General features: G+C 44.3%; 1 protein-coding gene across 9 annotated transcripts; it reads left to right on the top strand.

Moving 5' to 3' along the window:
* Positions 1–27,835: 27,835 nt before the first annotated feature.
* GAPVD1 (GTPase activating protein and VPS9 domains 1) lies at positions 27,836–100,206 on the top strand. 9 transcript variants are annotated; one of them, XM_038745756.1, is made up of 26 exons: positions 27,836–27,924; positions 51,115–51,332; positions 52,397–53,240; positions 56,781–56,867; positions 57,310–57,444; positions 61,934–62,123; positions 65,481–65,641; positions 69,479–69,545; positions 71,808–71,888; positions 73,386–73,559; positions 74,767–74,907; positions 76,804–76,938; positions 77,546–77,665; positions 80,191–80,268; positions 81,173–81,546; positions 83,903–83,990; positions 85,308–85,388; positions 87,464–87,586; positions 88,069–88,198; positions 88,459–88,568; positions 88,969–89,128; positions 89,576–89,763; positions 90,168–90,381; positions 90,737–90,809; positions 91,357–91,554; positions 96,242–100,206. In XM_038745756.1, the coding sequence occupies exons 2-26, from the start codon at positions 51,148–51,150 to the stop codon at positions 96,380–96,382; spliced, it is 4,278 nt and encodes a 1,425-aa protein (XP_038601684.1). In that variant the 5' UTR covers positions 27,836–27,924; positions 51,115–51,147; the 3' UTR covers positions 96,383–100,206. The 9 variants fall into 9 exon arrangements, with proteins under 9 accessions (XP_038601684.1, XP_038601682.1, XP_038601681.1 ...); XM_038745754.1 differs by having other exon boundaries at positions 71,763–71,888; XM_038745753.1 differs by having other exon boundaries at positions 69,479–69,608.
* Positions 100,207–135,416: the final 35,210 nt, after the last annotated feature.

The following is a 135,416-nucleotide window of genomic DNA, read 5'->3' as shown; positions in this document are numbered from 1 at the left end:
CCAACAGTGGGCTCACAGTCTAAAAGGGGGAGACAGAGAACAAAACCAAACATACTAACAAAATAAAATAAGTAAATAAGTAAATAAAATATATAAAAATAATATAAAAATGATAAAAAAATAATAAAAATATATAAAAAATAAATAAAATAAATAAATAAGGTCATCCGAAAGTCAGTGGTATCCCTCAAATCTTGGTGTCCTGGTAGGAAGTATTTAGGTTGAGATACTTAATCAATCAATCAATCATTCGTATTTACTGAGCGCTTACTGTGTGCAGAGCACTGGACTAAGCACTTGGGAAGTGCAAGTTGGCAACATCTAGAGACAGTCCCTACCCAACAGTGGGCTCACAGTCTAAAAGGGGGAGACAGAGAACAAAACCAAACATACTAACAAAATAAAATAAATACATAAGTAAATAAAATATATAAAAATAATATATAAAAAATAATAAAAATAATAATAATAAATATTATAAAATAAAAAAATAAATAAATAAGGTCATCCGAAAGTCAGTGGTATCCCTCAAATCTTGGTGTCCTGGTAGGAAGTATTTAGGTTGAGATACTTAATCAATCAATCAATCAATCAATCGTATTTATTGAGCGCTTACTGTGTGCACAGCACTGTACTAAGCGCTTGGGAAGTCCAAGTTGGCAACATATAGAGACGGTCCCTACCCAACAGTGGGCTCACAGTCAAAAAGGGGGAGACAGAGAACAAAACCAAACATACTAACAAAATGAAATAAATAGAATAGATATGTACAAGTAAAATAAATAGAGTAATAAATATGTACAAACATATATACATATATACTTACAGGTAACGCCAGTGGTTTGGGACAATCAATCAATCAATCAATCGTATTTATTGAGCGCTTACTGTGTGCAGAGCACTGGACTAAGAGCTTGGGAAGTACAAGTTGGCAACATATAGAGACGGTCCCTACCCACCAGTGGGCTCACAGTCTAGAAGGGGGAGACAGACAACAAAACCAAACATACTGACAAAATGAAATAAATGGAATAGATATGTACAAATAAAATAAATAAATAAATAAATAGAGTAATAAATATGTACAAACATATATACATATATGCTTACAGGTAACACCAGTGGTTTGGGACAATCAATCAATCAATCGTATTTATTGAGCGCTTACTGTGTGCAGAGCACTGTACTAAGCACTTGGGAAGTACAAGTTGGCAACATCTAGAGACGGTCCCTACCCAACAGTGGGCTCACAGTCTAAAAGGGGGAGACAGAGAACAAAACCAAACATACTAACAAAATGAAATAGAATAGATATGTACAAGTAAAATAAATAAATAAATAGAGTAATAAATATGTACAAACATATATACATATATACTTACAGGTAACGCCAGTGGTTTGGGACAATCAATCAATCGTATTTATTGAGCGCTTACTGTGTGCAGAGCACTGGACTAAGCGCTTGGGAAGTACAAGTTGGCAACATACAGAGACGGTCCCTACCCAACAGTGGGCTCACAGTCTAAAAGGGGGAGACAGAGAAAAAAACCAAACATACTAACAGAATAAAATAAATAGAATAGATATGTACAAGTAAAATAAATAAATAGAGTAATAAATATGTACAAACATATATACTTACAGGTAACGCCAGTGGTTTGGGACAATCAATCAATCAATCAATCGTATTTATTGAGCGCTTACTGTGTGCAGAGCACTGTACTAAGCACTTGGGAAGTACAAGTTGGCAACATATAGAGACGGTCCCTACCCAACATCATCATCATCATCAATTGTATTTATTGAGCGCTTACTATGTGCAGAGCACTGTACTAAGCGCTTGGGAAGTACAAATTGGCAACATATAGAGACAGTCCCTACCCACCAGTGGGCTCACAGTCTAAAAGGGGGAGACAGAGAACAAAACCAAACATACTAACAGAATAAAATAAATAGAATAGATATGTACAAGCAAAATAAATACATAAATAGAGTAATAAATATGTACAAACACACACATATATATACATATATATATATATATATATAGTTACAGGTAACGCCAGTGGTTTGGGACATGGAAGAACGCATGAGCTGTTGCCTCTGATTTCACCGTTCTGCCCACCACGTCAGGGTATTAAATGTTTAACCATTTAGATAAGTAACTGTGCTTTATTTCTCTTAAGCATTTCTTCTGATATTCACACTGGGCTAGGTTTAGGGGCCTGCCTGAACGCTTCCTTTACGAACCTTCAGACATCACATTTGGACTTGACGATGGCATCGTGGCTCACTGCTAACCATCCGTAGTATTGCATCACTGGAATGTGCACTGTTGGTCTCAACACGGCTTGATCATGTTCCAGAGACACTATTTCGGTCAAGACTCGGACTCCTACAAGATTAAAGAAAAGACAATGTTTTCCTTATCCAAAGTCAGGCTAGAGAGCCAGATCTCGGCCAGCTCCAGACCCGGTTCGTTCATTCAATCGTATTTATTGAGTACTTACAGTGTGCAGAGCACTGTGCAGTACTAAGCGCTTAGTGAATGTCACCTTCCTCTCCCTGAAATGAGTGCTGTTACCAACCCTGGCCTAGTCAGAATTCATTCATTCATTCAATCGTATTTATTGAGCGCTTACTGTGTGCAGAGCACTGGACTAAACGCTTGGGAAGTCCAAGTTGGCAACATCTAGAGACGGTCCCTACCCACCAGTGGGCTCACAGTCTAAAAGGGGGAGACAGAGAACAAAACCAAACATACTAACAAAATAAAATAAATAGAATAGATATGTACAAGTTCGTTCATTCAATCGTATTTATTGAGTACTCACTGTGTGCAGAGCACTGTGCAGTACAGCGCTTTGAACAGTGCTTTGCACATAGTAAGTGCTTAACAAATGCCATCATTATTATTATCATTATTACTAAGCGCTTAGTGAATGTGACCTTAGTGACTCAGAGAAGTTAGGCCTGTTTCCTCTCCCTGAAATGAGTGATGTATTCATTCAATCGTATTGATTGAGCGCTTACTGTGTGCACAGCACTGGACTAAGCGCTTGGGAAGGACAAGTTGGCAACATATAGAGATGGTACCTACCCAACGGCGGGCTCACAGTCTAGAAGGGGGAGACAGACAACAAAATAAAATATATTAACAAAATAAAATAAATAGAATACGTACTAGTAAAATAAATAGAGTAATAAACACGTCCAAACATCTATACATATATACAGGTGTTGTGGGGAGGGGAAGGAGGTAAGGTGGGGGGGTTGGGGAGGGGGAGGAGGGGGAGAGGAAGGACGGGGGTTCAGTCTGGGAAGGCCTCCTGGAGGAGGTGAGCTCTCAGTAGGGCTTTGAAGAGAAGCAGCGTGGCTCAGTGGAAAGAGCCCGGGCTTTGGAGTCAGTGGTCGTGGGTTCAAATCCCGGCTCCGCCCATTGTCAGCTGTGTGACCTTGGGCAAGTCACTTAACTTCTCTGGGCCTCAGTTACCTCATCTGTAAAGTGGGGGTCGACCGTGAGCCCCCCGTGGGACAACCTGATCACCTTGTATCCCCCCAGCACTTAGAACAGTGCTTTGCACATAGTAAGCGCTTAATAAATGCCATTATTATTACTATTATTATTATTTGAAGGGAGGAAGAGAGCTAGCTTGGCGGATGTGCGGAGGGAGGGCATTCCAGGCCAGGGGGAGGACGTGGGCCGGGGGTCGAAGGGGGGACAGGCGAGAACGAGGCACAGTGAGGAGATTAGCGGCAGAGGAGCGGAGGGTGCGGGCTGGGCTGGAGAAGGAGAGAAGGGAGGTGAGGGAGGAGGGGGCGAGGGGATGGACAACCTTGAAGCTGAGGGTGAGGAGTTTCTGCCTGATGCGCAGATTGATTGGTAGCCACTGGAGATTTTTGGGGAGGGGAGTAACATGCCCAGAGCGTTTCTGGACAAAGACAATCCGGGCAGCAGCGTGAAGTATGGATTGAAGTGGAGAGAGACACGAGGATGGGAGATCAGAGAGAAGGCTGATGCAATAATCCAGTCAGGATAGGATGAGAGATTGAACGAGCAGGGTAGCGGTTTGGATGGAGAGGAAAGGGCGGATCTTGGCAATGTTGCGGAGCTGAGACCAGCAGGTTTTGGTGACGGCTTGGATGCGAGGGGTGACCGAGAGAGTGGAGTCGAGGATGACGCCAAGGTTGCGGGCCTGTGAGACGGGAAGGATGGTAGTGCCGTCCACAGTGATGGGAAAGTCAAGGAGAGCACTGAGTACATTATTACCTAATGAATGGTTAGGGCTTGAAAATTTGATGTACTATGCAATGCAAAGTATTAGTTTGGAGCTAATATCATTCTCAGTCAAGGATTCCAATCAGATTGAAAGTGGGGAAAGATATATAAGTATTATATACTTATATCCTTACCTTGTATACCCAAAATAAATCTTTTGGGTAAAGACATCCCTCAGTGTGAGTATTCCTCAGAGGCTGGGAGACCTGGACATTTCATCTTGTGGGCGAGTGCTAAAAATCAATCAATGAATCAATCAATCATATTTATTGAGCACTTACTGTACGCAGAACACTGTACTAAGCACTTGGGAGAGTACAATATAACAGAGTTGGCCGACAGTTCCCTGCCCACAACGAGCTTCCCGTCTAAAAAACTTGTATTTTGCTGGGATGGAGAAGGAGAGAAGGGAGGTGAGGTAAGAAGGGCGTGGCTCAGTGGAAAAAGCACGGGCTTTGGAGTCAGGGGTTATGGGTTCATTTATTTATTTTACTTGTACATATCTATTCTATTTATTTTATTTTGTTAATATGTTTTGTTTTGTTGTCCGTCTCCCCCTTCTAGACTGTGAGCCCACTGTTCGGTAAGGACTGTCTCTATATGTTGCCAACCTGTACTTCCCAAGCGCTTAGTCCAGTGCTCTGCACACAGTAAGCGCTCAATCAATAGGATTGATTGATTGATTACTCTATTTATTTATTTATTTTACTTGTACATATCTATTCTATTTATTTTATTTTGTTAATATGTTTTGTTTTGTTCTCTGTCTCCCTTTTCTAGACTGTGAGCCCACTGTTGGGTAGGGACCGTCTCTATATGTTGCCAACCTGTACTTCCCAAGCGCTTAGTCCAGTGCTCTGCACACAGTAAGCGCTCAATCAATAGGATTGATTGATTGATTACTCTATTTACTTATTTATTTTACTTGTACATATCTATTCTATTTATTTTATTTTGTTAATATGTTTTGTTTTGTTCTCCGTCTCCCCCTTCTAGACTGTGAGCCCACTGTTGGGTAGGGACCGTCTCTATGTGTTACCAACTTGTACTTCCCAAGCACTTAGTACGGTGCTCTGCACACAGTAAGCGCTCAATAAATATGATTGATTGATTGATTGATTAGCTGTGTGACTTTGGGCAATTACTCTATTTATTACTCTACTCTATTACTCTATTTATTTATTTATTTTATTTGTACATATCTATTCTATTTTATTTTGTAGTATGTTTGGTTTTGTCTCCCCCTTTCAGACTGTGAGCCCACTGTTGGGTAGGGACCGTCTCTCTATGTTGCCAATTTGTACTTCCCAAGCGCTTAGTACAGTGCCCTGCACACAGTAAGCGCTCAATAAATACGATTGACGATTGATGATGATGATGAAGTCACTTCACTTCTCCGTGCTCCAGTTCCCTCATCTGTAAAATGGGGAATAAGACTGTGAGCCCCACGTGGGACAACCTGATCACCTTGTAACCTCCCCAGTGCTTAGAACAGTGCTTTGCACAGAGTAAGTGCTTAATAAATGCCATCATCATCATCATCATTATTATTATTATTATTAAGGGGCAAGGTGATGGAGAGCTTTGAAGCCTCCTCCCACCTTCAGGCCTACACTTCACTCAATCAATCAATCGATCGTATGTACTGAGCACTTACCGTGTGCAGAGCACTGTACTAAGCACTTGGGAGCACCCTGCTTACCTGCTACAGGGCAGAGCAGCAAAGACCATGCTCACAACTGTCCGCTTCTTCCCTCCTTGCTCCCTCTGCTCTCCCATGCGGTGACTGGTGTCTGGAGGGGAGAATCAATCAATCAATCAATCAATCAATCGTATTTATTGAGCGCTTACTGTGTGCAGAGCACTGTACTAAGCGCTTGGGAAGTACAAGTCGGCAACACATAGAAACAGTCCCTACCCAACAGCGGGCTCACAGTCTAAAAGGGGGGGACAGAGAACAAAACCAAACATACTAACAAAATAAAATAATAGAAAAAACATGTACAAGTAAAATAAATAGAGTAATAAATATGTACAAACATATATATACATATATTGATTGATTTTAAACCTGCCAGTGTATTTTCAACTCTTTTTTTTTAAATTCTCAAAGCAGAGAGGGGATTATAATCATGCCACTTGTTAAGCGCTTATCATGGGTTCAAATGCCGCCTCCGCCAACTGGCAGCTGTGTGATTTTGGGCAAGTCACTTGACTTCTCTGGGCCTCAGTGACCTCATCTGTAAAAGGGGAATGAAGACTGTGAGCCCGCCTTGGGACAACCTGATCACCTGGTAACCTCCCCAGCGCTTAGAACAGTGCTTTGCGCATAGTAAGCTCAAAATAAATGCCATTATTATTATTATGGGCCCAGCACTCTTCTGAACGCTGGGGTGGTTACAACGTAGGCAGGTTAGATTCAGTCCCTGTCTCCCATAGGGCTCAGTCTCTATGTATATATGTTTGTATGTATTTATTACTCTATTTATTTTACTTGTACATATCTATTCTATTTATTTTATTTTGTTAATATGTTTTGTTTTGTTCTCTGTCTCCCCCCTTCTAGACTGTGAGCCCGCTGTTGGGTAGGGACTGTCTCTAGATGTTGCCAACTTGTACTTCCCAAGTGCTTAGTCCAGTGCTCTGCACACAGTAAGCGCTCAATAAATATGATTGATTGATTACTCTATTTATTTATTTTTTTTACTTGTACATATCTATTCTATTTATTTTATTTTGTTAATATGTTTTGTTTTGTTCTCTGTCTCCCCCTTTCTAGACTGTGAGCCCACTGTTGGGTAGGGACTGTCTCTAGATGTTGCCAACTTGTACTTCCCAAGCGCTTAGTCCAGTGCTCTGCACACAGTAAGCGCTCAATAAATGTGATTGATTGATTACTCTATTTATTTATTTTACTTGTACATATCTATTCTATGTTATTTTGTTAATATGTTTTGTTTTGTTCTCTGTCTCCCCTTTCTAGACTGTGAGCCCACTGTTGGGTAGGGACTGTCTCTAGATGTTGCCAACTTGTACTTCCCAAGCGCTTAGTCCAGTGCTCTGCACACAGTAAGCACTCAATAAATGTGATTGATTGATTACTCTATTTATTTATTTTACTTGTACATATCTATTCTATCTATGTTATTTTGTTAATATGTTTTGTTTTGTTCTCTGTCTCCCCTTTCTAGACTGTGAGCCCACTGTTGGGTAGGTACCGTCTCTACATGTTGCCAACTTGTACTTCCCAAGCGCTTAGTCCAGTGCTCTGCATACAGTAAGCGCTCAATCAATATGATTGATTGATTGATTACTCTATTTATTTTACTTGTACATATCTATTCTATTTATTTTATTTTGTTAATATGTTTTGTTTTGTTCTCTGTCTCCCCCCTCTAGACTGTGAGCCCACTGTTGGGTAGGGACCGTCTCTAGATGTTGCCGACTTGTCCTTCCCAAGCGCTTAATCCAGTGCTCTGCACACAGTAAGCGCTCAATAAATACGATTGATTGATTGATTGATTAGAACCCAGGCCTCCAGCCTTCCAAGGCGGTTACCTTTACCTCTAGACCACCGAGAAGAAGGATGGAAAGGCCCACGGGGTCCCAAGCATGATTCCCGAGAGCTCTGGACCCTAAGGGGAACTCACCCTTCCCAGAGGAGCTGATACCTCCCAGAAAGGGAAACGGGGAGCAATAGGACCATGAGGATTTGGTGAAGCATGAGAAGCAGCGTGGCTCAGTGGAAAGAGCCCGGGCTTTGGAGTCAGAGGTCATGGGTTCGAATCCCGGCTCCGCCACATGTCTGCTGTGTGACCTTGGACAAGTCACTTAACTTCTCTGAGCCTCAGTTACCTCATCTGGAAAATGGGGATTAAGATTGTGGGACAACCTGATCACCTGGTATTCCCCCCCAGCGCTTAGAACAGTGCTTTGCACATAGTAAACGCTTAATAAATGCCATTATTATTATTATTATTTGGGCTCAGGGCTCTCCAAAGTGCACCCAGAGGGGTAAGAAGGCCGCAGAGTTAGTAGTATCTCCTGTGAATCCCATCACTGCACAGGTCAATGAGGGAGAAAGGGTTTTAAGGGAGGAATAATTTCTAAATTCTAGGTTTTAATTTCTGTCTTTTAAACATACCTCCTCCAGGAGGCCTTCCCAGACTGAGCCCCCTCCTTCCTCTCCCCCTCGTCCACCTCGTCTTACCTCCTTCCCTTCCCCACAGCACCTGTATATATGTATCGTTTGTATGGATTTATTACTCTATTTTACTTGTACATACCTCTTCTATTTATTTTATTTTGTTAATATGTTTGGTTTTGTTCTCTGTCTCCAGAGTCACACAGCTGACATGTGGTGGAGCTGGGATTTGAACCCATGACCTCTTATATGTATATTTGTTTGTACATATTTATTACTCTATTTATTTATTTATTCTACTTGTACATATCTATTCTATTTATTTTATTTTGTTAATATGTTTGGTTTTGTTCTCTGTCTCCCCCTTCTAGACTGTGAGCCCACTGTTGGGGAGGGACCGTCTCTATATGTTGCCAACTTGGACTTCCCAAGCACTTAGTACAGTGCTCTGCACACAGTAAGTGCTCAATAAATACGATTGATTGATTGATTGATTGTTGGGTAGGGACCGTCTCTATATGTTGCCGACTTGTACTTCCCAAGCGCTTAGTACAGTGCTCTGCACACAGTAAGTGCTCAATAAATATGATTGATGGATTGATTGATTGTTGGGTAGGGACCGTCTCTATATGTTGCCAACTTGTACTTCCCAAGCGCTTAGTACAGTGCTCGGCACACAGTAAGTGCTCAATAAATACGATTGATGATGATGATGATGATGATCAGGTTGTCCCACGGGGGGCTCACAGTCTTAATCCCCATTTTACAGATGAGGTAACTGAGGCACAGAGAAGTGAAGTGACTTGCCCAAAGTCACACAGCTGACATGTGGCAGAGCCGGGACTTGAACCCATGACCTCTTATATTGTATATATGCTTGTACATATTTATTACTCTATTTATTTATTTATTTATTTATTTTACTTGTACATATCTGTTCTATTTATTTTATTTTGTTAGTATGTTTGGTATTGTTGTCTGTCACCCCCTTTTAGACTGTGAGCCCACTGTTGGGTAGGGACTGTCTCTATATGTTGCCAACTTGTACTTCCCAAGCGCTTAGTACGGTGCTCTGCACACAGTCAGCGCTCAGTAAATACGATTGATTGATTGATTGACTGTCTCTATACGTTGCCAACTTGTACTTCCCAAGCGCTTAGTACAGTGCTCTGCACACAGTAAGCGCTCAATAAATACGATTGATTGATTGATTGACTCCAAAGCCCGTGCTCTTTCCACTGAGCCACGCTGTTTATGATGGAAGACCGCAAGAGAATCATATTATTATTGTTAATGATAACAATTACAACACTTCTTAAGCAGAATGTGTAAATCTCTCTACTAAACTCCGGGATAATTACACACAAATCAATTAAAACCCGAGCCCTGACCCACCAGGGACTCTCAGTTTAAGTGGGGTATTACAGACAAGAAGCACAGTAAAAACACAATATAAACTACGATTAAAGAAAGCTAAATACAACAGTAAAACAACTCGTTATAAAAAAACCAGATTAAACAGCACTTGGAGGGGATGGTCTTAGGATATTTTATTGCTCCAGGCAAACGGACCATGTTATAAACTTTCACAGCTTCCCACATTCAAGCTTCAGTCCTTTTCTGGTTCAGACATCTCGAGGACCCCGGGGCCCCAGTGACATGGGACTGTGGGGATCATCATCATCATCATCATCAATCGTATTTATTGAGCACTTACTACGTGCAGAGCACTGTACTAAGCGCTTGGGAAGTACAAATTGGCAACATATAGAGACAGTCCCTACCCAACAGTGGGCTCACAGTCTAAAAGGGGGAGACAGAGAACAAAACCAAACATACTAACAAAATAAAATGAATAGAATAGATATGTACAAATAAAATAAATAAATAAATAGAGTAATAAATATGTACAAACATATATACATATATAATAATAATAATATTAATGGCATCATTAATTATTATTAATATTAATGGATAATAATAATAATGGCATTTGTTAAGCACTTACTATGTGCAAAGCACTGTTCTAAGCGCTGTATACAAGAGAAGCAGCATGGCGAAGTGGATAGAGCATGGGCTGGCTGTCTCCCCCTTCCAGACTGTGAGCCCACTGTTGGGTAGGGACCGTCTCTGTATGTTGCCGACTTGTCCTTCCCAAGCGCTTAGTACAGTGCTCTGCACACAGTAAGCACTCAATAAATACGACTGAATGAATGGGCCTGGGAATCAGAAGGCTACGGGTTCTAATCCACAATCCACCACATATCTGCTGTGTGACCTTGGGCAAGTCACTTCACTTCTCTGGGCCTCAGTTCCCTCATCTGTAAAATAGGGATTATTCATTCATTCATTCATTCAATCGTATTTATTGAGCGCTTACTGTGTGCAGAGCACTGTACTACGTGCTTGGGAAGTACAAGTTGGCAACATATAGAGACGGTCCCCACCCAACAGCGGGTTCACAGTCTGTTAGGGGGAGACAGACAACAAAACAAAACATATTAACAAAATAAAATAAATAGAATAAATGTGTACAAGTAAAATAAATAAAGTAATAAATATGTACAAGCATATATACATAGATACAGGTGCTGTGAGGAGGGGAAGGAGGTAAGGCGGGGGGGATGGGGAGGGGGAGGAGGGGGAGAGGAAGGAGGGGGCTCAGTCTGGGGGAAAATAATAATAATAATAATAATGGCATTTATTAAGCACTTACTATGCGCAAAGCACTGTTCTAATAATAATAATAATAATAATGGCATTTATCAATCAATCAATCAATTGTGTTTATTGAGCACTTACTGTGTGCAGAGCACTGTACTAAGCACTTGGGAAGTACAAGTTGGCAACATATAGAGACAGTCCCTACCCAACAGTGGGCGCTTACTATGTGCAAAGCACTGTTCCAAGCGCTGGGGAGGTTACAAGGTGATCAGGTTGTCCCATGGGGGGCTCACAGCCTTAATCCCCATTTTACAGACGAGGGAACTGAGACACAGAGAAGTGAGGTGACTTGCCCAAAGTCACCCAGCTGACAGTTGGCGGAGACGGGATTAGAACCCATGACCTCTGACTCCAAAGCCCGGGCTCTTTAAACTGAGCCAGGCCGCTATTAAGAATGTGAGCCCCATGTGGGACGGACTGTGTCCGGCCTGATTAACTTGTATCTACCCCAGTGCTCCAACAGTAATTGGCACCATAATTCCGATTGTTTGGAATGCCCTCCCTCTGCCCATCCGCCAAGCTAGCTCTCTTCCTCCCTTCAAGGCCCTACTGAGAACTCACCTCCTCCAGGATGCCTTCCCACACTGAGCCCCTTCCTTCCTCTCCCCCTCGTCCCCCTCTCCATCCCCCCCCATTTTACCTCCTTCCCTTCCCCACAGCACCTGTATATATGTACATATGTTTGTACATATTTATTACTCTATTTATTTTACTTGTATGTATCTATTCTATTTATTTTATTTTGTTAGTGTGTTTGGTTTTGTTCTCTGTCTCCCCCTTTTAGACTGTGAGCCCACTGTTGGGTAGGGACTGTCTCTATATGTTGCCAACTTGTACTTCCCAAGCGCTTAGCACGGTGCTCTGCACACAGTAAGCGCTCAATAAATACGATTGATGATGATGATGATGATGATGATGATTGTTTAAATTCCATCTCTGTCATAGTATCCTTTTTTTATGTGCCTGCTCCTAGGGAATCTTGGGTCCACTACTAGAATATTTATATTTTCCATTCACCTTCACATCAAACAGAAACTCCTCACCATTGGCTTTAAAGCACTTAATCACCTTGCCCTCTCCTACCTCTCCTCACTACTCTCCTACTATAACCCAGCCCACCCACTTTCTTCCTCTAATGCTCACCATCTCACTATACTTCGATCTCGCCCATCTCACCACCGATCTGTTGCCCACATCCTACCTTTGGCCTGGAACGCCCTCCCTCCTCATATCAATCAATCAATCAATCATATTTATTGAGCGCTTACTGTGTGCAGAGCACTGGACTAAGCGCCTGGGAAGTACAAGTCGGCAACATCTAGAGACGGTCCCTACCCAACAGTGGGCTCACAGTCTAGAAGGGGGAGACAGAGAACAAAACCAAACATATTAACAAAATAAAATAAATAGAATAGATATGTAAAAGTAAAATAAATAAATAGAGTAATAAATATGTAATAAATAAATAAATAATAAATAAATAAATATCAGACAGATGATTGCTCTCCCCCACTTCAAAACCTTATTGAAGGCCCATCTCCTCCAAGAAGCCTTCCCTGACTAAGCCCTCCTCTCCTCCTCCTCATCCATCGTATTTTTTGAGCGCTTACTGTGTGCAGAGCACTGTACTAAGCGCTTGGGAAGTACAAGTTGGCAACATATAGAGACAGTCCCTACCCAACAGGGCCGCTCTTACTCGCTTCTCCATTCATCCTCCCTCCCATCCCCACAGCACCTATGTATACACCTGGAATTTATTTATCTGTAATTTATTTATTTATATTTATGTCAGTCTCCCCCTTTAGACTGTGAGCTTGTTTTGGGCAGGAATCAATCAATCAATCAATCGTATTGAGCGCTTACTGTGTGCAGAGCACTGTACTAAGCGCTTGGGAAGTACAAGCTGGCAACATATAGAGACGGTCCCTACCCAACAGTGGGCTCACAGTCTAGAAGGGGGGAGACAGAGGACAAAGCAAAACATATTAACAAAATAAACTGAATAGAATAAAGATGTACAAGTAAAATAACAAATAAATAAATAAAAATAAATGAAATAAATAATAAATAAGATCTTGGGGTTGGAGAATCAAAGAAGGGAGGCAGATAGCCGCTAATAGAGTTGATTTAAGAACAAGGCTGGCTTGAGACATTCTGGAAAAAAAGAGGGGACACGGAAGGCAGGGAGAAGCAGTGTGGCTCAATGGAAAGAGCCCGGGCTTTGGAGTCAGAGGTCATGGGTTCAAATCCCGGCTCCACCACTTGTCAGCTGTGTGACTTTGGGCAAGTCATTTCACTTCTCTGAGCCTCAGTTCCCTCATCTGTAAAATGGGGATGAAGACTGTGAGCCCCCTTGGGACAACCTGATCACCTGGTAACCTCCCCAGGGCTTAGAACAGTGCTTTGCACATAGTAAGCACTTAATAAATGCCATTCTTATTAAGGCAGTTAAGCCATGCTGTGGGAATCTGCACACAGTGAGCGCTCAATTGACTGAATGAATGACTTCATTGGGGATTTCTGGCTTTGGAGAATGATGATGGATGGAATTTCATTTGTGGGCGCTATTATATCCCCCTATTATCCGGTTTCAAACATAATTTAAATTTTAAGGTGAACAAAGAAGCTCGAGTCTTGACGGCAAACCAAATGAAGGGTGGGAGAGGTTAGGATTCCTTAAAAACTATCCCCAGAGTCCAAAGCTGGGAGACTCTGAACATCTGGTGATGACAGGGGCATGGTGATTCTTTAACAAACCATGTCCTACCACTGATATTTTCCCAGCAGGGATTTCAATTTCACTCCTGCTGACAGACAAATGTTTACTGAGCATCTACTACACGTTTTTTATCACATTAACAAAGTGCCCAGAACTCTGTTCCATTGAATTCCCTAAGGAGAAAAAAAAAAAGGCCTGCTTCTTGACTTCTTTCTTTGCCAAATCCTGTTCTGGATTAGGACAGAAAATCTGAGCTAGGCAACATTTTCTTCCCCAGACAGCATTAAGTCACAGGACGGAAATTAGTCGCTCTTTAATGACATATAGTCAGTTCCCTTTCGTTATTTCCACTTCATGATATTTTGATTCCTTAGGAGATACGCTGTTTCCACGCCTTTAATTACAATAAGCGTCTGGCAAGCTTACCGCAACAAATTAAAAGGAAATGCTGCGATAATTGATGGATGAGAAACCAGGTTACTGCTACAACTGAATGAGTAGGTTCCACCCAAGCCAGTCGATGAATACTTTGTTCGCGTATTCACGAACAATGTGCCTTGGGCAAGAGAGAATTTAGAACAAGAAAATCTTTAAGTGCTTAAACCTGTTGCACTTCACATACTGGCTCAGAACTTTTCCATTCATCGCGCGTACTTCAGAGAGGTTTCTGGGTTTTGAAAGAATATATTTTCGCAGAAATCAGAAATTTTCAGGTAACCGAAACATTGGAGTGGCTTCCCCTAGAGTAGCTGAACTCCTCATTTATCATTTAAGATTTTCTTGAAGAGCAGAGGCTTCCGTGAGAAGAAAAAAGATGCTTCCTTTAGAAACATCCCAGGGCCGGCACCAGAGAGACGCAATGCCTCGGGGACGCTCAGTAAGGAGGGGATGGGAAGAGGATTTAATCAACAGGGTACCCAAACCCAGAGATAGTTTTCTTCTGATAAATCTGGCCTTGCCCATTGTCAAGTCCGACTTTGCCTTGCCTCATATTGACACTTCGGTCATTCTACTTGATTTTTCCCCTGGGACTTTAGACGAGGTGTAACAAGCCCCACGGCTGTACATATCTGCAATTTATTTATTTATATTAATGTCTGTCTCCCCCGATCTAGACTGTAAGCTCACTGTGGATGGGGAATGTGCTTGCTTATTGATATAGTGTACTCCCCAAGCATTTAATACAGTGGTCTGCACACAGTAAGCGCTCGATAATTATGATCAAATGAATGTACGAATGGAGGTGGCCGTTGATGGGTATTAGTCGAGCGAACCTAACACTCCTCGGCCGACCCAGAAGCGACGTTACATTACATAGTTTATGAAGTTTATGTAACGTAATGGAGAAGCAGCTTGGCCAAATGGAAAGTGGGAGTCAGAGGACCCGGGTTCTAATTCCGGCTCTACAACTTGCTGCTGAATGACCTTGGCCGAGTCACTTAACATCTCTGTGCCTCAGTTCCCTCACCTGCAAAATGGGGTTTCAAAACCCATTCTCCCTCCTACTTAGACTGCAAGCCCCAGGTGGGACCTGATTATCTTGTATCTACCACAGCGCTTAGTACAGGGCTCGACCCGTAGTAAGTACTTAGCAAATACCACAATGATTATTGATAATAATAACAATAATGGCATTTATTAAGCGCTTACTATGTGCAAAGCACTGTTCTAAGTGCTGGGGAAGTTACAGGTAATCAGGTTGTCCCACGGGGGGCTCACAGTCTTAATCCCCATTTTACAGATGAGGGAACTGAGGCCCAGAGAAGTGAAGTGACTTGCCCAAAGTCACACAGCTGACAGTTGGCGGAGCCGGGATTGGAACCCATGGCCTCTGACTCCAAAGCCCGTGCTCTTTCCACTGAGCCACGCTGCTTCAACCACTTGTCTGCTGAATGACCTTGGCTGAGTCACTTAACATCTCTGTGCCTCAATTCCCTCACCTGCAAAATGGGGTTTCAAAACCCATTCTCCCTCCTACTTCGACTGCAAGCCCCAGGTGGGACCTGATTATCTTGTATCTACCACAGCACTTAGTACAGGGCTCGACCCGTGGTAAGTGCTTAACAAATACCACGATTATTATTGATAATAATAACAATAATGGCATTTATTAAGTGCTCACTATGTGCAAAGCACTGTTCTAAGCGCTGGGGAGGTTACAGGTAATCAGGTTGTCCCACGGGGGGCTCCCAGTCTTAATCCCAATTTTACAGATGAGGTCACTGAGGCCCAGAGAGGTGGAGTGACTTGCCCAAAGTCACACAGCTGACAGTTGGCGGAGCCGGAATTTGAACCCATGATCTCCGACTCCAAATGCCGGGCTCTTTCCACTTGGGAATGGAAGCAGGGTGGCCTACTGGAAATAACATCGTACTGGGAAGTCAGAGGCCCTGGGTTTCAATCCCAGCTCTGTCACTTGCCTGCTGCGGCCACGGGACAAGTCACTTACCTGCTTGGTGCTTCAATGCCCTAACGTGGGGAATTCAATACCTATTCCGAGTTTCCGAGTAAGCCTAATCTTTTTTTTCCAGTTTTTCCAACATTCATTTTCAGATCCAGCATTTATATGTTGCCAACTTGGACTTCCCAAGCGCTTAGTAAAGTGCTCTGCACACAGTAAGCGCTCAATAAACACGATTGAATGAATGGATACTTCAGTAAATTTGTCATTGCTGGACTTGGGGAACTGTTGGAGACTTCCTTGGCTGGAATACTTGTGCCAATTGTGAATACGATTTAACGGTAATCAGCATTGTGCTTTGGAACAGGATATGAATTTATTTATCTATTCATTTATTTTATTTGTGCATATTTATCAAATTTATTACTCTATTTATTCATTTATTTTATTTGGGCATATTTATTCTATTTATTTTATTTTGTTAATATGTTTTGTTGTCTGTTTCCCCCTTCTAGACTGTGAGCCCGCTGTTGGGTAGGGACCGTCTCTGTATGTTGCCAACTTGTACTCCCCAAGTGCTTAGTACAGTGCTCTGCACACAGTAAGCGCTCAATAAATACGATCAAATGAATGAATACTTCAGTAAATTTGTCATTGCTGGACTTGAGGAACTGTTGGAGACTTCCTTGGCTGGAATACTTGTGGCAATTGTGAATACGATTTAACGGTAATCAGCATTGTGCTTTGGAACAGGATACAAATTTATTACTCTATCTATTCATTTATTTTATTTGGGCATATTTATTCTATTTATTTTATTTTGTTAATATGCTTTGTTTTGTTGTCTGTTTCCCCCTTCTAGACTGTGAGCCTGCTGTTGGGTAGGGACCATCTCTGTATGTTGCCAACTTGGACTTCCCAAGCACTTAGTACAGTGCTCTGCACACAGTAAGTGCTCAATAAATACGATTGAATGAATGAATACTTCAGTAAATTTGTCATTGCTGGACTTTAGGAACTGTTGGAGACTTCCTTGGCTGGAATACTTGTGCCAATTGTGAATACAATTTAATGGTAATCAGCATTGTGCTCTGGAACAAGATACGAATTTATTACTCTATCTATTCATTTATTTTATTTGTGCATATTTATTCTATTTATTTTATTTTGTTAATATGTTTTGCTGTCTGTTTCCCCCTTCTAGACTGTGAGCCCGCTGTTGGGTAGGGACCGTCTCTGTATGTTGCCAACTTGTACTTCCCAAGCACTTAGTACAGTGCTCTGCACACAGTAAGCACTCAATAAATACAATTGAATGAATGAATACTTCAGTAAATTTGTCATTGCTGGACTTGAGGAACTGTTGGAGACTTCCTTGGCTGGAATACTTGCGCCAATTGTGAATACAATTTAACGGTAATCAGCATTGTGCTTTGGAACAGGATACGAATTTATTACTCTATTTATTCATTTATTTTATTTGTGCATATTTATTATATTTATTTTATTTGTGCATATTTATTCTATTTATTTTATTTTGTTAATAAGTTTTGTTTTGTTGTCTGTTTCCCCCTTCTAGACTGTGAGCCCGCTGTTGGGTAGGGACCGTCTCTGTATATTGCCAACTTGTACTTCCCAAGCGCTTAGCACAGTGCTCTGCACACAGTAAATGCTCAATAAGAGGGGAGCTCAACTAGAGAGGAGCAGCGTGGCTCAGTGGGGAAGAGCACAGGCTTTGGAGTCCGAGGTCATGGGTTCGAATCCCGGCTCTGCCACATGTCTGCTGTGTGACCTTGGGCAAGTCACTTAACTTCTCTGAGCCTCAGTTACCTCACCTGTAAAATGGGGATTAAGACTGTGAGCCCCATGTGGGACAACTCGATCACCTTGTATCCACCCCCAGCGCTTAGAACAGTGCTCTGCACATAGTAGGCGCTTTACAAATGCCATCATTATTTTTTATTTATTAATAAATACGATTGAATGAATGAATGAATGACTATTCTCTCTCCTACATAGACTGCGAGCCCCACGTGGGACTGTGTCTGGCCTGATTAACTTCTATCTACCCCAGTCCTTGACACGCAGCAAGTGCCTAGCAGATATAATAACAATAACAACAACGATGCCAATGATAATAACAATCAAAAACCTCATATCATGATGATGGTGGAGTCCCCAGAGGTAAACGTCGGACAAACCTTGGTCATCATCAATCGCATTTATTGAGCGCTTACTACATGCAGAGCACTGTACTGAGCGCTTGGGAAGTACAAATTGGCAACATATAGAGACAGTCCCTACCCAACAGTGGGCTCACAGTCTAAAAGTCCAAATACAAAGGCATTTGATTCCAGCGCTAATGATTTATGCAGTGCCCCCTGCACACGTTCACTTCTGGCAGTCTTATTCCTGCTAGTGCCTGAAATGCAAACTAGTAGGGTGAAGTTGCAAAGGATACGCAGGAATTTTAGGTGCCAAACCTATTTAAGACCAATGCAATCTCAGTATAGTAACAATCAATCAATCAATCAATCAATCGTATTTATTGAGCGCTTACTATGTGCAGAGCACTGTACTGTGCTGTGCTATAGTACGATAGACCAGCAGGTAGTTGCTGTGGTCTTTGCTGCCCACTTTGGCTCTTTTCAGGATTTTTCCTGAGCCTGTTTACTACATGAGATGCCCTAGATACTTTTTTAGTTGTAGGCCGGCACCACCGAGGCATAGTCTGAGGCATTTCCCTACCTCGGGCTTGCCCACCCCTACAACGTGACGAGGCGGGGGTCAGACTCGGGAATGGGAAACGGCATCCAAAGACGCACAAAAAGGGTCTTTATGGAAAACTGAAGAGTACGTGGCTGGGGGAACCCCGACCCTCTTCCTCCTGCAGAGCCATTATATTTCCTGCCCAAGTCTCGGTGAACGGGGGTACGGCTTTCGACGCGCAGGACTTGGCAGCGGGATCCCAGGAAGGGGAGGCTGGATGTTTCAAATAAAAATATTGGAAGGAGCGTAAGCTACTAAGCTACAGTTTTTTAGACTGTGAGCCCACTGTTGGGTAGGGACTGTCTCTATATGTTGCCAATTTGTACTTCCCAAGCGCTTAGTACAGTGCTCTGCACATAGTAAGCGCTCAATAAATACGATTGATGATGATGATGAAGCCCCTTGAAGAACCGGGCCCAGGTCTAATTCCGACTTTGTGTATTCTCTCCCAGAATCTGGTACAGTGCTGTGCAGTCAGTAAATGCTTAATACTCAAGAAGGGGAGGCTGGGTGTTTCAAATAAAAATATTGGAAGTAGCGTAAGCCCCTTGAAGAACCGGGCCCAGGTCTAATTCCGACTTTGTGTATTCTCTCCCAGAATCTGGTACAGTGCTGTGCAGTCAGTAAATGCTTAATAAGCTCAATTACTTCTACTACTATTTATGTCACATCATTTCTAGGCAGGGGACAGCCAGCTGAACACTACACTGTTTGTAGTAAAACCTGCTATGCAATTTGACCCAGGGAGAAACACTAGGCCTGAGAAGCAGTGTAGCTTCCCCACAGCACCTGTATATATGTATATATGTTTGTACATATTTATTCCTCTATTTATTTATTTTACTTGTACACATCTATTCTATTTATTTTATTTTGTTAATATGTTTGGTTTTGTTCTCTGTCTCCCCCTTCTAGACTGTGAGCCCACTGTTGGGTAGGGACTGTCTCTAGATGCTGCCAACTTGTACTTCCCAAGCGCTTAGTACAGTGCTCTGCACACAGTAAGCGCTCAATAAATACGATTGATGATGATGATGATTTATTTATTTATTTTACTTGGACATATCTATTCTATTTATTTTATTTTGTTAATATGTTTGGTTTCGTTCTCTGCCTCCCCCTTCTAGACTGTGAGCCCACTGTTGGGTAGGGACCGTCTCTATATGTTGCCAACTTGTACTTCCCAAGCGCTTACTCCAGTGCTCTGCACACAGTAAGCGCTCAATAAATACGATTGATGATGATGATGATTTATTTATTTATTTTACTTGGACATATCTATTCTATTTATTTTATTTTGTTAATATGTTTGGTTTCGTTCTCTGCCTCCCCCTTCTAGACTGTGAGCCCACTGTTGGGTAGGGACCGTCTCTATATGTTGCCAACTTGTACTTCCCAAGCGCTTAGTCCAGTGCTCTGCACACAGTAAGCGCTCAATAAATACGATTGATGATGATGATGATTTATTTATTTATTTTACTTGAACATATCTATTCTATTTATTTTATTTTGTTAACATGTTTGGTTTTGTTCTCTGCCTCCCCCTTCTAGACTGTGAGCCCACTGTTGGGTAGGGACCGTCTCTATATGTTGCCAACTTGTACTTCCCAAGCGCTTAGTCCAGTGCTCTGCACACAGTAAGCGCTCAATAAATACGATTGATGATGATGATGATTTATTTATTTATTTTACTTGGACATATCTATTCTATTTATTTTATTTTGTTAATATGTTTGGTTTCGTTCTCTGCCTCCCCCTTCTAGACTGTGAGCCCACTGTTGGGTAGGGACCGTCTCTATATGTTGCCAACTTGTACTTCCCAAGCGCTTAGTCCAGTGCTCTGCACACAGTAAGCGCTCAATAAATACGATTGATGATGATGATGATTTATTTATTTATTTTACTTGAACATATCTATTCTATTTATTTTATTTTGTTAACATGTTTGGTTTTGTTCTCTGCCTCCCCCTTCTAGACTGTGAGCCCACTGCTGGGTAGGGACCGTCTCTATATGTTGCCAACTTGTACTTCCCAAGCGCTTAGTCCAGTGCTCTGCACACAGTAAGCGCTCAATAAATACGACTGATCGATTGATTGATTGGAAATAGACCAGATGTGGGAGCCTGAGGACTTGTATTCCCGATTAAACCCTCCTTTCCCCAGCTCGCTCTCCCTTCTGCGGCGTCTGTACACTTGCACCTGCGACCTTTGGATATTTGATATTTGACCCACCCCCAGTCCCACAGCACTTATGTACATAGCGTTACATTAAATATTATAAATTACCTTTTTATCCACATTGATGGCCGTCTCGGTGTTTCAGTTACCCCATCTGCAAAATGGGGATGAAGACTATGGGCCCACGTGGGACAACCCGATAACCTCAGATCTCCCCCAGAGCTTAGAACAGTGCCTGGCACATAGTAAGTGCTTAACAAATACCATCATCATCATCCCCATCTAGTCTGTAAACTCGTTATTAGCGTATGCTGTATCGAACTCCTCCTAATCACTCGGTACAGTGTTCTGCACATAGTAAGCATTCAATACGTACTGTTGATTGATTAATTAAGGATCTACACCCGATCAACACCAGCAGTTTAGTAGTTCCCTGCTCTGGGGATCCTGACAGAGGCAGCTGAGGAGGAGAGGGGACAGGAACCACCAAAATAAACCTTGGCTTAATGGATAAAACATCCAAAATAAACTGCGGCTTTAGTGGACAGAGCACAGGCGTGGGAGTCAAAAAGATCTGGATTCTAATCCCGGCTCCGCCACATGTCTGCTGCGTGACTTTGGGCGAGCCGCTTGACTTTTCTGGGCTTCAGTTACCTCGGCTGTAAAATGGGGATTAAGACTGTGAGCTCCACGTGGGACAACCTGATCACCTTGCATTCCCCCAGCGCTTAGAACGGTGCTCGGCACATAGTAAGCGCTTAACAAATGCCACCGTTATTATTATTATCATCCACTCCAGCGTTTAGAAAAGTGCTGGGCACATAGTAAGAGCTTAACAAATACCACCATCATCATCTCTGCTGCGTGACCTTGGGCAAGTCACTTGATTTTTCTGGGCTTCAGTTGCCTCAGCTGTAAAAAGGGGATAATCAATCAATCAATCGTATTTATTGAGCGCTTACTGTGTGCAGAGCACTGGACTAAGCGCTTGGGAAGTACAAGTTGGCAACATATAGAGACAGTCCCTACCCAACAGTGGGCTCACAGTCTAGAAGGGGGAGACAGAGAACAAAACAAAACATATTCACAAAATAAAATAAATAGAATAGATATGTACAAGTAAAATAAATAAATAGAGTAATCAATCAATCATATTTATTGAGTGCTTACTGTGTGCAGAGCACTGTACAAAGCGCTTGGGAAGTACAAGTTGGCAACATATAGAGACGGTCCCTACTCAACAGTGGGCTCACAGTCTAGAAGGGGGAGACTGAGAACAAAACAAAACATATTAACAAAATAAAATAAATAGAACAGATATGTACAAGTAAAACAAATAAACAGAGTAATAAATACATACAAACATATATACATAGAGACTGAGCCCTATGGGAGACAGGGACTGAATCTAACCTGCCCACGTTGTAACCACCCCAGCACTCAGAAGAGTGCTGGGCCCATAATAATAATAATGGCATTTATATTGAGCTTACTATGCGCAAAGCACTGTTCTAAGCGCTGGGGAGGTTACCAGGTGATCAGGTTGTCCCAAGGGGGGCTCACAGTCTTCATTCCCCTTTCACAGATGAGGTCACTGAGGCCCAGAGAAGTCAAGTGACTTGCCCAAAATTACACAGCTGCCAGTTGGCGGAGGCAGCATTTGAACACATGATAAGCGCTTAACAAGTAGCATGATTATTATTCTAATACCCATGATAAGCGCTTACCAAATAGCGTGCTTATTATTCTAATAATGTAATGGTCTTACGAGGGAACGGTGAGACAGGAGCCTTCTAGACTGTGAGCCCGTTGTTGGGGAGGGACCGTCTCTCTCTGTTGCCGATTTGTATCATCATCATCAATAGTACTTATTGAGCGCTTACTATGTGCAGAGCACTGTACTAAGCGCTTGGGAAGTCCAACTTGGCAACATATAGAGATAGTCCCTACCCAACAGTGGGCTCACAGTCTAAAAGGGGGAGACAGAGAACAAAACCAAACATACTAACAAAATAAAATAAATAGAATAGATATGTACAAATAAATAAACAAATAAATAAATACTTTCCCAAGTACTCTGCACACAGTCTGCGCTCAATAAATACGATTGAATAACTGAATGAATGAATGAGCCGGGGTTGGGTTGAAGGGCCAACACCACTGAAACTACAACTCCCAGAGGCCTCTGCGGCCGGTAGAATGAATGAATGAATGAGCCGGGGTGGGGTGCACCGAAACTACAACTCCCAGCGGCCCCTGCGGCCGATTGAATGAATGAATGAGCCGGGGTTGGGTGGAAGGGCCACCACCACCGAAACTACAACTCCCAGCGGCCTCTGCGGCCGGTTGAATGAATGAATGAGCCGGGGTTGGGTGGAAGGGCCAACACTGAAACTACAACTCCCAGAGGCCTCTGCGGCCGGCTGAATGAATGAATGAGCCGGGGTTGGGTGGAAGGGCCACCACCACCGAAACTACAACTCCCAGAGGCCTCTGCGGCCGTTTGAATGAAAGAATGAGCCGGGGGTGGGTGGAAGGGCCACCACCACCGAAACTACAACTCCCAGAGGCCTCTGCGGCCGTTTGAATGAATGAATGAGCCGGGGGTGGGTGGAAGGGCCACCATCACCGAAACTACAACTCCCAGCGGCCCCTGCCGCTCGTTGAATGAATGAATGAGCCGGGGTGGGGTGGAAGGGCCACCACCGAAACTACAACTCCCAGCGGCCCCTGCGGCCGGTTTTATGAATGAATGAATGGGTTCAAATCCTCACTCCGCCAATTGTCAGCTGTGTGACTTTGGACAAGTATATATGTATATATGTTTGTACACATTTATTACTCTATTTATTTATTTATCTTACTTGTACATATCTATTCTATTTATTTTATTTTATTTTATTTTCTTAGTATGTTTGGTTAGTACAGTGCTCTGCATACAGTAAGCACAAAAAATACGATTGATTGATTGATTGATTGATTGGTTTTGTTCTCTGTCTCCCCCTTCTAGACTGTGAGCCCACTGTTGGGTAGGGACTGTCTCTATGTTGCCAACTTGTACTTCCCAAGCGCTTAGTCCAGTGCTCTGCACACAGTAAGCGCTCAATAAATACAATTGATTGCTTGATTCACTTCTCTGTATATATGTATATATGTTTGTACATAGTTATTACTCTATTTATCTTACTTGTACATATCTATTCTATTTATTTTATTTTGTTAATATGTTTGGTTTTGTTCTCTGCCTCCCGCTTCTAGACTGTGAGCCCACTGTTGGGTAGGGACCGTCTCTAGATGTTGCCGACTTGTACTTCCCAAGCGCTTAGTCCAGTGCTCTGCACACAGTAAGCGCTCAATAAATACGATTGATTGATTGATTCACTTCTCTGTATATATGTATATATGTTTGTACATATTTATTACTCTATCTTACTTGTACATATCTATTCTATTTATTTTATTTTGTTAATATGTTTTGTTTTGTTCTCTATCTTCCCCTTCTAGACTGTGAGCCCACTGTTGGGTAGGGACTGTCTCTATGTTGCCGACTTGTACTTCCCAAGCGCTTAGTACAGTGCTCTGCACACAGTAAGCACTCAATAAGTACGATTGATTGATTGATTCACTTCTCTGTGCCTCAGTTCCCTCGTCTGTAAAATGGGGATGAAGACTGTGAGCCCCCCCCGTGGGACAACCTGATCACCTTGTAACCTCCCCAGCGCTTAGAACGGTGCTTTGCACATAGTAGGCACTTAATAAAATGCCATTATTATTATTATTATTCTCCTCCTCCCCATCGCCCCCGCCCTACCTCCTTCCCCTCCCCACAGCACCTGCATATATATTTGTACAGATTTATTACTCTATGTATTATTTGTTCATAGTTACTATTTATTTTGTTAATGATGTGCATATAACTATAATTCTATTTGTTCTGACGATTTTGACACCTGTCTCCATGTTTTATTTTGTTGTCTGTCTCCCCGTTCTAGACTGTAAGCCCGTTGTTGGGGAGGGACCGTCTCTATATGTTGCCAACTTGTATTCCCAAGCGCTTAGTATAGTGCTCTGCACACAGCAAGCGCTCAATAAATACGATTGAATGAATGAATGGATGAATGAAGCGGAGCTGGGTGGAAGGGCCACCTCTGGAACTACGACTCCCAGCGGCCCCCGCGACCGGTTGGTTTGTGCGCATGCGCTGGGGAGCGATGGGGCTGAATAAATACGATTGAATGAATGACTGACTGACTGAATGAATGAGGCGGAGCTGGGTGGAAGGGCCACCTCCGGAACCACAACTCCCAGCGGCCCCCGCGGTAGGTTGGTTTCATTCATTCATTCATTCATTCATTCAACCATATTTATTTAGCGCTTACTGTGTGCAGAGCACTGTACTAAGCGCTTGGGAAGTACAAGTTGGCAACATCTAGACACGGTCCCTACCCAACAGTGGGCTCACAGTCTAGAAGGGGGAGACAGACAACAAAACCAAACATATTAAGAAAATAAAATAAATAGAATAAATATGTACAGGTAAAATAAATAAATAAATAGAGTAATAAATACGTACAAACATATATACATATATACAGGTGTTGTGAGGAAGGGAAGGAGGTAAGGGGAGAGGAAGGAGGGGGCTCAATCGGAGAAGGCCCAGACTGGTTTGTACGCATGCGCCGGGGGCGCGGCGGCGGCTGAATAAATACGATTGAATGACTGACTGACTGACTGCGGCTGAATAAATACGATTGAATGAATGACTGACTGACTGAGGCGGAGCTGGGTGGAAGGGCCGCCTCTGGAACTACAACTCCCGGCGGGCCCCGCGGCAAGTTGGTTTGCGCGCATGCGCTGGGGGTGCAAAGGCGGCTGAATAAATACGATCCCAGACTGACTCCCCTCCTTCCTCTCCCCCTCCTTCCCCTCCCCACAGCACTTGTATATATGTATCCATGTTTGTAGGTATTTTTACTCTATTTATGTATTTATTTTATTTGTACATATTTATTCTATTTTACTAATATGTTTTGTTTCGTTCTCTGTCTCCCCCTTCTAGTCTGTGAGCCCACTGTTGGGTAGGGACCGTCTCTATATGTTGCCAACTTGTACATCCCAAACGCTTAGTCCAGTGCTCTGCACACAGTAAGCGCTCAATACGGTTGAATGAATGAATACGATTGAATGAATGAATGAATGACTGAGACTGTGAGCCCGCTGTTGGGTAGGGACCGTCTCTATATATGTTGCCAACTCGTCCTTCCCAAGCGCCTAGTCCAGTGCTCTGCACACAGTAAGCGCTCAATAAATACGACTGATGATGATGACTGACTGAGGCGGAGCTGGGTGGAAGGGCCGCCTCCGGAACTACAACTCCCATCGGGCCCCGCGGCCGGTTGGTTTGCGCGCATGCGCCGAGGGCGCGGAGGCTGCTAAATTAATATGATTGACTGACTGACTGAGGCGAAGCTGGGTGGAAGGGCCGCCCCCGGAACTACAACTCCCAGCGGGCCCCGCGACCGGTTGGTTTGTGCGCATGCGCCGGGGCGCGGAGGCGGCTAAATTAATATGATTGACTGTGAGCCCACCCCCTTTTAGGCTGTGAGCCCACTGCTGGGTAGGGACTGTCTCTATATATTGCCAACTTGTACTTCCCAAGCCCTTAGTACAGTGCTCTGCACACAGTAAGCGCTTAATAAATACGACTTATGATGATGACTGAGGGAGGCGGAGCTGGGTGGAAGGGCCGCCTCTGGAACTACAACTCCCAGCGGGCCCCGCGGGCCCCTGATTTGTGCGCATGCGCCGGGGGCGCGGAGGTGGCTGAATAAATACGATTGACTGACCGAATAAATGAGGTGGAGCTGGGTGGAAGGGCCGCCCCCGGAACTACAACTCCCAGCGGGCCCCGCGGCCAGTTGGTTTGCGCGCAAGCGCCGGGGGCGCGGAGGCGGCTGAATAAATACGATTGAATGAGGCGGAGCTGGGTGGAAGGTCCGCCTCCGGCACTACAACTCCCAGCGGCCCCCGCGGCCGGTTGGTTTGTGCTCATGCGCCGAGGGCGCGAAGGCTGCTAAATTAATATGATTGACTGACTGAGGCGGAGCTGGGTGGAAGGTCCGCCTCCGGAACTACAACTCCCAGCTGGCCCCGCGGCCGGTTGGTTTGCGCGCATGCGCCGGGGGCGCGGAGGCGGTTGAATAAATACGATTGAATGAGGTGGAGCTGGGTGGAAGGTCCGCCTCCGGCACTACAACTCCCAGCGGGCCCCGCGGCCGGTTGGTTTGCGCGCATGCGCCGAGGGCGAAGAGGTGGCTGAATTAATATGATTGACTGACTGAGGCGGAGCTGGGTGGAAGGGCCGCTTCCGGAACTACAACTCCCATCGGGCACCGCGTTCCCTTATTTTGCGCGCATGCGCCGGGGGCTCGGAGGCGGCTGAATAAATACGATTGAATGAGGCGGAGCTGGGTGGAAGGTCCGCCTCCGGCACTCCAACTCCCAGCGGCCCCCGCGGCCGGTTGGTTTGGGCGCATGCGCCGGGGGCGCGGAGGCGGCTGACCGGGCTGAGGAGAGGAGCAGTCGGGGGCCGCGGGGCAGCGGGCGAGGGGGCGGGCGACCGAAGGAGAGGCAGCGGAGGAAACCGGGAGGGCTCCCCGACCGCGGAGGGTCCCGCCGCCGGCCCGGGCCCGAGCCTCATCCCGTCGGTGAGTGACGGCCGGTTCTCCGGCACGGCCCCACACGCTGGGGCCTAGCGCCGCGCCGCCGCCCGCCCGACCGACCCGTCCCATCGCCTCAGCCGGGCTCGGCCGTGCGGCGCCCCAGCACCTCGGGCCCTCATTCATTCATTCATTCATTCATTCAGTCAGTCGTATTGTTTGAGCGCTTCCTGTGTGCAGAGCACTGCACTAAGCGACTCTGTGGAAAGAGCCCGGGCTTTGGAGTCAGAGGTCGTGGGTTCGAATCCCGGCTCCGCCCCTTGTCAGCTGGGTGACTTTGGGCAAGTCACTTCATTCATGGGTTCGAATCTTGGGCAAGTCATTCGTTCATTCATTCATGGGTTCGAATCTTGGGCAAGTCGCTTCATTCATTCATTCGTTCGAATTTTGGGCAAGTCCCTTCATTCATTCATTCATGGGTTCGAATCTTGGGCAAGTCACTTCATTCATTCATTCATGGGTTCGAATCTTGGGCTAGTCCATTCATTCATTCATGGGTTCGAATCTTGGGCTAGTCCCTTCATTCATTCATGGGTTCGAATCTTGGGCTAGTCCATTCATTCATTCATTCATTCATGGGTTTGAATCTCGGGCAAGTCACTTCATTCATTCATTCATTCATGGGTTCGAATCTTGGGCAAGTCACTTCATTCATTCATTCGTTCGAATTTTGGGCAAGTCACTTCATTCATTCATGGGTTCGAATCCCGGATCCGCCACTTGTCAGCTGGGTGACTTTAGGCAAGTCACCTCGTTCATTCATTCATGGGTTCGAATCTTGGGCAAGTCACGTCATTCATTCATTCATGGGTTCGAATCTTGGGCAAGTCACTTCATTCATTCATTCGTTCGAATTTTGGGCAAGTCCCTTCATTCGTTCATTCATGGGTTCGAATCTTGGGCCAGTCACTTCATTCATTCATTCATGGGTTCGAATCTTGGGCAAGTCACTTCATTCATTCATGGGTTCGAATCTTGGCAAGTCACTTCATTCATTCATGGGTTCGAATCTTGGGCATCACTTCATTCATTTATTCAGTCGTATTGATTAAGCGCTTACTGTGTGCAGAGCACTGCACTAAGCGACTCTGTGGAAAGAGCCCGGGCTTTGGAGTCAGAGGTCATGGGTTCAAATCCCGCCTCCGCCGATTGTCAGCTGTGGGACTTTGGGCAAGTCACCTCATTCATTCATTCATGGGTTCGAATCTTGGGCAAGTCAATTCATTCATTCATTCATGGGTTCGAATCTTGGGCTAGTCACTTCATTCATTCATTCATGGGTTCGAATCTCGGGCAAGTCACTTCATTCAGTCGTATTGATTGAGGGCTTCCTGTGTGCAGAGCACTGCGCTAAGCGCTTGGGAAGCAGCGTGGCTCGGTGGGAAGAGCCCGGGCTTTGGAGTCAGAGGTCATGGGTTCGAATCCCCCCTGCGCCAATTGTCAGCTGTGGGACTTTGGGCAAGTCTCCTCATTCATTCATTCATGAGTTCGAATCTCGGGCAAGTCACTTCATTCATTCATTCAGTCGTGCTGATTGAGTGCTTCCTGTGTGCAGAGCACTGCGCTAAGCGCTAGGGAAGCAGCGTGGCTCGGTGGGAAGAGCCCGGGCTTTGGAGTCAGAGGTCTTGGGTTCGAATTCCGGCTCCGCCCCTTGTCAGCTGGGTGACTTTGGGCAAGGCACCTCATTCATTCATTCATGGGTTCGAATCTTGGGCAAGTCACTTCATTCATTCATGGGTTCGAATCTTGGGCATGTCACTTCATTCATGGGTTCGAATCTTGGGCAAGTCACTTCATTCATTCATTCATTCATTCATGGGTTCGAATCTTGGGCAAGTCCATTCATTCATTCATGGGTTCGAATCTCGGGCAAGTCACTTCAGTCGTATTGATTGAGGGCTTACTGTGTGCTGAGCACTGCGCTAAGCGCTTGGGAAACAGTGTGGCTCGGTGGGAAGAGCCCGGGCTTTGAAGTCAGAGGTCATGGGTTTGAATCCCGGCTCCGCCCCTTGTCAGCTGGGTGACTTTGGGCAAGTCACCTCATTCATTCATTCATGGGTTCGAATCTTGGGCAAGTCACTTCATTCATTCATTCATGGGTTCGAATCTTGGGCAAGTCACTTCATTCATAGGTTCGAATCTTGGGCAAGTCACTTCATTCATTCAGTCAGTCATATTGATTGGGCGCTTCCTGTGTGCAGAGCACTGCGCTAAGCGCTTGGGAAGCAGCGTGGCTCAGTGGGAAGAGCCCGGGCTTTGGAGTCAGAGGTCACGGGTTCGAATCCCACCTCCGCCAATTGTCAGCTGTGGGACTTTGGGCAAGTTGCCTCATTCATTCATTCATTCATGGGTTCGAATCTTGGGCAAGTCCATTCATTCATTCATTCAGTCGTATTGATTGAGCGCTTCTTGTGTGCAGAGCACTGCGCTAAGCGCTTGGGAAGCAACGTGGCTCGGTGGAAAGAGCCCGGGCTTTGGAGTCAGAGGTCATGGGTTCGAATCCCACCTCCGCCAATTGTCAGCTGTGGGACTTTGGGCAAGTCGCCTCATTCATTCATTCATTCACTCATGGGTTCGAATCTTGGGCAAGTCACTTCATTCATTCACTCATGGGTTCGAATCTTGGGCAAGTCACTTCATTCATTCATTCATGGGTTCGAATCTTGGGCAAGTCACTTCATTCATTCATTCATGAGTTCGAATCTTGGGCAAGTCACTTCATTCATTCATTCATAGGTTCGAATTTTGGGCAAGTCACTTCATTCATTCATTCAGTCGTATTGATTGAGCGCTTCCTGTGTGCAGAGCACTGCGCTAAGCGCTTGGGAAGCAGCGTGGCTCGGTGGGAAGAGCCCGGGCTTCGGAGTCAGAGGTCATGTGTTCGAATCCCCCCTCCGCCAATTGTCAGATGGGTGACTTTGGGCAAGTCACTTCATTCGTTCATTCATTCATTCAATCGTATTGATTGAGCGCTTACTGTGTGCAGAGCACTGGACTAAGCGCTTGGGAAGTACAAGTTGGGAACATATAGAGATGGTCCCTACCCAGCGGCGGGCTCACAGTCTAGAAGGGGGAGACAGAGAACAAAACCAAACATATTAACAAAATAAAATAAATAGAATAAATATGTACAAGTCAAATAGAGTAATTAATATGTACATAACATATATACAGGTGCTGTGGGGAGGGGAAGGAGGTAAGGTGGGGGGGATGGAGAGGAGGAAGGAGGGGGCTTAGTGTGGGAAGGCCTCCTGGAGGAGGTGAGCTCTCAGTAGGGCTTTCAAGGGAGGAAGAGAGCTAGCTTGGCGGATGTGCGTCTCCCTGTATATATGTTTGTACACGTTTATTTCTCTATTTACTTTACTTGTACATATTTCTTCTATTTATTTTATTTTGTTAATATGTTCTGTTTTGTAGTCTGTCTCCCCCTTCTAGACTGTGAGCCCGCTGTTGGGTAGGGACCGTCTCTATATGTTGCCAACTTGTAATAATAATAATAATGGTGGTATTTGTTAAGTGCTTACTATGTGCAAAGCACTGTTCTAAGCGCTGTGGGGGGGCTACAAGGTGATCAGGTTGTCCCACTTGGGGGCTCACAGTCTTAATCCCCATTTTACAGATGAGGTCACTGAGGCACAGAGAAGTGGCTTGCCCAAGGTCACACAGCTGACAGGTGGCGGAGTTGGGATTCGAACCCGTGACCTCTGACTCCCAAGCCCGGGCTCTTTCCACTGAGCCACGCTGCTTCCCCAAGCGCTTAGTACAGTGTTCTGCACACAGTAAGCGCTCAATCAGTGCGATTGAATGAATGAATCTCCCTGGAGGAGCCCGTCGTTGGGGAGGGGACCGTCTCTCCCTGTCATCATCATCATCAATCGTATTGATTGAGCGCTGACTGTGTGCAGAGCACTGTACTAAGCGCTTGGGAAGTACAAGTTGGTAACATATAGAGACAGTCCCTACCCAGCAGTGGGCTCACAGTCCGACTTGTCCTTCCCAAGCGCTTAGTGCAGTGCTCTGCACGCTGTCAGAGCTCAAATCAATAAGATGGGATGAGTGAGTGAATGAATCTGTTGCCGAATTGTACTCTCCCAAGTGCTTAGTACAGTGCTCCGCACACAGTAAGCACCCGATTAATACGATGGACTGAGTGAATGAATCTCTTGTCGAATTGTACTCTCCCAAGCGCTTAGTCCAGTGCTTTGCACACAGTCAGCGCTCAATCAATACGATGGGATGAATGAGTGACTCTGTGGCCGACTTGTCCTTCCCAAGCGCTTAGTCCAGTGCTCCGCGCTCAGTAAAGGCGATTGAATGAATGAGTGAATGAATCTGTTGCCAAATTGTACTCTCCCAAGCGCTTAGTCTAGTGCTCTGCACACAGTAAGCGCTCAATAAATACGATGGAATGAATGAATGAATCTGTTGGCGAATTGTACTCTCTCAAGCGCTTAGTTCAGTGCCTTGCACACAGTAAACGCTCAGTTAATACGATGGAATGAGTGAATGAATGTGTTGCCGAACCGTACTCTCCCAAGCGCTTAGTCCAGTGCTTTGCATACAGTAAGCGCTCAATAAATACGATCAAATGAATGAATCTGTTTCCGAATTGTACCCTCCCAAGCTCTTAGTCCAGTGCTCTGCACACAGTGAGCGCTCAATATATACGGTGGAATGAATGAGTGAATGAATCTGTTGCCGAATTGTCCTCTCCCAAGCGCTTAGTCCAGTGCTCTGCACACAGTAAGCGCTCAATAAAGACGATGAAATGAATGAATCTGTTGCCGAATTGTACTCTCTCAAGCGCTTAGTCCAGTGCTCTGCACACAGTAAGTGCTCAATAAAGACGATGGAATGAATGAATCTGTTGCCGAATTGTACTCTCCCAAGCGCTTAGTTCAGTACTCCGCATACAGTAAGCGCTCAATAAACACGATTGAATGAATCTTGTCGAATTGTACTCTCCCAAGCGCTTAGTTAAGTGCCTTGCACACAGTAAGCGCTCAAGAAATTCGATTGAATGAATGTGTGTATATGTATATTCTATTTTTATTGATGCCTGTTTCCTTGCTTTGATGTACTTCCCCAGCGCTTAGTTCAGTGCTGTGCACACAGTAAGCGCTCAATAAATACGACTGAATGAATGAATGTGTATATAGCTGTAATTCTATTTACTTATATCGATGCCTGTTTACTTGTTTTGATGTACTTCCCCAGCGCTTAGTTCAGTGCTCTGCACACAGTAAGCTCTCAATAAATACGATTGAATGAATGTATATATATATCTATATTCTATTTTTATCGATTCCTGTTTGCCAGCTCGTTGCCAACTTGTACTTCCCAAGCGCTTAGTACAGTGCTCTGCACACAGTAAGTGCTCAATAAATACGATTGATTGATTGTTTCTTTGCTTTGATGTATTGTACTTCCCCAAGCACTTAGTTCAGTACTCTGCACACAGTAAGTGCTCAGTAAATATGCTTACTGCATTTATGGTAAGTTGAATGAATGAATGTGTTGCCGATTTGTCCCTCCCAAGCGCTTAGTCCAGTGCTCTGCACATGGTAAGTGCTCAATAAATACAATTGAATGAGTGAATGAATCTGTTGCCTAATTGTACTCTCTCAAGCGCATAGTCCAGTGCTCTGCACACAGTAAGCGCTCAGTAAATACGATGGAATGAATGAATGAATCTGTTGCCGAACTGTACTCTCCCGAGCGCTTAGTCCAGTGCTTTGCACACAGTAAGCACTCAATCAGTACGATGGAATGAATGAATGAATTTGTTGCCGATTTGTCCCTCCCAAGCACTTAGTTCAGTGCTCTGCACACAGCGCTCAATAAATATGATTGAATGAATGTGTATATAGCTGTAATTCTATTTACTTATATCGATGCCTGTTTACTTGTTTTGATGTACTTCCCCAGCGCTTAGTTCAGTGCTCTGCACACAGTAAGCGCTCAATAAATACGATTGAATGAATGTGTATATATCTATATTCTATTTTTATTGATGCCTTTTTCCTTGCTTTCATGTATTGTACTTCCCCAAGCACTTAGTTCAGTGCTCTGCACACAGTAAGCGCTCAATAAATACGATTGAATGAATGTGTATATATCTATATTCTATTTTTATTGATGCCTGTTTCCTTGCTTTGATGTATTGTACTTCCCCAAGCACTTAGTTCAGTGCTGTGCACACAGTAAGCACTCAATAAATGCAATTGAATGTGTATATATCTATATTCTATTTTTATTGGTGCCTGTTTCCTTGCTTTGATGTATTGTACTTCCCCAAGCACTTAGTTCAGTACTCTGCACACAGTAAGCGCTCAGTAAACACTCTTACTGCATTTACGGTAAGTTGAATGAATGAATGTGTATGTATCTGTAATTCAGTTTATTTATATTGATGCCTGTTTACTCGTTTTGATGTATTGTACTTCCCCAAGCGCTTAGTTCAGCGCTCTGCACACAGCAAGCACTCAGTAAGTACGGTTGAATAAATGAACGAATGAATGTGTATATAGCTGTAATTCTGTTTATTTATATTGATGCCTGTTTACTTGTTTTGATGACTGTCTTCCCGCTTCTAGGCTGTGAGCCCGGTGAGGGCAGGGATTGTCTCTGCTGCTGAATTGGACTTTCCAAGTGCTTAGTCCAGGTGCTCTGCACACAGTTAGCGCTCAATAAATACAATTGAATGAATGAATGAATGAAGATCCAGCTTATGCCCCAGGCCTTGCTCCTGACTTCATGTTGAAGGGCTGGCAGCCGCTCGGAATTCATTTACTTTTTCATGTGCTTCTAGTCACGCACCTGCTCCCTTCCCCACAGCACATCTGAATATATCTGTTTATATCTGTAATTTACCTATTTATATTAATACATTCACTCAGTTGTATTTATTGAGTGCTTACTGTGTGTAGAGCACTGTCCTAAGTGCTTGGGAAAGCACAATGCAGCAATAGAGACCATCTCTGTCTGTCTACCCTTCTAAGCTGTAAGATCATTGTGGACAGGGAATATGTAATTCTATTTATATTGATTCCTGTTTGTTTTGATGTCTGTCTCCCCAACTTTAGACTGTTAGCTCTGTGTGGGCAGGGATTGTCCCTCTTTCCTGTTGAATTGTACTTTCCAAATGTTTAGTACAGTGCTTTGCAGTCATTAAGCGCTCAAAACCAATTGAATATTTGAATGAATGTTATATTGTAATCTCCCAAGTGCTGAGTGCTGTGCTTCGCACACAAGCGCTCAGTAAATACGATTGTTATTATTTTTAGTCCCGATTATTTTTTTTCTTCTGACATTTGAGGGCTAAAAGGATTCCACGTGCTGTCCAACTTCACCATTGAACCTGGCCCTTTGAGCAGACACAACACAAACAGAAGGAATCCTGAGACGGTGTCTAAGTGAAAACGGGCCGTTTCTCCTTAACCACTGTCACGAAGAGAAATTCGGTCATTGGTTTTGGTTGGAGTGGACTCGGGAAAACCTTGGAAGGATCTTTGGAAGACGTGAATAGGGTTTTAAAGGCAAGGGGGTTTATTTGAGAGGCACCAAGGAAGAAAGGGATGGAGGCGAGGCCAGTGAGAGTTTTGGCTGGAGTATAAATTCGATATTTTGGAGTTGAAGCTGAAATCTAGGCAGTGTCTTGGAGGGCTAAAGGAAGGAAGACCCAAGAAACTTTCATTTGATTTGTGGGGGGGTAACTCATAATTCTTTGAATTGGAGGAGTAGGAGTTGCAGAAATGGGAAATGGAAATCACTCTGGCACAAATAACATTTTGTCCTAAAACTGCTTTGGCTTCTAAAGGTTGGCCCTTACGTAAGGGAAGGGAGTTTCAGTAGCTTGTAAGGCTTTATGTTAGCCGAATTGGAAACTCACGGTTACAATTCTTAAATGAGTTGCCTTTAATTTACGTTGATATTAAGGCCATAATTTACCAACAATATTTAAATGGTTTTATTTATTTTCTTTCTCTTCACATGCACCAAGTAACTAGGAAGTAAATAGAGCCATTTTCTGAAAATTCCCTTTTAACGGCTGAAGTTTTCTTGGATTTTCTACTTTTATAAACAGGCTTTCAGTTTTAAACTTTTCCACTGTGACCTAAAGTATATTTTCAAATTCTGAATAATTTGAAAATTACAACTGTCAGAAGAGAAACCATTTGCATCTTGACCCCCTTTTAGACTGTGAGCCCACTGTTGGGTAGGGACTGTCTCTATGTGATGCCAATTTGTACTTCCCAAGCGCTTAGTACAGTGCTCTGCACATAGTAAGCGCTCAATAAATACGATTGATTGATTGATTGAGGAAGAATTTAATTTTCTTTGCAGTGATTAATATATAGAAAACACTGCATTATTTTCCAGAGGGTAATACATAATAGAGGGTGATTGAATAGCGCTGATTTCACTCAAATGGTTTTATAGGCATTGCCAAATTTTTATGTGTGTACTTTTTAAAATTAGGTCTCCTAACGTCATGCTTAACAAAAAGGCATTTTGAATAACATTTGTACGGAGAAACGTTTACCCAGAACTGTTTCTCTTTAGTTCCTGTAATACTCCTTAGTACATCATTGGTACATAATTAGCTGCCGTGAAGGTATAGACCTTCCCAGCTTTCTTTAATGGCATGGAAAAGTGAAGATTTTGTAAATGCAGCTATTTCTTTCCTAAATACTTGTAGCAGTTACTAGACTCTGAGACTTTCCCAGAGACACTTTGCTACCAGGTGGGTGTTCGAAAGTGATTGTAGTTGAGCTGCAAAATTCTTAAAATGATTGGATTGGTCCCTGAAAACAAAAAACAACCCAGAACTGCACAGGGATCATGAAGAAGCTGTCTGTCTTTCATTTGAATTAATTTTCTCGGGGCCATAACCACTCTAGGATTTTTAAAATGTTATAAATTGGGCCTGCTTCTATTTTATGTGCTAAATGAATGTTACCTCTGAGGCTTAATTGCAGAGTTTTTTTTTTGTGGGGGAACCTCGAGTTTGCCTTCTTGTCTTTCACTTTGGTTTTAAAGTCAGATGGTAGCTACACATGAAGCGATGTTACTGCAGTAACCAATATTTATGTGTGACTTAAATTCCCTTGTGTTGGTCACGTTTAGCTTTTCTTTTTGAGGAGAGCAGTCTGAGCCTTTTAAAAAAAATCCTTGTACATAAAATCAATGTTTTTTTTCTTTTTAATTAGCAAGTTGCATAGATCTCTTGAATGTTATTATTTGGAAATGATGGGAAATTGCCAGGGAGAAGAGTAAGCCTTCCTGTGACTAATCTAACTTTGGAAAATGTTATATGAAAATAACGCCGGTAGTTTTGCCAGTTGGATTTTAAAGTATGTGACATTTTGATAGAAAGTATGAGTCAAAAGATAAAAGTATTAAGTTAGAAATTATGGAGAGAGACTTGCTGACATTGTTGTTCATAAACGTCTGGAGCACTTGCTGTAATAAAATGAAGATCTTAGTTGTCCCAATAAGGAGAATTGTTAGCATTTTTAAGAACTTCAGAAGCAGTAGCCAGGTGTGCGGGAATGATCGTTGCTTTCTAAGGAAGGTTAAATATCCCAAAAATTTTGAAGTTATTTCAGAAAATGATTTATGTGAAATCTTTAGTTATATTTCTTTTTGAAAGAAGTTCTACTTAGAACCTTTTCTTGCCTGGCTGGTATTTTCTCATATCCAGTGTGTGGAGGTTTACTGTTCCTGTTTTTCAAGTGGGAGAAGTTTGTTTGGGAGCCAACCCTGGGTTGTTTTCTTTGTTGTGGCAAAGGTCCAATTTTGCCTTGCCCACATTGAAGTGCCTTAACTTGCACTGGAAGCTGAATTTTATGTACTCAGGTTTCTGACAACTATCCTGATCAGGAAATTCCAATGTTTTTTATTGCCATTAGGGAGCAGGTCCTGATAGATTTAAAAACCTGCAACTCTTTAAAAAGGATGTTTGGAATGAGCACTGGTTTTCTTATTTTTTAGGCCGAGATCCAACTTTCTGTTTATTTAGAAATCATGACCCCGCTAAGTGTGTGTTGAATCAGTTAAGGATGTTGTCGAAATAGAAAAGAAATGTTTATTGTGTGATATGTGTTCTCCCACTGAGATCTTGTAGAAGCAGTTTAAAACACGTGGGTAACAAAAAGTTGCCCTGTGAGTATCGAATTCAGAAATATGCCTCTTAAAGGAGCTTGTAACTCGGACTGAATAATCGGGTTGGAATTCATTGTCGTATTGAATGCTTACTGTATGAAGAGCACTGTACTAAGCGCTTGGGAGAGTACAATACAACAATAAACACACATTCCCTGCCCACAACAAGCTTACAGCTGCATGTTTTCTCAAAATACCCTTTTCACCAGAGTAGTAATTTCCTGTAGGCCAAAGTGGAGTTCTAGGGTGGTATAATAATAATAATAATAATAATATTAAGGTTATACTATATGCCAAGCACTGTGCTAAGTCCTGGGGAGATAGAGGCTAATCAGATTGGACCTAGGCCCGGTCCCACGTGGGCTCATAGTCTAAGGGGGAAGGAGAACAGGCAGTTTAACCCCTTTTATAGATGAGGCAACTGTGGCTCGATTTCACTAGCAGGTGGTTCCAGTGCCCACAGAGTGACTTCCGCATGTCCTGGTTGAATCACACCTGTTCAGCCACATTACAGTCACGCATTTGCAAAGATCACGGTCGCCCCACCCCAAGGAAGTCCAGAATGAAAGGAGACCCTGACCACTCAACCTCAGGCCAAAGCCTGGCTGGCTTTTTTGTTTCTCAGCCAGGCCTGGTCCTATGGCCAACTAAGGCTCTTCAAGCCAAAACATCTACTTTTAATCTAAGTAATGAGCATTGATAGTTAAAGGGAGTGAGGTTTTCGCTTAGCATTCAGAGGGTCTCGGTAAGTTGCTTCTTGATTCCTTGAAGTATGTTTCTCCTGAAGGAAAATGTCTGCCAGTCTCTTTTCTCGGTCAGGGCCGAGATGAAAAGATGAAAGAGAAAATCATGTCTTTATGAGACATTCTCTACTAAGCCCTCCTTTCCTGACTCCAGGCTTGGGAGTCAGAGCACCAGGGTTCTAATTGTGGTTCCGCCACTTACCTGCTGTGTGATCTTAGGCAAGCCACTTAACTTCTCTGTGCCTCTCTTCCCTCACCTGCAAAATGGGGATATAATCCCTGTGCTTCCTCCTTCTTAGACTGTGAGCCCCATGTCCATGGGACTTTATTATCTTATATCTACCCCAGTGCTTAGTACAGTGTTTGGCACTTTGGAAGTGCTTACAAATACCTCAATTATTATAATTTCCCCATTTTCCCTCCTATTCTATTGCTTATGCACTTGGATCTGTTCCCTTTAAGCACTTGATATTTATCTCACCCCCAGCCCCATGGTGCTTTTGTATGTATCCTTATACACTACCCTCTCCCCTAGCTGCAGTTTAACATCTTTCTTCCCCCTCTAGACTATAAGCGCTTTGTGGGCTGGAGTTGTGTCTACCAATATTATTGTATTGTACTCCTAAGCATTTAGTGCAATGTCCTGCACACAGTAAGCGCTTAATAAATTCAATGGATTGATTGAAGTTTATTTAGAAGTTCCATGTAGAGAGCTAGCTCTTTTCCTCCCTTCAAGGCCCTACTGAGAGCTCACCTCCTCCAGGAGCCCTTCCCAGACTGAGCCCCTTCCCTCCTCTCCCCCTCATCCCCCTCTCCATCCCCCCATCTTACCTCCTTCCTTTCCCCACAGCACCTGTATATATGTATATATGTTTGTACATATTTATCACTCTATTTATTTTACTTGTACATATCTATTCTATTTTATTTTGTTAGTATGTTTGGTTTAGTTCTCTGTCTCCCCCTTTTAGACTGTGAGCCCACTGTTGGGTAGGGACTGTCTCTATATGTTGCCAATTTGTTCTTCCCAAGCGCTTAGTACAGTGCTCTGCACATAATAAGCGCTCAATAAATACGATTGATGATGATGATGAGATCACTTTAAATTGGGTCAATGGGACCAGTGGGAAAGGTCATCATTATGAGGGTTTTTTTGTAATTATTAACAGCAGTAGTATTTAGTGAGTGCCCACTGGTTACTTGGGAAGGACAAAGCAGAGAAGTGATACATTTCCTGCCCACAAGGAGTTTATGCTATAATGGGGGTAATCAGAAATAAGCGCATTTATAAGTAGAGTAATCAAAACAAGTAATTGAATGTACAGTTGACTAGCATAGACACAAAACTCATTAGAAGCCCACTGTTGGGTAGGGACTGTCTCTATATGTTGCCAACTTGTACTTCCCAAGCGCTTAGTACAGTGCTCTGCACACAGTAAGCGCTCAATAAATACGACTGATTGATAAAATGCCCCGTGGTCTATTCGATGTGGGCTGTTGGGGAATTGATCAGGGGAAGAGGTGGGATTTTAGGAGGGCATTGAATGTGGGGCGCGCTGAGGTCTGCCACTTTTGGGGACGGAGAGATCCGGTTGGCAGAACAGCACCGATGAGGGGACGGAGGCGGAAGAGGACGGAGTGAGGTTCAATTAGACGGTTAGCTTGAGAGGAAAGAAGAGTTACAAGCTGAGGAGTAGCAGGTGACCAGAGCAGATGTGTTAGAGTTGGTTGAGAGCCTTGAAGCAGAATGTGAGGTGTTCTTGAAGCCTGTGGAGAGGTGTGTGCTGAGCTTTCCTCTGGACTGGAATCTCGTTGTGGGCAGAGAGTGTGTCTACTTAAATCTGTTGTATTGTTCTCTTCCAAGCGCTTAGTACGGTGCTCTGCGCACAGTAAGTGCTCAGTGAATATCATTGGTGGATTTGATTGATGATGATCCTCGCGGCAGTATACGGTTTAGATTGGAGTGGGGAGAGTCCGGAGGCTGGGAGACCGGTGAGGAGGCTAGTGCAGTGATCTAGTGACCGTGTGACTAGAGCTTGCACCAGAGTTGTAGCTGTTTGGGTGGAGAGGAAGGGAAAGGGCAGGGAAATATGGTGCAGGAAGAGAGGAGACTTTAGTATACTGTGTGATTTGTGGAATATTTGTGTCCCTCAAGTCTGATCGATCAATTAATGGTATTGATTGAGCACTCACTGTGTGCAGAGCGCTGTATTAAGCACTTGGGAGAGTACAGTACAAAAGAGTTGGCGGACACTGTGTGATTTGTGGAATATTTGTGTCCCTCAAGTCTGATCGATCAGTTAATTGTATTGATTGAGCACTCACTGTGTGCAGAGCGCTGTATTAAGCACTTGGGAGAGTACAGTACAAAAGAGTTGGCAGACACTATGTGATTTGTGGAATATTTGTGTCCCTCAAGTCTGATCGATCAACTAATGGTATTTATTGAGCACTCACTGTGTGCAGAGCGCTGTATGAAGCACTTGGGAGAGTACAGTACAAAAGAGTTGGCGGACACTGTGTGATTTGTGGAATATTTGTGTCCCTCAAGTCTGATCGATCAATTAATGGTATTGATTGAGCACTCACTGTGCGCAGAGCGCTGTATTAAGCACTTGGGAGAGTACAGTACAAAAGAGTTGGCGGACACTGTGTGATTTGTGGAATATTTGTGTCCCTCAAGTCTGATCGATCAGTTAATGGTATTGATTGAGCACTCACTGTGCGCAGAGTGCTGTATTAAGCACTTGGGAGAGTACAGTACAAAAGAGTTGGCAGACACTGTGTGATTTGTGGAATATTTGTGTCCCTCAAGTCTGATCGATCAATTAATGGTATTTATTGAGCACTCACTGTGTGCAGAGTGCTGTATTAAGCACTTGGGAGAGTACAGTACAAAAGAGTTGGCAGACACTGTGTGATTTGTGGAATATTTGTGTCCCTCAAGTCTGATCGATCAGTTAATGGTATTGATTGAGCACTCACTGTGTGCAGAGCGCTGTATTAAGCACTTGGGAGAGTACAGTACAAAAGAGTTGGTAGACCCTTTCCATGCCTCTAACAAGCTTACAGTCTAGAGGGAGCATATTGCATCTGTAGTCATTGACTTATTTATTAGTCAGCTCTCCAAGGCTGAACCTAACTCCCTAAAACCATTTTCTAAATAACAATAATAATAATAATAATAATGGCATTTATTAAGCGCTTACTATGTGCAAAGCACTGTTCTAAGCGCTGGGGAGGTTACAAGGTGATCAGGTTGTCCCACGTGGGGCTCACAGTCTCAATCCCCATTTTACAGATGAGGGAACTGAGGCCCAGAGAAGTTAAGTGACTTGCCCAAAGTCACACAGCTGACAGTTGGCGGAGCTGAGGTTTGAACCCATGACCTCTGACTCCAAAGCCCGGGCTCTTCTCCACCGAGCCACGCTGCTTCTCTAAACCTCTTCTAAACCTTTCTCTCACTTCCTGGTAGACCCTTGACTTGGTATTTCACTCTATTAGCCCCCTAACATAATTAGAATGGGCCAACTGTCTTGGCATTTTTTGAGGCAGGATTGAAAACATTTCAAGGACTCTAGAATCTCTTCTGTAAAAATAAAAAGGGAAGAAGAATAAATTATTCCTGCAGAAAGGAAGTTTCCATTGCGGTATAATGACACAAGTCTGGTAGTCATCTGCTCTCTCAGAAATGGAGGGATCTGAAGGGCTTTTTTAAAATTCATTCATTCATTCAATCGTCTCTATTGAGCGCTTACTGTGTGCAGAGCACTGTACTAAGCGCTTTGGAAGTACAAGTTGGCAACATATAGAGACGGCCCCTACCCAACAACGGGCTCTTTGTTAAATATTTGTTAAATATGTGCCCGGCCCTGTACCAAGCACTGGGGCAGATAAAAGAGAATCAAGTTGGACACAGTCCATGTCCCACATGGGGTTCACAGTCTTCATCCCCATTTTACAGATGAAGTGACTGAGGCCCAGAGAGGTTAAGTGACTTGCCCGAGGTCACATAGCGAGAAGCGATGGAGCCAAGATGAGCTTGCCTCATCTAAGCTAAAGTGCTTTTTCACAAAATACTGTGGGCCAGTTTTTGAGTTAATCTGAGAGATTACATGTTTAGTCATTTTAGAGCAGTGGATAACATTATTTCTATTATATGTAATTTCTCTTATGAACGGATATGTTTTGGGCACACTAAGAACTTTTGTTTAGATGGATTGATTCCTTTGATCTTTGCAGTCATGTTGAATTTTGAATTCATGGAGGGGGCTAATAATAATACTATGGTACAATATACTTACAATATGGTTGCTTTAATTTAGAAAAGCTTTTTGCTGACTAATTATATAATTTTTATGTTTCAAGGAGATATTAAGTGCATGGGGTCTAAGCTAATGATGATGCTAGAAGATAATGAAAATTTCTTGTTCAAGGAAATGTTTCTTTTGTTTAAATTTCTGTTCCTGTGAGTGAAGAGCAACAGGGACATTATGTTAAGTTCTTGTATTGTAGTTTGAAATTAAATGAAATGCAGCCTTTCCTTTATTGAGAAGACAGGTTTAAACTTTGCTAGTACCTCAAACAGTGAAAATGAGACTGAAGCAGTCATTTCTTGATAACGTTTTCTATCACTTCTCTTTTTGCTGAGCACCATTTGGTTACTATATCCATCCACTGTCTTTACGGAAGGATTTAGGAAGAGAATTTGCCTTTCTATTTTATTTACCAGAACCTTAGAGACAGCTTTGGGAGATTCTCAATTCATCTGTCTATTGACTTTCTCAACTTATTCTCAGGGTAGGATTTATTCTCATATTCCAGACTTATCTTTGGTTTGTTAAGCATTGAATAATAATTGTGGTATATGTCATGTGCTTACCGTGTACCAAGCACAGTACTGAGCACTGGGGTAGACAAGTTCATCAGATTGGACACAGTCCGTCTCCGTTGTGGCTCACATTTGTTGTTGTAAGTTGGTGAGTGAGGGAATATCTGCTTTTTGGGTGTGTCTTCTCCATGAGGAGTGAATTCAGTTGGCTTCACAGCAGGCTGATAGACTTAATTTATAGAGACTTACAAAACGGTGAAAGCTATTTATCCTTTTCTTATATTGTGCAGATGAGGTAAGTGTTTTTGTATCATGTAATCACTCTGGGAAGTGTAAGGATTCTCATTTTAGTGCCAGTGCTACTGTAGTCACTAGCAAGCTACTTGTCACTTCTGAGCTATGTCTCAACTTGTCTAGAACATAAGTGTTATGTTGTCTTTTATTGCAACTGAAGATTCATCACCGAAAACCGTTTTAGCATGCCTCTCTGCTGTTTTTGTCGTAATGCCCTGTTTTTCAGTAAGCACCCTGGCAGGTTAATCAGCAAGAAGAATGCTTATGGTTATTTTCAAATTTTATTTTGTTTAATGTTGCCATTCCCCATATTGATGGCTCCAAATGGTGGGGCCAAAGAGAATTTCTCACAGTTTTCAGTCCTGTGCAATTCGGGAGATATGGGAACTCAACAAATAATGCATAAATTAAAAAAAAATGCTTCCTGGCCTATTTTCAGCCCACTGACGTAAACTGAGTTCGTGGACAGACTTGTTTTACAAAATATCATCTTCTAGGCTCTGATTTAATTTCTCACCCTTTGCTGTCAGGAGCAAAAGAATTATTAATTCATCTAATTAATAGTGTTTCAATCCTCTTGGGTTTGGAAAGGCAAGGAAATCTGGCTCTACTGTATCACGAAGCAGTATGACCTCATGGACAGAGCACAGGCCTGGGAGTAAGAAAGACCTGGCATCTAATCCCGGCTCTGCCACTTGTCTGCTGTGAGACCTTGGCAAAGTCATTTAACTTTCCTGTGCCTGTTACCTGATCTGTAAAATGGGGATTAATTTTGAGAGCCCCATGTGGGACATGGACTGTGTCGAACCTGATTAACTTGTATCTACCCCAGCGTTTAGTACAGTGCCCTCCACATAGTAAAAACATTTAACAAATTCCATAAAGAAAGGACTGTGAGCCCACTGTTGGGTAGGGACTGTCTCTATATGTTGCCAATTTGTACTTCCCAAGCGCTTAGTACAGTGCTGTGCACACAGTAAGCGCTCAATAAATACGATTGATGATGATGATGATGATGATGATAACTATACCAGAGTCAGATGTACTAGTTCTAAGCACTCTTCCCATTTCTTAGTACAGTTGTGCACCCGGTAGGTGCTCAAATACTAAGTATTAATGAACGAAGGCCTAGTTTATAACAATTTTTTTCTTAGGTTTAGGAGGAGTTGTTGTAATGGTATATTTATTCATCACTGGTATTATTTGGCATTGCTTAGGAAGAATAAAATAAAGGATAAATATGTCAGTCTCTAGTCCGCGAGGGGCTCACAGTCTAAAATGGGGCTGAGGAAGGCCAGGATTTACACTTTGTGGACAGCGAACGTGTCTACCAATTCTGTTGTATCTCTCAAATGCTTAGTACGGTGCTCGGCACCGAGGAAGCGCTCAATAAACACCGTTGATTGATCGAGGAAAGAAGAAATACGTAAAGATAAGCTACAGAGGACTGCGGTAATAGGAGCATTTTGTAGTTCGGCCCAGGCTGTCCAGGGTCCAGTAAGGCACACCAGCCACAACTTTTCCATTGGTCTCCAGGCTGTGGAAGCGTATGCTCTTGCTACTTCAGTCTTTCTGTGCCCTGCTCTGGTAAGGCAGGTTGGAACCTCTAATTAAATGGTGATGGTGGAGGGGTGGGTGTGGGGTGTGTGTATTTGTGTGCGCACGCATGCATGTAAACACACCCACTTGCTGAGGATGGGTAGAAATAACCATCTAAGCACTAAAGGTGTCTCAGGGTGTTGGGAGCTCATTAGAAAAAGCTTTTTGGAAGGGTTGGACTTTCCAGAGGCCTTTGGGCATGGGAGAGTTGTGGTCTGCTGGATTTCGGGGAGAGTGATTTCCAGGTCAGGGGATGGAGATGGGGAGTGTCCAGAGTGAGGTACAGCTGGAAAGTTAGTGTGGGAGGAGTGAAGAGAACAAACTAGGGAGTAGTGGGTGAAGAGAGCAGATAGGTATGGTGGGGATTGTTCCTGGAGAGCCTTGATATCGATCATTCATTCATTCAATCGTATTTATTGAGTGCTTACTCTGTGCAGAGCACTAAATTAAGCGCTTGGGAAGTACAAGTTGGCAACATACAGAGACAGTCCCTACCCAACAGTGGGCTGCTCGATTGGGACAGAAATAAGAAGTCAGGGATGGCTTTGGAGGAATGAAGAGATGATGGGCGAGTGACTTGTCAAGAAGATGATCCACACAGTAACTTGAAGTGTAGATTGAAGGTGGGGAGAAAGCGGAGGTTGGGAGACCAGTGAGGCGGCCGACGTGATAGTCTAGCTGTAATGTGACAATAGCTTGGGACAGCTTGGGTGGTGAGGAAGAGGAGAGTCTGGGAGGTGTTGTGTCCCACAGGAAGCTAAGTGAGAGGGGGAGCGGGTATTGAATCCCCATTTGACAGGTGAGGAAACTGAGGCACAGAGAAGTTTAAGTGATTTGCCCAAGACCACACAGCAGGCAAGTGGCAGAGCCAGAATTAGAAACCAGCTCCCCCGACTCCCAAGCCCGTGCTTTTTCCACTAAGCCATTCAGCTTTTCAGTAATCAAATAATGACATCATAATAGTACTAGTGATTCAGTACTAAGAAATGAAACATTCAGCTATTCTAACCACATCTTTTTTGCAATAAAAATTCATGGAACAATTTCACAAACCTGGTACAGAAAAAAAATGGTTATCTGGAATGCTTGGGACTGAGGCTGGCTTAGATACACAGAGAAGCAGCGGGGCTCAGTGGAAAAAGCACGGGCTTTGGAGTCAGAGGTCATGGGTTCGAATGCCGGCTCCGCCACATGTCTGCTGTGTGATCTTGGGCAAGTCACTTAACTTCTCTGGGCCTGTTACCTCATCTGTAAAAAAAATGGGGATTAAGGCTGTGAGCCCCACATGGGACAACCTGATCACCCTGTATCCTCCCCAGTGCTTTGCACATAGTAAGCACTTAACAAATGCCAATTATTATTATTATTATTATACACAGACATTCTGGGTAGTTGAGTCACCGCCCCGCTGCTTGCGTTTCTCTTCCCCGAAGTTCAGTGAGGTTCAGTGAATTGCCTATCAGCAAATTTGGGGCAGCATTGGAATTAGGACCTGAATCTTCTGCTTTACTGGCGCCCGCTTTTGCTTCCCCATGTCATTTAGCCTCTCTGACGTGCTCACAAACCTGGAGATCCGGTTTCTAGATTCTCCTTGCAGCTCTAATGCTGTAAGCATATCTAATGTATGTAAATTTTCAGCCTCACAAGCGTGCAATCTTACAAAATTCCTCCGCAGCTCTTCTGTGAACAAAGGTTCTTCTGTGGGCCACTTCCTAGCAAGAAAACCGTTGAAGCAGTGTTTCTTGTTTCATTTTTTGTTTCTTTATTGAAAACAGAGCTTCCTAAAAATATTTCTTCCCAAACGTTTGCGGTTCAGTTTTGCTTTCATAATCTTAGGGTTTTTTTTTGGTCACAGAGGTGTTCTGTATTCATGATGGAACTTTGACCTACAGCATATCCAGTTAAACTTGTTTTGCCTGAAAAGTGTGTGGCAGAAGTTTGTAGAGTTCACTGTTGATTAAAATCAGTGACCCAATAATCCAGGTTCCAGCCAAAGATTAACGGAAAGTGAGAATCCCCCAGTGGGACAACCTGATCACCCTGTAACCTCCCCAGCGCTTAGAACGGTGCTTTGCACATAGTAAGTGCTTAATAAATGCCATTATTATTATTATTATTATTATTATTATTATTATTATTATCAAGAATCCTGGATAATGTAGCAGGTAGGGTAGGGAGAAATAAAACAAAACAAAAGGTTTGGGGTGGTAGGGGCTACCAATTTTTCATTTTCAGCTGAGGACTCCTTGGGAGTGATGCTCCTTGGGGTGGGGCTAGGGAAAAATGAGACATACTGGAGCCAGGGTGGTGGACACATGCACGCGTACCCACCCACACTGTGCCAGGGAGATGGATTTGCAGTCTCTCAGTGCCAGGGAGGCGGGCAAGGAGGCACAAGCGTGGGAAGGGGAGGGGAAATGGTCTTTGCTCCTCCCCAGGGAACCTTCTTATGGTCCCTTGCTCTCAGCTCTTCTGCCTCTGAGCCTTTGCTTATGACTCCCTAAGAATTATTTCCTTGGAATCTGACAGACTCCTCGCCTCCCAGTTTTCACAGTCTTTCTGAAATACCACCTCTTCAGAAGGCATTCTCTGATTTTTTTTCCCCCCCCAGGCCCTAGCCTCTCCGCTACCACCTGAGCACTTATGTACTTGTAGTCACCCACAGCGCTTTTGTCCATATCAATTTACACGCTGTACTAGTTAAGTACTTAGCCATCTCTCCATTCTCTTGTTCCTCCTAATGCTTATTAATTTTGAGGCTTCTCTCATCAGGAGAAGCAGTGTGGCTCAGTGGAAAGAGCCCGGGCTTTGGAGTCAGAGGTCATGGGTTCAAATCCCGGCTCCGCCACCTGTCAGCTGTGTGACTTTGGGCAAGTCACTTCACTTCTCTGGGCCTCAGTTCCCTCATCTGTAAAATGGGGATTAAAACTGTGAGCCCCTGTGGGACAACCTGGATTACCTTGTAACCTCCCCAGTGCTTAGAACAGTGCTTTGCACATAGTAAGCACTTAACAAATACCATTATTATTATTATTATTAGAGCATAAGCTCTTTGAGGGCAAGAATTGTGTCTTTTGCCTCTGTTATATTGTTCCAATTGCTTAATATAATGTTCTGCATACAATAGGCACTCAATAATTTCTGTTGTTTGGTTAATTGAAATGCAAGCCCAATGTGCCAGAAGAGTCTATTGAGGCTGGGAATGGGCAGGACGAGGAGTGGTTTTGGGCTCGAGAGGGGCTGGATAGACTGAACCCCCTTTTTCCTCTCCCCCTCCCCATCCCCTCCGCCCTACCTCATTCCCCTCCCCAGAGCACCTGTATATATGTACAGATTTATTACTCTATTTATTTTACTTGTACATATTTACTGTTCTATATATTTTATTCTGTTAATGTGTTTTGTTTTGTTGTCTGTCTCCCCCTTCTAGACTATGAGCCTGCTGCTGGGTAGGGACCCTCTCCATATGTTGCCAACTTATACTTCCCAAGCGCTTAGGCCAGTGCTCTGCACACAGTAAGCACTCAATAAATACGATTGAATGAATGAATGAATCTGGAGCACCTGGTCATAGTTTGAGGCTGGGCCACCCAGGATTCTGGCTTGAGGCTGGGGATGGGAGGGAGTCAATCAATCGATCAGTGGCATTTATTGAGCATTTACTGTGTGCAGAGCACTGCAATTCAATTCAGTTGTATTTATTGAGCGCTTACTGTGTGCAGAGCACTGTACTAAGCACTTGGGAAGTACAAGTTGGCAACATATAGAGACGGTCCCTACCCAACAGCGGGCTCACAGTCTAGAAGGGGGAGACAGACAACAAAACAAAACATGTGGACAGGTGTCTAATTGACAGAACAAAGAGAATTAAAGCTAGATGCACATCATTAACAAAATAAATAGAATATTAAATGCTTGGGAAAGGACAGTACAACAGAATCAGCAGAAACGTTCCCTATCCATAGGAGCTTACAGTCTAGAGGACCCGAGGTCTTGACCAAAAGCCCTGTCACTGGTTGATCCTTTTCTTACTGTGAGGAATTTGTCTGGGCAGCCCCAAAAGATAATTGTCTATGTAGTGTATTAAATTCCGGTACTTTCTACCCAAGATACTGAAGTACCAGAAAACAAAATGAGGTCCAAGTACATATGTGGTTAAGTCCTGCGTGGGCTAGCAGTTCAGTACTGACCCTGGACCGTGGGATCCGAACATCAAACCAGTACAGAAGTAAGTCTAAGTCAATGCAGAAGTGGGTCTAAGTTCCTTTCTTGGTGGCCTGTTACGCATACAAGGTGACCCCATCGGACTGTTGGAACTTGTACTTCCATTAGCTGTCTGAAACTGCCATGCATTTGTTAAAAGCCCTGCACTTAGGTTAGCCGCTATATTGCCGCTCCCTCAATTCAAATCCCCAAAACTGTGGAGGAGAGGAAGGAAGGAGGCGAAAGATCCTGGCCTAAAACCAGATTTGGCTTTTTGCTAGTCAGATCTGGCCCTAAAGACCTGACCTGTTCAGAATCCAGTATGTCAATTTAATTTATTTTTCGATTCTTGTTGGTTTGAATTATCTAATGTTCTTTTAATGGCACTTTCATATTCAATGATGAAAGAATTGCTTTCTGTGGGGAAACAACAGAATATTCACTCATTCAGTCAGTCATATTTATTGAGCGCTCACTGTATTAAGTGCTTGGGAAGTACAAGTTGGCAAAATATAGAGACGGTCCCTACCCACCAACGGGCTCGCAGTCTAGAAAGGGGAGACAGACAACAAAAGAATCAATCAATCAATCGTATTTATTGAGCGCTTACTATGTGCAGAGCACTGTACTAAGCGCTTGGGAAGTACAAATTGGCATCACATAGAGACAGTCCCTACCCAACAGTGGGCTCACAGTCTAAAAGAAGAAGATGCATTTTAATAGTAGTAGTAGTAGTAGGTCTTGAAATCATCTTGGGCCGAATTACCTAATTAAAATAATGAGACTTCTAAGAAAAACTTCAACTAGATAAAATTGTATCCAAGCTGAGTACTCTTTTGATAAAATACTTTAAAAAGCATGTTTACAATGTACCACAGCATTTTAGCACTTAATGGAAAAGAGGAAGCACCTTTTCTGTTTTTAGATTGTGAGCTCTGTGTGGACTAGGGGTCGTGTTATAATTTTCACCTATATATTTTCTCCCATCGCTTAGTACTGTGCCCAGCACTCAGAAAGTGCATAATAAATACTACTGAGTACACAGTAGAAAAGTGTTATTTCAGTTTGAGTATTATTAACCCAAATACTACAGCATAGAAAAGTTAATCAATACAAATTGCCACTTGGCAGACACTCTAGAAACCTTGTAAGAACATCATTTAAGTAAGAGTGTAACTATTTTGGGAATTCATGTAGCTCTTAGAGGGCCAGCAAGATGTTCGCTGATTAGGATGAACTGGTTCCCTGTGGAATAGAGCAAATACTTTACATGTGTTCTTCATTGGGATTCACTTGGAATCGTTTTTTACTTCTGCTTCTTATTCCTGTTTTCCCTTTCAGGGGGCCACCTGAGTGCCTTTTCCACATCCCAAAATGGTGAAGCAGGACATTCATTCTCTGGCTCATCAACTCAAGCAGGAACGACTGTACGTAAACTCGGAGAAGCAACTTATCCAGAGGCTCAATGCAGATGTACTCAAGACTGCCGAAAAATTGTACCGAACAGCATGGATTGCCAAGCAACAGCGAATTAACTTGGACAGGCTTATCATAACAAGGTAATAAATATATTTTTGAGCTCTGAAATTCTTCACATTTGAAGAATTCGTTACCCTACTTTAATTGCTAAACATCTGCTAGTTGAACGTGCTGTTTCAAGAGCACTGATAGTTTCAGATCCTCTACATCAACATCGAAGTAGTCCCAGGCTTGCTTGAGGGTGAGCTGGCTTTTGCCAGTAGTGGTGAATGTTTCTGACCAGAAAAAATCACATAGGACCTGTCGCACAGGGGACAGAAGGAATCGGCAGGAAACCCAAAAATAGTTAGCTAACACTCAGTGGCTATTGAGATGGCTTACTTAGGCGACTCTTTTCTGCAGTAAATGCAACTGATTGATAGGTCTATGGTGCTTGGGCAGTGCATCAGTACTACGCTGTAGTCTGTTCGACCCAAAGTGGATTTTGTACATAAAATCCTGGGTACATCCTCTCTTTCTGGATGGGGGCTCCTTTAGTTCAAGTGATCTAAATGAATTGTCTTATTTATTGAATATTGCTCTTCATGTCGACTTGGATTTTTTTCTTTAAGGTATTCATTAAGCGCTCATTATGTACCAGACCCGGTACTAAGCTCGGGCATAGGTACAAGCTAATCTGGTTGGGTTCAGCCCATGTCCCACATGAGGGGCTCACAGTCTTAATCCCTATTTTGCAGATGAGGTAACTGAGACACAGAGAAGTCAAGTGACTTGCCTAAGGTCACATAGCAGACAAATGGCAGAGCTGGGATTAGAACGCAGGTCCTTCTAATTCCCAGGCCCGTGCTCCATCCACTAGGACATGCTGCTTTCTGAAGAGTAGCTTGTAACCCTTGTTGCTTTTCATTAAAGCTAAAACAGATGGAAAAATGAGTAATCGTACGCAATAACGACTGCCAAAATCATGTCCTTTTCGTTGTGTGTGGCAGAATGGTGCATTTTTTTTTCCCATATTGATATGTTTTCGTCGAATCCAGGTGCTGTGGCCTTTTGAGTTAATGGATTTTAGCAGTTTTTAGTGAACTCGGTGAAAGTAGTTTCACAAATTTGTTTCAGTGGTGTGCGTTTGTGCTATCTTTTTCAGTGCGGAAGCTTCCCCCGCTGAATGTTGTCAACATGCCAAGATCTTAGAAGACACCCAGTTTGTGGATGGATACAAGCAGTTGGGATTTCAAGAGTCTGCTTATGGGGAGTTCTTGAACAGGTTGAGGGAAAATCCACGGCTCATTGCCTCCTCCCTGGTCGCTGGAGAGAAACTGAATCAGGATAGCACTCAGAGTGTTATCTACACCGTTTTTACCTCCCTCTATGGCAACTGCATTATGCAAGAAGATGAGAGCTACCTCCTTCAGGTTTTGCGCTACCTGATTGAATTTGAACTCAAAGAAAGTGACAACCCTAGGCGGCTTTTGAGAAGAGGCACTTGTGCGTTCAGCATTTTATTTAAGCTTTTTTCAGAAGGACTCTTTTCTGCCAAACTCTTTCTCACAGCAACGCTGCATGAACCAATCATGCAACTGCTGGTTGAAGATGAAGACCACCTAGAAACAGACCCAAACAAGTTAATCGAGAGGTTTTCGCCCTCCCAACAGGAAAAGCTCTTTGGAGAGAAAGGCTCAGATAAGTTTAAGCAAAAGGTCCAAGAGATGGTGGAGTCCAATGAGTCCAAACTGGTGGCCTTGGTGAACAAGTTTATCGGTTACCTCAAACAGAACACCTACTGCTTTCCGCATAGCTTGAGATGGATTGTGTCCCAAATGTACAAAACCCTCTCCTGCGTAGATAGGCTAGAAGTGGGAGAGGTGAGAGCGATGTGCACAGACCTCCTCTTGGCCTGTTTCATATGCCCAGCAGTTGTCAACCCGGAACAGTATGGAATCATTTCGGATGCACCAATAAATGAGGTGGCCCGATTTAATCTGATGCAGGTAAGAGCTTCCTGACGATCGCGTTGACATGGCAGGAAAGCACTGCCGTATTATAAATCTGATTAGTGGCTTTTGGTGGTTTGGGTGCTTTTCCAACCCTCTTAGAGGCAAATAACCAGGCATTCTTCATTGCCCCTGCCAATCTTTTTAATTAAACTGGATTCCAATCATTTTTCAAAACTGTTTTAAAAGGGCAGCTTCTGGGGCAGTTTGGTTAGCTGCAGAACGTTCCCCCCCCCACCCCGCCCCCCTGACGAATTTTATTGTTAAAAAGTTGTACCAGGTTAAGTCTTTATACTGTTTATGTGAGTTGGCACACATAGAGGTTTAGTTTTTTGAACCAGTCAGTGGTATTTAGTAAGCACGTACTCCATGCAGAGCACTTTACTAAGCACTTAGGAGAGTACATTGAAGCAGCGTGGCTCAGTGGAAAGAGCCCGGGCTTTGGAGTCAGAGGTCATGGGTTCAAATTCCGTCAGCTGTGTGACTTTGAGCAAGTCACTTAACTTCTCTGTGCCCCAGTGACCTCATCTGTAAAATGGGGATTAAGACTGTGAGCCCCACATGGCACAAAGTGATCACCTTGTAACCTCCCCAGTGCTTAGAACAGTGCTTTGCACGTAGTAAGCGCTTAACAAATACCATTATTATTATACAACAGAATTAGCAGATACGTTCCCTGCCCGTAACATACCTAGAGTGCAGAGGACTATCTTAAAGTGCAGAGCATGAACTTACGGTCTAGAGGAGTGCTGTTGATTTTCAGGTGATCATCACAACTGAAATCCTTGCCCCTGAAATGGGAGTGTTGCTTCAGGGAAAGCCTGGTGTTTCCTACTATGGAAAATCCTTGCTGAAGGAGCATTTATTACTCGCTAGGTTGTAGTTCTTCATTCTAGCTCATGTTCCACACTCTCATCCTGGGTTTTGTAATAATAATAATGTTGGTATTTGTTAAGTGCTTACTATGTGCCAAGCGCTGTTCTAAGCGCTGGGGTGGGTACAAGGTCATCAGGTTGTCCCACGTGGGGCTCACAGTCTTAATCCCCATTTTACAGATGAGGTAACTGAAGCCCAGAGAAGTTAAGTGACTTGCCCAAAGTCACACAGCTGACAAGTGGCTGAGCCGGGATTAGAGCCCACGACCTCTGATTCCCAAGCCCGGGCTCTTTCCACTAAGCCACGCTGCTTCTCTAATGATTGACTTGTTAAGCAGTGCTCAGATTACTATGTGATGTGCTGATCATCATCATCAATCGTATTTATTGAGCGCTTACTGTGTGCAGAGCACTGTGCTAAGCGCTTGGGAAGTACAATTTGGCAACATATAGAGACAGTCCCTACCCAATAGTGGGCTCACAGTCTAAAAGGGGGAGACAGAGAACAAAACCAAACATACTAACAAAATAAAATAAATAGAATAGATATCAAAGTGAGCCCATAATTTAAAAATTCAAGGGCCGTCCCGGGAAGGTGATGTTGGGTGTGATTGTTCATCCTAAATGGGGAGACTTGGAAGAAAATGGATGCTTTAATCCTTGGTGGCACCCTCGCTAAGATTAACGTACAATTTCCATAGCACCCTGAATTATGTCCGTATCATGATCTTTTCAGCAAGGGTGTGGTAACTTCTTTAAGCAGTACGTGGAGATTGATTAGGAACAGAAGAGGGGGTTGTTTTTGAGTTGTGTAAAAATGTGCAAAACGCCTTAGATAAAAATAGTGTTTAATGTAAATGCAGGTATTTGTGCTAGAAAATGACATTTTAGAATGTGATTTGGAGGGAACGTGGTGGAATAAAGGAACACAGTGCTTTAGCTTTTGGCTGTAAATTGGACATGAAGCAGTTTAGCTTGTTTCAAGCAGAATCAGGCGTTTCCGAGACCACACTGTTATCAGCCAATTTGCATTGTACAGAGAAACAGTGGCAACATTGTCCTTGTTTATTGGAAACTAAAAGCTAACTTTAAGCTGTTGCAAATTGATTTCTAGTGCCCTGTCAATGAGTAATAATGATAATCGTGACATTTTTTGAAGTGCTTTCTGTGTGTCTACAACTCTTCTCAGCACTGGCATAGATACAAGTTCATCACATTGTACACAGTCTCTGTCCCTCATGGGGCTCACAGTCCAAGTAGGAGGGAGGACAGGTACTGAATCCCCATTTTACGGATGAGGAAACCGAGGGACAGAGAAGTCAAGCAACTTTCCCAAGGTCACGAAACAGGCAATTGGCAGAACTGGGATTAGAGCCCAGGTCCTCTGACTGTCAAGCCCAGTGCTTTTTCCACTAGGGCAAGCTGCTTCTCAGAGTTATAGAGAAAGTGTCAAGGCAATGCAGACCCTTTGGAAAAACTTTTCCGATTTCCACACTTCCTGAATTTCATCTGGTGCGACAGAAACGGGGCACTGCAATAGTCACTTGGCATTTGCATATATTTTGTATGGCTGGATCCATATATATTCAGCTGTTGCATTGGTAGCAGCAGTGTGTCCTACCCCTGCTGTCTCTTTGGTCACCAGCAGCTACAAAGAGCTCCGTCTCTTTTGTTGTCTGGCTACTTCCCCCTAGAGCAATCAATCAGTGGTATTTATTGAGCACTTACTGTGTGCGGAGCACTGTCCTAAGCACTTGAGAGCACACCCACAAGGAGCTTACAGTCTTCAGGGGGAGCTGGACATTAAAATAGTTTATGGATAGGGATATATATACGTATATGTATGCACACATATTCACACATATATATATCCTATACACACACAAGTGTGTGTGTGTGTCTTTGTGCATACTGTGGGGCTCGGATGACTGTCAAAGTACTCAAGGGGAACACAGCCAACTGCACAGCTGACCCAGAGGGGAGGACAGATAGGGGAAATAAAGGACTTAGTCTGGGAGGGCCTCTTTAGGGAGATGTGATTATAGGAAAGTTTCGAAGCCCAGGCAGCCTTGAGTTGTTGAATAAACTTTTGATTTTGGTCACGGACAGTGTTTGTGATGATTTTTCTAATCAGTCACCTGCAGTTATTGAGGGACCACCGTATTCTGTTTATTTTGAACCTTTTTTTTGATAGCATGAGGGTGTGCAGGAATGCAACTGTCCTGTAGTAGGAGAAATTCCTGTAGGATAACTCAGATGCTGAATCACATTTTTTTAAACCTGCTTAAAAAACAGGTCTTAAAAGTATACCACCAGTAGAATTTCCGGGAATAACATTATTGCCTAAATATTGTTTCCGGCCTGATGCTGAGTGCACAGCACAAATTAAAGCAAGACTCTTTAGACTCTAAAGACTCTTTAGAGCAAGACTCTGCCTCTACCAGTTCAGTACTTTAAGTGGATGATTTCGCAAAACACCAGAAACACTGGGAAGGTATATTATTTTAAACACATATGGAGGAAGTATATTTATTTTAAAAGAAAGGACATTTTTTGTGGCATTTTATAGTAGAAGGTTTCTTCTTCACCACAGTTGACCCAGTTCTTGATTAGAGATGAGTTTGTTTAGTCTCTCTGACCCTAATGTTCTTTCCAACTGTAGGTTGGTCGCCTTTTGCAGCAGTTGGCAATGACTGGCTCTGAAGAAGGTGATCCTCGCATCAAGGGAAGCCTGGGTAAATTTGACAAAGTAAGAACAATTAAGAGAACATTGTCGAAGCATCGTGTTTGCTTTCTGAAAAATGTCTTACGTGGCCTTTATGTTTCCCAGTTCTAAAACTTGAATTTAAAATAGCCAGTAGTAGTATTACATATACAGCTTTTCATCTGTTCCTGTTTTGGCTTCAGCTGCGAAAGGTGCATTATTTATAGGTCTGTGTCTTAGGGTCGTCAAAATGGGGTTTTTGAAATGAGCACCGTAGAATTTCTATTTTCTTTCTAAACACTCTCAAATTGGGCTTGAGGGAGGGTGAACTACAAAATTTTGTGATCTGAGCATTAGAGATTTGGTGTTTTTTTTAGTTGTACTGTACATAGCTTTGCTTAAGTCCCCTAATAAACTGGATTATTCCTTGTCTCTTGAGGTATTAAATCTTTAACTGTGTTATTTTCTTGTCTTTTTTTTTTTACAGAGTTGCGTGGCTGCGTTCCTTGATGTTGTAATTGGTGGCCGTGCAGTAGAAACTCCACCGATGTCCTCTGTAAATCTCCTAGAAGGGTTGAGTAGGACTGTGGTTTATATGACCTATAGCCAACTTATTACACTGGTAATGGCCTAGTTCTGCAACAGACATTTCTTGAATCATTTGAATAGGGGCTATAAATAGCTAGGCATATGTGAGCAGTTCTCTCTCTCAACTCTCGTGCCTCTAACCCCTTGCTCACCCTGTTTCTCCTGCCTGGAGCTCCCTTCCCTTTTAAATTAATCCAGCAGCTCTGCTGATCTTCAAAGCCCTCTTGACATTCCACTTTCTGCAGGAAGTCTTCCTTGATTAATTTCTCCCACCCCAAGTCACAGCAATCCTTGCTCTGCCGTTTATCTGCCTTGTGACCTTGGGCAAGTTACTTAACTTCTCTATGCCTCAGTTACCTCATCTATAAAGTGGGGATAAGACTTGTGAGCCCTATATGGGACATGGACGGGTTCAACTTGATTAGCGTCTGTCTGTCCCAACCCTTAATACGGTGCCTAGTATATAGTTAAGAGCTTAACAGTGCTATTAAAAAATGAAACAAAGCCCAACACCACTTTGAACACTTAAATGTTTTAACCAACCGCCGCCCCCTCCATTCTCAGCAGTCAATTGTTCAGCGCTTAGAACAGTGCCTGGCACATAGTAAGCGCTTAACAAACACCATCATCATCAATCAGTGTTAGTTATTGAGTGCTTACTGTATGCAGAGGCTTGGAAGAGTACAGTACAATGGAGCTGGCACTTATATATTGACTTATATTGGTGGATATATCAGAAAGGTGGATATTATCAATTTAGATATGTTAGATATTTTCACATATTCATCTACAGCCATCCCATTATAAGTACACTTTTATCTCTCTTGTATTACATTTGAATGTGGACATTACTTGCAGCTTTCTCTCCCTTCAAGGTAGCTTCAAAATATATCTTGGCTTAAGAACTTCCATTCTCCTCCTTTTGGAGTGTTTTAACTGACTTGATAGATGATTAAAGCCCATTGAAATTTAGCATTAGTCAATGGCCAGATCAATTTAGCGTAGATATTGAATGGCAGACTTGTTAGAGCAAGGTGCCATTTTACTGAATTTCTGTTGAAAAAATACTATATCCCCATTAGTGCTTTTAATTGATTTCCTGAAAATAAAGTTAAGTAAAAAAGCACTTCACATAGTAGTTTCCCCTAAGAAATAGTATTAAGTGCATTAGTGCATTTTCCAGATCCAAAGACACTGAGCAAAGTATAGTTTTAGAAGTGCTAAAAACTGCTACTTACACAATAAGCACAGTTAACACATACCAAGAATGCAAGATTTTCAATTAGATTTTTTTTTTGTGCATATGTAAGTACATAATTTTTTAGAGTGTTTTCTTTCACATTGTATATAGCAAAGATTTATCTTGTGGTAAATCTACTATTATCAAGGGGCAGGGAATAATGTCTGCTAATTCTGTTATTGTATTCTTAGTACAGTGCTCTGCTCGTAGTAAGAGCTCAGTAAATACCATTGATGGATTGAATAGGTTACAGAAAAGATAAAGTGATCTGGGCTGTAATCACTCTAATCAAGTCAGTCAAAATACTTCAAATGGGGGGAAAGAGAATATTTAATTGAAGGTGAATTTTGCAGCGTTGTCATGGTGAGAGTGTTATTATGTTATTGTTATTGTATCAAGTGCTTACATGCCAAGCACTGTACTACACTCAGGAGTCAGTACAAGTTAGTCAATTCTGACGCCATCCCTATCCTTCAAGGGCTCCCAGGCTAAAGGGTAGGGAGAGTGGGTATCTTATCCCCATTTTACAAATGAAGAAACTGAGGCATAGCGAGGGTTTTTTTTTTTAAGTGGTATGTTAGGTGCTTAATATGTGCCAGGCACTTTACCAAGTGCTGATGTAGGTACAAGTTGAGAAGCAGCATGGCTCAGTGGAAAGAGCCCGGGCTTGGGAGTCAGAGGTCATGGGTTCAAATCCCGGCCCTGCCACTTGTCAGCTGTGTGACTTTGGGCAAGTCACTTAACTTCTCTGGGCCTCAGCTACCTCATCTGTAAAATGGGGATTAAAACTGTGAGCCCCCTGTGGGACAACCTGATCACCTTATAACCTTCCCAGCGCTTAGGACAGTGCTTTGCACATAGTAAACGCTTAACAAATGCCATCATTATTATTATCTGTAAAATTGGGATTAAGACTGTGAGCCTCCCGTGGGACAACCTGATCACCTTGTATCCTCCCCAGCACTTAGAACAGTGCTTTGCACATAGTAAACGCTTAACAAATGCCATCATTATTATTATCTGTAAAATTGGGATTAAGACTGTGAGCCCCCCGTGGGACAACCTGATCACCTTGTATCCTCCCCAGCACTTAGAACAGTGCTTTGCACATAGTAAACGCTTAACAAATGCCATCATTATTATTACAAGTTAATCAGGTTGGACCCAGTCCATGACCCATATGGAAGTCACGGTCTTAATCCCCATTTTACAGATGAGGTAACAGGCACAGAGGAGTGAAGGGACTTGCCCAAGGTCACACAGCAGACAAGTGGATGATCTAGGGCCAGAACCCAGGTCCTTCAACTTCCAGGCCCATGATGTCCCCGAGACCCCACAGCTAGCTCCTGATTTGCAGACCCCTTCTCCTGTGTCAATAATACCAGTCATCAGGGCTATCAGAGAGTACTAAAATACCATTTTATGGCGAATCCGAAGTTGAGTGTATCAAAACCAGAAACAGATTTGTTTTTTAATTTCGTTATTGCCCTAATGCAGGGATCTGCAACCTACAGCTTGAAAAGGCGTATCTGGTGCCGCCGTGGACCATGGGGTGGGGAGGGACAGAGTCATCATCATCATCATCAATCGTACTTATTGAGTGCTTACTATGTGCAGCGCTTGGGAAGTACAAATTGGCAACATATCGAGACAGTCCCTACCCAACAGTGGGCTCACAGTCTAAAAGGGGGAGACAGAGAACAAAACCAAACATAGTAACAAAATAAAAGAAATAGAATAGATATGTACGAGTAAAATAAATAATTTCCTGGAAGAGTACAACCATCTCACCTTGCCGCAGGCCATGAAGGGGTGGGGAATGGGGCAAGGGGCAACAGGCCCTAGTCTTTTACCGGGAGCCGGGTAGCAAGGAAGGGACCGTGCCCAGGCCCATGGCACATCTGCCCTTTTGCATCCCTGTGGGAGGAGAAAAGAGGGTAAAGTGCTAACATTTCAGTGATGTCCCGTCATGCCACCTCTCTCTTTGCCTTGCCTTCCTTTCCCTTCCTCCCCCCATTTTCCTTCCTCTTTCTCCCCTCCTCTGCTTCCTCCCCTTCTGCTCCCTCCCCATTTCCTCCCTTCCCCCCGTTGACAGCAGCAGCTGCTGCTATGAAACAGCATGTGCTGGCGTAGTGTAGTGATATCATCTGTCATGAGGAGGCTGAGTAGTGTTGGAAAACTTGTCTGTGCGTGTACGTGCGTGTGTGTTTTATTTACTGGTATTGCTGTCTGTCTCCCCCACTGTAGACCGTGAGCATGTTGTGGGCAGGGAATGTCACTGTTTATCATTTTATTGTACTTTTCCAAGCTGTTAGTACAGTGCTCTGCACACAGTAAGTGCTCAATAAATGTGAGTGAGGAGTGTGTGTGGGTATGTGTGTATTTGCACAACATTGGGGTGAGAGGCGAAGCATTACAATTGCTACCCCACTGAGGAGTAGGGGATGAGTCAGTTCAGTCCCTCGTATTTATTGAGCAATTACTGCATGCTGAGCACTGTATTAAGTGCTTGGGAGGGTACAATGTAACAGATACATTCCCTGCCCACAACAAGCCTAAACTATGTAATTAATTCCCAGTGAAGTAAGCATTTCTTAATTAGGTGTGATTGTGTTGGACACTTGTGCACCAAAAGTCCATCCCCGCCTAAGTTTTGTGGCAAGAAATAGCATTTATTTTGTGGCTAGTGATTCCCATACTGGCATTTCCAAGTTTTGATTAGTTTATGTTTCTTACCCTTGCTCCCCTCTACTTAAAAAAAAATGCACTACATTTACACACATTAAAAAAAGCTAATTCAAAATCTTTCATTACTGGTACGTATTAGCATTGCTTTGCATTTTGGTTTTTGATCACTTTTAAAAGTTTCTATCGGTCAGTTTATTTTGGAACTTGGGAACACATTAATGCCTTTATGTTATTTCTTATGGGAAACAAAACTTTGTGTAGCACTCTTTCCTTAACTCAATTTTCATGGACTCAACTAAGAGCGCTGATTGGGTTTATCAGTATACCATCTCTCCAGATTCCTCTGATTTCCAGGTGTCTTTCCTTCTGTTTTTGCTCTGGTAGCATACGTTTGCCTGTCTCCAATAATTTGTAAGCTCCTTGAAGGGAGTAATCATGTTATTTACTGCCCGTGCACTTTGAGCAGTCTGCTTTGCAAACTGTAGGCACGTAGTAGGTTTTGTGGATTGAGTGGTTGATGGGTGAGGGGTTGAGCAGTATTTAATCCTTCTCTCCTGTTAACTTCCCAGGCTAATAACTGACGTTTCTCTTGCAGGTCGGCTTTATGCGAAATGTAATGTCAGGGGATCAACTCAGAGAAGATAGAATGGCTCTGGACAATTTGTTGGCAAACTTACCTCAGACCAAGCCAGGAAAAAGCAGCAGCCTGGAGATGACTCCTTACGGAACCCCACAGCTCTCTCCTGCGACCGCTCCAGCCAACAAGAAAAATCGTCTTCCATTAGGTGCGGAGTATAAAGTGGAAGCATGTGTTTGTTCGGAGTCTTTCCTTGGGTTCGGGGTGTTCGGCCTGCCGTATAATCAGCAGTCGGCCTCCTTTAGTGATCTTGGATGGCTTGAGCCGATATTTCTGTCTCCGTCTGGTAATTCAAAGAATTACCTGGCAATCTAAGTCAACACTGAGAATGGAAAAACGTGCCATTTAAACAAATGCTGTCCTCATCCAAAATTGACCCCTTGCAGGTCAACTGATTTGGTTTGTTTGAGTGGGCTACTTTGTCTTTGTTAAAATTGACTAATGAATATATGACAACTTCAAAATTTAACACCATAATAATGGTATTTATTAAAGCGCTTGCCTTGTGCCTAGTAGTGGGCAAGGTGCTGGGGGAGATGCCTATGCAAGATGTATTACTCAATAAATGAGTGCCAAAGTTCTTTATGCAATATGTAGCTCTTTTTGCAACATGTAGGATTTGGCCAATTATCATTAATTTAGAAATATTAGCCTGTGCCAGTGAAATAGATGACCTCTACCAATATTAGCAAAAGCTGACTATGCTAGCTTTATTTCCTATTCTTGGTCAGCTTTTAAAAATAAACATTGTAATATAAAATTATAAAGCATGAACCTACATGTTCCCATTTCAAGCACTTCGTATGGTGCTGTGCACAGAGTAAGCGTAAATGCCATTGGTTCCCTGATTGATTAAATAAAGCTAATTCAGTGTTCAGTTTAAAGTCAGTGGTTCTGTAAAAAATGCAGAGTTGACCATGATTTTTGCACTTTCTTGTACTTTTTCCAAAACATAATTTATTCCTAGTTTGGTAGAATTTGTGAAAAACACTCTTACAAACAAATGAGCATGTTCAGAGCATAAGAAAGGTGCCAAGTTTTCATTTTGAGTGAAGGGGTGGGAAGGGGACAGAGATTTTAGTAGTGGGGATGGGACCTGGGAGTATATAGTCTTTGAGGAGTTATCAGGCCGGAAACAATCATTTAGCATTTTGTTTTCCAGACCTGATTGAAAACATTCAAGTCTTGTCAGAAATCTGGGATGAGTGAAGTTTGTAGCCCAGTTGAAAAAACAGTTGGGAACCTTGCCCCATCATTCACATAGAGTGGGCTTTTACATAGAAAAGATTTCAAGAAGTCTTATTTTAAGTAGTTGACTTTTCAAACAGTGTATCGGGACTGTTATCTGAAATTGGTCAGTTTTAGATTCTAATTGTGCAGTACTCAATTCTAGGAACAGTCGTCACAATACAGAATATTTGCTCTCTTCTTCACTTGTGATTAGCAGAAGAAGTAGAATCAAATGAAATGATGTAAAGGTTCTGTTTTTTTAAGGGGACTTCTAGCATACTTTGGGAGATGTAACTTTTGGCAGTTTGGAGATGATCATTTCTTTAGTTCACTTTTACCCAACAACTGCTCTGTTCTCGGCCTTCCAGAGATGTTCTAAATGTAGGACTAGTGGGAAGTGATCATCAGATTTCATTTACCCAGCTACTTGATTATGAAGTTATATGATCAGCTCATTTTTGTTTATTTTACAATCTTTAAAATATTTCTGTTGTTCAGAAGGTTGATTTTTCTTTCTGTTTAATGCTGTCGAAACCCAGGACAACAGTTAGCAGCCATCACTGTCCGGGATACCTCAGCCACCAATATCACAGCTCACATTACTCTAGTAGCCCCATTTGGTGGGTAATAGGCTATTTTCCTCTCTCTTACAAGCTTTATTTTGATTCACAAAATTATTCATGTGCATGTCTAAGTGGCTTTTTTTATGAACTGTTGAAAATAAGAGCTATTTGGATGCTTTTCTTAGCACCTTATGATTCTTGGTCCAAATCTTTTACGTCTACAGTGTAATTAAGGAATATAGTTCATCAGGGTGAAAATTACCATGTTTATAAAAAGGTTAGGTTATTTTTTCCACTTCTGTGAAATATGTAGTTCAGTGAAAATTTGCCTCCCAGTGAACTACTTAATTTTTACTACTATAAAGATAAATACAATAATAATAATGGTATTTGTTAATCGCTTACTATGTGCCAAGCAGCCCTGTAATTCTGTCATGACTTTCATGACAGTCTTAATGATAAAACATTTGTAATGGGAAAATACACAGATATATCCCCAAATGCATTATCTTGCAGTGTCATAAGGTTTTTCTGAGCTGGTTTTGAACTCTCCCTTTTGAAATGAGTTTATAAGTTTATCAAGTAATATTCAAATAAACAATTCCAGTTTAGGGGCTTTCATTAGAAGGTTATTTAGGAGTCTTTTGTTTTTCTTTATGTATTTTTATCCCTAAAGATCTTGGTAGAGAAGAGTTTTGCTTTGCATGTATCTTTGATTTTACAGTTCATGAAAAGAAGGTGGCTGACAGTTATTTCAGGGGTATAGAGTTCAGGGAGAGGAGGACATGAACAAGCCACTTTCTTTAGAAGTTGTTATAACTATGGATCTACCATAGCTACTCCATTGAATGTTAGTTTAGGGTTGGTTGACAGGGAGGAAAAAGAACAAAAAGAGCTACAGGGTATTTACAAATGTAAGTCCACGAGCAATCCCATCATGGCCCAGACCAGTGGTTCATCCATGCAGTATTGTTCCTTCGGCAGTGGCAACAAAGAATGTTTGGGACCTTTCTTGGTAAATATTTATTGTTATGGGGTGACATTGGACACCTTTACCTTTTCCCTCCATCATCCGTTGATCGACTTTGTCTTGTACAGCCCTAACTTTTTTCTCTGAGATCTTTAAAATATCTTTTAGTAGCCCATTAGGGATCTCTCATCCAAGAATTTACCCAAACCTTTGCAAAGTTAGTGATATTTTAGAGTTGAGTGAGGGCAGAGAGAGGTTGGAATAATTTGATTTTTTTTCCAAGATGCACCACAAAGCCCAGCTGGCTTGTATGCGGTAGATGTCCACGGGAAGGTATTTTTTGACCAGGTAAGGTCATCTTCCAGAATACATTTTTCAAAGCCTTTTTTAAAGGTGACAATAAGGTAAAACCATCACAGATTTACGTTAACTGGGAAGTGGAGGCGAGGCTATGTGTGATTCCTGGAGTAGAACTGAATTCCTGTCATCCATCCATCTGTTTGTTGAACAGATCTCAGAAAATTCTAATTGCATTCTTGAAGTAGTCTTCCTTAGGTAAAATAGAATAAAAGGGCAGTTGTAATTCTGAATTTTGAAAGTACTTTATATGTACGTTGGTCACTTTTCTAATGCATGTGTAAATATTCAACACCAAGAAAATTTATTTTGCCTGGTTTTTTTTAAGCGGTTCAGTCCACAATCCCATATTCTTAAAAATTAACAACTGGATTTTTTTTCTTAGCAACTCGAAGCAGAAGCCGAACGAATATGTTAATGGATCAGTTTATGGACCATGAAGGGTCATTTCAAGAAACTATCCAGGAAGTGCAGCCTGAAGAAGTATTGGTCATTTCTTTGGGGACAGGTCCTCAGCTCACTCCGGGCATGATGTCAGAAAATGAGGTATGACGTTGTCAGATGCCTATTGCAAAATCTAAGAAAGTTGAAACAATTTGTATCCACCCAACAGTGTTACATCCTTAATGAATGCAACATTAAAAAAAAACTCATGTTTACTACAAGCCCTGTGACTGCCACTGCCTCCTCCACCTGGATGCATACACCATTTCTTTCAATGTCGCATCATGTTCTGTGCTAATAGACACATGTTGAAAGAACCAGTTAATCAGTATATTTAGTGAGCATCTACTGTGGGCAGAACACTTTATTGAGTGATTGCGAGAGCACATTAGAAGTAGGAGACATAATTCCTGCCCTCGTATGTGGGGGAAACAGATGCAAAATAATTTATAGGTAGAAGAGGCGGGGAAAATGGATATGCAGATGATTATGCGCTTCCTGGGGTATGTAAGCCGATATGTTCACCAGTGCTGTAGGAGAATAAGTTTGTTACTGGCACAGGAGTCCTGAGGTGGTGGAGGGTCTTATGATCAGGAGAGAAGAAAGATTAATTGGGGTTGGCCTCCTGGAGGAGATACTGGTTCCTTCCCCTCTGCCTTCAAACATGCCCATGTCTCTCCCATCCTAAAAAAACCCTCTCTTGACCCCACCTCACCTTCTAGTTATCGTCCCATATCCCTCCTACCATTCCTTTCCAAACTCCTTGAACGAGTTGTCTACACGCGCTGCCTAGAATTCCTCAACAACAACTCTCTCCTCGACCCCCTCCAGTCTGGCTTCCGTCCCCTTCATTCCACGGAAACTGCGCTCTCAAAGGTCACCAATGACCTCCTGCTTGCCAAATCCAACGGCTCATACTCTGTCCTAATCCTCCTCGACCTCTCAGCTGCCTTTGACACTGTGGACCACCCCCTTCTCCTCAACACGTTATCTGACCTTGGCTTCACAGACTCCGTCCTCTCCTGGTTCTCCTCTTATCTCTCCGGTCGTTCTTTCTCAGTCTCTTTTGCAGGCTCCTCCTCCCCCTCCCATCCTCTTACTGTGGGGGTTCCCCAAGGTTCAGTGCTTGGTCCCCTTCTGTTCTCAATCTACACTCACTCCCTTGGTGACCTCGTTCGCTCCCACGGCTTCAACTATCATCTCTACGCTGATGACACCCAGATCTACATCTCTGCCCCTGCTCTCTCCCCCTCCCTCCAGGCTCGCATCTCCTCCTGCCTTCAGGACATCTCCATATGGATGTCCGCCCGCCACCTAAAGCTCAACATGTCGAAGACTGAGCTCCTTGTCTTCCCTCCCAAACCTTGTCCTCTCCCTGACTTTCCCATCTCTGTTGACGGCACTACCATCCTTCCCGTCTCACAAGCCCGCAACCTTGGTGTCATCCTCGACTCCGCTCTCTCATTCACCCCTCACATCCAAGCCGTCACCAAAACCTGCCGGTCTCAGCTCCGCAACATTGCCAAGATCCGCCCTTTCCTCTCCATCCAAACCGCTACCCTGCTAATTCAAGCTCTCATCCTATCCCGTCTGGACTACTGCACTAGCCTTCTCTCTGATCTCCCATCCTCGTGTCTCTCTCCACTTCAATCCATACTTCATGCTGCTGCCCGGATTATCTTTGTCCAGAAACGCTCTGGACATATTACTCCCCTCCTCAAAAACCTCCAATGGCTACCGATCAATCTGCGCATCAAGCAGAAACTCCTCACCCTGGGCTTCAAGGCTCTCCATCACCTCGCCCCCTCCTACCTCACCTCCCTTCTCTCCTTCTACTGCCCAGCCCGCACCCTCCGCTCCTCCACCACTAATCTCCTCACTGTACCTCGCTCTCGCCTGTCCCGCCATCGACCCCCGGCCCACGTCATCCCCCGGGCCTGGAATGCCCTCCCTCTGCCCATCCGCCAAGCTAGCTCTCTTCCTCCCTTCAAGGCCCTGCTGAGAGCTCACCTCCTCCAGGAGGCCTTCCCAGACTGAGCCCCTTCTTTCCTCTCCCCCTCGTCCCCCTCTCCATCCTCCCGTCTTACCTCCTTCCCTTCCCCACAGCACCTGTATATATGTATATATGGTTGTACATATTTATTACTCTATTTATCTATTTATTTATTTATTTTACTTGTACATTTCTATCCTACTTATTTTATTTTGTTGGTATGTTTGGTTCTGTTCTCTGTCTCCCCCTTTTAGACTGTGAGCCCACTGTTGGGTAGGGACTGTCTCTATGTGATGCCAATTTGTACTTCCCAAGCGCTTAGTACAGTGCTCTGCACATAGTAAGCGCTCAATAAATACGATTGATTGATTGATTGATTGATTGATATGAAGGGCAGTGAAGATGGGAACAGCTGTGGACTGGTGGATTTGAAGCGGAAGGAAGTTCCAGGCCAAAGGAAGGTTGTGAACAGGGGTTTGGGTGGAAAGACTAGTTCTGTTTTGGACATGCTAAATTTGCGGTTTCAATGGGACATCCAAGAAGAGATGTCGTGAAGGTAGGAGGGAATGTGAAACTGCAGAGAAGAAAAGCCAAAGCTGGAGAGGTAGATTTAGGAATCATCTCTTTGGATATAGTAGTTGAAGCCGTGGGAGCCAGTGAGTTCTCCACTTCATTTTATCATATTTATTGAGTGTACTCTGCGGTGGCTATAGATAGAAAAAGAAAAATGGGGACCTAGAATTGAGCCTTAAAGAGACTCCCACAGTTAGGGGGTGGGAGGGGCAGAGGAGGAGCCAACAAAAGAGACTGAGACAGAGCAGCCAGAAAGATAGAAGGAGATCCATTGTGTAGATCTTTGGATTTGCTAAGAAGGGGTGGACTTCGGAGAGGGTAGTTTCCATGGAGTGAAGTGGATGGAAGCCCAAGATTGCAGAGTGTCAAGGACAGAATTGGACAGGAAATGAAGGCAGCGGGTGGAAACAACCCGCTTGAGGAGTTTGGAAAGGAGTGGCAGGAGGGAGATGAGGCGATAACTAGGCTAGGCGGTACTTGGGCTCGTTTGAAAGCGATGGGGTAGTAGCCATCGAGCTGAAGGTGGCTGAAGACAGCTGTCAGAGGTGGAAGAAGGGAGTGGGCAGAAGTTTTCATATGGTGCAAAGGGATTTAAACACTTTTAAATAAATGTAAGTGCCAAAGCACCTTCTCCAGGAGATTCACTGACTCTTCCAACAATGTGTCCTAGCCTGTTTGTGCAGTATTATTTCTGTGGATTTCTGTGCGTGCTGTGGGCCTCTTGTGGAGTGGATGGGCTGAGCTATAGACAGGGAAATCTGGGACAGTGAGTTCAAATTCCACACCCACCTCTCTCAGGCTGTTTGACTGTGATCAAGTTACTTAATCCCTTCTTCAAGTTGAAGCGAGTGCCATAAAGCTGAGTCACAGAGCTTGTTCTGAGAAAGAACTAATAAAGCCACAGAGGAAGCCCTACTGTAAGCATTATAAAATGAACTTCTCAGAAGCCCAATGGACTAGATACAGATGTAAGCCTGAGTACACTAGAAAAACACCCTTTTCGGCTGGATAGAAACTTGAGTTGTGTGGTTCTGACACCCCAGTGGAGACTTGTTTGTCCTCTTTACCTTAGAACAAATCTCTTCATGTTTAAATTGTATTGCTGAGGTAAGAGGATTATAAACTTCTTCATATTAATAAATGGTGGAGGGAGCCTGTTGGTATTTTGGAAAACCTATTTTTCTAGGGAGAGGGGCTATTAAATCTTATGGCCTTTAGCAGCCTGTTTAATAAGAAAAGTCCTGGCAAGACGTTTAAAAGCAATTAATCCCATAGTCAAAACCAGTATAAATGTTAGGTATGTGGGGATTTGTTGTTCGTTTATCCCTTCAGAAAAATCCCACTCTTCGCTCAGTCCTCATTTCCTCTTCCAGGTGTTAAACATGCAACTGGCAGATGGAAGTCAAGGCGATGTCCCTGTTGATGAGACCAAACTCCACGGTAAACCTGATAAAACCTTGCGCTTTTCCCTCTGCAGTGATAATCTGGAAGGAATATCTGAAGGTGAAGGGTTACTTTATTCAGGGAGTTATGTGATTTAAATAAACTTTCCTTTGGAACTGTATCAGTGGGGAGCCAAATGAGGGTTCCCACTTTCCGTTTTAAGCGGGATGATTAATTGGGGAGAGGGCCTGCGGGGGGTGGGGTAGGGGTATCAATCAATCAATCAATCATATTTATTGAGTGCTTACTATGTGCAGAGCACTGTACTAAGCGCTTGGGAAGTACAAATTGGCAACATAGGGGGAAGTAGGGGAAGGGGAGACAGGAATAGGAAGAAAAAGGTACACACTGGTGTTTCTCTTCTTCCTCCACTGCTACTTTTTGGTCCTTGCTGTTTGCTGGTGGCTTAGTTGAGGGCAGCATTGGACTTTCCGGGAATACTTGGTTAAGAAGCATCTCATTCTTCCATTCCTACTCCAGATTCCCATGAGGAGGAGCTATCTGCCCTCCAGGGATCCACTGGAAGGTGCCGTGGTGGATGTACCATGATGAGCTGCCCAAATACTGCTTAGCTGTATAGTCTTTGGACTGCGGTTGCTTTGAAAGTGGCCCGGTACCATAACCGCGGTCCCTTATCCAAGGGACTGGGCCCTGGCTGGGTGCTCTCCCCTCCCCGTTCCCAAACCACCCAAGTTGGGGATAAAGGCCTTTGTGTTGGGGCAGGGACTTCTGCCCTTTCCCAGCCCTGGTGAAAACCAGAATAATGGCAGCAGTCTCCTCTTCGGTTGCCACTACCACTTAATCAGGCCAGGCCAGAGCCGTATCCCCTTCCCTGGCTATCCCTGGCGGCTTGGGCTTAGCGAGCCTTCTCTCAGTGATGCTGCTGATGCTGTGGTGCAGGCAAGCTGTTTCTGCCCGCGTAGGGCAAAAGGCGAGCCACCATCTCTGCTCCACCTCCAGCCCCATTCTGGCTTCGAAGGGCAGAACGAGCTCGCCCAAAAAGCTGTGGGTGAGGAGCAGGTGGCCTCACCCCGACAGGGTCAGAGCCATGGTTATGGCCCTCACCTCCTGGGTGCTTTAGGTACCAGAATTTGTGATGAAAGATGGTTCAATTTATCCCTTGAAGCCATAAACTTTTAGACTTTGAGCCCACTGTTGGGTAGGGACTGTCTCTGTATGTTGCCAAATTGTACTTCCCAAGCGCTTAGTACAGTGCTCTGCACACAGTAAGCGCTCAATAAACACGATTGATGATGATGATAAACACATGGCAGCAAAGATTCAGTTCTTGACAGAAAGTTGGTTTTGTGAGGGACTTAGAATATCCTGAAGATATGTATATATGTTTGTACATATTTATTACTCTTTATTTATTTTACTTGTACATATCTATTCTATTTATTTTATTTTGTTAGTATGTTTGGTTTTGTTCTCTGTCTCCCCCTTTTAGACTGTGAGCCCACTGTTGGGTAGGGACTGTCTCTATATGTTGCCAACTTGTACTTCCCAAGCGCTTAGTACAGTGCTCTGCACACAGTAAGCGCTCAATAAATGTGATTGATTGATTGAAGAGAGGAAATTAGAAAAATGGCCTGCTTCAATGAAGCCTAAGGATCTGTGGCGTATTTCTTGAAAGAGTATTTAATCATTTAAATTACCAGGCGTTCTGTGTCCACAATCAGTCTATCAAAATAGTTGCTTGGAATTATTGATATGAAAATGGAAAAACAGTTCGTCTTGTGTTATTTCAGTTATATAAATTTAAACTTTGGAGATTTGGCTTTCCCAAATCTAGTATCTGGACCAGAATTAAGCCCAAGTAGTTGTTGGCACACTGACCTGTTTCTTGAATTGGACAGCTAATGCAAGTACTTGGATATAAGCAATTTAAGTTGTCCTGATTTGCCCTACATCTCTTCTACAATACCGCATCCTCTCCCCTGCACCTCGGGTTCAGTGGCACCCCACGAACGCACAGATCAATTTTAAGACAAGGATTTAATTGTTCCATCTTCTAGAAAATTAAGATTTTGCTGTTTAATTCTCTCTTCCCAGAAGAATTTTGAAATGACTTGTTTTCCATTTCAAATAAAGATCCTAATTTTAAAGTAAGTGTAATGTCAATGGTAATTTCTGGTCACCAAAGTGTGAACAGTTTTGGGTAGTAACTTATCTCTCAGAGCGAATCATTAAATAAGAAAATGATTTTAATAGGGCCATCAAATCGCTCCAATTCTGTGTCCTCTTTGGATTTGGAAGGAGAGTCTGTATCAGAACTTGGAGCAGGACCTTCAGGCAGCAATGGAGTTGAGGCTCTCCAGTTGTTAGAACACGAACAAGGTAGGACAAAATTCTCTGCTCATGGTAGTGGTGACATAAACTAGTTTCCTTTTGGATTTTATTTGACGGTGTGGATGTTCCAAATACTGATTTAGTCTGTGACGGTGCTAGATTAAGTCTCTCGATTATGCCATTTCCTTAATTGTCCTTTTTCCTCCTAATAATAATAATAATGATGGCATTTGTTAAGCACTTACTATGTGCAAAGTGCTGTTCTAAGCCCCGGGGTGGATACAAGATAATCAGGCTGTCCCACGTGGGGCTCACAGTCTTCATCCCCATTTTACAGTTGAGGCAACTGGGGCACAGAGAAGTGAAGTGACTTGCCCAAAGTCACACAGCTGACAAGCGGCGGAGCTGGGATTAGAACCCACGACCTCTGACTCCCAAGCCTGGGCTCTTTCCCTTGAGCCACACTGCTTCTCTATATTCATTTTCACACTAGTTGATTGGATAGTAATAATAATGATGGTAGTTGTTAAGCACTTACTATGTGCAAAGCACTGTTCTAAGCTCTGGGGGGATACAAGGTGATTAGGTTGTCCCATGTGGGGCTCACAGTCTTAATCCCCATTGTACAGATGAGGTATCTGAAGCCCAGAGAAGTTAAGTGACTTGCCCAAAGTCACACAGCAGACAGGTGGCGGAGTCGGAATTCGAACCCATGACCTCTGACTCTGAAGCCCGTACTCTTTCCACGGAGCCACGCTGCTTCTCTGAGTTCAATGTAAAAGTTTAGCTAGTTTAAAAGATGCATTTCTTTGAAAGAGAAATGCTTCTTATTTTAGTAAAACATGTATTTTGCAGCTCGAAGTGCTACGATTAAATTCCATGGAATTGATGGGAGAAAAATTTAGTTCACGCTGTCATCTATGCCACTCCTTACGGATGGGTTGCTTTAGGGGCTCCAGTTTGGTGTATTGAAGTCTCATTTTGGTCTACCATTGGCTGATGTAGGAAAAAGTTACATATATCTCACCTTTTGTTGAATTTTGAGTGCTTTTTCTTCTTAGACTAGTGTATTGATTGATTGTACTCATTTTTAAAAGAACTGTAGGATATAGTTTGATATTGTTTTTCTTAATAAGATTAAATTCTCTTCAGATGATTTGACAATTTCTTTCAGAAATGGCTTATTTTCAAGTACTCGAAAAATGGGTTTAAAAGACAGGCGATCACTTTGGTATCTGTCTCTAGATGCCTGGAGGACCCATCCCTATAGAATTTAAAAGCTGACCTGCTAGAAGGTAAAGCAAATCTCTGTCCCGGTGCGCTCAGACGTGCTCTCCCCAAGGGCTTTAGTAGGCTAGCCCTCTTATCCAATGGATTTTCAATAAGATAATGGTCATTCGCGAATTACTTAGATTTTTACCTGCTTAAATGGCATTTTCCCCAGTGTGCTAGGGGAGAAGTCCACAGTTCTGTTTATCTCAGTTTTGTGAGGAAAAGCAAGTCCCCTTTTCAGAAAAAAAAAAACCGACTTTAATTTTAATACAGCAACAACACAGGATAACTTGGATGATAAACTCCGGAAATTTGAAATTCGGGATATGATGGGGCTGACGGATGATAGGGACATATCAGAAACCGTCAGTGAGACCTGGAGTACAGACGTCCTTGGCAGTGATTTTGATCCAAACATTGATGAAGACCGATTGCAAGAAATTGCAGGTAACTGGTCACGTATTTGGTAAGCTTTTATTTAGGCATATGTATTTACGCACTTTCCAACCTGTGCACATGTGTGCTTCCTTAAAAATGCCGTTTGCACCCTAGCAGGCACAAAATGGGAATACCCTATTTTACCTCTGCCTGGCTAGCCATGCTCTTTGAGCATGAATATTTTTGGATTTTTAGAGCATTTTCCTTTATTAATAATTGCAAAGCGACTGGACACTTAAAAAATATAGGCAGTGCTTCCACTGCTCATATTTCATTCTAAAAGAGACAGTCTAACCCTTTGACTGACAATTTCTTTGTGGCCATTTGCTCTTTAGGTGTGGAAACTATTCTGAGCCTATGCTTTAGCAAATAACCTCGTTGAGAGCAAAGTCCACTTTAGGTCGCAAATGAATCCTTCCAGAATTTCAGAGTAACGTATGTAAATCATACATTGGATCGAAAGGGCTAGCTCATCTCCAAAAGATGAATAATTTGCACTCGGGATGTAGTTTAATTATCATTGGGTTAGACCTCTCACGTAATGTATGCTGCAAACAAGTGTTGGAAAAATTTTGGCAGAATTGCTCTTCTTTTATCCTTAGTTAAGAAAAGCCTCTTGAAGATGAGGGCTTCAGCAACAATAAGCTAAAATGCTTGGTCCTTTTTTTGTCTTTGCAAATGGTGTAAATAGATTTCTTAATTAGTTTTGCATTATTTTGTTCTAGACCCCTATTATTATTCTTGACACTGAAGTAAACCTATGGAACAGTAAGCTGTTTATGCAGTTGAATGAATGCTGTAGAGGAGATGTGTATTTTACTGCAAATACACTTTATTGCTCTGTGTACTCCTTCAAGGCTAATGTACCAAGGTAAAACTCCATTGGCCAGTATCACTAAAATATCAGTCTCTTAATTCGAACTTTTGGAATCTGGAATATTCTGTCACCTGCATCGGCTCTTGTAATGAGGGAAATAGCAGGAAAGGGGCGGAAGCTCGTTGAAATATCTTGAACAAATGAAGCTTGTGTGCTCTTAGGTTAGGCAGGCATGAAAAGGAGTGATCAGAGGACTAGCATCCAGTTGTGTTTTTGTTAATGGAACTGGTGGAAAGGGTAGGCTAAAGGATTGCGTTAGACTCGTGGCAAAGGTCTCTCCTTTACTGGTCTTTCAACTGGGAACTTGCGTTAACCTTTTGCTCCCCACTGGTTGTGCAGGTGCAGCCGCAGAGAACATGTTAGGCAGTTTGCTGTGCCTTCCGGGTTCAGGATCAGTGCTTCTTGATCCCTGCACAGGCTCTACCATATCAGAAACAACCAGCGAAGCTTGGAGTGTAGAGGTATTGCCAAGTGATTCAGGTTAGTATCATCATACTGCTTCCCTTTTCATGTGCATCCAAATGATGTTTCCCTTTTACATCGCCCATTGTAAGTACAGTGGAGGAAAGCAAGTAAAGAGCACCGTTTGGCTCTCTCATAATAAAAATTGTAAGTAATCAGTTCGTTTCCTTCAGTCAGTAATATTGAGCGCCTTTGGTGCGCTAAGCATTTGAGAGAGAAGACTTCAAATCAGTCAGTGTGCAGAACAGTGTACTAAGCACTTGGGAATGTATTAGTGTTAGACTGAATCTTTCAGGAGTATTGAGCACCTACAGTGTGAAGAGCGATTGAGAGAGTACAGCAGAGCTTGTATCAGTCAATCATAGTGCCTGCAGTGTGCTAAGCATTTGGGAAACTACAACGTACAATCCATCAGTAGTACCTATTGAGCACCTACAGTGGGTTGAACATTGTACTAAGCACTTGGGAGCAGTCAGTGGAATTAGTAGCCTTAACCTCAAGGACTATGCAGTCTAGTGGGGATGCCCTCTTTAAGATGAAACAAAGGGTTGGGACTAAGGTGGCAGATTTTTTCTGATCCCTTGACTGGCTTTGAATTTTTTGGAAGCAATTCTTATCGGCATGTTTATGTTCAGTTTGGAAGAACGATCTTTGTAGCTCTTAATATTATGGGTAGAAATCATCAAAGGTCGTGAGAATCTTCTGTCAGGAGCGATGGATGAGCCTCACACCCAAGAGACTTCAAGACTGAGAATCTGTGCGGAGGAATGTTTCCAGTGTCAGTGACTTGGGCAGTGCTAGTTGCAGTTGCTTGTCCCCCCCCCCCGTTGATGTTCCCACTGGAGCACAGCACTTCGTGCAGCATGTGCGCAGTCTTTGTGTTCGACAGCTAAAGGCAGAAATGAGACTAGAGCCCCGATCTCATTGTCAGAGAGCTAAAAATACAGCACGATCGGGGGCTCTGCTCTTGTTTGTTTTCTTCACTGAGGGAACCCACCCTTTGAAGCTCTTCAGTCCATTTTGGAAAGTCTTTGAAAACAAATTAGGAACCCCAGGAATAAGGGCTCTAGTCTAGTTTCAAAGTTAGTGTTTGTAAGTATTTGAGCATTTTTTCAGAACCTAAACGCAGTCCCCTTATCAATAATAATTGTGGTGTTTAAGTGCTTACCATGGGCCAAACTCTGTACAAGAAGCAGCATGGTCTGGTGGGAAGAACATGGGCTTGGGAGTCAAAGGACCTGGGTTCTAATTTTCGCTCTGCCGTTTGTCTGCTGGGTGACCTTGGGCAAGTCATTTAACTTCTTTGTGCCCTCATCTGCCGAATGGAGATTCCATACCTGTTCTCCTTCTAGACCGTGAGCCCGCTGTTGGGTAGGGACCATCTCTGTATGTTGCTAACTTGTACTTCCCAAGCGCTTAGTACAGTGCTCTGCACACAGTAAGCGCTCAATAAATACGATTGAACATTGAAATTCTTCCTCCTACTTATGCTGCAAGTCCCATGTGGGACCTGATTATCTTATAACTGTGCTTAGCACAGTTCTTGGCACTTAGTAAGTGCTTAACAAATACCACAATTATTACTATTATCATTATTATTATTATTATTGCTAAGTGCTGATAAATAGACGACACACCATCCCTGTCCCACATCGGGCTCTCAGTCCTTTAGGTCTCACAAAGAGTCATCCACTTGTATTAGGTAAGCCGGTAACCATGAGAAGGTAAATGAACCAAAAATGTACCCTTCCATTTAATTCTGGAACAATGAACTCAAATGTTAGTGCTTTAGAATACTGTTCAGAAATCTATTTACACTGGTGCAGTAAATACCTTAGCCACTGCTGGACATTTTCATGTGAGCCACCGCAGTTAAAGCTCTGGGAAGCTCATGACTCCTAATGTCTGTTTTAGAGGCCCCAGACTTAAAGCAGGAAGAAAGACTACAGGAACTGGAGAGCTGCTCTGGTCTGGGCAGTACATCTGATGATACGGATGTGAGGGAGGCCAGTTCCCGCCCCAGTACGCCAGGCCTCAGTGTGGTGTCGGGTATGTTTCTCAGAAGAAAGGAGTATTTGAAGGACGCCTCTCTGTACACTCCCCCTCCTTTCCCGTCCTCTCCCCCCATTTTTTCAAATCAACATTTCCCATAGTGTTAAGTTAATATATTTGACTTGGACTGGATCGTGATTACCAAGGCATAATTTGCTCCCCTTTTTAATCTTGCCAACCAGATTCCCTCAAGGCCACTATATCCGATCACTAGGTCTTAGAGTGTGAGCTTAAAGTTGAGCGGCCTCCTCTAGGTCCTTTGCACGTAGATCAATCAGTAGGATTACTGCGCACTTACTATGTGTAGAGCACTGTGCTAAGTGCTTGGGAGAGTTCAGTGTAATAGAGTTGGTAGACTCATTCCCTGCCTACAATGACCGAACAGTCTAGAGGGGATTTGGGATTCCGATTCTCTCCCTTTTTACCAGTATCCTAACCCTCTTTGGTAACCCCAGCATTCCAGTTTAATGCCACTTGGGTTATGTAGATTGAAATAGGTGTGTTCCATATGTAGACAGTGCCTTCCCTGTGTAATAGCTCGATAAGTAAGAGAATGCTTAAAGTGTTCTCCCGTCTTAAATATCTTCCCCTTGTGTTTTGTCAGGCATCAGCGCAACATCTGAAGATATCCCCAATAAGACGGAGGACATCAGATCCGAGTGCAGCTCTGACTTTGGAGGCAAAGATTCTGTTACTAGTCCAGATATGGACGAAGTGACCCATGGTAAAGATGATAGAAAAGCAAGGATAGAGTGAAAATCTCATCTTTATCGCTTATTTGCCTCAAATTGGTATTTACCCAAGGTTTTGAATGCTGGGCTAGTTTGGGGTTATGAGGCTATGGAGGATAATGGGTGAAAACTAGAAATGTGGTTGATTGTTCTGTATGTTGTTTCACCTTCGCTCCCTTGCCACCTCATAGCATAGTGGATAGAGCACAGATCTGAGAGTCAGAAGGCTAGAATACCAGCTCTGCCACTTGTCTGTTGTGCGGCCACAGGCAAGTCACTTCACTTTTTGTGCCTCAGTGCCCTCATCTGCAGAATGGAGATTAAGGCTTTGAGCCCCATGCAGATCAAGGGACTGTGTCTAACCCGATTTACTTGTATCCACCCCACCGCTTAGTATAGGGCCTGGCACGTAGTAAGCACCTAAAACAGACCACAGTTGCCATTATTATTAGTGTTACATGTCTCCATTTAGTATGGAATGGTGGGGAATCAAGCTCATAATGGTTTACCCCATAACTACTGAGAAGTGAGAGGGTAAGACGTAGGGTGGCCTAGTGGAAAGAGCCTGGCCTGAAAATCAGAGAACCTGAGTTCTAATCCCAGCTCCACCATTTATCTTCTGTGCGACTGTGCGCAAGTCACTTAACTTATCTGTGCCTCAGTTCCCTCATCTGCAAAAATGGGGACTCAATACCTATTCTCCCTTCTACTTACACTGTGAGCCCCATGTGGAATCTGATTATCATGCGTCTACCCCAGTGCTTAGTACAGATGGTGCTGGGCACATTGTAAGCACTTAACAATACCCAATTATTATTTCTGAAACAGTAGGAAGAGCAGAGGTACAGCCGAGAATAACAAGAGTTGAGAAAGGTGGATAAGAGTACATAGTAGAATACTTAAATCGGTATGTACGGAAGTGCTCTGAGTCACTGTAAGTAAATGTTGAGGTGACAAGATATGACCTTGGGAGGAGGAAAATAGGGAACGTCTCTTTGAGAAGGTGGAATTTCTGAAGGACTTTAAAACTGGGAAGAGTTGTTGCCTGGCAGGATTTGAAGAGGGAGGGAATTCCAGGCAGGAGAACAGGGGTCCACAGGGTGCTGGTAGTAGTAAATGTGAGAGTGAGGCACAATAAGAAGGTTTACCTAGCAGGATCGGAAAGTGCAGACTGTAATGTAGCAGGTGAAGAGAGGAGATACGTGAAAAGGAGAGAGCCAAGTGGAGAGCCTTGAAGCCAGTGGTTTTTGATGTAGAAGAAAATGGGTAACTCTTGGAGGCTTTTGAGAAGGGAAAAAAACATGTCTTAAATGATATTTTTAAAAGATATTGTGGGCCACAGAGCACAGTAGAGACTGAAGAGGGGAAAGGTCGGAAGCAGGTTGAACGGTCAGGGGAGACTAGTCAGGAAATAATAACTTGTGACTTTTGTTTTAGTAGACCTTTTTTTTCAGTGAGAATCAAGATGTTCTACAGGCTGTATATTTGAATGAGTATTATTTCTCTTTACACTGCCTTCAGTTTTGTGCGGAGTTTCACTGGAAAAAAAATCCTCTTCCACCTCCACCCTGAAAGAAAATAATCCTGGCTGCAAAAATGATGTTAAATATTTACTCTAGACTGTAATAATACTACTGACCTAGCTCTGGGGTAGATACGAGATAATCAGGTCAGACATAGTTCCGACCCCACAAGGGGCTCATGCTCTCAATTGTAGGGAGAATAGCCATTTTACAGATGGGGAAATTGAGGCACAGATAAATTAAGCTACTTTAAGTCACACTGCAGGGAAATGGCAGAGCTGACTCCCAGGCCTGATCTCTTTGAATTAGGCTGTACTACTTCCCAATGTTTTCTCTTCTCTTTGAAGTATTAAAAAAAAGTTAAATGTGTTTTTTTGTAAATATTTGTGAATATCCTTGGAGAGAGATTAATTTTCCATATCGTTGGGAGGGCTGTGCCAGTTACACTTTTTTTCCACAGTTTAAGGTGGGATTCAACCGAAGTGCTCAGTTTGAACAAGACTTCTGGTGAGAGAAGCTAGAGGGTTCTGTTTAAGGTTGGACCTAAATATTAAGACTATTTATATTAAGATATGGACTTGAAAAATAAAACTTTCAATGATTAAAATGGGCCTCCAGAAGAGACATGACTACAAAGCCTGTGCTCTTTCCACTGAGCCACACTGCTTCTCTAAGCCACTTAGAGAAGGCTCTATTTATTTTATTTTGTTAGTATGTTTGGTTTTGTTCTCTGTCTCCCCCTTTTAAACTGTGAGCCCACTGTTGGGTAGGGACTGTCTCTATATGTTGCCAACTTGTACTTCCCAAGCGCTTAGTACAGTGCTCTGCACACAGTAAGCGCTCAATAAATACGATTGATGATGATGACATGCACTAAAACTTTTACTACATCTCTATGAAATACTGCCAAAAAGGTCTCGGAAATCAGGAAATACAAATCCAGGCAGCTCTGAGGGACACTGACTGCTGACTTGATTTTCCGCATTGTTTTTCAGGAGCCCACCAACTGACTTCTCCCCCTTCTCAGACAGACTCTCTTCTTGCGATGTTTGACCCATTGGCTCCACATGAAGGTAAATGATTAAAAACAAGTCCCTGATTTACAAGAAGAAGAAATCCAAATGAACTGAGCCCCTGTGCTCCCTGTTTTGTTGTTGTAGTAGTAGTAGGAGAATTAGTATTTATTGACTGAACACTTTGTGTACTATATTAAATACAGACTGAAGTAACACTTTTCCTTCCCACAAGGAGTGTACAGTCTAACTTGGGAGGCCAACATAAAAATATTTATAGTAGTCAAAATAAACAGTTGGATCTGCAGCTGAATTATTTTTAATACCCTTAAATCAGCTCATACGTGCTAGAGTTGATTTGTGGGTTTATAGTTTTCAGGGTGCTGGGAAATTACTTGAAGGAGCTTGTTGGCAGAGGTGGGATTTTAGGCGGGGGCTTTGAATGTGAGGAGAGCTGTGGTATGTCAAATTTGGGAAGGGAGGAGTTCCAGAGTTGGGAGAATGGTGTGAGCAAAGGGATGGAAGGGGGAGAGAAGAGAGTGAGGTTGGTTGGCTTTGGAGAAATGAAGAGAGTTAATTGGGGAATAGCAGGCGGAGAGAGTAAAAAGATAAGGTGAGACAAGTTGGTGGAGAGGCTTGAAGCTGATTGGGAAGAGTTTTTCTTTGTTGCGGAGAGACACAGGGAGCTAGTGTGGGGTTTTGAGGAGAGGAGATGATGTGTGAAACAACAACTAATACAGTTTATAGGCAGGAGAAGCTGGAGGCAGGGAGGCCAGTGAGGAGTCTGATGCAGTAGTCCAGCCGAGGTATGTTCAGGGCGATAGCAATTTGGGTGGAGAGGAAGGGTCAGATCCAGGAGGTATTTTGTCAGCTGGGTTTGGTTATGGGCAGGAGAAGAAAAAACAGATGTCAGTTTTAGTGCTGCTGATGAATTGTCATATTGTTTAATGTTTCTTTTTTCAAGCAGCTTCTGCTGTTGTGAGGCCAAAAGTGCACTATGCCAGACCATCACATCCACCACCAGACCCTCCGATTCTAGAGGGAGCAGTGGGAGGGAATGAAGCCAGGTTGCCCAGCTTTGGTTCCCACGTCTTAATGTCAATGGATTCTGAGACATTTAAGCAGAGGCACTCCTACCCTGAGAGGCTAGTCCGCAGCAGGAGCTCAGACATAGCATCCTCGGTCAGGAGGCCCATGAGTGATCCTAGTTGGAATCGACGTCCTGGTAATGAAGAAAGAGAGCTTCCCCCTCCAGCTACCACCATTGGAGCCTCGTCTTTGGTGACCGCACCTCATTCGTCATCCTCCTCTCCAAGCAAAGATTCCTCCAAAGGAGAGGTGAGGAGTGGCCCAGGTGAAGTGGGAGGGATCGGGGGGTGAAACTCCCACTAGGAAGCTCCATTTGGAGGAAAATTAGCTTGTTGGGTCACTGTGTTGGACTTAGGATTCACGGATCCAAAAGGCCCCAAGCCTTTGGGACTGGATGATCCTGTTCAAAACTGAATCCAAAGCTTAGGTAACATTCTTTCCTCGTTTTCTTAAAAAATGGAATTTGTTAAATGCTTACTATGTGCTGAACACTATACTAAGCTTGGGATATTCATTCATTTAATCGTATTGAGTGCTTACTGTGTGCTAAGCACTTGGAAAGTACAATTTGGCGACAAATAGGGGCAATCCCCGCCCAACAACGGACTCACAATCTAGGAGGGGGGAGACAGACCACAAAACAAAACAAGTAGACAGGCATCAATAGCATCAATATAAATAGAATTATAGATATATGCACATCTATTAATAAAAAACGGAATAATAAATAGGTACACAAGTGCTGTGGGGTGGGGAGGAGGGTAGAGAAGAGGGAGGGAGTCGGGGTGATGGGGAGGGGAGGAGGAGCAGAGGAAAAGGGGGGCTCAGTCTGGGGTAGATGCAGGCCAATCAGGTTGATACAGTCCTTGTCCTACATGGGGCTCACAGTTTTAATCCCCGTTTTACAGGTGAGGTAACTGAGGCCCAGAGAAGTGAAGTGACTTGCCCAGGGTCACACAGCAGACAAGTGGTGGAACTGGGGTTGGAACCCAGGTCTTTCTGACCCCCAGGCCCGAGCTCTAATAGGCTATGCCGCTTCCTGCTGTCTGACCCCAATCCAGGCTAAATAGGAAGGGCAAGGGAGAAACTAAATGCATATTTACAGGTCCTTGATAGTTTTGGTTTCCTTTCCTCTTGCCTGTGCTCCCAACCTCTTGAGTCAGCTATGTATCCAGCCTCAGCCATCTAGCAGCCATTTATGTTGCCAGTTTGTACTTCCCAAGCGCTTAGTACAGTGCTCTGCACACAGTAAGCGCTCAATAAATGATTGATTGATTTAAAGAGCGACTGTTAAGTGTCAGTTTTGCAGTGCAAACTAAAAAAGAAAAAAAATTGGGTTGTAGTTGAATGAGAGTTTGATTTTTGTTTTCTTCAGTGCCCTTTGGTCTTGGACAAGGTAAGGTTGGGGGCCCAAAATCTGGAAAAATGGAACCCAAAATTAGCAACCCCTTCAAATTGGCAGTATCATTAGGTAATTGCGTCCTCTTGCCCTTAAAATCAGCTCTTTAGAAAAAGCAGAACTGTTGGGCAGCTAGGGTGATTGCTCCGCGTTGCGTGAATTTTAGGCAGCTCACTGAAACTCCAGGGGAGCTTCTGATGCTACCAGGGGAAGCATCATGGCATAGTGGATAGAGCACAGCCTTGGGAGTCAGAAGGTTGTGGGTTCTAATCCTGACTCCACCACTTGTCTGCTGTATGACTTGAGGCATGTTACTTCACTTCTCTGTGCCTCTGTTTCCTCATCTGTAAAATAGGGACTGAGACTGTGAGCCCCATGTGGGACAGGGGCTGTTTCCAACCTGATGTGCTTGTATCCACCCCAGCGCTTAGGACAGTGCTAGCACACAGTAAGTGCTAAACAAATGCCAGAAATATTATTATTATTGTGATTAATAAGTCTCCAGGCTTTTGAAACTCTCAGGTGTAGAACAGCTCCAAAAGCATGCAAGTGGGAACTAGTTAAGACGCTTTAGTTCATCACTGGGCATGGTCTAGCCCCAGAAATATGAGCCTTGGAACTTTAAGCCCTCTTTACTTTAGCTATTGCGATGGAGGGAAGGTACTCAATCTCAAAACCTTGCCCGATTACCAACTAGCAGCCTATTTTACCACTACCCCTCCCCACAGCACTTGCGTATATTTGTGCGTATTTATTACTCTATTTTATTAATGATGTGTGTATAGCTATAATTCTGTTTATTCTGATGGTATTGACACCTGTCTACTTGTTTAGTTGTCTGTCTCCCCCTTCTAGACTGTGAGCCAGTTTTTGGTAGGGACTGTCTCTATACGTTGCCAGTTTGTACTTCCCAAGTGCTTAGTGCGGTGCTCTGCTCACAGTAAGCGCTCAATAAATACGATTGAATGAATGAACGTCACATTATCATAGTTCTTTTCATGATACAGCTGTAATCCCAAATGAAGTTTTGCTCAGATTTCTCATGAAAACTGGGATCCTTTCTCATTGTGAGATAGAGCACTGTTGCTGTGCTTTGGGAGCACCTCAGTGCTGATTTTAGCATTCCTGCAGTTTGCCAAAATCATCCGGTTCTGACGATCTACAGTGCAGACCGAAAAAAACAAAAACGTGGTCTTCTTTCTGCAGGCTGAAGAAAGAAAAGATAGTGATGATGAGAAATCTGACAGGAACAGACCTTGGTGGAGAAAGCGTTTTGTTTCCGCCATGCCTAAAGGTAATTTTACAAAGTTTTAATACCATCATTTAATACGCCAGACATGAGTTGGTCATTTTCAGTTCCCCAGCATATATGGGGAATCCTCTGTGGCTCTTGCGATGGTTCCTTAACTGAAGTTTTGGGATAGGATGTTCAAAACAGTATGTATTCTATGAGTTGCTATACGAGGAATTCAGTTGAAACGAGTGTTAATGGCTTGATCATTCATTGTGAACCTAAGGGAGTTTGTCAAGGATGCTTAAATGATCAAATAATGCCCAATGCTTTGCAAATTGGGTACTTTAGGCATAGAAATATTGATTTGAAAGGCTTGGAATCGAGCCAGAAATTACAATTCCATAATGCACTTGTGTGGAGCCAATTTAGTCTCCTCACCTCAATGACTATTAATATATTTTAATACAATTTAATGTACAAGAAGCAGCGTGGCTCAGTGGAAAGAGTGCGGGCTTGGGAGTCAGAGGTCGTGGGTTCTAATCCTGGCTCCGCCACTTATCAGCTGTGTGACTTTGGGCAAGTCACTTTACTTCTCTGTGCCTCAGTTACCTCATCTGGAAAATGGGGATTAAGACTGCGAGCCCCGTGTGGGACAACCTGATTACTTTATCTCTCCCCCGGTGCTTAGAACAGTGCTTGGCACATAGTAAGCATTTAACAAATACCAAAATTGGCGTTATTATTATGTTTTTTACCATGTCAACATTAGTGGGAGTTCACTATGAAAGAACTTGCTCACAACTAGACCGTATCCGTCCCCTTGGATTTTTTGTGAACAGCTTGGCATTGTGCCGGAGGGCAGGTGGAGTGGTAGTAATGGTACTGATTCCTGAAGGGGAAAACAGGGTCAGGTTTAGAAGCGGTTGCCTCTTCCCTGTTTTCATGTGACTCAAGAGTTGTGGGCCTGTCCGGCGGGCGTAAGTTTGGCAAGTGACCCTTGTCATTCCAATATGAGGGCCACTTGCCTTCGTTTTTGAGGCAAGAGCTGTGTAAGGGCTTTGAAATGAGGTGTTTTCTTGGAAGAGATAAATGGGCATAATTGATCCATCCAGAACCAAGTGGACTCCCTGGTAAATCATCCCGTCATTTGAAAGATGATCTCAACAATAGATGATGATGTCCAGGGCATTTTAAATGAACTCCGAGAGCAACTTTGAGAGCTTTCATGTGCCGCCTTTTTTTTTTTTTAGCAATTCAATTTTTAAACCTCCTTTCACTTAGAAGTGTGGGCACACCAATAGCTCCAAAATGACAACTGTCTTCCGAGAACAGTGTAGTATTTTATATGTCACAATACTGACTTTATTTAATTTCCAGCTCCAATACCATTTAGAAAGAAAGAAAAACAAGAAAAAGACAAAGATGATCTGGGGCCTGACAGATTCTCAACACTTACAGGTTTGTAGACCCACGGACTTCCTGGATCTTTCATTCCCAGAGTCCATATTCCATAACACTTTTTCTTGGGTGCCATAAATGTTGCCTTTATAGAAAAGTGTGTATGTGTGTAAAATGATGATGGGGACTAAATCTCCTTCATAACTTCATATCGTCACACAGAAGATTCCATTGGATTTCGTTAAAATGATCTCATTGTAGGCCATCACCACCATTATCATCATCAATTCCAATTGATAAGTGACTTCCCTCAACAGAACCTTTACATAGCTAGGCACAGATTATGCAGTGCTGAAGAACACACACATCATCGTCTGAGAAAACTGCTGAGGAAAAGGCAGGCAGCCTCTTTGGCCCATCGGTTTGAGGTCTTTAATTAACCTTGATACTGGAATTCTCCAATTATTTCCAATCGTAGTTTTCTCTCTTAATACTCTGGATTACCGTGTAACTCTGCCTCCCCAAGTTGCTTGCTTTTGTAGCTACTAATGTTTTTCTGTTCAAGCTCACTCAAAATCCATGACTCTTGATTTTAATTTTTCTTTAACTTGCAAAATAGGCACCAGTTCTTTATTACTGACCTAATATGGTAAGGTTTTAGCGGACTTTCCACTTGAAGAGTGCCAGCACTCAGTTTACTAGGATAGATTGCGGAAAATATAACCAAAACTTGGGAGTTTATCTTATTCACCATTTCCTTCTCCGTAGTCTCCGGTTGGGGTTAACTGGGATGGTTTTACAGGAAGAAAAGCCTCTTGATGGAGAGTATATTCACTCAGTTGTGCCACAAGGCGTGTTTTCAGTATGCATTTTGGCTAGAATGCAGTTAAGGAACCAAGGCACGTTTTTCTGACAATGTGAGCCTGTTTAGGCTCGGTGTGCCACGTGACTGAAGAAACCACTTGTATGCAAGGGTGGGGGCCCGCGTGCTCACGTGGGCGGCGTCGGGATGGGTGAGTACTACAGCACAAGTCATCCTTAATGCTAGGTTTTGCAAGATTGCAACCCTCGCGTGTTAGGAGAACTGGGTGTCATGTCCAATCCTGAGTTTTCAGCTAGCCATATTCCTTCTGGTAACTAGAGACTTTAAGAGGAGCTACCTTCCATTCTTTTTCATTTCTTAATCTCCCGTCCTCGGATGATTTTAAATGAGGATACTTATCCAAAGCAAACGGGTATTTCTTTTTACTCCCCGATACGAAGCTCATCAGGCAGTATGTGGATGTTTCGGGGAACTCCTTTGCCCAGATCCCTCTCAGGAGTTTGTGTTGGGAGCTGCTGAGCTCAGCCCTCTGCCCGATTAATGCCTGATGGCTCTTGCCGTTCAGCATCAGGGAGTAAGAGCATTCTTGAACTGCTTATTTTACAGGGTGGTAGCTTGGGTAAATAGCATGGCCTCTAGGTTGTGATAAGGTGTGTTCTTTTGTGCATACAAGGTGTGATCAGAGCATTCCCTAAGCATCTCTAGATAACTAGGGGGTCATAGCATGCACAAATATGCCCTATTGCAACAGCTGCATGGTTTCATTTGGCTGGAATATCGAGTTAGTTCATTGCTCTGCACACAGTGAGTGCTCAGTAAATACTATTGGTTGATATAATCGCTGCTTTTCAAAAATTACGTGTAAACGCTACATTTTTAAGACCGGATGGAGGAAGGATTTGTTTCTCGTGTCTGAACGCTTTACCTTTTTTCCCCCTTCAGCTGGAGATATCTATGAATAAATGAAGTCTACGAGTAGAACTGCATTTTGTTGAAAAATTACTCGGGGTTTAACTGCTCAGAAACATGCCTCACCCACTAAAATCTACCTAGGACTCGAACACTAGTCTCGTAATGTTAGCGATGATGAGAAAATGGAGCTGTTCATCCTCAGACTCCAAAGCAAGATTCTGATGAAATGGGGATGAGGAGATAATTGCATGGTGCTTCTTAACATTGAAATCTGTGCTCTTTTTAAGATTGATCTCTAATTGGCCCTTAGGATTACCATGTTCCCAATATCAAACTAACATTTAAGCCGATGTATGTTGAAGGGAGCTAATTCCTGTGAATGGTCTCCTTTCCTTCCCAGATGATCCTAACCCGCGACTCAGTGCACAGGCTCAAATGGCTGAGGATATTCTGGACAAGTATAGGAATGCCATAAAACGAACTAGTCCTAGTGAAGGAGCAGGGGTAAACTATGAAAATGCAGGTAAGACCTATGAGAGGTTTGACAATGTGACTGCCACATGGAAAGAGCTGAGAAGTGGAGATCACCTTTGCAGCAGGACCGACTGAAGATGAGAGAGAAAACACTGGCTTGAAAGCCTGCATTTTTAGAAGAATGATAGTGTTACCATCGGGTTGAGAACCCTCTACAATAGTTAACAGGAATGAGTTGGCCCTGAAATCGAAAAAAAAAGACACACGCACAAAACTCATAGTATATGTAATGACATTGTTTTAAAATCAAAGTAACTGCGTTTCTTCCAAGTACTGTAAGTTATATGTTGAACATTTTTAAATTATTTTGAATGAAAATGTAAGCTTAAGTTCTGTTTTCACATCAGTTTTGTCCAGCGAGCCTCAAATTTTTAGTACAAAGCGCAGTTCTCTTTTGTCAACCCAGAATTATCTTCTTGTGTCAAATGGACTCAGAAATTGAAAAGTCTGTGGCAATGGGCTTTGTTTCAGAGGCCATCTGTGATGGCGAAAGTGTGCACGACTCTCCGCGGGATGAAGCTCTGCAGAACATCTCAGCTGATGATCTCCCAGATTCAGCAAGTCAGGTGGCACAGCCACAGGATTCCGCTTTCTCTTATAGGTACGTCAAGGCCAGAGGTGTATTTACTTCAAAAGTCAAGAAATGCTGGCTCAAGGCACCAAAGTTATAAAAAGAAAAAAGAACGTAGAAATATCAGTAGCTTTCGGGCAGTTGGTCCAAAAAGAGAAGCATTTCAGGTGAAGGAAAAGTTTAACTCCATGTTTGGATCCTATGTGGATGAACTCCAATCAGTATTCGTAAAAGATGAATTTCTGTGAAATGGGAAGCTAATCTAAAATTTGTTTCTACCCCCTTTTCAGGGATGCCAAGAAGAAACTGAGGCTTGCTCTTTGCTCAGCGGATTCTATTGCATTTCCACTGCTGACCCATTCAACAAGGAATGGTCTACCAGATCACACAGATCCTGAAGGTAAATAGCATCCTGTCATTGATCTAATGGTGTGATTTTTCTCAGTCAATAATCAGTCGTATTTACTGAGCACTTACTGTGATAAGAGCACTTTACTGAGCATTTGGAAGAATCCAGTGTAACAGTTGGTAGACATGTTTCCTGCCCACAACGAGCTTACAGTCTAGAGGGGGAGAAAGACAACATAAATATAAATAAATTACGGATATATACATAATGATTTAATGCCATCCCAGCCCTCATCCAGAGCATTCTGCAGAACTCTCTGTAATATGCCAGAGCAAATTCATTACATCTGAGAGATGCAGGTTGCACTGATATTGAAACTGCCTTGGTTGTCCGGGTCATGGACTATCCTTACTGGGGATATTTACTTACTGGGGTTTTTCTTTTTGGTTAGACAACGAGATTGTGTGCTTCCTCAAAGTTCAGATAGCTGAAGCAATTAACCTACAGGATAAGAACCTGATGGCTCAACTTCAAGAAACAATGCGTTGTGTGGGACGCTTTGATAACAGGACATGTCGAAAACTGCTGGCTTCTATTGCTGAGGACTACAGGTAATTTCTTCCCCTGTAAAGTCTGCAACGTTTCAGAGCCAGGTCTTTTCTCGGTGTCCTTCATTTCAGAAATAAACCAATTTTTGGTTTGCAGTTATTGGCCATGTTCATTTGGGAACAAGCCACAAGTGTTCACACCTGAAATTTGGATCTAAGAATGCAAATATTACCAACTTTATCCCTGGAGAAACACAAGTCGCCCTACCCCATGGTAATAAGGCCAGGGATGGATTTGTTTAGCAAAGGCCCAGCAGAGGAGAAAATGTCAGTATTTTGGCTGGGAAAATGGGAGCTGGAGAGAGCCTGATCTTAAAAAGAGAATATTATGTTAATTCAGCAGTTATTATTTTTCCACCAGAATTATCTAAGGATAGCTGATAATAGTAGTGCCCTTCACCGTACCCTGACTCTTCCAAATCTCTTCTAAATCAGCCTTTCACCTTTCAGGAAAAGGGCTCCGTATATCGCTTACTTAACTCGATGTCGCCAAGGGCTTCAGACGACGCAGGCTCACCTGGAAAGATTGCTGCAGAGGGTTTTGCGAGATAAAGAGGTGGCCAACAGATACTTCACCACAGTCTGTGTGAGGTTATTGCTGGAAAGCAAAGAGAAGAAGATTAGAGAATTCATTCAAGGTATTAATATTTTGGAATTAATTCCATAGTGCCAGCAGGAGAGGTGGGTTTTTGGAGCAAGAGTACCTGAGAACAACTCATTTAACAGTTTAAATTATTTTATGGACTCTCGTCTTGAGAGAATATTTTTATATCTTAGATTGCACCTCAGCAAAATACAGAAGAGGATTAGTGTTCAAATAAGCAAAAATTCCGGAGCTCACTAATAAATTGCTTCTTGAATTTGTTCATATTTTTCTTCTGCTCCTAATTACTGCAACCCCCGCCTCACTGTGCTATCTAAAAGCCCTAAAGGGCTGCAGTCAATGTTCGTGCCTCTTCAGCCATATTATCTTTAGAATTTCAAGGTATGAAAGGGTGTCCATGATTTTTTGTTTGAGTGTTTGACTATCTCGTATGTGTAGACTTTCAGAAACTCACAGCAGCGGATGATAAAACTGCCCAAGTGGAAGACTTTCTGCAATTTTTGTATGGGGCCATGGCCCAGGATGTCATCTGGCAAAATGCCAGTGAAGATCAACTTCAGGACGCCCAACTTGCGATTGAGCGCAGTGTGATGAATCGCATCTTTAAGCTTGCCTTCTACCCTAATCAAGATGGGGATACCCTGCGTGACCAGTGAGTACCAGTGAGCAGATAATCAAGTTTCTCTTCTTACGTTGGGGAGTGTTATCGAGGAGAGGGTGGCAACAGACGTTCTTACTTCCGATAAATGAAATTTAGTGTGGGCCACACAGTTTGTATATCTCTCTCCACTTGGAGTGTTTTTCAGAGTTTCACGTGTCGTCAGAAAAGCGAGCCTCCTTAAACTCAAGACCCTGCTTATCAGAGGTTTTAAAAAGTAGTCTGTATTGCAGTTATTTCAGTCCGCGTTTTGTTTCTCCTGCCTGGATAGAAGCTATGTGAAATCCCAGTTTATTGGGGAATATTTATTTCAGCGCTCCTTTAACATAGTCTAATATTTGGTTCACAGGGTCCTTCACGAACACATCCAGAGGTTGTCTAAAGTGGTTTCAGCCAATCACAGAGCACTTCAGATACCTGAGGTAACCATGCCTAGACTAAAATCTCCATTAGCCTTGAATTATCCTCTCTTAAAGGAATGACACGTACTCTACGTGAGCCGTTTGCATCAGCGAATCAATTTTGTAATTCCTAGACTTTCCCTGATCACCGAAAACTTTGGGTAGCTTTTTTCAATGCATAGGTCCCACTGCCAAAATGGAAGCGTTCTACCCCGATTAGTCTTCAGGAATGTCCATAGGGCTTTCCTCTCTAGGCTTACCTGCTAAATTTTCTCTCTCTATGGGTATATCCAGTTTTTAAGAGCTGTGAACACAGTGACAAATTTTGGATGTTGAACGTTCAATCTCCAAGAGAATAATATGGGGTACATATTTTTATATTGTCTGCATCATCATAGCACATCTCTGATATCTGCCACCTTATCTGCTCCCCTCTGCCCACCCATGCAACTACGCTTTTTGTTTCCATTTTCTTATGGAGGGTTGCGCTGAAGCCTTTTTGTGCTTTGACGTCTTGTATCGATTTCTCTCAGTAGTGGTTACTGACTTTCTGTTTTCCCCGTTTTAGGTTTATCTGCGTGAGGCACCGTGGCCGTCTGCACAGTCTGAAATCCGTACAATAAGTGCGTACAAAACCCCTAGGGATAAGGTTCAGTGCATCCTGAGAATGTGCTCCACTATTATGAACTTGCTGAGCCTAGCCAATGAAGATTCTGTTCCTGGAGCAGATGATTTTGTCCCTGTCCTGGTGTTTGTTCTGATAAAGGTGGGTCAACTTTTTGAACAATTTAAATTTAACTTAAATTTGGATAAAATTTTGACTATTTCAAATACGTGGTAACCAAAAGTCAGATTGCAGTCTAGTTGGCATGTTAAGCGGCCTGGTCTGAGCTGGCTGCCAATGGATCTGTTGATGAATTTTGCTGTTAGTATTCATTGTAGATTCTTGTGGTATTTAAGCACCTCTTGACTGTGAGCTCGTTATGGGTAGGGAATGTTGCGGTGTACTCTCCCAAGTGCTTAGTACAGTGCTTTGCACACGGTAAGTGCTCAATATATACATTTGAATGAATGAAATGAATTTTGCTCGCGACCACTTTCCAAATTCCAATTCTGGGCAAGAAAGCATGTTGCATTAGGCTGTTTTGGGGGTTTCAGTTCGGGTGGAATTTTAAATAGAAATCGTAGTTGGAGTTTACATAGCAAAGAAAGAATAAGAAAAGTGATTGAGGAACTCTGCTGTCCACCTCCTGAAAACGATCTTTAACATCCATTTCTCTGAGCCTTGCAAGCAATCAAATCAAGGTGGATTTAAGTACATGCTCATAGAGTGCCGCTGCCTTCACTCACTGAAAACCTGTGGATTTTGTCCTATTTGAATTCGTATTTATCAGGTTAACATGCCTGCAGTAGCTGGAAAGGTCAGCAAACTTGGCTCGTGAGCCTAAGTTTGAGGTCCAAAACAGCTGCCTGCACTAACGAAAATAAAAAAGATAGAGTGGAAGTGCCCATCTCTTTCCTCCTATCTCCTGCTGCTGCTTTCCAGAGTTCTGGGTTTGGCATGCAGCCACCCTCTACTGGAAAACCGGGAGAAAAAAAGCACGGGCATCCTTCCCGGCGCCTGGGAGAATAGAGTGTGCTCGAGTCGGTAGACATGATTCCTGCCCAGACGCCGTTAACAATCTAGTTGGGGAGTTGGACATTTAGAGTAAATTACAGATAGAGCAAGTAGCAGCCTTACCCTCTCCTCCTTCACCTCGCTACTTTCCTATAAGAACCCAGCCCGCACACTTGGTTCCCCTCATGCTAACCTACTCATTTTACCTCAATCCCGTCTATCTCGCGGCCGGCCTCTCGCCCACATCCTGCCTCTGGCCTGGAACGCCCTACCTCCTCATATCAGACAGATAATTGCTCTCCCCCACTTCAAAGCCTTATTGAAGGCACATCTCCTCCAAGAAGCCTTCCCTAACTAAGCCCTCCTCTCCTCTTCTCCCACTCTTTTCTGCATCACCCTGATGACTTATTCCATTCATCTTCCTCCCAGCCCCACGCATATATATATATATATATCTGTAATTTACTTATGTATATTAGTGTATGTCTCCCCCTCTAGATGTGAGCTCATTGTGGGCAGGGAATGTGACTATTTGTTGTTGTAGTGTACTCTCCCAAGCGCTTAGTTTAGTGCCTTGCACAAGATAAGCAATAAATACGATTGAATTAAAGTTTATATCAAAATGCCTATGGGGTGCTAGTGCACAGGCAACACAGAAGCTAGGGTGAATATGGGAAATATGGGCTTAGGGAAGTCTTAATGGCGAAGGTGCAATTTTAGTAGGGCTTTCAAAGTTGGAAAAGTGGTGTTGGATATGAAGGCAGAGGGACTCTCAGGCATGAGAGGATGTGGGCAAGAGTCTGGCAATGAGAAGGAAGAGATCAACATACAGAGAGTAGATTTGCATTAGAGGAGCGAAGTGCATGGCTTAGATTGTACTAGGAAATCAGCAAGTTTAGGTAGAATGGGGAGAGCTGATTGAGTTCCTTGAAGCTGACGGTCAGGAGGGTTTTTTGTTTGTGTGTTTTAATGTGGAGGTGGATGGGTAGTGATTGAGGTTTATGAGGAGTGGAGAAATTGATTGGGCAGCAGAATGAAGTGTGGACTGGAGAGGGGAGAGACAGAAAGAGGGGTTCAGGGAGGAGATTGATGTAGTAGTCAAGGTGGGATATTATCAGTGCTTAGATCAGCATGGTAGCTCCTCACTCTCGGCTTCCAGGCTTTCCATCACCTCTCCCCGTCCTCCCTCACCTCCCTTCTCTCCTTCTTCAGCCCAGTCCTCACCCTCCGCTCCTCTGCCGCTAACCTCCTCACTGTACCTCGTTCTCGCCTGTCTCACTGTCGACTCCCGGCCCACGTCCTCCCCCTGGCCTGGAATGCCCTCCCTCCACACATCCGCCAAGCCACCTCTCTTCCTCCCTTCAAAGCCCTACTGAGAGCTCACCTCCTCCAGGAGGCCTTCCCAGACTGAGCCCTTTTTTCTCTCCTCCTCCCCATCCACCCAGCACTTGTATATATATTTGTACAGATTTATTGCTCCATTTATTTTACTTGTACATATTTACTATTCTATTTATTTTGTTAATGATGTGCCTATAGCTTTAATTCTATTTGTTCCGATGATTTTGACACCTGTCTACATGTTTTGTTTTGTCTGTCTCCCCCTTCTAGAGTGTGAACCCGTTGTTGGGTAGGGACTGTCTCTATATGTTGCCAGCTTGTACTTCCCAAGCGCTTAGTACAGTGCTCTGCACACAGTCAGCGCTCCATAAATACGATTGAATGAATGAATGAATGCTTGGATGGAGAGGTAAAAGCAGATTCTAGAGACATTGTGAAGGTAGAAACAACAAGATTTGGTGACAGACTGAATATGTGGGTTGAAACTGTAAGCATGTCATGGGCAAGGAACATGTCTGCTAATTCTGTTGTATTCTACCAAGCACTTAATACAGTGCTCTGCACATAGTAAGCACTCAAATACCATTGATTGATTGACTGAATAAGAGAGATGCATCAGAGATAATGCCAAAGTTATGGGCTTGTGAGAGGAAAGATGGTGGCATTGTCTACAGCGATGGGAAATTCATGGGGAGGACGGGATGTGGTCGGGAGGATGAGTTCTGTTTTGGACATGCCAAGTTTGAGGTGCCAGTGAGATATGTAGGTAGCAGTGCTGAAGGCAAAATATCTCTCTCATTCAACCAACATATCCAGTCTGTCACCAAATGCTGTTGGTTCTACCTTCATAACATTGCTAAAACCCACCCTTTCTCCACCATCCAGACTGCCACTGTGTTGATCCAACCTCTTATAGTATCTTGCCTTGACGTCCGCATCAGCTTCCTCTCTGCCTCTTGTCATTCCCCTTTCCAGTCTGTATACTTCACCCTGCTGCTTGGATCAATTTTTTTTTTTAAAAAGGTTCAGTCCACATCTTCTCACCCCTCCAGATCAACCGGTGGTTGCCCACCCTCCTCTGCTGTAAACATTAATTCCTTATTACCGTCAGGTTTAAAGCACTCAGTCAGCTCACTCCCCTTCCTATCGTATCTTGCTGGCTTTCCACTGTAACCCAGCCAGCACGTTACACTCCTCTCCAGTGCACCTTCATCTTGTCTATCTCCCCGCCGAACCCCTGCCCAGTTCCTCCCTCTGGCTTGGAACGCCTTCCCTCTTCATCATCATCACCTTCCCCACCTTCAAAGTCATATTAAAGTCACATCTCCTCCAAGAGGCCTTCCCCAACTAAGCTGTCATTACCCCCACACTCTCTCCCTTCGGCATTGCCTCTGTAGTTGTACCTAATAAGCACTTGATGGTCACCCCACCCTCAGTCCCATAGCACTTCCATGTAGTTTCATAGTTTATTTTAGTGTGTCTCTCCCCCTCTAGACTATAAGTTCCTTGTGGGTGGGGTGTGTGTCATCAAGTCTTTTGTTTTGCACTCTCCCGGGTGCTCTGCACACAGTAAATGCCATTGATTGAGGAAAGATGACACTGCAGAGAAGGAGAGAGCTTGGGACTGGAGAGGTAGATTTGGGAATTATCCACCTAGAGTTGGTAGCTGAAGCTGTGAGAGTAAATGAGTTCTCCAAGGGAGTGAGTGTAGACGGAGAATAGAAGGGGACCCAGAACTGAACCTTGGACACCCACAGTTAGGAGGTGGGAGGCAAATTGGGAGCTGGTGAAAGAGACTGAGAAGGGGCAGTCAGAGAGGTAGGAGACCCAGGAAGGGATGGTGTCATTGAAGCCAAGCTTAGATTCTGTCATAGTGACCTCTCTCCCAAGCGCTTAGTTCATGTTCTGCACACAGTGAGCGCTCGATAAATACCACTGATTAACGTTTCCGGGAGAAGGGGCTGAACTGCAGTGTCCAAGGCAGCTGAGAGGTAGAGGTCAATTAGTACAAAGTAGAGGCCCTTGGATTTGGCAGAAAGCAGGTGACCTTTAGCACGTTCTGTCTTCCTCTTCCTTTGCTGCCACCTTCCCCCTATTCTTAGACCTCTCTCCCCAACCCCAAATAAGAATTATTTAATTGCAAGAAGATAATAAAGTTAGCTATAATTAGCAATTTAATTGTCCTTTGTTCTGTTTAATAAAGATGTGCAATACAGTATTTTCATCATCATCATCGTATTTATTGAGCGCTTACTGTGTGCAGAGCACTGTACTAAGCGCTTGGGAAGTACAAATTGGCAACATATAGAGACAGTCCCTGCCCAACAGCGGGCTCGCAGTCTAAAAGGGGGAGACAGAGCACAACCCATATGCGCGACCCATCCACAGAAATGAATTTGACGTGCCTGAAGTAATTTAGAAATGTAATCAACTGAATTTGACTGTCCATAATTTGAAAGTAACTGAATCCGTTTTTTAAATTTTTTTCCACCAGGCTAATCCACCCTGTCTGCTGTCCACTGTTCAGTACATCAGTAGCTTCTATGCTAATTGCCTGTCTGGAGAAGAATCATATTGGTGGATGCAGTTCACAGCAGCAGTTGAATTTATTAAAACCATCGATGATCGAAAGTGACCTAGACTGGAATATATCGAAGCAGACTATTAGCAGATGGCATCTCTAAAGAATGTATACCAGCTATTTTGGAAGCTGAATATTTTCCTTGTATGATATTGTACAGCATTCTGACATTTTGAAACAGGTCTTTACTAAACAGATTAATAGGTTAACTATAGCAGGTTTTGCCTTTCTTTCTGGTCTCCCCCCCCTTCTTTTCCTGGGGTGAATCTTTTGTTCTTTCCCCTCACCCCCCAGTAGAGATTAGCACTGCAATATGGAACCACATCCTTCAGGAGTTTTGGAATCTAAAAAACCATTCAGGAAAATTATAGAACTTCTTTCAGGAGTAGTCATCCTCTTTTAAAAAAAGAACAGGAAACTTCCTAATGCCTAGCAAACATAATGGTAAGAAAACACCAGTTCTCCAGAAGGGTTTGAAACAGTTGTGATATTAGTGGCATTCCCCCTGAAAACATTTTCCCTAATTTTAAACGTTGAGAAGGAAATTTAAATGTAAAATACGTAATTATATAGGATGACCTTCCAGCTAATGAACACGTAGGTTGCTGTAACGCTCCATTCAGTGATTTCCTCTATTGAATGTAATTTGACCTTAAAAAAAAAAAGTAAGTAAATATTTATTGGAAAACAAGAGTTATGGACCTCTCTGGAAGTAGGGTTTGAAGTGCAGTGCTACATTTGATATAATGTTTACTTTTTTTTTATTTTTTATTTTTTTTTTGGTAAGGTCATTTAGTGCTTTCTCACCACAGATTTTTGGACCTGCACAGTTAAGAGCTGGATGTCAGTAGTCAGGCACTAAATATAAAAAGGACTAATACATATCTTTTACCTTCTTGTAATATTATATTGTGTATACTGTACAAATCCCAAACAGAGCTCCTTATAAACCTTAAATTGTAATATATGTTTTGATGATTATTCACATTGAATGCACATGCCAGGGGATTCAGTGAATGGCGTTTTTTTACTAAGTGTTCTTTTTATTGTCTGCTCTAGCTGTGCAGTTTTACTAGTCATATAAAAATATTTTAAAAGACCACACACTTCTTATAAAATATATATTTTGGCACCACTTCAGGGTATTTTGGCAGATTTTCTGTTACTCTCTTCTCCTCTCCTGTCCTGAAACTGTCAGGATAATACATTTAAATAGTTTTCTTTCTGTGTAGATAACTAATTAGACAGATGGATCCTGATGCCTGGGAAAGTGACTTAGAAGGCATTGGCAGGCATCAAGCAAGAGTCTTGTATATAAGCTATCACTGGCTGGTTTCACTTTGTGTATTTTCCTACACTTTTGAGCGATGGGTTTCTTTTGTAACCGAGAAGCTAGTCGGACCCTCGACGCTGGCAATCCCTGCACCGTTTATCCTGTTGCTGGCAATTGGGTGAGCCGAAACAGCCAGCCTTGCGTAGGCAGCGAAAGATGCATCCTTTCTCAATGTTGAGGAGCACCTTTATATTTTGAATTATTAAGGGAAACTGGATTTTCTTTTCTTTCTCCTTCTTTCCTCCGTTTACTTGAAAATACCAAAATATCAAGTTTATGTAGAAGCAGTGTGGAGTAGTATTAAAAAAAACAAAAAGGGAATGAATTAAACTGGTACTCCTGAGTCTCTTAACTCTTTAGTTGAATACCTTTGTACAGTATTATATACTTGAGGGGATGGGATTGTTGAACTTGCCTGGTTAATACAGTTCAGTGAACACCCTTTTCTTCCCCTCTTCCGCAAAATAATGTTTCGTGTACACAGATCAGTACTATGTTTCCAGTGTGACAGTTATGGGAATTCAGAGGTGGAGACTGTGTAGAGAAGGTCTTGGAAGTTTTTTTTGTTTGTTTGTTTCACGTCTTTAAAAAGTTGATTCTGGGGGTAACAGAACTTGATTCTGGTAGCAGTAGTTTACCTTCCTGTAGTGTTCACTGCCGTGATGCTTGAGCCAGGAACAAGAGTACTGCAGTCAGAGCACAACTTCTGCAGCTCCATGTTCTCTGTTGGGCCAGAGATGACCGTTGAGCTCGTCATCTTCCTGATTTCAGAGCTCGTCATCTTCCTGATTGACGGCCTTTGGCAAAAAAAAAGCTCCGCCATTCAGGAGACAGTTAAAATAATCATTCTAGGAACTCTGTCAAAAGCAAAGATTTCACTCTTACCCATCACCCTGTTTTGTTCTGTGTTTGGATTTGAAATGTTGATATCAGGCAAAAATTCTCACAGTGGTGGTGTGTGTTTTTTCTTAGTGAAGGGAAACATTTGAACTTTAAAATTGTCGTAAATATCACACCACGGGGTTACGTTTGGGAGCAGCTCTTCATTTTGCTTGGGACTCGCATAATGCATTTTCACATATTCATTTACTGCTTCTGAAAGTTGAGTTGAATAGTATAGTTCAAAAAGATTTCAGCCCTTCCCCATGTAAAATGATTTAAAATCATTAACTATTTTTATTGACCCCAGAGGATCAAAAGACGCAACCAGAAATGTTGGTCCTTTCCCATTTTTTCTTTAAAAGCATTTTTTAACCTGCTTAAAAAAATGTGTACAAACACTGTTAAATAGTTATAGTAAAAAAAGAAATTAGGCTTTCCGGAGAGTTTAGAAAACGTGTGTGTGCCGTGTGTCTTTTCATGATCTCCTGAAAGCTTTTGTTTCCAGGAAGATCGTTTTGTATATTCTATTTTCTGGTGCATAAAAAGCAGGAACAGAAAACGTAGAAAGCCCATCTAGGATCAAAGAGCAAAAGAACTGTTTTGCCCCAAAAATCTCTAGCCACAGCTTATTAGCTTGGGAGCCGATGAAAATGGCCTGTGGAATACTTGGCGTCTGGGGTTTTTGGTTTCCTTTTCAGAAATGTTTTTGGGTGGTGGGATGGGTAAAGAGGCACCAGCCTCCCAGACTATTAGCACAGTATGTGTACAGACTCAAGTACGTAGACATTTTCCCTGTTGTGGCCGGGATGGGAGTCAGCAGGTTCCCAGATCCCAAACCAGGATCCTGGTTCATTCGTTCTTTCTCCCTAATGTCTCGTGAGGTTTTCCAGCCCTTGTTCTCTACCTCCTCTCTCTCCCTCCTTCCTCTTTTAAGGAAAGATCTGTAGTTCCCCTCTCTTCTGTTGTTCTATTCCATTGCGATTATTCTGCAAAACTCTGAATGTAACTGCCATGACTTTGAAAGTGAAATCTAAAAGATGCAAGCGCAATCGTCTTTAACTCAAGGAGTCTTTTAGTGGGCAGGATGACAGCGGATGAGGTCCGGAAAAAGTCGAATGCCAAAATACCCGAGAACTACTCACCAGGTGAAGAGTGCAAAATATAACGTAGGGTGTGAGTAGGCAAAGAATCAGCAATAATTCTCCTGCTTCCGAGAGAGCTGCATGAAAACAAATGAGTTTTTTGCCTTATATTTTTCATCTGGTGGTCCAGCTATTGTGTCTAATGTGCCTGCAGGCCAACACCGTGGCAGTGGCCGGGAAGTATCAGGAAAAAGAAGTTAGGTTTAATGAGAAAATACTCTTTATGTGGGGCAGGGGGGCGGGGGGCTAAGAACCGGCAGCATAGACAAAGTCCAGACTTCTTGAGGATTCATTTCTGCCAAGTAAATATTGTGTGTTGTGTATCTTGTGCTTCACCTATATTGAAGAGCTTCGTACTGCCTCTCCTCTTTGAAACTGGTAAAGCCTTTATATAAATCTAAATTAATGAGCTTGCACAATCTTGTATACAGGAAACCCATCTTGTCTCTAATGTTGTTTATTAATGTATTATATCATTCTGTAAAGCTGATTAAAACGGAGAGCAGTTTAACTCACCGGAATTCATGTCTGCCATCATCGCCTTCGCATTCTAGTGTTGTGTGTGTTCAGAAGCATTATCGGAAACCTCTGTGAACCCTTGTTGTGGTATAAATGGCTTTCTTCGCTGTGCCCTCAGTCTTTATCAGGACCCTTGAGTGTTTGGGGGAATCAATCAGCGGTATTTATTGAGCACTTACTGTGTGTAGAGCACTGTACTAAGCGCTTGGGAGAGTACAACTGTGCCTAGACTGCAGAAGGGAGAGGGACCAGGGGAAAGAAGGGCTTAATCGGGGAAAGCCTCTTGGAGGAGATGAGACCTTAATAAGGCTTTGAAGGTGGGGAGAGTGGTGGTCTGGTGTTTATAGAAGGGGTCGGAGGCAAGACAGATGAGATGGAGACACAGAGGAGCCAGGTACATGGGCTGGAATGTAGTGGGAGATTCATTCAGTTGTATTTATTGAGCGCTTACTGTGTGCAGAGCACTGTACTAAGCGCTTGGGAAGTCCAATGAGGTATGGTAAGACATATGGGTCAGGCTTTGCTCACATCTGACCCTAGAGACTTAAAGTAATCGTACCTGGCAGGTGCTGGTCGGCTTCAACCCGAAATGCAAAGATGACCGGCACGAGAAACCCAACTTTACCTAAGACCCTCATGGCCGTGTTCAGAAATGATTTTGGGTTCATTAGTAGACGAGAAGCCCTCACTCTGAGGTAGGCAGGTGTTCCGGATAAAGCAGTTTAGAAGCAAAGGACTAGTTTTTCCCCGGTCCTGGGGGAGGAGAAAGCTCAAACCCCTTGGGCTTGCCATTGTGGAATGTGCTTTATATTTTCTTTACTTAAAAAATATTTACTTTTGAAGCGGGATAAAAGTCAATAACGGGCAAGTTTTGACCAGGTTTATAGTGTAAACACCACCGTGTCCTCTCAGAAGTATATATCAGTGCACGGTTCCAATTTTCTCAATATAAGGATATATTTGGGAATCCTTTTACATTCATCGGAGGTCCCCTCACCTGTGGGTAGGGCCTCCAGATCAACTTCTTGTGCATCTTTCAAAGACTCCTACCCCCCATGATTGGTATTTATTGCATGCAATCATGGATGCAGAGCGGTAACTCTTGGGAAGAGTATCTCAGAAGCAACAGCCATAGCCCCTACTTTCAAGGAGCTTGCGCTATCTCTACCTGAAACACAGTAAGTATGATATTTATTAAGTACTCAGTGCTAAGCATTATGCTGGTGTAGATATAAGTCTGTAGATTCAGATTTAGACCCGGTCCCTGTCCCACACACTCGAAGAAATAAAGAGAGCAAATTATTCCCATTTCACAGATGAAGAAACTAAGACACAGAGAGGTTGGGACTTGCCCAAAGTCACACAGCTGACAATTGGCGGAGCAGGAATTTGAACCCATGACCTCTGACTCCTAAGCCCGTGCTCTTTCCACTGGGCCACGCTGCTTACTGTACTAAGCGCTGAGGCGGACACAAGCAGATGGGGTCGGATACAGTCCCTGTCCCACACGGGGCTCAGTCCCTATCCTCGTTTTACAGATGACGGCACTGAGAGGCACAGAAGTGACTTGCCCAGGGTCACACAGACACGTGCGGAGCTGGAATTAGAACCCATGACCTGTCTCTCAGGCCGGTGCTCTTTCCACTACACCATGCGGATCAGCGTCAGGCTTGGGTCTGGGAAAACGGCAACGCACAACGATCTAACTTACTTTCAACTTTGGTTTTTAATCAAGTGGGAACATGGTCTACAAAGTCAAGATTCTGCGGAAACGGGAAGTCCTTCAGCTGGTTCTCACGGTCCTGGCTGGAACGGGCCGGAGCCGGGCCTTGGTTATGCTTTCCGGTTTTCCAGAAGATGAAGATCTTCCAATGTCACACGCACAACCTTTAAACGGGGGCAGAAAATCCCAGACCTGAAATGTCGGAGCCACTGGACGCTTACATTCAGTTCCAAGCCCTGTTCCAGTAAGTTCTCCTTAAATGGCAGAGTGGGCACACTCCCTGCGGCTTTTATTTCCTTCTGGCTTTCTGTTATCTGTATATATATCTGTATATATGTTTGTACATATTTATTTTACTTGTCCATATCTATTCTATTTTATTTTGTTAGTATGTTTGGTTTTGTTCTCTGTCTCCCCCTTTTAGACTGTGAGCCCACTGTTGGGTAGGGACTGTCTCTGTATGTTGCCAACTTGGACTTTCCAAGCGCTTAGTACAGTGCTCTGCACACAGTAAGCGCTCAATAAATACGATTGATTGATCTGGTTCCAGAGGCTCTCCCCTGCAGCAAAGTCCAAACCTAAGAGGACACAATTGCAGTGTGTGGAAGATGAGTTTGATAGCCTGTTGGGGTGTCTGTGGTGCATACATGGCAGGGCGTTATTATAAACACTCAAATAAGCCCAGACTGCCTTGTAATAGAGATGCCACCTGCCCGCTCAGTCTCGTAGTCTAGGAGTCTTTGACAATGACACGTCGGGAGGAAAACCAGATCTTTTGAGGGCCCCCTCCCCTAAAGCAGAGACTTGAAACCCTCCCTCCAAAGATATATGTATGATTATGGCACGCGGTGGGGTTGGGGGGACCTAATGGTCAAAGACAATTTGACCATTATCTATTTATAAACTTATAAATTCGATTTATCTATCGAAAAGCGTGGGCAAGTGGATAAAGTGTGAAGAAAATGATCTCTTAGTTTGAGTTCTGTAAACTGAACCCAATCCCCTTCACCCTTTGTGCTCCCCAGTTTGCAGCGTTTCTTTGCCTCCTCTTTTCTTTTTCCCCCACTGCCCCTGTGTCTTGTCTGTTTTTTTTAACTCGCTTTTTTAAACTCTTGCTCCTCATCAATAGAAAGGACACAGGGGATGGAATCAGGGGATTTGGATTCTAATCCCCATCATCATCATCAGTCGTATTGAGCGCTTACTGTGTGCCCAGCACTGTACTAAGCGCTTGGGAAGTACAAGTTGGCAACATATAGAGACAGTCCCTACCCAACAGTGGGCTCACAGGCTGAAAAATAGGGGGATGCCTGCTGGGATTATGCACCTGGGGTGACTCCGACCCCCCAAAATCACCAGTGGTATTTGGTGAGGTGGCTGGGCCAGTAGGATTTTGCAAAATGGCTGGCTACTGTAGACACCCCTTACCAAGGTAACCCCCTCTTGGATTTTGAGACTTTTCTGCCGCCACTTCAACTATAAATGTGCAGATAACTCCCCCAGCCAGAAAATCCCTTGGCAAGCAATTTGCCTACTGTTTGCCTACTAGCTTACCGCACTTTGCGCCCCGGCAGAAAAACTAGAGACTCAGATGAAGGAATGCAACTGGGGCTGCTCGGAAAATTACCACTATAGTCAATTCCTTTCCGCAGATTTTTGTTCCTGAATTCTTGGGACTCGGATCTTCTCTTCCCTACCGCAGCCTCCATGATCATCATCCACTAGGTTTAACAGCTGCAGTTGCGCCACTTTTCATTCAATCATATTTATTGAGCGCTTACTGTGTGCAGAGCACTGTACTAAGCGCTTGGGAAGTAGGGCTTGTGATGTCCATATTCTGGGAACTGCAAAACCGGGAGGCCAGTCGGGGTGGTGGGGCGGAAGGTAGGGAGAAGGGGATTAATGTGAAACCCACGGGCACTGGTGACTTTTTGTCTGTTAGGTACTGCGACTTTTCTGGATGCTCATTTCAGTTTCTGCTTCTGTTGCTTTCTTTTTTTCCCCCTCCCCTTTCCTCTCCTTTTCCATTTTCTGAGTCGTTTTTCCCTGATGGGGGCTACCACATAGTTTACCGTGGTGCCAAGAAGCCCCACTACGTCCCTTAGAAATGACTTAATCTCGATCTTTTTCCATGTCATTTTCTCACCCAGCCTGGGGCCACTTCAACTCAAAAACCACCTTGTCCCTCCTTTCACCCTCCCCTTCATTATAATAATAACGACATTTATTAAGCGCTTACTATGTGCCAAGCACTGTTCTAAGCGCTGGCGGGGGGGGGGGGGGGATACAAGGTGATCAAGGTTGTCCCACGTGGGGCTCACAGTCTTAATCCCCATTTTCCAGATGAGGGAACTGGGGCCCAGAGACGTGAAGTGACTTGCCCGAAGTCACACAGCTGACAATTCTCAGTGCTATTTATGGAGCTATTACTGTGTGTACAGCAATGTAATAATTATAGTATGTAAGTGCTTAGTATGTGCCAAGCACTGTAATAATTATAGTAAGTGCTTACTATGTGCCAAGCACTGTTCTAAGCGCTGGGGAAGATACAAGGTAATCAGGTTGTCCCATGCGAGGCTCCAAGTCTTAAACCCCATTTTCCAGAGGAGGTAACTGAGGCCCAGAGAAGTGAACCGAATTGCCCAAGGCCACACAGCGGACAAGTAGCAGGGCCCGGCATTAGAACCCAAGTCCTCTGACTCGACAAGCGGCACGGCATATTGGATAGAGCGCGGGGTTGGGAGTCAGAAGGTCATGGGTTCTAATCCCAACTCCGCCGCTTGTCCGCTGTGTGCCCCTGGGCAAGTCATTTGACTTCTCCGGGCCTCGGTGACCTCATCTGTAAAATGGGGATGGAGACTTTGAGCCCCACGTGGGACAGGGACTGTGTCCAACCCCATTTGCTTGTATCCATCCCAGCGCTTAATACAGTGCCTGGCGCAAAGTAATAATCATCAATCGTATTTATTGAGCGCTTACTGTGTGCAGAGCACTGTGCGAAGCGCTTGGGAAGTACAAATTGGCAACACATAGAGACAGTCCCTACCCAACAGTGGGCTCACAGTCTAAAAGATATAATATTATTACTGTCCTGGGGACGGTAATATATATTAATATATTATATTATATTATAATAATATTATAATAATAATAATGATGGCATTTGTTAAGCGCTTACTATGTGCAAAGCACTATTCTAAGCGCTGGGGAGGGTAGCAGCGTGGCTCAGTGGAAAGAGCCCGGGCTTTGGAGTCAGAGGTCGTGGGTTCAAACCCTGGCTCCGCCACTTGTCAGCTGGGTGACTTTGGGCAAGTCACTTCACTTCTCTGTGCCTCAGTTACCTGATCTGTTAAATGGGGATGAAGACTGTGAGCCCCACGTGGGACAACCCGATCACCTTGTAACCTCCCCAGCGCTTAGAACGGTGCTTTGCACATAGTAAGCGCTTAATAAATGCCATTGTTATTATTAGAGAAGCAGTGTGGCTCAGTGGAAAGAGCACGCGCTTTGGAGTCAGAGGTCATGGGTTCAAACCCCGGCTCCGCCAATTGTCAGCTGTGTGACTTTGGGCAAGTCACTTAACTTCTCTGTGCCTCAGTTGCCTCATCTGTAAAATGGGGATGAGGACTGTGAGCCCCACGTGGGACAACCCGATCACCTTGTAACCTCCCCAGTGCATAGAACAGTGCTTTGCACAAAGTAAGCACTTAATAAATGCCATCATTATTATTACTCTCTGGACCTCAGTGACCTCATCTGGAAAATGCGGCATAGTAAACGCTTAATAAATGCCATTATTATTATTATTATTATTATTCTCTGGACCTCAGTGACATCTGGAAAATGGGGATGAAGACTTTGAGCCCCCCGTGGGACAACCCGATCACCTTGTAACCTCCCCAGCGCTTAGAACAGTGCTTTGCGCATAGTAAGCGCTTAATAAATGCCATCATTATTATTATCCTCTGGACCTCATCTGGAAAATGGGGATGAAGACTGAGAGCCCCCCGTGGGACAACCTGATCCCCTTGTAACCTCCCCAGAGCTCAGAACAGTGCTTTGTGCATAGTAAGTGCTTAATAAATGCCACCATTATTATTATTATTCTCTGGACCTCAGTGACCTCATCTGGAAAATGGAGATGAAGACTTTGAGCCCCCCGTGGGACAACCCGATCACCTTGTAACCTCCCCAGCGCTTAGAACAGCGCTTTGCTCATAGTAAGCACTTAATAAATGCCATCATTATTATTATTCTCTGGACCTCATCTGGAAAATGGGGATGAAGACTGTGAGCCCCCAGTGGGACAACCTGATCCCCTTGTAACCTCCCCAGCACTTAGAACAGTGCTCTGCGCATAGTAAGCGCTTAGTGAATGCCATCATTATTATTATTCTCTGGATCTCATCTGGGAAATGGGGATGAAGACTGTGAGCCCCCAGTGGGACAACCCGATCCCCTTGTAACCTCCCCAGCGCTTAGAACAGTGCTTTGCACATACTAAGCGCTTAATAAATGCCATTATTAGTATTATTACAAGGTGATCAGGTTGTCCCACAGGGGGCTCACAGTCTTCACCCCCATTTTAGAGAGGAGGGAACTGAGGCCCAGAGAAGTGACTTGCCCACAGTCACCCAGCTGACAAGGGGCGGGGCTGGGATTCGAACCCTTAACCTCTGACTCCAAAGCCCGGGCTCTTTCAGCTGAGCCACGTGGCGCTTAGGAAATACCCCCTGTTGTCCACTAGCGGACTTGACATGATTGACTCCATTTTGTGTATGCTGACAGTAACCCTCCATTTGTGCAGGCTGAGAGAACAAGTAATAGTAATTTTGGTATTTGTTAAGCGCTTACTGTGTGCAAAGCACTGTTCTAAGCGCTGGAGAGGATACAAGGTTGTCCCATGTGGTGCTCACAATATTAATCCCCATTTTACAGATGAGGTAACTGAGGCAACAGAGGCCTTCAAGGCCATCAACAAGTAACACCCAATCGAAGATAACGAGAATTTACATCCCATCTATGCAAGGCCATAGCGCTTTGCACACAGTAAGCGCTTAACAAATGCCTATTATTATTATTATTATTATAGGGCAAATAACAACATCCTGCACAAGGCCGTGGGAACAGACAACAAAGAGAATTTGTAACATCCTGCCGGTCCCAATCGAATTCCTGAAATTTCCAAATGCCCCACTCCCATGTTGCTGTAACTCAAAGACACAGGCCTTTCCATTTAGCTCCAAAGTGCAATAACATGCGAAAGCTACTGAAAAAAATATGATAACCTTTTAAATCCCACCATTGAATCTTCCTAGTACTTCCCAAGCGCTTAGTACAGTGCTCTGCACACAGTAAGCGCTCAATAAATACGATTGATTGATTGATAGTACCCGCCTTTGGAATAAGCATTTTTCGGATGCGAGACTGTGGCACCAGAAGAAGTTTAATGCCTAATGGTTTTAAAGGTGTCCCCCTTCTAGACCTTGAGTCCGTTGTTGGGTAGGGACCGTCTCTATATGTTGCCAACTTGGACTTCCCAAATGCTTAGTACAGTGCTCTGCACATAGTAAGCGCTCAATAAATACGATTGAATGAATGAATATTGGGATCGGGGCTGCCTGTCACTGCTCTATCTGAACTCCTGTCTCCGAGTCATTTTTCCTATCTGCGTCACCACCCTGGGTACAAGAACCCTGTGGCCGATTTACACCGATTAACCTATTTTGCACCCTACTTGTATCGATAACACCTCCCCCCCCCCCCACCAAAGAACCAGTGGTAAGGATCAATCAATCAATCAATCCTATTTATTGAGCGCTTACTGTGTGCAGAGCACTGTACTAAGCACTTGGGAAGTCCAAGTCGGCAACATATAGAGACAGTCCCTACCCAACAGCGGGCTCACAGTCTAGAAGGGGGAGACAGAGAACAAAACCAACCATATTAACAAAATAAAATAAATAGAATAGATATGTACAAGTAAAATAAATAAATATAGTAATAAATATGTGAAGGGCTGGCGATTACCCGTGGGTGGGTGGGGTCGGGGCGTTGGCACAGGTCCCGTGGGTAGAGGTGTCTTACGAGGCGCTTCAGCTCCGGTGGGTACACGTAGGTGGGGAAAGGAGTCCGTTGTCGTCCCAGCCCGGTGGACCACTGTCAATCAATCAATCATATTTATTGAGCGCTTACTTTGTGCAGAGCACTGTACTAAGCGCTTGGGAAGTACAAATGGGCAACATATAGAGACAGTCCCTACCCAACAGTGGGCTCACAGTCTAGAAGGGGGAGACAGAGAACAAAACCAAACATACCAACAAAATAAAATAAATAGAATAGATATAAGTAAGATAAATAAATAGAGTAATAAATACGTACAAACATATATACATATATACAGGTGCTATGGGGAAGGGAAGGAGGTAAGATGGGGTGATGGAGGAAAGGGCTCAGTCTGGGAAGGCCTCCTGGAGGAGGTGAGCTCTCAGTAGGGCCTTGAAGGGAGGAAGAGAGCTAGCTTTGGCGGATGGGCAGAGGGAGGGCATTCCAGGCCGGGGGTCGATGGCGGGACAGGCGAGAACGAGGCACGGGGAGGAGGTTAGCGGTGGCAGAGGAGCAGAGGGTGCGGGCTGGGCTGGAGAAGGAGAGAAGGGAGGTGAGGTAGGAGGGGGAGAGGTGAGGGGGAGCTTTGAAGCCGAGGGTGAGGAGTTTCTGCCTGATGTGCAGATTGATTGGTAGCCACTGGAGAGTTTTGAGGAGGGGAGTAACATGCCCACAGCGTTTCTGGACAAAGACAATCCGGGCAGCGGCGTGAAGTATGGATTGAAATGGGGAGAGACACGAGGATGGGAGATCAGAGAGAAGGCTGATTCAGTAGTCCAGATGGGATAGGATGAGAGCTTGAACGAGCAGGGTAGCGGTTTGGATGGAGAGGAAAGGGCGGATCTTTGGCACTGTCCAATGGGGGGTTCAGCCCGTGCCCCCCATCCCTTCCCATCCCATCTGTCCTCACCAGGGCCCGGCGGACAGCGCGGTAGAGCCGGTGGCGTCGGGCTCGGTGGTCCGAGTTCGGGGGGTCCGAGGTGAAGTTGGCCTCCCTGAGGATGGGGACCAGCGCACTGGGGACCCTAAATGGGAGAAGGGGGGCTCGGTTGGCAAGCTGGGGCCCACTCCCTGCCCCAGCCCCACCAGCCTCCCCTAACCCCGCAAATTCTCCGAGCCTCAGTTCCCTCAATCAATCGTATGGATTGAGCGCTTACTGTGTGCAGAGCATTGGACTAAGCGCTTGGGAAGGACAATCGTATGGGAAGGACAATCAGTCAATCAATCGTATGGATTGAGCGCTTACTGTGTGCAGAGCATGGGACTAAGCACTTGGGAAGGACAATCAATCAATCGTATGGATTGAGCGCTTACTGTGTGCAGAGCACTGGACTAAGCGCTTGGGAAGGACAATCAATTAATCGTATGGATTGAGCGCTTACTGTGTGCACAGCACTGGGCTAAGTGCTTGGGAAGGACAATCAATCAATCAATCATATGGATTGAGAGCTTACTGTGTGCAGAGCACTGGACTAAGCGCTTGGGAAGGACAATCAATTAATCGTATGGATTGAGCGCTTACTGTGTGCACAGCACTGGGCTAAGTGCTTGGGAAGGACAATCAATCAATCAATCATATGGATTGAGAGCTTACTGTGTGCAGAGCACTGGACTAAGCGCTTGGGAAGGACAATCAATTAATCGTATGGATTGAGCGCTTACTGTGTGCACAGCACTGGGCTAAGTGCTTGGGAAGGACAATCAATCAATCAATCATATGGATTGAGAGCTTACTGTGTGCAGAGCACTGGACTAAGCACTTGGGAAGGACAATCAATCAATCAATCGTATGGATTGAGCGCTTACTGTGTGCAAAGCACTGGACTAAGCGCTTGGGAAGGGCAATCAATCAATCGTATGGATTGAACGCTTACTGTGTGCAGAGCACTGGACTAAGCACTTGGGAAGGGCAATCAATCGTATGGATTGAGCACTTACTGTGTGCAAAGCACTGGACTAAGCGCTTGGGAAGGGCAATCAATCAATCGTATGGATTGAACGCTTACTGTGTGCAGAGCACTGGACTAAGCACTTGGGAAGGGCAATCAATCGTATGGATTGAGCACTTACTGTGTGCACAGCACTGGGCTAAGTGCTTGGGAAGGCCAACCAATCAATCAATCGTATGGATTGAGCACTTACTGTGTGCAGAGCACTGGACTAAGCGCTTGGGAAGGACAATCAATATCAATCGTATGGATTGAGTGCTTACTGTGTGCAGAGCACTGGACTAAGCGCTTGGGAAGGGCAATCAATATCAATCATATGGATTGAGTGCTTACTGTGTGCAGAGCACTGGGCTAAGCGCTTGGGAAGGACAAGTTGGCAACATATAGAGACGGTTCCTACCCAACAGTGGGCTCACAGGCTAGAAGGGCATCTGTAAAATGGGGATGATGACTGTGAGCCCCACGTGGGACAACCTGATCACCTTGTATTCCCCCCACAGCGCTTAGAACAGTGCTTGGCACATAGTAAGCGCTTAACAAATGCCATTATTAATCAATCAATCAATCGTATTTACTGAGCGCTTACTGTGTGCAGAGCACTGGACTAAGCGCTTGGGAAGGACAAGTTGGCAACATATAGAGACGGTCCCTACCCAACAGCGGGCTCACAGTCTAGGAGGGGGAGACAGAGAACAAAACCAAACATATTAACAAAATAAAATAAATAGAATAGATATGTACAAGTAAAATAGAGTAATAAATATGTACAAACATATATACAGGTTATTAGTATTATTATCCCTGCCCGAGCCCCGCTCCTGGACCCACCCCCAGCCCACCTCCCTCCAGGCCCTAGTCCTGCCCCAGCCCCACCAGCCTTTCCACCTGCTACCTCTAATAATAATAATAATAATAATAATAATATAATAATAATAGTGGCATATAGTAAGCGCTTACTATGTGCAAAGCACCGTTCTAAGCGTTGGGGAGGTTACAAAGCGATCGGGCTGTCCCACGGGGGGCTCACAGTCTTCATCCCCATCTAGGCCTCCAACTGAGGCCCAGAGAAGTGAGTGACTCGCCCAAAGTCCCCCAGCTGACAAGCGGCGGAGGCGGGATTCGAACCCACGCCCTCGGACTCCAAAGCCCGGGTCCTTTGCACTGAGCCTCCCCTGCCCCCGGCCCCGGCCCCTGCCCGGCTCCATCCCCGCCCCTGCTCCTCCCCGGGCCCAGCCCGTGCCCCCCCCCCCCCCGGTGCCCTCCCCCGGTTCGGGCACCCGAAGCGCTGGCAGAGGCCGGCGAGGTCCGCGGGCGGCTCCCCCAGGGCGGGGCCCGGGACACAGGCGCCACGTGGGGCCTCCTCCTCCTGTTCCTCCTCCTCGTGGTCCTCCTCCTCCTGCTCCTCCTCCTGTTCCTCCTGGTGGTCCTCCTCCTCCTCCTGCTCCTCCTCCTGCTCCTTCTGCTGCTCCTTCTGCTGCTCCTTCTCCTGTTCCTCCTGGTGATCCTCCTCCTCCTCCTGATCCTCCTCCTGTTCCTCCTCCTCGTGGTCCTCCTCCTCCTGCTCCTCCTCCTGTTCCTCCTGGTGGTCCTCCTCCTCCTCCTGCTCCTCCTCCTGCTCCTTCTGCTGCTCCTTCTCCTGTTCCTCCTGGTGATCCTCCTCCTCCTCCTGGTCCTCCTCCTCTTGCTCCTCCTGTTCCTCCTCCTCTTGCTCCTCCTGCTCCTCCTCCTCCTGCTCCTCTTCCTGCTCCTGTTCCTCCTCCTCCTCCTCCTCTTGCTCCTCCTGCTCCTCCTCCTCTTGCTCCTCCTGCTCCTCCTCCTGGTCCTCCTCCTGCTCCTCCTCCTCCTCCCGGTCCTCCTCCTCCTCCTCCTCCTCTTGCTCCTCCTCCTGCTCTTCCTCCTCCTCCTCCTCCTCCTGCCATTCCTGGTCCTCCTCCTCCCGGTCCTCCTCCTCCTGGTCCTCCTCCTCCTGCTCCTGCTCCTCCTCCTCCTGTTCCTCCTCCTGCTCCTCCTCGTGCTCCTCCTCCTGCTCCTCCTCGTGCTCCTCCTCCTCCTGGTCCTTCTCCTCCTGCTCCTCCTCTTGCTCCTCCTGGTCCTCCTCCTCCTGCTGCTCTTCCTCCTCCTCCTCCTCCTCCTGTTCCTCCTCCTCCTGCTCCTCCTCCTCCCGCTGCTCCTCCGGGCGGGCCTGAGCCGGCCCGGGTCCCACCGTGCCCGCCATCCCTAACGACCGACGGACCCCGGCCGGACCCCGGCTGGCCGCCGGACCGACCCCGCCCTCCCTGGGGAGGGCCGGGCCGCCAAGCCCTTTATTCAACACTTACTCTGTCCTCAGCGCTTCGGAGAGCATAATCGGTAATAATCATAATAATAATGGCATCGGTTAAGCGCTTACTATGTGCAAAGCACTGTTCTAAGCTCTGGGGGGGGATACAAGGTGATCAGGTTGTCCCACGTGGGGCTCACAGTCTTCACCCCCATTATACAGATGAGGTCACTGGGGCACAGAGAATAATAGTAATGACGGCATTTGTTAAGCGCTTACTATGTGCAAAGCGCTGTTCTAAGCTCTGGGGGGGGATACAAGGTGATCAGGTTGTCCCACGTGGGGCTCACAGTCTTCACCCCCATTTTACAGATGAGGTCACTGGGGCACAGAGAATAACAATAATGACGGCATTTGTTAAGCGCTTACTATGTGCAAAGCACTGTTCTAAGCTCTGGGGGGGGATACAAGGTGATCAGGTTGTCCCACGTGGAGCTCACAGTCTTCACCCCCATTTTACAGATGAGGTCACTGGGGCACAGAGAATAATAATAATGATGGCATTTGTTAAGCGCTTACTATGTGCAAAGCGCTGTTCTAAGCTCTGGGGGTGGATACAAGGTGATCAGGTTGTCCCACGTGGGGCTCACAGTCTTCACCCCCATTTTACAGATGAGGTCACTGGGGCACAGAGAATAATAGTAATGACGGCATTTGTTAAGCGCTTACTATGTGCAAAGCGCTGTTCTAAGCTCTGGGGGGGATACAAGGTGATCAGGTTGTCCCACGTGGGGCTCACAGTCTTCACCCCCATTTTACAGATGAGGTCACTGGGGCACAGAGAATAATAATAATGATGGCATTTGTTAAGCGCTTACTATGTGCAAAGCACTGTTCTAAGCTCTGGGGGGGGATACAAGGTGATCAGGTTGTCCCACGTGGGGCTCACAGTCTTCACCCCCATTTTACAGATGAGGTCACTGGGGCACAGAGAATAATAATAATGACGGCATTTGTTAAGCGCTCACTATGTGCAAAGCACTGTTCTAAGCACTGGGGGGATACAAGGTGAGCAGGTGGGCCCACGTGGGGCTCACAGTCTTAATCCTCTTTTTACAGATGAGGTAACTGAGGCTCAGAGAAGTTAAGTGACTTGCCCGAGTTCACACAGCAGACATGTGGCAGAGGCGGGATAGTGAAGTGACTTGCCCAAGGTCACCCAGCTGACAAACGCCAGAGTCGGGATTAGAACCCATGACCTCTGACTCCCAAGCCCGGGCTCTTCCCACTGAGCCACGCTGCTTCTCTAGATCAGCCCAGTTTACTCACCCCAACAACACAAACCACTTCATGCACGTACTTGCTTTGTGACCTCGGGCGAGTCACCCAACTTCTCTGTTCCTCAGTTCCTTCACCTGCAAAATGGGGATTCGATACCTGTTCTCCTTCCTTAGCCGGTAGCCTCATTTTACAGATGAGGTCACTGAGGCTCCGAGAAGTTAAGTGACTTGCCCAAGGTCACACAGCAGACATGTGGTCAGTTGGTAGACCTGTTTCCGACCCCCCAAGGAGTTTACGGAAAGCCCCGCTGCCCCTTCCACCCCCCATTTCTGAAGCAGAAGGCGGCACGTGGATGCTTTCGGGGGAATAAATTGTAGGGAGAAGTCGGGGGCTGCACCGTCAGCTCCTTGACGACAGCCACGCCATCTTCCCCACACCTGCACTGAGGTGCTGGAGCATTACGGTTTTCCTGTATATATGTATATATGTTTGTACATTTTTTTTTACTCTATTTATTTATTTAATTTATTTGTACATATCTATTCTATTTATTTTATTTTGTTAGTATGTTTGGTTTTGTTCTCTGTCTCCCCCTTTTAGACCGTGAGCCCACTGCTGGGTAGGGACTGTCTCTATATGTTGCCAATTTGTACTTCCCAAGCGCTTAGTACAGTGCTCTGCACATAGTAAGCGCTCAATAAATACGATTGATGATGATGATGATGATGATGATGATGACTAGTCGGCAACACAGAGAGACGGTCCCTACCCTCACTGTATCTCGTTCTCGCCTGTCCTGGTGTCGACCCCCGGCCCACGTCCTCCCCCTGGCCTGGAATGCCCTCCCTCCCCACATCCCTCAAGCTAGCTCTCTTCCTCCCTTCAAATCAATCCATCAATCAATCGTGTACTTCCCAAGCGCTTGGTACAGTGCTCTGCACACAGTAAGCGCTCAATAAATGCGATTGATTGATTGATTGATTGAGCGCTTACTGTGTGCAGAGCCCTGTACTAAGCGCTTGGGAAGTACAAGTTGGCAACATATAGAGACGGTCCCTACCCAACAGCGGGCTCACAGTCTAGAAGGGGGAGACAGAACAAAACCAAACATATTAACAAAATAAAATAAATAGAATAGATATGTACATGTAAGATTAATAGAGTAATAAATATGTACAAACATATATATATATATATATATATATATCCAGGAGGCCTTCCCAGACTGAGCCCCCTCCTTCCTCTCCCCCTCCTCCCCATCCCCCCACCCTACCGCCTTCCCCTCCGCACAGCACCTGCGTATATGTTTGTACAGATTTATTACTCTGTTTTACTTGTACAGATTTACTACTCTATTCTGTTAATTGTTAATGTTGTCTGTCTCCCCCTTCTAGACCGTTGTTGGGTAGGGACCGTCTCTATATGTTGCCAACTTGTACTTCCCAAGCGCTTAGTACAGTGCTCTGCACACAATAAGTGCTCAATAAATATGATTGAATGAATGAATGAATAAGCATTTAGCTTTAATTCTATTTGTTCTGACGACCTGGCACCTGTCCACATGTTCTGTTGTCTGTTTCCCCCTCCTAGACTGTGAGCCCATTGTTGGGTAGGGACTGTCTCTGTTGCTGACTTCTTCCTAAGTGCTTAGTACAGTGCTGGGCACACAGTAAGCGCTCCATAAATACGATTGAATGAATAATACCCTCACTCCCCTTCTGTGACCCTGTATTCCTTGAGGCCGGAGGCAGATTGAGCTTCCTATTTCAGGGAGCAGCAGGGACACATGCGCTACCCCAAATGCAAGTACTCCACCGCCATTCAATTCCTGCTAATTCATTACTTCATTCAATCGTATTTATTGAGCGTTTACTGTGTGCAGAGCGCCGGACTAAGCACTGGGGAAGGACAAATCGGCAACAGACAGAGACGGTCCCTACCCAACGACAGGCTCACAGTCTAGAAGGGGGAGACAGACAACCAAACAAAACATGGACACAGGTGTCAAAACCATCAGAATAAATAGTTTTAGCTCTATGCACATCATGAATAAAATTGAGTAATAAATATGTACAAGTAAAATAAATAGAGTAATAAATCAGTACAAATATATACAAGCGCTGTCGGGAGGGGAAGAATGTAGGGGCAGGGGGCTATGGGGAGGAGGAGAGGAAAAAGTGCTAAACCACTAAGTGCTTTGGGGAAACTTTGTGTCATGATTTGGGAGTGAAGTGAAAAGACGACTGTGTTCCCTTCCACAGAAGCACATAGGAATATGGAGTACATGCACACAGTTAAGTGGTCAATAAATATGACTGCGTGGCTTAGTGGCAAGAGCCCGGGTTTGGGAGTCAGAGGTTGTGGGTTCTAATCCCGGCTCCGCCGCTTGTCAGCTGTGTGATTTTGGGCCAGTCACTTCACTTTTCTGTGCCTCAGTTACCTCATCCGGAAAATGGGGATTAAGACTGTGAGCCCCACGTGGGACTACCTGAGTACCCTGTGTCTGCCCCACTGCTTAGAACAGTGCTTGGCACATAGTAAGCACTTAACAAATACCGCTGTCATCATCATGATGATTGAATGAATGAATGAAGTACTGTACTAAGCGCTTGGAAGAGTACAGTATAACAAACATTCATTCATTCAATCATATTTATTGAGCGTTTACTGTGTGCAAGGCACTCCTTTTTGAGCTCATTCGCTCCCACTGTTTCAACTGTCATCTCTATGCATCTACTACCCAAATCTGTATCTCCTCCCCTGTTCTCTCTCCCTTCAGGCTTCCATCTCCTCCTACCTTCAGGACATCTCTACTTGGATGCCGTCCCGCCGCTTAAAACTCAACATGTTCAAGACAGAGCTTCCTATCTTCCCTCTCAAACCCTGCCCTCTTCCTGACTTTCCCGTCACCGTGGACGGCACTACCATCCTTCCCGTCTCACAAGCCCACAATCTTGGTGTCATCCTTGACTCTGCTCTCTCATTCACCCCCACACATCCAATCCGTCCCCAAAACCTGCCCGTCTCACCTTCACAACATTGCCAAGATCCGCCCTTTCCTCTCCATCCAAACCACTACCAGGTGAGTACAGTCGCTTATCCTATCCCGACTAGATTTCTGCATTAGCCTCCTTTCTGACCACCGGACCTCCTGTCTCTCCCCACTTCAGTCCATACGTCACTCTGCCGCCCGGATTATCTTTCTACAGAAACGTTCTGGGCATGTCACCCCCACCTCCTCAAAAACCTCCAGTGGTTATCTAAAACTCCTCACTATTGGCTTCAAAGCTCTCCATCCCCTTGCCCCTTCTACCTCACCTCCCTTCTCTCCTTCTACAGCCCAGCGCACCCCCTCCGCTCCTCTGGTGCTAACCTCGTCGGGTCTCATTCTCGCATGTCCCACCATTGACCCCTGGCCCACGTCCTACCGCTGGCCTGAAATGCCCTCCCTCCTCAAATCCACCAAGCAATCCCACTTCTCCCCCCTTCAAAGCCCTACTGCAGGCTCGCCTCCTCCGGGAGGCCTTCCCAGACTAAGCCTCCCTTTTCCTCAGCTCCCCCTCGCTTCCCCATCACCCCAACTCACTCACTTTGCTCTACCCCTTCCCTTCCCCATAGCCCTTGTGTATGTATGTACATATCTGCAGTTCTATGTATAGTAATGCCTGCTTACTTGTTTCGATGCGTATATGTATATTTCTCTAATTCTTTTTATTTATCTTGATGCTCTTGCTGCCTTTTTACTCGTTTTGATGTCTGCCTCCCCCATTCTAGACTGTAAACCCTTTGTGGGCAGGGATTGTCCCTATTGCTGAATTGTACTTTCCAAGCGCTTAGTACAGTGCTCTGCACACAGTAAGGGCAATAAATACGATTGAATGAATGAATACTGAGCGCTTGGGAGAGTTTAATATAACAACAAACAGACACATTCCTGCACAACGAGCTTTCAGTCTAGAGGGGGAGGCAGACGTTAATATAAATAAGTAGATAAATTACAGATATATACATATGTGTATACATATGTGCTATGGGGATGGGAGGGAGGATGAATGAAGGAGCAAGTAAGAATGGCACAGAAGGGAGTGGGAGAAGAGGAGAGGAGGGTTTAGTCAGGGGAAGCCTTCTTGGAGGAGATGGGCCTTTCATAAAGCTTTGAAGGGAGGGAGAGGCATTGTCACTTATTCATTCATTCATTCAATCGTATTTATTGAGTGCTTACTGTGTGCAGAGCACTGTACTAAGCTCTTGGGAAGCACAAGTTGGCAGCATATAGAGACAGTCCCTACCCAACAGTGGGCTCACAGTCTAGAAGGGGGAGACAGAGAACAAAACATATTAACAAAATAAAATAGAATAAATATGTACAAATAAAATAGAGTAATAAATACATACCAACATATATACATATATACAGGTGCTGTGGGGAGGGGAAGGACTATGTACCAAGTACTGTACTAAACACTGAGGCAGGTACAAGTTAATCACGTTGGACAGTTTATGTCATACATAGTTCTCAGTCTTAATCCCCATTTTACAGATAAGGTAACTAAGACAGAAGTTGCAACTTGCTCAGCATCACAGCAGACAAGTGGCAGCTTGTCCACACAGCTACTACAATTGAAATAGTTTATTTTCAAATCTTTGTGTAAAGAGTGTTAGAAATACTGTATTTGGGGCTTTGAAACAATCCCCACTCAGACGAAGAGGGAGGGCATTCCAGGCCAGCGAAAGGATGTCAGTGGCGAGACGGACGAGGTCGAGGGACAGTGAGAAGGTTTTAGCATTAGAGGAGCGAAGTGTGCGGGCTGGGTTGTAGTAGGAGAGTGATGAAGTGAGGTAGGAGGGGGCAAGGTGATGGGCTGCTTTAAAGCCAGTGGTGAGGAGTTTAGGGGTGAATGAATGGTCAGTGGTGGTCATCACCTTTATCGTATCCTTAGCCTTGAGAAGCAGCCTGGAGTAGTGGATAGAAGACGGGCCTGCGAGTCGGAAGGGCATTCATTCATTCAATCGTATTTATTGAGCGCTTACTATGTGCAGAGCACTGTACTAAGCGCTTGGGAAGTACAAGTCGGGCAACATATAGAGACGGTCCCTACCCAACACCCGGCTCCGCCACTTGTCCGGTGAGTGACTTGGGGCAAGTTGCTGCACTTCTCGGTGCCTCGGTTTCCTCATCTGTAAAATGAGAATTAAGACTGTGAGTCCCACGTGGGACAACGACTGTGTCCAGCCCGATTTGCTTGTTTCCACCCCAGCGCTTAGTACAGTGCCTGGCACATAGTAAGTGCTTAACAAATACTATTCTTATTATTATTACGGCTTAGTGGAAAGAGCCCGGGCTTGGGAGTCAGAGGGCATGGGTTCGAATCCCGGCTCTGCCCCTTGTCAGCCGTGTGATCTTGGGTAAGTCACTTAATTTCTCCGGGCCTCAGTTCCCTCATCTGGAAAATGGGGATAAAGACTGTGAGCCCCACGGAGGACAACCTGATCACCTTGTATCCTCCCCAGCGCTTAGAACAGTGCTTTGCACCTAGTGAGCGCTTAACAAATGCTATTATCATTATTATTATTATTATTATTATTATTATTATTATTATTATTAGCCCAGGGAACAGTACTTGAAGCGAACTTCAGCCTACTTCGCTTTTCCTCGGGGGCCATCTTGTGGCCAATGATGCAAATTACAAGTTCAGCCCTAGAAAGATGGGGAGATCAATCAATCAATCAATCAATCAATCATATTTATTGAGCGCTTACTATGTGCAGAGCACTGTACTAAGCGCTTGGGAAGTACAAATTGGCAACATATAGAGACAGTCCCTACCCAACATTGGGCTCACAGTCTAAAATCAATCAATCAATCAATCAGTCGTATTTATTGAGCGCTTACTGTGTACAGAGCACTGTACTAAGCGCTTGGGAAGTACAGGTTGGAAGATGGAAGTAGGCGAACCCCGTCTAAGGAGTGTGGACGGTGTGCAGAGCACTCTGCTAACGTAAAGTCCTGCACAGACCCCAAAGTTTTACCCAGCCCCACCGTTTAACCGCTGGCTTCAGCTAGTGGGTTTGTAAGGAAATCTCAGAGTGCAACATCTGAGGGTGGCAGCTGTGGGAAGGGAGTGGAAGCCCAGGGCTGCTGCGGTTAAAAAAATTAAAAGCAGCCAGCCCCAGATGGAAACAGTGCCGGAGAGAACAAGGAGTTGAGAGTGGACGACAAAGGAGGTCCCTCAGAGAAGTCCTCTAGACCTTCTAGACTGTGAGCCCACTGTTGGGTAGGGACTGTCTCTATATGTTGCCAACTTGTACTTCCCAAGCGCTTAGTACAGTGCTCTGCACACGGTAAGCGCTCAATAAATACGATTGATTGATTGATTGACTGAGGGTTCTGATGGACTTCTCTGTGGGAGGTTGTGTGGCTTACTCGAAAGACTTGTACATATCTATTCTATTTATGTTATTTTGTTAGTATGTTCGGTTTTGTTCTCTGTCTCCCGCTTTTAGACTGTGAGTTGGGTAGGGACTGTCTGTATATGTTGCCGACTTGTACTTCCCAAGCGCTTAGTCCAGTGCTCTGCACACAGTAAGCGCTCAATAAATACGATTGATTGATCGCCTGTCCCGCCATCGACCCCCGGGCCTGGAATGCCTTCCCTCTGCCCATCTGCCAAGCTAGCTCTTGTCCTCCCTTCAAGGCCCTACTGAGAGCTCACCTCCTCCAGGAGGCCTTCCCACACTCAGCCCCTTCCTTCCTCTCCCCCGCCTCGTCCCCCTCTCCATCCCCCCCATCTTACCTCCTTCCCTTCCCCACAGCACCTGTATATATGTATATATGTTTGTACATATTTATTACTCTATTTATTTATTTTACTTGTACATATCTATTCTATTTTATTTTGTTAGTATGTTTGGTTTTGTTCTCTGTCTCCCCCTTTTAGACTGTGAGCCCACTGTTGGGTAGGGACTGTCTCTATATGTTGCCAATTTGTACTTCCCAAGCGCTTAGTACAGTGCTCTGCACATAGTAAGCGCTCAATAAATACGATTGATGATGATGATGATGACCATGGGATTGGAAGTCAGGAGACCTGGGCCGCAGTCCCGGCCCTGCGAATTGCCTGCTGTGTGACTTGGGGTAGAACATTTAACCTCTTTGTGCTTCAGTTTCCTCATCTGTAAAATGAGGAAAATATACACTGGGAACCTAACGTGGGACAGGGGCTGTTCCTAATCTGATTAACCTCAGCACTTGGAATTTAGTAAGCCCTTAATGCCATGATTATTCTTGGAAACCAGGTTTATTAGTAGATGAGTGGCACCTGTAATGCTGGGCAAGTGCTGAACAGGTGAAACATATAAAGAGAAACGCAATAAAGGCAAGCACAGTGAAAACCAGTGGGGTGCAAAAGATGTGCTTATGAAAATTGTCTAGACTGTGAGCCTGTTGTCTAGACTGTGACCCTATTGTTGGGTAGGGACTGTACTAGGTGCTGCACACAGTAAGTGCTCAATAAATATGAGTGAATGAATGAATGAAAAGCAATAAGGTGAAAATGGACCGACTACTGAATATTTGCTTTCTCCTCCCTTTCTGAACTGAAACACTTGCCTCTATTTCACATGAATTTCTGCCCTCCCTGACATTTCTCTGGTAAATCCTGACTATCTTCCTGACCCAGATCACCAGTGGCTACAGATTACTCTGTTCTTCTTCTTCATAGGTCACCTGATGCATCCACATTACACGCAACTGCCTTAACTTCCGAAGGAAAGTTTGTGGCGGGAGACTCCTAGAGCTGTCCATTTCCCATGTGGCTGTTTAGCAACCCAAGAATTCATTGAGCATGTTTTGGGAAGTCTTCAGAAATTCTCCAGGAAGCAGCAGGTGGGTGCCCCACTGCAGGGGAGAAGTAAAGGAGGTCACTGATATGAAACGCATCTGACGACACTCTGGAGTTGTAGCAGGAGGTACAACGTGAGGCGACCATGTACGTGTGAGAAGTAATATGTAGGCATGTTAAGTTTCCATGGAAAAGTCAGAGATGAGGGGACTAATGGGTGGACATTTGAGAGGTTGAATATTGGCCATTTGGCATTGTTTTTGAGGTTGGTACAGATGATGAGAAGCAGTGTGGCTCAGTGGAAAGAGCCCGGCCTTTGGAGTCAGAGGTCGTGGGTTCAAATCCCTGCTCCACCAATTGTCAGCTGTGTGACGTTGGGCAAGTCATTTAACTTCTCTGGGCCTCAGTTCCCTCATCTGTAAAATGGGGATTAAGACCGTGGGACAACCTGATTACCTTGTAACCTCCCCCAGCGCGTAGAACAGTGCTTTGCACATAGTAAGCGCTTAATAAATGCCATCATTATTATTATTCAAATAGGACTACGGCATAATTTTTGGTGACTACTGAATACCCCTAATTTGTCAGAATGAAAGGAATGAAGGTGAATATTACTGTTCTGACTAGCTGAAAGCCTTAGCAGCTGCCAGCACCATGACGCTTTGTCTCAGGGAAGTAGAAATCATAGTGAAGTGACCTATTGAGTGGCATCAGTGACCCTAAGGAGACCTCTGTCTGGCCTCTTTTCTTTGTCCCCATTTTCCCCTTCCAAACAAGAGTATTTGTGTTCTTAAATGGAGAAGGCAAATTTCTTGCTCAGAGCTTGGTTTTGTGGACTGGCACAGGAAAGAGTTCCCAGCCCCCTTTGAGAAGTGTGTTCGTACTGATAAAGGGGTTAGAGAAGGGAGAAGTCTAGCCGGTCTGGAAAACCTCACCCAAAAGTTTCGTAAAAGAAAGTTTCTGCAGGAGTGTACCATTAATTAGTATCTTTAACAGTGCTTTGCACATAGTAAGCACTTAACAAATGCCATCATTGTTATTATTATTATCTTTGCCTTGGAGTGTGGGGTTCTGCCAGGGGTCCACTGAGCTGCTCTCCATCAGGGAGTCAAGTCCACCATCCCCGCTGAAAAGGAGGGAAGGGCACTGTAGCAATTCTCCCAGTGCCTGCTTTAGTGAAGGGGCCTTTAGAAAATGCAAATAAGCCTGCTGATAGAGGCAGCTGAGCCAGCCACAGCTGAAAGGTGAATGAGGAACACCATGCGAGGAAAGAAGAGAAGAGAGGAACTGCAGGGTGGTGGGGATGGACGCTGAGCTTCCTTGCTGAGAAATAGAAACCCTCCAGAAAACAACCAGGGTCCCCCCGGTAGAATGTGAATGTCCTTGTGAACAGAAGAGAGTGGCTGAGCAAGAGCCCAGGTGACTGGGTTGGGTGGTGAACTGAAATAGCCTGTCTCCACTGCTGAATCAGTGATGAAGATAAATGGAAGCTCCTCCCATGAAAAAGCAGGGGGTAATCAAGGCAGGTACCCGTATAGAAAGACCTTTGGACTACGAAGAGTCACTCCTAGCTGTCAGATCTCAGGGGATAAGGGATTCAGGTAAGAACCACCTTGTTAAACCAAACCAAACAAAAATAATAATAACCGGCTCTAATTACAGGATAAATGAGGACAGCCTGTTATTTTGGCAGCAATTAGCTGGCTCAAACTGCTAATGCAAGTAATGTACAATTATCACATCCTGCAGCATTTAAGCAAATGGTCAATTTACAAAAGAAATGCAGGGGAACTCAAGAGAAACTTCTACTGACTAGGGCTTAATATATCCTAGGAGGGAGAAGAGGAATTGAAGAGCAGAAAGTCCTTTACTTAGAAGGACCAGATACTGAGGCTTCAAATCTTGCATGGTTTCCTCTCAGCTGTAGTAAAGCCGAGCTACATAAAATGAGGTAAAATCTATTGGATTATCTGAGAGGTGATGGCTTGTGTTTGATGGGCTCCCTAAATGGGTAAACTTAAACCTGAGAGCCTCCAAAGTCTGCCCAAATTAGTCACAGCTTCTGATCACATTTGGAGATTGAAATTATAGTCATCGATGACCAGGCTAAACAGTTGGCATCTTGAGGCCGTGTAGCAAAGCTTCTCCTTTAAAGCAGGCTCCAGGGGTATTGTAAAACAGGTGAGTCAACAGGTGTTTTCTGATTGAGACCTTGGAGCAGGAAGAAACTAGTGTGGGAGGATCCTACGGGCCTAAAGGCAAAGACTTTTCACTCTAATTTCCTGTGACTCATCTTGGGTAAGCTCAGTCCGATCTCACCTCTTCTTTCCAGTGCCCAAATGGAGAGAGATCTACTGGATCTGGGATGGGCACCTCTAGGAGGTTTGGTGACCCCTTTGGCTTTTCTTATAAGTGGATAGGAGGCACAAGGGAAAAGTCGTTAAGGGAGGGGACTCTGGTTTTAGAAAAGTTGGAAAAGTTGTCCATGTGCTCGTCTTCTCGCAATCACAGTCCCCTGAGGGACTGATGCATCATTTTTATTGATTTTTTAATCAATCTGAAGGAAACACTCTTTCAGCTTGGGGGAATTCGTTATTTTATAAAGGTGTTTAGGCCAAGGATACTGGTAGGTGGCTTGTCCCACCTAAGGTGACCAGAATTCTGTCACGGTAATCGCAGCTTACTACTACCGTGGCCCCATCAAGCTGGCTAGGGGTCTGAGTTGGGGACTCCTCCCTTGAAGAGTACTTGTTCTCTTCGAACAGTGCTTGGCACATAGTAAGCGCTTAACAAATACCATAATTATTATTATTGAAGCTTATGTGGTTGCTGGAGGCAACTTGGGGGCACCTCCTCTCACTTTGTGGGGACACTCTTTGTGCTGCACTGAGCTTGGGTCAGACTGGAACCTGTTGGTCTCCCAGCTGCATTCTGGAGCCAGGTCAGGAGCTCTTTTTCTCCCCTGCAAGGCTCCAGGATCAGTCAGGGGCTTTCTAAGGAGCTTACAATCTAAAGGGACTTAAATTGACTAATATTTCCTACTTAAGATTGAGAAAAGACAAGTGAATAGAGTGGGGAGGAAGGGGCAGTTTAATGGTGAACCCTATGCCTCCGCAAGTAGTTCAGCTCTGTAATCGAGCAGTGGTATTTACTGAGCTCCTGCTATGTGCAAAGCACTGTACTAGGCACTTGGGAGAGTACGATACAACAATTAATGGACACGTTCCCTGCCCATAACGAACTTAAAGTCTAGAGAGGGAGAAAGACTTTAATGCACATAATTTATAATGTATAATTTAAAGATGAGTTGTGGGATTGGAGGTGGGGCAAATGTCCAAAGGTCACAGAGCCAAGTGCATAGATGACCTAGAGGAGAGCGAGCCAGGGGAAAAAGAATTTAATTGAGGAAGGCATCTTGTAGGTGGAGGGGGAGGGAGTTCCAGGCCATGGGGAGGACGTCGGAAAGTGGTTGGTGACGAGACAGATGAGATTCATTCATTCAGTTGTATTTATTGAGCACTTACTGTGTGCAGAGCACTGTACTAAGCGCTTGGGAAGTACAAGTTGTCAACATATAGAGACGGTCCCTACCCAACAGCGGGCTCACAGTCTAGAAGATTGAGGCACAGTGAGTTAGCTGGCTCTAGAGGAGCAGAGTGTAGGGGCTGGACTTTAGTAGGAGATTAGTGAGGTGAAATAGGATGGGGCGAGCTGATTGAGGGCTTTACAGCAAATGGTAAGGAATTTATTTTTGATGCAGAGTGGACGGGCATCCATTGGACGTGCTTGAGTGGGGTGACATGGACTGAATGTTTCTGTTAAAATGATTCTTGCACTAGGGTGAAATATGAACTGGAGTGGAGACAGACAGGAGGACGGGAGGTCAGTGAGGAGGCAGAAGCAATAGTCAAGGTGGGATAGGATAAGTGCTTGGATTAAGGTGGTAGCAGTTTGGTTAGAGAAGAAAGGGTGGATTTTAGTGATGTTGTGAAGGTGGAACTGACAGGATTTGGTTACAGATTGAATAGGAGGGTGGAATGAGAGAGAGGAGTTGAGAACAATACCGAGGTTATGGGCTTGTGAGAGAGGATAGTGGTATTGTGTACAGTGATGGGAAAGACGTGGGTTTGGGTGGGAAGATCAGGAGTTTAGTCTTGGACATGTTTAGTTTGAGATGTTGTTAGGACATCCTGGTAAGAGATGTTCTGAAGGCGGGAGGAAATATGAGATTGCAGGGAAGGAGAGAGAGAGGTAGGGGCTGGAGGAGTAGATTTGGGAATCAACTGCACAGAGATAATAGTTGAAGCCATGGAAGCGAATGAGTTCTCGAAGGAAGTGGGGATAGATGGAGAATAGAAGGAGACACGGAACTGAACCTTGATGGTCCCCCAATGTCAAAATCACCTTGCACCAGAGGGCAACTTGCTCCAAGGCTCTTTAGAGACAATCCTTGTTGTTGGGGAGAGAGAGAGAAAAAGAGAGAGAGAGAGTGTGTGTGTGTGTGTGTGTTGCTATCTATATTTCTATCTCTATTTCCTACAAGTTCTTGTTTGTAGAAGTGCCTGATGAACTAATGACCAGCAATTCCTTCTAACGTATGCTGTGCTGTTGCATGTAATTATCTGCAGCAATTGGCACCATTTGCAGTTCTGCCTCTTAGTAATTCAATCTTCCTGAGGCTTCAGCTTCCCAACTGACACATGCCAGTCAAGGTTCCACAGCACTGCTTGAAGTTGTGCTACATTTTAACTTCAAGTTCATTCATTCATTTGTTCATTTAAGTGAACCAAAAACTCTGCTTCCCTTTAACTACATGGACAAGTATTTGCTGATTTTTTTTGGAGATGGCTCTAATAATAATAGTAATAATTGTAGTATTAGACATTTACTCTGTGCCAAGCACTGTTCTAAACACTAGGGTAGATGCAAGTTAATCAGGTTGGACACAGTCTCTGTTCCCCCGTGCGGCTCACAGTCTTGATCCCCGTTTTACAAATGAGGTGACAGAAGCACAGAGAAGTTAAGTGACTTGCCCATGGTCACACAGCAGGCATGTGGCAGAGCCAGGATTAGAACCCACATCCTCTGTTGCCCACGCTGGCTGGGATGGAGGACTCCCATCTAAGCTCCCCAGTCGGCAACTCCTGGGGTATTTTGCTGCTGTCCTTTCTCTTCACAAGTCTAGACCTGTTAAGTTGTGTTGCACTGGTCATTGCTTTGGTGTAAAAGCCTCTGTTAATATCAATATGAAAATCATTAAATTTTGTCTATGCTAAGTGTATAAATGAGACCATAAAGATAAGAGGAGTACTGTACTACAAATGGCATGGACATGGAAATGTAGCTCTTTATCTCCAAATAGAATCTAACAAAATCACTGAAATATTTTTCCTTCTTTCTAGAGAGTTCTACTTTATTGATGGTACAGGCTGTAATTTTAGCTTAATATATACTCACCCATTCAGTCTGGCTAATATGAGGTTTTACTATAGGTATAAAAATGATTTTTCAGTTCCTATAGGTACGTGTGGTTGGGTTTCTCCCTCCATCCCTGAGTCTACAGAGTGGGTAGACACATTCCTTGCCCATGGTGCTTAGTACAGTTACAATCATAATAAATTCCATTATTACTATTACTAGAACTCTGCATGGGTTTACCTGGCCTTAGGAGAAGACCTCCTTGCAGGGTGACATGAGCTGGGCTAGTGGAAAAAGAAAAAGCACAAAAAAACCACCCAAAACTCTGCTAGACTAAGGCTGGGGTGGGGGAGTTTGTTTTCTCCCATCCTCCGGTTAGGGTCAAGGGATGGCCATCGAACAACAGCTGTGGTGCTGCCGTGCTTGCTTACTTGCGTGGTGCATTCATGCATATATCATTGTCTCTGAGTGCCTAAAAACCCCAGCAGCCCACAGAGGCCAAACATATCTCCCAGGGAGTGAAGTTGAGCTCCTTTCAGGCCAAGTATCAGAGTATAACCCCATTGTTCTGGGGCCCTGTTGGATTGGGCCTGTATTTGCCCGGGCAGGGTCGTACTGGGTGAGCCCCCATTGTTTTGACCCATGCTGAATTCTTCCACCCTTCGTCTTGGCTTCCGCTGACTGACTCTGAGGGCAATCCTGGCGCCCATCCTCTGACAGCCAACCAGAAACGCCTGGGCCACCATTTCCTCCTCCTCCTCAGAGTGCTGTCGGTGAAATGCCAAGTGTCCCATTACTCCCCAGTGAGGGATGAGACTGAAGAGTTTTTTTTATTCTCCGTTGTTTCTAAAACATACAAATCATTCCGCTATGATTCCTTATTTCATTAGCAGAAATGCACGTTTGAAAACAACAGAGGGTGAGGTTTAAACGCAACATGCAATTTTTATTACATATATCTCCGCAACTACCATTAGTTTGGTCCCTGCAGTGTTATTGACCTTGATTCTCTCTCATTTGCATCCAGCATTTTTCATCCTTTGGAATATGGTGTTTTGGGACCTTTCCATCATTAAGTGGATTTACAGCAATTTCCCTATGTGTTTTCTCCAAGGGATTCTGTTATGAGATGCACATTAAATCTCCATTAATACCTCATTATCCGACTGATAAGATTACCATGATAATGAGGCAGAAATTCTAATTGTTTCACTTCTTATTGTGCCTTTCATTTAATCCTGTACCTGGAAATCAGTTGAAAGCCAGAGAGCATCAGACAGAATTCCAGTTGAGTCCAAATCTGGGAAAGCGAGAACCATCTCTAAAGGAGCGGGAAACCCTAAACTAAGGTTGACCTGAAGAGAGTGAACAGAAATATCTTTTAGAAATGAGTTTTGATCTGAAAAGTTTGGGGAGTAGGAATTAACTGGGTGGAGTCTGTAAAGGTTTGGAAAATTGCTGCTTTAGCTGTCAATCAGTTGTATTTATTGAGCCCTTACTGTATGTAGAGAGCACTGTACTAAGCACTTGGGAAAACACAATGCAACAGAGTTGGCAGATGTGTTCCCCGCCTACAAAGAGCTTACGGTTTACGGGGCTTTACAAGAGCACGTGGCTCTTCAGGATGGGATTTTTACTGGTTCTTCTCTCCCTAAGAAAGAAACCTAGTTCATTGTTCTGGTGACCCATTTTCCTGTTGTCTGCGATCCTCTCTCCACCATTCTTAACTCAGGAACGTTTGATGAACCTGGCTTTCAGATTGTCATTTGAGAGTCAAATGTATTGTTAGAAGATGTTCGGGGAAGGAAACGGTGGAAAAACAATTTAAAGAAAAAATTTCTCTGAGGTTTTTGCAGGAATGTATGTGCTGCCCCCCGGAGCAGGCAGAAGTTGAAGAAAACTTCCAAAAGCTCCCAAATTCCTCTTCAGGGTTTCCTTTCTGAGCTGGTCTATGAGTAAGATTATTTCCTGTTTTGACATTTGAAAAAGAACACTCACTTTTGCAAAATGTGAAACTACATATGCACTGGGGAAAGGTACAAAGATATTGATTTGAATACCTTCCCTAGCCGACAAGAGGTTGTCTAAAAGATTTGGGGAAAGGGAGTTCTAAAATTTGGGAAGGCATCTTGAGTTCTCCAGCTCCCATGGGACAGATCTTCTTCCCTATGAAGGTAACAAGGGAGTCACTCTAGGTTCCACCCTGGGGGACCTGGGGACTTTAGGTCAACTGACTGGAGATTCCTCTTCCTAACTCGGATGACTCGCCTTACTACTGGGCGAATAGGACCCCAGTGGGAATTCCTCATAAAGCGTTCAGTCAATTAATGGTATTTGTTGAGCACTAAAAACTGTGTGCAGAGCACCATACTGAGTGCTCGGGAGAGTACAGTACTGTTGGTAAAGGTGATCTTTGCCCACAAGGAGTTTACGATTTAGTGGGAGGAGACAGACCGTAAAGTAAATTACAGATAGGGGAAGCAGCAGAATACAGAGCTGTGCTCCTTAAGACCCTCTATATTCCCTAGATGCATCCTGTTTCTGCACTGTCACTCTATTAGAGTTTGCCAAGGATTGCCGGCCTTGCGGTCAGCAAGGATTGGGAAGGGTAAGAATCCCCTCCTCATCTCCCCTGCTAGGTGGAAGTCAAGGAATCGGAAGCAAACTTTTGCCCTGGCTAAAACTGGTCTGGGAAAATGACCCTCATTTAACTTAGCCCTGGCCTGAGAAGTCACTTTTCTCAAGTAATAAACTGAGGCACAATGTGATCAATGTCTTGACCCGTTGGAATCTCTCTAAACCAAATTGAGCCCAGCCTGGGCAGGGGGCATAGTGACTGCCTTCCTCTAGGAAAGACAGCTAGGCCTTGCTAGTCCCCAGGCCTCAGGAGTGTGATTGTCAGTTGCACTTTTCAGACCCAGCCAGGATTCTCAGAATGGGAAAGGCTCGGCCTGTGGTTTAAAGATGCTGGATCTGTCAGTGGTGGGGAGAGAGAATGGGACCCAACTGGGATGATTTTTCTAAGAGGTCAATTGGAATGTTTGTTCGTTTAAACTTCAGAAAGAATATTTAAAGGGGAAACCAGGGAGTGAGTTGAAAGCCTTAGGGCAAGGGCCAGAAGGCACTGTGTTAGCCAGAGACTATGCGGATATCTCCCCATTCATGCCATTCATGTGTCGGTCCCTGTTGCCTTATTTTGCAGCCATTTGCCCCTCCTATTGTGAGTCAGCCCCACTGGTAGGACAGATGCTGACTGTCTGGCAATTCCAAGGTGAGAGCTGGAGTCCTAAGCAGTTTAGAGGAGAGGGACAAAGGTGGGTTTTGAATCCCGTATTAGGAAGGGAAGGAGTTAGTGAATTGGGTCATCATTCCTTTCTTCCGAATCCCTGTAACTGGTAGAAGCCTCTCTCCCTGACCAGCTTGCTTTAAGCCCTGCTCCATTTGCTGAAGGGCAGAGTAGGAGAGCATACCAAGTTAGAAAGCACCCAGAGCCACTTTTTAGTAATAATAATAATGATGGTATTTGTTAAGCGCTTACTATGTGTAAAGCACTGTTCTAAGCGCTGGAGAGGTTACAAGGTGATCAGGTTGTCCCATGGGGGGCTCACAGTTTTAATCCCCATTTTACAGTTGAGGTAACTTAGGCACTGAGAAGTTAAGTGACTTGCCCAAAGTCACCGAGCTGGCAGTTGGTGGAGCCGGGATTTGAACCCATGACCTCTGACTCCCAAGCCCGGGCTCTTTCCACCGAGCCAGGCTGCTTCAGGTCTGACTTTTAGGTCTGACTTCAGCCGCTCCGCTCGTCAGCCACTGGCCAAGGTGTTCTGTCCGAGAGCCCATCAGAAGTCAGGCATCCAAAACCAGAGGAGCTGGGTCTGCAGTAGCCCTGTTTTACTCAACTTCCTTTCTTCACTTTGCCCCAGGCCCAGGCATTCACACCTCACGGGGGTTCAACAGATGCCAATATTAATAGTCGCTCTTTTCTGAGTTGACGAACGAGGGAGCCGTGCTGAAGATATACCGTTCCTCACCGCGGCCTGGCAGAACGTTACCTGCTGGCCTAATAATGAGCTCTGTCATTAATGACTCATTCCCTATGGCTTTTGCAGCTGCAGCCGCAGCTTACACGCTGGGCAGTCGGCTGTATCTGCCAGGCCCGGAGCAGAGCTGCTTGACCCCTGTATGCCTTCCATAACATCAAAATTACTCGGGCTGGGAGAGAACGCCGGAGTGGCGTGGGCAGAAGGGAAGAAGGCCAAATCGATCCGAGTGCAGACCTGGGGCGATCTGGGGGAAGCGTTTCTTTCTAGTTTCGTGACCCGTCAATCACTTCCATTCATGGTTGTAATATTAATAATAGCGATACAAGAAGTCGTAGTGGTAATATGGTAGTGACTTAAAGAAAGAAAAAATTGAAGCCACTAATTCAGCAGGCCTATGCGGTGTTCTTGATTTTTGTCAAGGGACGTGATCACAGTGGCTTAATGGTGAAGGCCCTTATCAATCAATCAATCGTATTGAGCGCTTACTGGGTGCAGAGCACTGTACTAAGCGCTTAGGAAGTACAAGTTGGCAACATAGAGAGACAGTCCCTACCCAACAGTGGGCTCACAGTCTAAAAGGGGGATGTCTCAGTTTGTTCCCTTTGGCTCTAGTTACAGTTTAATCTGGCCTTTTCAGAGTTCTTCCTGGACCCTTCTGCTCAGCGCTGAATTGGTCTCTGGCAAGAACTCCAGCGATGTTTGACCGAGATGTACTCGTGGCGTGAAGATTCATTCATTCATTCAATTGTAGTTGTTAAGCACTTACTGTGTGCACAGCACTGGACTAAATGCTTGGAAAGTACAGTTCGGCAACAGATAGAGACAATCCCTACCCAACAGCGGGCTCACAGTCTAGCATTAGCGTCCTCGACAGCTTTGATGAAGCACCTAGTACAGGCAGAGCACTGTACTAGGCCCTTGGAAGAATGTACAACAGAAGTAGAGGACAAAGGCCCTGCCCTTGAACTTTGTCTGAGACAAACATAAGTTATAGAGCATTTATTCAGCACTTAGCATGTGCAAAGCATAATAATAATTGTGGTATTTAAGTGCGCGCCATGTTCCAACCACTATACTAAACACCAGGCCATCACCTCGTTGTGGGTTGGGAATGTATTATATGTAGAGTACTCTTCAAGTGTCTAGTACAGTTCTCAGCACACTGTGGAGGCAGCATGGCGTAGTGGTTAGAGCACGGGCCTGAGAGTCAGAAGGTCGTGGGTTCTAATGCCGGCTCTGCCACTTGTCTGTTGTGTGACCTTGAGGAAGTCACTTCGCTTCTATGGGCCTCAGTTACCTCAACTGTAAAATGGGGGTTGAGACTGTGAGCCCCATGTGGGACAGGGAGTGGGTCCAACCCAATTTGCTCATATCCACTCCAGTGCTTAGTACAGTGCCCGGCTCATGATAAGCACTTAACAAATACCACTAAAAAAAGTGCTCAATAAATATGATTGTCTATCCTAAACAGTAGGCCAGGTACAAGATAACCATTTTGGACATGGTCCATATCATCCACGGGGCTCACAGTTTAAAGGGGAGGGAAAATAGATTTGAATCCCATTTTACAGATGAGAAAACTGAGGCCCAGAGAAGTTAAATGACTTGCCCAAGGCATCAAAGCAGGCTGATGGTGGAGCTGGGATTGAAACCACATTCCCTGACACCCGGGACTGTACTCTTTGAATTAGGCTACACTGCTCCTCCATATTTCTTCAAACACAGTCCTGGGCTCCCATTCTAGGAAAAGCTGGGAAGGGGAGGACAAACACATTGGGGGAATAATAATAATAATAATTTTGATGTTTGTTAAGCTCTTGCTACGTGCCAAGCCCTGTTCTAAACCCTGGGGGTAGATCCAGGGTAATCAGGTTGTCCCACGTGGGGCTCTCAGTTTTAATCCCCATTTTACAGATGAGGTAACTGAGGCACAGAGAAGTGAAGTGGCTTGCCCAAAGTCACACAGCTGATAAGTGGCAGAGCAGTAAAGAGGTTAAAACAAATTATTAAACAAAACTTTACTCTTTCATTCTGGGTAACCTTGCCACAGTCTTCCTAAATTTTAAATGTTGACACGGGGCTTCTCCCAGTTGTCAGTAGGTAGAATAGGGGGTGGTCTTCGTTTTTACCAGCACTTAGAACAGTGCTTTGCACATAGTAAGCGCTTAACAAATGCCATTATTATTTTACGTTCTCCCAGCATTCTGATGGTATGGGAGTTTGGGGCCATATGATACTTCCTTTCCATCCAAAAGACCACAGTGCTGGCCCAGGCACCTCATTCATTCATGCAATTGTGTATCTTGAGCGCTTACTGTGTGCAGAGCACTGTACTAAGCGCTTGGAAAGTAAAATTCAACAGTAACAGGCTCACAGTCTAGAATGGCGGAGACACATCGAAACAAGTAAACGGGCATCAATAGCAGCAATATAAATAAATAGAATTATAGATATATGCACATTAAAATAAGAATAATAAATATGTTCATATATAAACAAGTACTGTGGGGAGGTGAGTAGAGCAGAGGGAGCGAGTCAGGGTGATGGAAGGGAGGAGGAGCAGAGGAAAAGTCTGAGAAGGCCTGCTGGAGGAGGTGAGCTTTCAGTACTTGCAATATTGTGGTTCGACTATTGTTGGGTAGGGACTGTCTCTATACGTTGCCAGCTTGTACTTCCCAAGCGCTTAGTACAATGCTCTGCACACAGTAAGCGCTCAATAAATATGATTGATTGACTGATTGACTACTACATCATCCCCCTCGCTCTTCTCCCTGCCTCTCGTTCCTTCCCTCTTCAGACTGCTCTCACTCTACTTTCCAGATCATTTTTCTAAAATAAATAATATCTGCTGAGCACTTACTATGTGCCAAGCACTATGAAGCGCTGGTGTAGATACAAGATAAGCAGGTCAGACACAGTCCCTGGCCCTTCATGGGGCTCCCAGTCTAAGTGAGAGGAAGAATAGGTATTAAATCCCCATTATACAGATGAGGAAACTGAGGGTCAGATAAATTAAGTGATTTTTTTCCCCAGGTCATACAACAGGCAAGCGGCAGAGCTGAGATTAAAACCTAGATCCTCTGACTGCCCCCCGCCGCGGCCCATGCTCTTTCTACTAGGTTACACTTCTAAAAAACGTCCGGTGGTTGTCCATCTACAGTAAACTGAAACTCCTGACAGTTGGTCCAGTAGCACTCAATTTCTCTCAACTTCTTATCATCTGTTTTTGGCTCTTGGTCACTTTTCCTTCAATGCTGTTACCTGAACATACTTTTCTTGCCCACTGTCCACTATTCCCAGTTAAAATCTTGACAACATGATGAGGCCTTTAGTGTCTGATCTGGAACCGTATGGTGTCACTGAGCCATTAGGACTTTAAAAAGTTGATTCATTCATTCATTCAGTTGTATTTATTGAGTGCTTACTGTGTGCAGAACACTGTACTAAGCACTTGGGAAGTACAGGTTGGCAATGTATAGAGATGGTCCCTACCCAACAGCGGGCTCACAGTCTAGAAGGGGGAGACAGACAACAAAACAAAACATATTAACAAAATAAAAGAAATAGAATAAATATGTACAAATAAAATAGAGTAATAAATACGTACAAACATATATACAGGTGCGGTGGGGAGGGGAAGGAGATAAGGCGGGGGGGATGGGGAGGAGGGGGGAGAGGAAGGAAGGGGCTCAGTCTGGGAAGCCTCCTGGAGGAGGTGAGCTCTCAGTAGGGCTTTGAAGGGAGGAAGAGAGAGGAAAAATTCTAATCCAACTCTTTTCATTGTCTTTGGTTTTATCCCTCATCTACTTCCTAGAGTTTTAATTTCTCCAGGGCAGAGACCACATCTAACCAGACTCTGGAACTCCAAAGCATTTAGTTCAGATCCAAGTCCAACCAGTCTGCCAGTATGTGTTTGGTGATGATAATAATAATAATGTTGGTATTTGTTAAGCGCTTACTATGTGCCAAGCACTTTTCTAAGCACTGGGGTAGATCCAAGGTAATCAGGTTGTCCCACATGGGGCTCACAGTCTTCATCCCCATTTTACAGATGAGGTAACTGAGGTACAGAGAAGTTAAATGACTTGCCCAAGGTCACACAGCTGACAAGCAGCGCAGCCGGAATTAGAACCCATGACCTCTGAGTCCCAAGCCTGTGCTCTTTGCACTAAGCCATGCTGCTTCCTATGGTGCTTCTGATGGTGTTTTGACCAAAAGCAAAATGGGCTTGGAGCTAAAGTCACAAAGTTGAAGAGCAGCCCTAGGTTTGACTTGTAGGTAAGGTCCTATGAGAAGCAGCGTGGCTCAGTGGAAAGTGCACGGGCTTTGGAGTCAGACGTCATGAGTTCAAATCCCGGCTCCGCCACTTGTCAGCTGTGTGACTTTGGGCAAGTCACTTAACTTCTCTGGGCCTCAGTTACCTCATCTGTAAAATGAGGATTAAGACTGTGAGCCCCCTGTGGGACAACCTGATCACCTTGTAACCTCCCCCGCGCTTGGAACAGTGCTTTGCACATAGTAAGCACTTAATAAATGCCATTATTATTATTATTATTATTATTATTATGAACTCATCTCAGCAGCTAGAACGC

This window comes from Tachyglossus aculeatus, chromosome 4 (genome assembly GCF_015852505.1).
Source record: "Tachyglossus aculeatus isolate mTacAcu1 chromosome 4, mTacAcu1.pri, whole genome shotgun sequence".
Taxonomy (NCBI): Eukaryota; Metazoa; Chordata; class Mammalia; order Monotremata; family Tachyglossidae; genus Tachyglossus; species Tachyglossus aculeatus.
This window is presented reverse-complemented; position numbering and strand designations above follow the sequence as displayed.

Excerpts from the sequence above, each read along its gene's own strand:
- GAPVD1 (XM_038745750.1), top strand. The coding sequence starts at position 51,148 with ATGGTGAAGCAGGACATTCATTCTCTGGCTCATCAACTCAAGCAGGAA. Across the intron at positions 85,389-87,463 it reads CAGATTCTCAACACTTACAG|ATGATCCTAACCCGCGACTC; the intron begins GTTTGTAGACCC and ends TTTCCTTCCCAG. Across the intron at positions 90,810-91,356 it reads GAGCACTTCAGATACCTGAG|GTTTATCTGCGTGAGGCACC; the intron begins GTAACCATGCCT and ends TCCCCGTTTTAG.